The sequence below is a fragment of the Gasterosteus aculeatus genome, chromosome 5 (assembly GCF_964276395.1).
Source record: "Gasterosteus aculeatus chromosome 5, fGasAcu3.hap1.1, whole genome shotgun sequence".
Lineage (NCBI taxonomy): Eukaryota > Metazoa > Chordata > Actinopteri > Perciformes > Gasterosteidae > Gasterosteus > Gasterosteus aculeatus.
Genome location: NC_135692.1, coordinates 13,843,560 through 13,981,879, shown reverse-complemented (window position 1 = coordinate 13,981,879; position 138,320 = coordinate 13,843,560). Strand labels below are relative to the sequence as shown.

General features: G+C 44.5%; 11 protein-coding genes across 32 annotated transcripts in view; 6 read left to right on the top strand and 5 right to left on the bottom strand.

The window, feature by feature from the left end:
* The window catches only part of ngfrb (nerve growth factor receptor b), an 18,333-nt gene extending 2,460 nt beyond the window's left edge, over nt 1-15,873 (bottom strand). The window contains exons 1-6 of the mRNA XM_078103591.1: nt 15,527-15,873; nt 12,923-13,064; nt 9,124-9,480; nt 1,523-1,784; nt 800-960; nt 1-202 (exon numbers count right to left, since the gene is read on the bottom strand). The exon at nt 1-202 is cut by the window's left edge and continues 2,460 nt beyond it. Of these exons, the coding sequence (XP_077959717.1) occupies nt 1-202; nt 800-960; nt 1,523-1,784; nt 9,124-9,480; nt 12,923-13,064; nt 15,527-15,574 (1,172 nt within the window). The 5' untranslated portion in view covers nt 15,575-15,873. The remainder of the gene's footprint in view (nt 203-799; nt 961-1,522; nt 1,785-9,123; nt 9,481-12,922; nt 13,065-15,526) is intronic.
* Nucleotides 15,874-22,119: 6,246 nt separating this feature from the next.
* slc4a1b (solute carrier family 4 member 1b (Diego blood group)) lies at nt 22,120-30,562 on the top strand. The gene is made up of 18 exons (XM_040176156.2): nt 22,120-22,237; nt 23,261-23,301; nt 24,216-24,396; nt 24,804-24,939; nt 25,377-25,449; nt 25,745-25,787; nt 25,872-26,056; nt 26,372-26,582; nt 26,706-26,909; nt 26,992-27,140; nt 27,247-27,441; nt 27,562-27,810; nt 27,921-28,010; nt 28,600-28,766; nt 28,864-29,105; nt 29,183-29,352; nt 29,586-29,759; nt 29,848-30,562. The coding sequence occupies exons 3-18, from the start codon at nt 24,240-24,242 to the stop codon at nt 29,926-29,928; spliced, it is 2,526 nt and encodes an 841-aa protein (XP_040032090.2). The 5' UTR covers nt 22,120-22,237; nt 23,261-23,301; nt 24,216-24,239; the 3' UTR covers nt 29,929-30,562.
* A 229-nt stretch (nt 30,563-30,791) lies between these two features.
* Nucleotides 30,792-35,243, top strand: LOC120819110 (nucleolar transcription factor 1). Of its 5 annotated transcripts, none has more exons than XR_005712210.2 (16): nt 30,792-30,955; nt 31,069-31,244; nt 31,602-31,679; nt 31,903-32,058; nt 32,147-32,211; nt 32,309-32,339; nt 32,531-32,565; nt 32,753-32,891; nt 32,976-33,017; nt 33,098-33,157; nt 33,427-33,479; nt 33,571-33,760; nt 33,879-33,926; nt 34,020-34,067; nt 34,321-34,383; nt 34,457-35,243. XR_005712210.2 is itself a non-coding variant. In XM_040176242.2 (16 exons), the coding sequence occupies exons 1-16, from the start codon at nt 30,928-30,930 to the stop codon at nt 34,502-34,504; spliced, it is 1,248 nt and encodes a 415-aa protein (XP_040032176.2). In that variant the 5' UTR covers nt 30,796-30,927; the 3' UTR covers nt 34,505-35,243. The 5 variants fall into 5 exon arrangements, 3 of the variants coding, with proteins under 3 accessions (XP_040032177.2, XP_040032176.2, XP_077959719.1); XM_040176242.2 differs by having other exon boundaries at nt 30,796-30,955; nt 34,333-34,383; XR_013467766.1 differs by having other exon boundaries at nt 30,845-30,955; nt 31,106-31,244.
* Nucleotides 35,244-35,266: 23 nt separating this feature from the next.
* On the top strand, nt 35,267-38,435 carry atxn7l3b (ataxin 7 like 3b). 3 transcript variants are annotated; one of them, XM_040176284.2, is made up of 9 exons: nt 35,267-35,405; nt 35,889-35,943; nt 36,066-36,189; nt 36,294-36,426; nt 36,621-36,792; nt 36,982-37,082; nt 37,173-37,195; nt 37,307-37,352; nt 37,588-38,435. In XM_040176284.2, the coding sequence occupies exons 3-9, from the start codon at nt 36,139-36,141 to the stop codon at nt 37,665-37,667; spliced, it is 606 nt and encodes a 201-aa protein (XP_040032218.1). In that variant the 5' UTR covers nt 35,267-35,405; nt 35,889-35,943; nt 36,066-36,138; the 3' UTR covers nt 37,668-38,435. The 3 variants fall into 3 exon arrangements, with proteins under 3 accessions (XP_040032218.1, XP_040032220.1, XP_040032219.1); XM_040176286.2 differs by having other exon boundaries at nt 37,568-38,435; XM_040176285.2 differs by lacking the exon at nt 35,267-35,405 and having other exon boundaries at nt 35,441-35,943.
* Nucleotides 38,436-38,878: 443 nt separating this feature from the next.
* smarcd2 (SWI/SNF related BAF chromatin remodeling complex subunit D2) lies at nt 38,879-45,834 on the top strand. Of its 6 annotated transcripts, none has more exons than XM_040176215.2 (14): nt 38,879-39,127; nt 39,322-39,468; nt 40,339-40,556; nt 41,550-41,592; nt 41,673-41,795; nt 41,890-42,009; nt 42,637-42,732; nt 42,819-42,920; nt 43,046-43,207; nt 43,564-43,661; nt 43,814-43,949; nt 44,050-44,172; nt 44,448-44,549; nt 44,662-45,834. In XM_040176215.2, the coding sequence occupies exons 2-14, from the start codon at nt 39,322-39,324 to the stop codon at nt 44,713-44,715; spliced, it is 1,524 nt and encodes a 507-aa protein (XP_040032149.2). In that variant the 5' UTR covers nt 38,879-39,127; the 3' UTR covers nt 44,716-45,834. The 6 variants fall into 6 exon arrangements, with proteins under 6 accessions (XP_040032149.2, XP_040032148.2, XP_077959715.1 ...); XM_040176214.2 differs by having other exon boundaries at nt 39,283-39,468; XM_078103588.1 differs by having other exon boundaries at nt 38,891-39,127; nt 41,890-42,075.
* An 11-nt stretch (nt 45,835-45,845) lies between these two features.
* psmc5 (proteasome 26S subunit, ATPase 5) lies at nt 45,846-49,707 on the top strand. Its single transcript, XM_040176237.2, has 12 exons — nt 45,846-46,332; nt 47,054-47,125; nt 47,214-47,283; nt 47,376-47,473; nt 47,561-47,617; nt 47,831-48,061; nt 48,339-48,465; nt 48,558-48,748; nt 49,015-49,113; nt 49,190-49,300; nt 49,376-49,462; nt 49,558-49,707. Exons 1-12 carry the CDS (start codon nt 46,222-46,224, stop codon nt 49,609-49,611), a joined length of 1,308 nt encoding a protein of 435 aa, XP_040032171.2. The 5' UTR covers nt 45,846-46,221; the 3' UTR covers nt 49,612-49,707.
* LOC120819088 (MAGUK p55 subfamily member 3) lies at nt 48,981-58,108 on the bottom strand. Of its 6 annotated transcripts, none has more exons than XM_040176194.2 (19): nt 57,814-58,108; nt 55,087-55,206; nt 54,862-54,980; nt 54,561-54,638; nt 54,332-54,412; nt 54,063-54,200; nt 53,785-53,866; nt 53,342-53,427; nt 53,163-53,237; nt 52,875-53,071; nt 52,686-52,744; nt 52,155-52,172; nt 51,976-52,068; nt 51,100-51,246; nt 50,912-50,992; nt 50,587-50,680; nt 50,388-50,496; nt 50,116-50,235; nt 48,981-50,032 (listed from the first exon to the last, which is right to left on the bottom strand). In XM_040176194.2, the coding sequence occupies exons 2-19, from the start codon at nt 55,109-55,111 to the stop codon at nt 49,853-49,855; spliced, it is 1,782 nt and encodes a 593-aa protein (XP_040032128.2). In that variant the 5' UTR covers nt 55,112-55,206; nt 57,814-58,108; the 3' UTR covers nt 48,981-49,852. The 6 variants fall into 6 exon arrangements, with proteins under 6 accessions (XP_040032128.2, XP_040032132.2, XP_077959707.1 ...); XM_040176198.2 differs by having other exon boundaries at nt 51,976-52,017; XM_078103581.1 differs by lacking the exon at nt 57,814-58,108 and adding an exon at nt 56,204-56,332.
* A 733-nt stretch (nt 58,109-58,841) lies between these two features.
* lrp2b (low density lipoprotein receptor-related protein 2b) lies at nt 58,842-89,261 on the bottom strand. Its single transcript, XM_040176069.2, has 81 exons — nt 89,192-89,261; nt 88,282-88,392; nt 88,061-88,183; nt 87,830-87,946; nt 87,561-87,671; nt 86,802-86,918; nt 86,395-86,511; nt 86,109-86,252; nt 85,092-85,208; nt 84,836-84,964; nt 84,502-84,671; nt 84,178-84,401; nt 83,682-83,888; nt 83,348-83,550; nt 82,839-82,979; nt 82,298-82,507; nt 81,917-82,109; nt 81,592-81,717; nt 81,368-81,498; nt 81,041-81,178; nt 80,594-80,875; nt 80,254-80,493; nt 80,030-80,152; nt 79,781-79,897; nt 79,219-79,596; nt 78,826-79,074; nt 78,388-78,596; nt 78,092-78,276; nt 77,713-77,941; nt 77,450-77,627; nt 77,213-77,341; nt 76,923-77,089; nt 76,682-76,825; nt 76,316-76,425; nt 75,968-76,145; nt 75,557-75,770; nt 75,160-75,396; nt 74,878-75,069; nt 74,207-74,679; nt 73,532-73,979; nt 73,239-73,404; nt 72,966-73,124; nt 72,584-72,873; nt 72,222-72,425; nt 71,877-72,119; nt 71,406-71,531; nt 71,145-71,264; nt 70,817-70,948; nt 70,405-70,606; nt 70,019-70,314; nt 69,297-69,813; nt 68,950-69,105; nt 68,564-68,734; nt 68,237-68,460; nt 67,973-68,150; nt 67,583-67,779; nt 67,221-67,466; nt 67,021-67,149; nt 66,607-66,726; nt 66,300-66,416; nt 66,096-66,212; nt 65,747-65,884; nt 65,320-65,442; nt 64,293-64,421; nt 63,545-63,676; nt 63,235-63,360; nt 63,000-63,143; nt 62,743-62,908; nt 62,480-62,608; nt 62,066-62,286; nt 61,782-61,964; nt 61,529-61,648; nt 61,087-61,174; nt 60,878-60,942; nt 60,611-60,782; nt 60,420-60,480; nt 60,125-60,247; nt 59,939-60,013; nt 59,650-59,733; nt 59,503-59,559; nt 58,842-59,183 (listed from the first exon to the last, which is right to left on the bottom strand). The coding sequence occupies exons 1-81, from the start codon at nt 89,259-89,261 to the stop codon at nt 59,157-59,159; spliced, it is 13,854 nt and encodes a 4,617-aa protein (XP_040032003.2). The 3' UTR covers nt 58,842-59,156.
* Nucleotides 89,262-90,907: 1,646 nt separating this feature from the next.
* Nucleotides 90,908-101,417, bottom strand: LOC120819087 (uncharacterized). Its single transcript, XM_040176193.2, has 18 exons — nt 101,315-101,417; nt 99,798-99,887; nt 96,463-96,528; nt 96,229-96,309; nt 95,996-96,076; nt 95,763-95,843; nt 95,530-95,610; nt 95,297-95,377; nt 95,079-95,201; nt 94,573-94,682; nt 93,969-94,033; nt 93,672-93,847; nt 93,077-93,202; nt 92,906-92,951; nt 92,709-92,746; nt 92,267-92,354; nt 91,766-92,039; nt 90,908-91,658 (listed from the first exon to the last, which is right to left on the bottom strand). The coding sequence occupies exons 1-18, from the start codon at nt 101,367-101,369 to the stop codon at nt 91,503-91,505; spliced, it is 1,818 nt and encodes a 605-aa protein (XP_040032127.2). The 5' UTR covers nt 101,370-101,417; the 3' UTR covers nt 90,908-91,502.
* A 3,665-nt stretch (nt 101,418-105,082) lies between these two features.
* znf281b (zinc finger protein 281b) lies at nt 105,083-113,757 on the bottom strand. 6 transcript variants are annotated; one of them, XM_040176160.2, is made up of 7 exons: nt 113,503-113,757; nt 110,901-111,423; nt 110,649-110,762; nt 110,375-110,498; nt 109,693-109,776; nt 109,478-109,596; nt 105,083-109,154 (listed from the first exon to the last, which is right to left on the bottom strand). In XM_040176160.2, exons 2-7 carry the CDS (start codon nt 111,357-111,359, stop codon nt 107,544-107,546), a joined length of 2,511 nt encoding a protein of 836 aa, XP_040032094.1. In that variant the 5' UTR covers nt 111,360-111,423; nt 113,503-113,757; the 3' UTR covers nt 105,083-107,543. The 6 variants fall into 6 exon arrangements, with proteins under 6 accessions (XP_040032094.1, XP_077959700.1, XP_077959703.1 ...); XM_078103574.1 differs by having other exon boundaries at nt 109,693-109,786; nt 110,376-110,498; nt 113,503-113,753; XM_078103577.1 differs by having other exon boundaries at nt 112,681-113,504.
* A 2,334-nt stretch (nt 113,758-116,091) lies between these two features.
* Nucleotides 116,092-124,603, top strand: LOC120819094 (G protein-activated inward rectifier potassium channel 1). The gene is made up of 3 exons (XM_040176209.2): nt 116,092-117,196; nt 122,408-122,624; nt 122,715-124,603. Exons 1-3 carry the CDS (start codon nt 116,432-116,434, stop codon nt 123,383-123,385), a joined length of 1,653 nt encoding a protein of 550 aa, XP_040032143.2. The 5' UTR covers nt 116,092-116,431; the 3' UTR covers nt 123,386-124,603.
* Nucleotides 124,604-138,320: the final 13,717 nt, after the last annotated feature.

The following is a 138,320-nucleotide window of genomic DNA, read 5'->3' as shown; positions in this document are numbered from 1 at the left end:
AGCAGCGCCCGGACGGGATGCTCCTCCTGCTGGAAGGTGGCGATCCGCTCGTCCTTGTAGCCTAGGAGGCCCGCCAGGTTGCACCAGTCGCTGTCCTCCATGTGTGTGCGGTCTCCCTCGCTGCCGCTGAACAGCAGCTTCTCCACTTTCTCTCTGGTTTGGAGAGGGAGGAGCAGGCAGGGCTCTTCATCCATGGTAATAACTGCAGGAAAAAGCTCCATGTCATTTTATTATTTCATTTTGTACTACTCATTTAGCTTGATTTCATTATGCACAGTGGAAAAAAGTGCCCCCCCCCTCCCCCTCACACTTTGCAAACCCAGGTGACTTCTGGAAGCCATTTCCAACCTGCTTGCGCCACTTTGTTTTTCTTCCTTTACCATAATCTGTTCAAGCATGTGGTTGTGAAAGTCCTTAATATTCAAATTGTTGTTCTCAAACTGGTTTGTCAGAGCAGAGCCGCAAACTGCCAGGAGTTACAGCCGAAATAACACACACTGTTGCTCTGTCAGTGGCGTAATCTGACTTGACGCTGATTTTCTACAGTACGTTTTTTTTAAAGTCGCGTTGTCGGTGGATGAAAGCTTGAAATTCTTTACTTTCAATCGGTGCAGATGGACATTTCAGGGTGCAGCCCGTGTGCACGTTCACAGTGACGCACAACGCACGATTGTGGATTAGAGGGAACTCATTACCAGGGGGATTCAGCGGCAAAACAAACAGGCTTGCACTCAATATAAGTGCGATAGTTTAATGATTAAAGGAATTAGTTAAGGGAGGGGCTCCTGTCAGGTTGTACCTGTCTGGGCCTGAGTCTGGCCCTGCTGCTCCTGCAGACTTTGGCTGTCCACAGAAATGCCGCTGTCGCTGTGCAGCTTCTCTCCTTCGGGGGACGGCGTCTGGTTCTGGTTGGCCGCGCAGTTGTTGGCTGCTTGCTTGTTCTGCTTACAGCTGTTCCATCTGTATGAAGATGAATCGGCATTTGCACGTCCGTTATTTATCCTGAGGGGGATATCCGGCTCTTTAGCCAATGAGTGATCCGTGATGTTCAACGGGGAGTTGCTAGCTTTGTCTCTGTGCTGTTTGGTGCTGCTGAGATTGTTTAGCATGTTTTTTTGTTGTTGCTGAAAACCGCTCCAGACAAAAACAACTCTAATTAGAGTGTCGAGAGTGAATCAAAACAGGCAAGTTGCCCTCGTAAAAGCCAGAAACGAGCTGAAGGAGCGGAATGGGAGCCGAGGGGAAGGTAATAATGCTTTATCACTATGCGTGTCCTTTTAAACATACTAGTAATCATGTTATCTAGTGTGATTATAGCCATTATAACTAAAGCGTGAAGGAAGTCAGCCTTAGTGCCTTGAAGCAGAAGGTAAGCACAACTCCCTTTCCATAGCTGGGTGAACATACAGGTGACGCTGGGCTGCCGAGGCGTTAAGAGGGGAAGCAAGCAGGGGATTGCAAGATTATTGTGAAAATAATTAATTTAAGTTTTTACTTCTAAGAATCCATTAAATGCACTCACCTCTTGAAGATGACGAAGGCCACGATGCCGACTACAACGGCTGCCAGGATGGAGCAGTAGATGGGGATGAGTTTGTTGTTTAGATGGTAGATCGGTTCCTTAGAATCGCCATTAGTGGTGGTGGTGGTGGTGGTTGTGGTTGTGGTGGTGGTGGTGTCTCTCGGCCCCTCTGATGGGGGGTTGTCTGGTAGGAAGACCTCATTGGTGTCCGTGAAGTTACCCAAAAAGGCCGTGGGAGACACATCATCGTAAAGCAGAGTAACTGTGAGAGTAAATCAAAATCGTTCAATTAAGGCGTGCAAGGAAAAAAAAATCAATAAGCCGGAAGGGAGTTCGTTTCTAAATGGCAACTTCAGGCCAGAGGTCGCTCCACCATTATCAGCCACCGACGGAGAAGCAAACTGTGGACCCTGTAGCACATTGCATCCTACATCCCGGCCTCCCCGGGGGGCCATTAACGTTGCTATTAGCCAGTATCTCCATCCAGTCCTTCCCACTCTCGTGCCGGACCACTAACGCTAAGCAGACGCGTTCGCTCCTCGCCGCGGATGTGGAAACCCATCCTCGCCTCCCACTTACTTACAGCTGCGTCCGCAGCGGTGAATCCTCACGTCGGCTTTAATGGGCTCGACAAACCTCAAAAAAAACTCCTTCAGTGTGCCAAGTTTGAAAGTTATTTTTGTCGGCTGCATTCACAGGTTTGAAGCGTCGACAGCGATGTCGTCGCCGTAGAGCGCTCAGCCGGCGTCAATGAGCCGTGACCTCCAGGAGCTCCGCGCTCAGCCGAGGCCAGCGATGGGTAGAGGTCCACTTTGACAGGCAAGTCATGAAGACCATTGAGTTGCATTGTGGGTAATGTGCGCCCGGGGAAAACATCAATTGTTATATGTTATATGTTATGTAACTCCCATTCATGACTCTGACATGTTGTAAGGCTGCAACACTTGGTAACAAATGACAGGAGGACTTTTAGTTAAAATCCAAATGTACTGCAATAGAAACACCGGATACATGCAGACAGGATTGCGACCGTGGACTGCGGCATATCAAATGTCTTTCCATCCTCTTTTATATCCCCCCGTAGACACGGATAAACACACACCCACTCGAAACCAGACACCATTCGCCGAGAGAAAACGTCTTTGTCCAGCACAATGCCCCCTCCCCGTCTTTTTATCCTTCAATCATCTCTCTGTCCGTTTTGCCGCCGGCTAGACTCTTGGTGCTATCAGGCGTTTCCCTCTCTGTCAGTCAGTCTTATGGTCACTTGGATGTTTCCATTTCCTCTCATTGCATCTTGATGATGAACACGACATCCTCGCCGTCTAACCTGGCTGGTTACCATTTATCTCACCCATGCATCCTTTCTTTTATGTATCTTCTATACATCACTTTGCCCCCCGCCCCCTCTATGATTGACAGTTAACACTGAGTGCATTTACTGAACCCCTCGCTCGACCTTTTAACCTTTCACATCGAATGGTGCTTCCACAGAGGGGGCCGTCTCCCGCTGAGCTCAGCGTGTTTCCACAGTGGTCGCAATCATTATTTAAAATCAAAATAAATGTATCTATGTAATAAAACGTGTAGAATAAGGATGCAGAGATCGTACTGTTTAAAAAGAAATCAAAGCTGGAAGAAGAATTCAAAATTTGGGGACTTTTGGTGGCTAAATCCATGACAAACATGCCTCATTTATCAAGACGACATAAGATGTTGTATAATAATAAGCCCTGAAACGCTCAATGATCCAATATCCACAACATCCAATTAGGACCCACGCTTAAGCCTCACAGTGCTTTCAATCAAATTATAAGAGTGCACACTATCTGTGTAACCGGCAGCAGCTTGTCATTAAGATTATAAAAACTGGAAGAAATGATATGTTCAGCCCGCTGTAACTCCTGTTGTAATTATCCGTGAAATAAGTGGAATATCTGTCCAGGCTTTATTTGTTGATGATTAAAATAAGAGAGTAGAAGTCCGGGCACGTGTACCTGCCAGAGTTACATAAGTAATTATATAGAAACAGCTTGTTTCTCTCACATGTGCCTGCAATGGGCGTGTATGTGTGTGTGTGTTCTGTGAATATTTGTGCGTATGTGCGGGGTGTTCTGTAACAGACACGCCTGAGTTTAACTCCTCATTCCAACCTCTCTCAAACAGGTGTTGCTGCTTTTCACCACTTCAATAGCTGACTTTGGAGTGAAACAGAAGGGAGTGGTGGGGGGGGGGGGGCTTCCCGCACAAGCAAGTCATTTCATGATATGTCATTATCACCCTTTATCTCATTTTTATCCCCGCAAGTTCCAGAACGTGAGCGTTTGTGTGAGTTCGTACGGTTTGCATATGTGTGCGCGCCCGTGTCTTTGTGTGTCTGTGCGTGTGTGTTTGTTCTGCGGCAGACCGTGATCAGCACTCGCAGAGGTCAACTAGAGAAACCGGAGAGCGCAGAGGAGTGACTGCATCGCATTTATCGATCGGGCCTCATCCTCAGCATCTGCTCCGTCTCTTTCTGCGTCTTTCTGTTCTGCAGCTCTCTATTTGGCTTCCTGGTAATCGGTGGTCTAGAAGTCACCTACGGATTTGCTCCACATGACTTATCTGTTTGTTTAAAGACTCTTTATTAATGATTAATAAGTTCCAAGTCTCTCTCTTTGGCTGCTCTTTTTTCCCCCTTTACAGTTGACTGCACAATTTACGAAGATGATATATTCAGTTGCATTCGTTAATGATTGTTTTTTATTAGTGATATTTAATAATAAGGCATTTAATTTTGGTCCAGGCCAACCAGTCAATTACATTTTTTACAATCTGGCAAGATAACTTATAAATCTATGATGCGTTACTTACTTACTTATTTATCAAACAATAAATAAAGCCACCAGCTACAACTTTTTATAAAAACGTTATAATATGGTAGAAAACAACTTGAATACCACGGCGATAAAGCAGATGCCTGATACAGTAAATCCTCATGAGGACAAAGGCTCGACTGCCCGAAACAGAACCTTTGACCGAGAATAAACGGCACGAGCGAGAGCGCGAGTGTTGTCGTCCCCCTTGGACCAGAAGGACCCGATCATGTTGAATCACCTCGTATTTACCCCTGGAATGCCGAGGGGGAAATTCCTGGGATGACAGGCATCTTCAGCAGACTTCGTCATCGTCCACAAGGGGTCGATTCTTGTTCGGCAGCGGAGAGAGAGAGAGACGCGGCCCGCTTTAAACCTTCATTCATCGTTACAATGCTGCCATTGTGTCTGGCGGGCAACCGAAGGGTTACAGCGAGAAGGTCAGGCGTGGCCATAGAGCTGAAGTCCGTGGAGATACAAGTCAGTGGATGTGTGGAGACCAAGCTGCAGATACACAATGGAGGACTGTGCAACACAAAGAACGGCAGTTGTTTAGTCAGTCCGGTCGACACTTACTGATGTGTTAATGCTTTTGACGTAGGGAATCAGAAATGTCCATAGCATTTTTCCCTTTAGCATTTTCCCCATTTGTCTCCCTTAAAACGTCTGTCAGATGCTCGCAGAAATATGACCATTGACTAAGCCCCTCCCAAATGCAGCAATTGTCCAATCATAGCTAGGATTTGGAAGAGTAACACATGTGTTCAATAAAGTTCAGAAGGTGATGTCTTTTGTCTTAGTCTTTGCAGAGCTAAGGTTTGCCAAAAAATGTTTCAAAGCTGTTCAGCTTTAGTCTAAGTTCAGCCGAGGAAACTGTGCTGCTTTTGCATGCAGAGGCTTGCAGTTTATTTGTCATCTGCCTTCCCTCCATCGAGCACGCTCCCTCACCACGTCCCTGCCGTCGTAGTTCAACGCTGTCGATCGTGAGATCAGCTGATCTCTTCTAAAGCAGAACAACGCTGCTGGTACGCGGCCCTCCACCTCCCCACCTCCAACCGCTCTCTGCAGATTCATCTGCTTCTTGTTTGCCGAAAGACTCAAAAGCCTGCTTCTTTTTGTTCTATGGCAAACCGAGGACCCATTATTTCAGAAATCACAATGAATTTGGATCAGAAGATATCCCACTCTTATCCTTTCAAACTGCATATTTGCAGCAAGAAAACAGACGGTGCAACGTTGGCTCATTTTATTTCACCAGACTATTGAAATAAAGAAAGAAAGAAAGCCCCTGCACCTCATTCCTCTCTTTCTGTCTTGGTTCAGCTGAAGTGACCCTGACCCTGAGTGCTGTGCATGAGGCCAGTTCCCAGATCACACTTTCTTATTTCTGAAGGGCAGCCGGTCGATCGTCGGGGTCAAAACGAGCTCGGGAAGGAAACGGCTCCCTCCTACTCCCCCTATCAATTCAATAACCCAATGCACTTGGGCCAATAAACCGCCCACTCCCCCCTTGCTTCCTCTTCAACGCAGCCTTTCCCCCTTCAATATGTCGTCTCAGATCTGCAACAATCAATAAATAGCTGTATTGATAGCATAGGAGCGGTGGTATCAGTGCCTGTTTGCATCCGCGCGGCCGCGTTCCTGCGTGCTTTGTGACTCACTTTTAAGTGATCCGTTAAACTTCCTTTCAGTGCGTGTATGTGCATGAAGGATAATTGCACGCGTGCTGCAAACCACAACCTGTTGCCCTTCTGCCACTAGAAGCCCCGGCTTTGGGTGATAGGTCAACCCACATATGCGCAGTCATCCTGGGACCAATCAGTAAAACAGTGAAAACCTCTTGTTTCCCACAAACCTTTGGCCAATAAGAGCAGCCGGTGACTCCTCAGGCAAACTCATGCAGGCATTGCTGATTGAGCTCTCTCAAATGGAACAGCCTTGTCACAGTGTGTTGGCATTGTCTTTTTTATTGAATCTCTCTTCGGGATTGAGGGTCATTGCCGGGCAGGCATCCTGTTATTAGTTATACTACACAGAGGTTTCATATACAGACGCGTCCTCTGCAAAGCAAACCCCTCCATCTCTTCACACCAGCCTCCTTGATGTTGATATTTGTGAAGTATGAGTGACTTAAGTGTTTCAGTACGTTCATGAACCGCCAGAGGTATAAAGTTCATGAATGTGACGCAAGAAACTGGGGTTCTGGTCCAGAGTCCTGGACGTGGTTTATCAATTCTATGCTTGAGCTTGGTGAAAGATGAAACAGATGTTTTCTGTTAAATGTAATAAACACGTTGTACCTCGTAAACTACCAACTATTTTCTGCGTTAAAGAGCTACTAGTGCCTAAACATAACTTTTATAAGGGTTATTTATAATAACTCTATTACTATATGTAATATATTGCTGCAAATTCCTTTTATACAGGGGACATTTTGCTAATGCATTACACAATGTTAATTAACAGGATTACAGTGTTTATGTTAGAAGACAAGGTTATCTGGACTGCGTTTTCTTAATTTGCAGCTGCAGATTAGCGGCATATCGATACTTCATACGATAGTCTATTGGTTTGTCCACGCTGATCTACGTTAACGCGGTAGAAGTCGCTTTGAGGGCCGGATAACGAGTGAGCTAATCAGCCCCGCTTGTGTTCACTTGTTGTGTTGACCCTTGAAGGGATTGTCGGCATGACGCTGTTCATTGCGCATACCAGGGGGTAACTCATATTTCCTCATCTTCCCACAAACTCGCCTTTCCACATTCAAGCCTCACATGACCTTCAACCTCTGACCTCCCGAAAGCAATAGAAGGCATATCACGCTTCCCCGGATAAGCATCTCGCCTTGACCCTCGACTCTGTGGGTCTAGTTTAACAAAGTGTTGTCGGTTCGAAGCATGTTTCACCACCGAAGAGATGAAGACTGAACCATGTGGAAGTGGGGGGAGGAAATTGGATTGCAGAGCACTAAAACATTTACATGGAGGGTTCAAATTCGCTCCGAACGATGGACGCGGTAAATCCACGCTTTCCCTCTCAATCTGACCTCCAGTTTAGTCACGGTGACGTTCTGTTGCCTCCACCTTCAGTTAGACTACGTCTCCGTTGTTTCAAGTTACAAGGTGTCTTTTAACAGCCAGTGGCCTTGTCCTCCGTCTCCCTGCTGCATCCCGACCGCGTTGAGCCTTTCGGGCCTGTCGGGCCGCCTAATGGACACGGACGTCTGGCAGCCCTGCCGGTCTGTGAGTGCTGATAACGCTTGTGCTCCGGTGAAAAAGATTACATTAGAAATAAAGAGCACGTGATTGGGTTAGAGTGAAGAGTACAATATGACGGAGGCAATACACAATGAGCCGAGATCACGGCGCCTGGAATAACGGTTAATTCGCATCCATGATGAACTGAACTGGGTTGGTTCACTAGAAGATGTTCTGGTGTTGGAGCTCTGGTTCCTTTTATCTTGATCTACGTACGACGCGGTTCTCTTTCAAACCGCAAACTGAATCAAACTACATTAAAGAGGCATCCTCAAGGGAAGATGTCTTTTACAGCAGCGGAGCACAGAAACATTTATTTTGTATCTTTTGTTTCTTTGTTTTTCCCTAGTTCTTAAAAATCTGGGCAGACGCTATACGATTTATTAACGGTGTATGTGTTAATGTGCAAAGGCAAAATGTTTAGTAAAAACTACAACATTCTACTCCAATAGTAATTTAGTTCACTACAGTTTATACATTTCTTTAGACACATTTTCAGGAACAGCTGTATTGTTGATCATTGAAGCAATATATTGTCATGGTCCTACTGAAAATCAAGCTTTAATCACGTTTAATCTGTAAAGCGCCTGCCGAAGCCAAGCAGCCGGCTTTCATTAATATTCTCAAGATCATGACCGCGGAGCCTTAAAATAACACAAATCCTCCCATGTGACTTGAGTTTCTAAAGCAAAGCGGAGCATTGGAATACCCCAAAAAAGGAAGAAAAAGCCCCAAAATGATACGTGTCTCTGTTTTACTCATCAGTAGCTCCTTCAATCAGCCTCATGGGCCAAACCGTTAAGCCCTTACAGGCCAAACGGGACCATGGGAGAGGCACAAAGGACTCCCTTTAGCCTGCCACTCACGCCGCTGTGATAATAACATCCTTCAAACCGCTGCCCCAGCAGACTGCATGAGCGGTCAACACGCTCCTCTCTGTGTCATTTCACACAAGCGTTGATTTGAACTGTGAGGCGTCAGGTCATTCGAATGAGCAGTGACTGCGGGAATTTGGTGTGATACCCGCAGGGCGCGACGGTATAAAAGAAATCCAGTGCTCTGCTCGGAGATGTGAGTGCGGCCTTTGTACGAGTGGACGGGACGAGTCCTCAGAGACAATGGGACGAGCTGTCGCCTGGCATTTGGGTCGATGGGCCAACAAGGTCTATGATGTCGCACTGTGACCATCGGATTGTGTGGCTTTGGTCCAGTAAATAAAAGTGTCTTGTAAAAAGAATAAATGGATTTTTGAGGAATTTTACTTTTCTTCCTAAATCATGTAACGTCTGCATTGCAAAGGTTAAGTGTCGCCAAAGTTGAACATGTTGAACTTTTAAAAGGACCCATAGAGTAAAGGTGATGAGGATGTCTGAGGGCCCGGCTAGCTGTTCACTGCAGTATTTGTGCTAAAATTCAGCTAAGCTAAGCCATTGGCTGTCCAATCACATCTACACGTTTAAGATCTTCTCTTCTGAGCTGAATGTCTTACCTTGACAAACCGTATCGGTTACGGAGGTGCAGTACTCTAACACTTCCTGATCGTCACAGGTGGTGCAGGGGAGGCAGGGCTCCCGAGAGCTCTCCTGGTCCGAGTAGGTGTCCCCGGTGCACTCCTCGCACGTCGTGTCATGGTTAGACTCGCACGGGAGCAGCATGCCCTTGCCTTCGGGACACGTGGTGCAGTGATCGCACTGCTGAGAGAGCTCATTCATGTAGTAGTCATTCTTGCAAGCGCAGGTGGCGTCGTTGGAATCTGTGCAGGGCACCTTCATGCGTAAAAGGCCTGTGCACACCGTGCAGGGCTGACACGTGTCTGTGGCACTGGGGTTTTCTGAGAAGGTTTCACCTGAAATGAGAGGAAGAGAATGTAGAGAATTAACTTTTCATCCGCCAAAAACCCTGACGTCCGACACACTATATTCTAAATTCTAAATGAAAGAATATAATGTGTAACATATCCCAACATTACATCAAATATATACTTCTCTTTAAATACCGCAATATCATAATATATCATTTATTTTACTTCAATTGACACTTATGTGTGTTCTAAAATGCAAATTGCTGCGCATGACAAAAAAAAAAACGCTTGCGAAATGTGTCGAGAGGGAGAAGCGCATGTAACTGGGGGAGAATCCGCTCATTTTTCAAAATAAAATATTTTCAGAAAGAAAAAAAAAGCGTAAAATTAAGTTATTTTTCTATCTCTAAGTCCCAGAACCAAGTGGACTGTTTTAGTTACATACATCACATATGTTTTATAAGTGCTTTGTATACCTGACAGTTATATCTGCAGGGAATGCAATCGATATTGAATGTTTTATGGAATTGTATTTCGGCTGGATAGAGAACTGGGAAACACACTAAATTATGCAACAGGCCTATTTGTAAGAGCAGCTTGTGTGTGTGTGTGTGTGTGCGCGAGAGAGACAGAAAGAGACACATATTGACAGAGAGAGAGAGAGAGAGAGAGAGAGAGAGAGAATAATTATCTGCCTGTCTTTTTTTTTACATTTTATTCACATTTTTGAAACTGGTACCAGACAATTTCAAGCACATATTAAGATTTACCTCAACTCAGCTAAAAAAACAAAAACTAACTGTGTGTGTTAGGAGACGGGGGGGTTGGCGTATCAAGTTTGGCTCTGCGGCACCACGGCCAACGCTCTGATGATGCAGAGATTAAACCCGAGACGAGAACAGACTCACAGACAAAGAAAGCAGATCGTCATTTGAGACGGATGCGTCCAAAGTTGGTGGCCCAATGTGGGTACAATTTTGTTTAATTATGTTCTCATTGAGGTGGACAAACCGTCCTCCAGCCCAGTCACCAATCCAGTCGTGCCCTGTTACCCCCCCCCCATCCCACCCTTCACCCCATTATCCTCTGCATCCCCCCCCTCCATTCAAACAAACATACTCAGACTACCCCAGCCCCCCTCCCTCCCCATGAGTACTCTCAGAGCCATTATCATAATGCCATGCATCAATAATGCAAGTCAATACATTAATAACGTTAGCCTGCAGCGTGGAGGGGCAGTAGGGGGTTGTTACAGGAGGGGGAGGGCAGATGCTCTTTTCCTGGCTCAGCATATCATGTCACAGCAGTGCTTTCGTCCTCTATTTAATTTAATCCTTTGTTATAAAAAAACCAAAACATAAAAGGAGTCCTAACATTTTTTTGCGGGAGGTGTGTGTCGGTCGGACGGGCGCGTGGGAGGTGTGTGTGCGTTCTTCAGGACATGTTTGAGCGTGCGTGAGTGTGTGTGCATGGACCATTAGCTGCTGGCTGAGATCTTGTCTCCATTCCGTCCGTACAGCTGTACTTGCTCTATTTCATCTCCACCCATCTGTTCATTCATCCAAACTCCTCCGCGTGGTTCGGTTGTTTTTAGCACATCAGCCCGGCCGCCGCATACTACTAAATGGAGCCTGAGCTTCGTCTGTAAACCGCCTTCTTTCTCTTATAAATGGTTGTTTGTGCACATCAGACTCTGAAGTAACAGAGTGTATGTTTTTAAAATGACGAGGAAGAATTATCTGAAAGTACATTTCCATACGTAGCCTACACTCATATAAGTATTTGTTGAAGGCAAAATTTACATTTTAAAAAAGCACAGTTATCATGTTTATAGTATCTTCTAAATTTTTAACCAGTGTTTTCACTTTTTGAATGAAGACTAACCAATTTGTTAAGTAAACACAAGCATGAACTTCCGCAAATCCAGCTTGACGTTAGCCTAGCTTCAGAAATACTACGAAATAGTAGCACGGCCGTCTCCCACACAGTGAATAAACACCCAACACTGGATGTAAGAAGCTAATTAAACATAAACAGTAACTCTACAAATATTATAAAACAATTATAAAATATCCTTGGCAGTAATACTGGAATGATTTATAGGCTGTAAGTACCGACCTAGTTAGCCACAAATGCTAATGTAATCATAATGCAAGAACAAAAAGACCTTGAGCTTGACAGACCTGCCATGAGAAGCTACTGTTGCTAGGCTATGATTAGAGAAACACTGTTTTAAGGCCGGGTTTTTAGTGAATGGAAGATTGACAGGTAGGAGACTAAATAACCCACTGACGGCCGAGGCTTCAAAACAAGTTAATGCTAAAAGGCTTCTGCGCACGCACACTTTAGCCCTTTCAGCCTGCATCACTGATCTAATCAATGTGTTTGATGTGTTCTTAAAAAAATCATTGCGGTGTTATCTGATGGAGAATTATCTGCTTTGCGTAAGTCAGTCCAGAGCCTGTCTGACCTCATGAGGGTTTTGAGGGAAATGTCACCGTGTCTCTGGTAGCGTCTGAGCAGAAAAAGCGCCGCGAGAGTGAAAGTTAGCGCCTGAAAGCAGGAGCCAGATGAGCCGTACGCATTTCTGTGCAACTACAACAAGATGATAAGCAGTCCAACAATATATTACATATGTTTAACTGAGAGACACTTAAAAGGGCCTAAATCGTTTCAAAGAAGCCCATTAAAAGAGAATAAATCCTCCTCCCCGTGTCCACTTTCTCTGTGACTTCTCTCATGACCTTGAGTCGGGGTTATTTTCTGGCTGAGGGGCTCCTTGGCTCAGGGTTTGTCTTCCTTCACTGACCCGGGGAAGTTCACGTCCATTTCCTAACTGACTACTTTTTTTTTCGCATTGTGGATTTTTTCCCCCGCTACAGTTCAGCAGAAATGTACCGAACTGCCTTGAACACCGTTTGGATCTCCTCAAATCACCAATGTCTTTTTCACATTTGAGAAATCTAAATCCACCTAAACACACTTAAACATAACTCGTCTGCTGCTTTAAATATCTTCCACTGAAACAACATTTGGAGCTGGTCCCGCTCTCGTATCCTCTTAACATCATTGTCCTCATAAAGTCTTACGGTCCGGCACAGCTTCCCTCCCTACATGGTAAGGGCCATGAAGAGGGCAGTTATGCTGGAACACAGTGTGGTCTGGCGTCTAGCTGTTTTGCTCCGAACACGCAACTTGAAAAAGTCCAAGATTCAGTTGTACGATATTGGCTAATTAAAAAAAAAATGTGTTGTGTCTTTCTTTTGTAGTGCCTTGTGAATTTTAGTCCTTTGCAATGCTAACATCCGTTAGTGTCCAACTGGGACGCATTATTTAGACTGGAAGTCATTATTTAGACTGGAAGTCGGGAATATTGACTCACAATTACTTCTGAGTAGCAATGGATTGCAGCATCGTATTTAGATTTTCACTACCCTATATATATATATATATATATATATATACACCTGTGTTTTGTGATACTTACTGTCGAGACAGGGGGCGCACACAGTCTGTGATGCGCCGCATGGTTGGATGACGCCCTCCCCGGGCGGGCACTGTTTGCAGCATTCTCCGCCATTTGTATAACGACCCGACAAACAATCCTCCTTGTTGGCCACGGCGCTAACCTGAAAATCGGCAAAGACATTGTTCACTGGGGGGAGAAGCAAAGTTACATTCAGCGACAGCTATGAGACGAGTAGGACATTCAAACCAAATATGCATTGTGATGTGTAACGTGAGCAACCAAAGGGTGTCGTTTCCAGAGCCCTGGAGGAGGAAAAAACATCCTCTGTGTTCCACAGGAAAAGCAATGGAAAGAAAGACTTTGCCTTTAATCATTTGGTATTTCCTTAGATTTATTTTGGAACCATTAAACCGGCAATTCCCAGCATGACTGATTAGTCAAAGGAGGTGTAAGATAACTAACGGGACGGGGGAAACCAAAATGCAGATTTCAGCAACACAAATATGGTCGATTGTTCCTTTATTTTTTTTATATGTTCTTGGGAAATATCAGATTTATTTTTGTTATTGAGGCTATTGGAGTATAAATGACACAATCTGAAGAGGAAAAATAACTCATGGTAGATTAATGGGACCTGTGATTTAAGGCCGCAGAGACACATTGCTTAACTTTGGAAACCATGCTGTCACCCACAATCATTACTACGAAACTACACGTACGTATAACTCACTTCAAGCCCAACTTCTCTTCTGATGCAACATTTAATAGTTGCATTTTAAAAAGTCCCTCCCACACCCAAACGCTTGATTAAAGCAGCGATCGCCCTCTGACACCGAGCCAGAGCAGAGGCTTTGTCTTTCATTCCCTCCAGATGAACGATTAAGGGCTCGGTAAACCTTTCGCTCTTTTTGCTGTTTCTCATGAAAAGCGGTCGACGTGGGATTCCAAGCCATGTTACAGTTGTGTCATCGGAAGTCTGATTTGAACATTGTTCCACGACCCTGTTTGCCTCGTGAACGTTGGTGAGATTAAGCCACGCACTCGTCAAAACAGTTTCAGGGTGTGTTTGTGCGCGTGCGTGTACACTGAGGGGTGCATTTGCACGAAGCAGGTCCATTCGACATCAATCGCCGAGGATCCCCTTTCAGGTATCTGTGGAACGCTGCTGACAAGACTCGAGTCTCTAAAAACCATCGAGTGCCCTCAGGCTACGTCGGCTGTCACATCCACCTGCTGACCGTGATGATGTCACAGCCCGCTCACCTGCAGGTCTGTGGTAATCAGTTAACCACACTGTAACGTTGTATTTGTCCGTCTTCAGAACTTCTCTTCTGTCTTCATTTCACCCGAGCAGACTTCCCTCCCTCACACAAAGTCACAAGCGTTCGTAAATGAATCAAAACTGTCATCCTACACGCTTCTCACGCACAGCTTTTTTTTGACTGGCCCTTTTCCAAAGTCCTCAAGTTCCAGTGTTTGGCTCCTACTCAGTGTTTCTGTAGCCCTGTTCTAGCTCACATTAAAGTGCATCACTAACGACTGCTAAATGACAATACGGGTGAATTAGAGGGCAATGTGATTTGAGCAAATAGCTCTTGGAAGGAAAGAGAATTTGCAAGTTGCAGCTTGACTTCTTCGCGTTTTCTGAAGAAGCTTTTTAAATGTGAGCCAGAACTTCTGTCAGCTGATCGCCCGGAGGCCAAAGCAACAAGCGGGTTGATCGCACATCGGCAATCACACCCAAACGCACACGCAGAAGTACCTGGGCACAGGGCAACCAATCTTACTAATGCTGCTGTCAATTTGCAGTGGGAGGCACTTAACCTCCGGACTTCCGCTGTCAGCGCTGGTTAAGCCATTAGAGCTCCGCTGTGCCGGCCTTGTAATACGCGTAGCCTCGTTTAAACCGTTGGCGACAACATTACCGATGTAATGTTAGGGGGGGTGGGGGGTGGGTGGTGGTTCGGGTCATATCAATATTGCATGCACGGGGCCAGCAGGGGATGCATACCCATCAGTGAGAGCAGCTGTCATGTGTCAGTGGTGCAGGCTGTTCCTGAACTAGGACCTTAACAAGCTGTGAAGCCCCGACTGACCCGGTCCTGTCCTGTCGAGATTTAGAAAACATTTAAACAAGATTTAGAGATGTAGAACTCGTATGGTTCCCTCCTGCTTCTGCCTCGAGGGAAGTGGGGGTAAATTGGGAATATCATAAGACGGGGCTTTCCACAGCTGGAATCAAGATTTCTCTTGTAGATTTCTGCTGATGGGGGGGGGGGGGGGGGGGGGATTGGTGAGCTCCTTCATAGAGGCCACGGGGACACCGTCCTTGTCCCCCCCCCTCACCCGTCTGCAGGGCCATATGTAACTGAGACGGGTGGAACTACACATCTACAACTGGAGCTGCAGAGTATCAACCTGAAAGGCTGCTGCAGACAGGAGACCCGAAGACAGGACAGGTGAGACGACCTCAGAGACATTTATTCAAAGAGAAGCCACAGGTGGGGTGTGGTGGGGGGGTTTATTAAGTCAGTGAAATATAATTTGGAGCAGGAAAGTCTGAACGAGGGCAGTAACGTTTATGGAGCACATTTAACAGCGACTTTGTTAGAGGCTACTCACCACTCCAAGTAACACCAGTAGGAGAGCGTAATTCATGGTGTGCATCATCCTCACGGGGGGGGGTCAATCGGATTGGATGCGACGCGGCGAGTTTTGGGTCTCAGTCGCTTCGATGGGAAATAAACTGGGCTCCCATTGCTGCGCTTCTTTTAAAGTTCACTCCCGGGTCCAAAGGAAACTCTCCCGCGCGTGAGTCTCAAATCACTCGGTCCAGATGCTGAGGCTGCACGCGGGGTCCAGTCGGTGTAAAAAAAAAAAAAAGCAGAAGAAGTGGCTGAGATTCACCCATCGGATGTTGGGCCGCGGTGCGCTTTTCACCGACTGGGTTCGTGTGACGGACGCGTCTCAGCTCCACAGCTAAAGGGGAGGAGCCATCTCGCTCTCCACGCCCACACACACACACACGCAACCTGCTCTCCATTTAATAACTTTAATTAATCATGCACTGACATGGTCTTGGTGAGTGGGACAAATCATCCACCAATAACGCTGATCACCTGACAGATAAAGTGTTGTGTAAATGGTCCATTCAGCAGGTGATACACAGAAGGTGTCAAGCCAATTGAATTATTTCACTCCCTAGAACAACGCATCCCAAAGTGAAGAGGATCTGGTAGATTCTTGTCTGTCCGGGGGACTTCTTGAACTATAACCCCTTTTACCAGTGAAGACACCCGGGATGCACACAGGTTTGCATGCACTGATTTGTGACGCAGCAATCCTGCAACAGATACAAAACTAACTTTATTAGCGTGCCGTGTTTTGGAATGTTACACTCAGTGGAGTCACAGGATGGCACACAAACACTGCTGCCTTTATGTATAAAAAGAGGCAAGTTCCTGTTGGATTCTGACACCTGAGGCCAAATGTCAGCCCGATAGAAACCAGGGAACAAGCCGCATACTGCAGTGCAGATCATGACTATACACGCCGCCCCGCTGAACGTGTTAACCCTAAAGATTGACAATGATGTTGTACAGTTAATTGTGTCTTGGGTGTCATGCCTCACAAAATGAATTTCCCTGCAGGAAAGTGAATGAGTGATCGATCAAACTGATTTGAGCTGTTATTGTTTTGGTCCAGCCCCGGCACAATAAGCTTTAGTGCAAAGTAGATACAAAGACCTACATGTGTAGTGAGCCACACCTGGGCTCAGAAAATCTGCTTATCCCAAAGTGCAATAATGTGCATGTTACAAACAGGTTTGACATTTAAGTTGATGCCCCATGCAGAAAATGACTTTTTGCCTTGTATGAGGTTTATACAAAGCATGCAGGGACTGAGGGCGGTGAAGACAACGGGTGAGGAAAGAGAGGCAACTGGGCTGGTATGAGATAGATCATTCATGAGAGAGGGAAACGGGGACAAATATCAATAGATCAATCCCATTTTCAGTGTTCCCCCCGTCATTTATAATTTGTAATATGATTTCACTGCACAATCCATTGGAAATCACTCTTAAAATAGTTGGTGCTGAGATGACACGAAGACCACGAACAATAACGGTACTCTGAAAAAGAAAACCCAAAAACAAGCATTACAACACACATACACATGCGTCAACTTTTAATTGAATTTGTTTTGTGCATTCGCCCGTTTGTTGGAGGAATAAAAAGGAGAGAAGAGCCACTCGTCTTTTTGTAAATCCGCAAGTGAAACAAAACTGCATCCATTTTTTCCAATAGCCACATAGACATATGTCCGGACACACACACTGACCATCTGTCTCCAGGGAGACGGCAGAGGATGGGTGGTCCGGGGGACATTGAATGTCCCATCTCATGTTCCGAGAAAAGAATTCTGTTCCAGGTGAAAAAAGTGTGCGCGTCTGTCTGCTAGTTAGCGTATGTCTACATCCATCCCAGTCATGGAAAGATTTCCATACTTGTTTATTATTTAGATCTTAGGATTGTATCTGTCATGCACACACACACACATACGTATCCATCTTCAACATGGGAAAATAGTTTTTCTTTATCACCGACCCTGACCACCTGTCACTCACGCACCAGCAGCAACAAGAGAGCAGCACAAACAGCAATGTGATCCACAGCCTCAGCGCTGGCTTTTCTTCTAATGCACCGTGTTAGAAGCAGAGGCATCATGTGACCAGCCAAGGAAGCCCTGGAATCACTCTGAGAGCACTCTCACCAATAACTGCCACGGGAGTGATATCATGTTTTGTTCAGAAAGTACTGCTTTCCTGTTGTGTCGAGCATTATCATGTGCAGACTTTCTTGCAGGGGGGGAGGGGAGGGAGGGGGGGGCGCTTGGTAATGGCAGGGTAACCACAGAAGCTAACTACCCTCTCTCCTCTCTGTCACTCCTTGTTGTCTCATCTTTGTACGTTTCTGATCCGGAGATAAGCCGTTACGAGCCTTTACAAACCCTCGGGTCGTCTGGCACCGGTCTACTTGCTGCAAACCTAAACGTGGGGAAGCAGGGTTCAGTTGTTCTGCTCCACATATCTGGAACATAATCTCAGAAAGCTGCAGGTCTGCTGAGTCCCTCAGCTCCTTTGAATCCAGATTAAAAACCTCTGTTTGCTGCTGGCCTTAAAGGACCATTTCGGAAATTTTGCTTCTATTAAACTTCTCTACAATAACAGAAACAAATAGGCGTTTGTACTACGGATGGAGAGCCTCTGATGCCTCTTCTCTGAACAGTTATTTCTATATTTTACAACCATGAGCCATTGCCACTTGTAAACCCTGAATGAATGAACTAGTCTCCTCCGTTGAAGAGAGCGTGACCTTCTAACTGAGCTGACCTGAACCCAGAGGCACTGTGTCAGTGTCGTGTTTGAGGCGTGCGTGCCTACATTGATGTTCTGAACTGCCGTCCTGCATGATATCCGTGCATGTATTCAAAACATGTTGACTTGCCCTCACAGGATCAATGGAAACAAATACTGATTTCAAAGTTTTTATTAATCCTCTGCTGCTGAAATGACCCAACAAGGGTGTTTTTCCTGGGGGCCAAACACGCTTTTGCATTGATCAGATTTTGGCAGAAGCAGGTTGGTTTTAACGCACGCCAGATTCAAAATGAGTCGCAGGCTGTTGGCGATCAATGCAGCCCATTATTTATTCAGAGGAACGCAAATTTGGCAGATACGAAGCAAGCACATGTCCCCACAAACACAATAGTAACCCACAGGAATTACAGAGACGCAGGAAGGTTCATGTTGTACTGTATCACTGGGAAAGCTCACCCAATGGATCTGATAAGCATGAGAAAAGTGATATACGTTTACATATCCAAAGTACATGGCGCACTATGGGGAACTCTGACTAAAAATATCAGACTTAAAAATCCACGCCTTACTTTTTCAGCATGCCGCTGCTGCTGAGGAGGACGAGGACGATGCTGATGCTGAAGATGATGCCACGATCAAAGCAATGCTGCCACCTGCTGAGCAGAAGACGCTCATCCTGTCAGAGATAACGTGAAAGGACGACACATTGGATTATTACTAATAATCATATTCTGGTGTTTATATATATATATATATATATATATATATATATATATATATATATATGTATACACTACATCAACAATTGCATCACACAAAATTTCCATTTGCCCACAAAACAATAGGGCACGTGTTTTGTGTGTTTGTGCACAATTTTTATAATAACAATAAAATATATTTTTTTATAAATATGTAAAGATTCATATGTGTGGCGACTAGTTTCTACTAAGGCCTGCTGTACAGGGGTTGTTCTGCAGTTTGTGCTCAACGGTTAACAAACAATCTGTCCATCCATCAGTCGGTTCCTCTCCTCCCCGGTTCCCCTGACGTCTCTTGTCATCGGCCTCCTGGCTGCACAGCTGCTGCTCTTCTGCAGAGGACCGTTTTTCCCGGTGGGTGTTGAACCGTTCGCTGGCTCCCTCCTTCCTGTTTCTTCTGCCCGGTGGTCCTCGGGGCCGCTGTCCGATCCTGCCTGTGACCATCTGTAAGCGTGATCCTGCTCGATGATCAAAATACGATTTACGTTGTAGATTACACCATTGTGAGGTGTCTCTATTAGGGATAGATTAGTTGTACCTTTTTTAAAATTTACATGTAATGGGGTATAATCAAGAAAATAAAGACAGTGGAGATGGTTATGGATTTCCAGAGGAACAGGCTCAGCAGAGATTGTTCTTCCTGAGGCAGCTGAAGAAATTCAACCTGCCAAAGACGATGATGGTCCACTTCTACACGGCCATCATGGAGTCCATCCTCTGCTCCTCCATCACCGTCTGGTACGCTGCAGCCACAGCCAAGGACAAGGGCAGGCTGCAGCGCGTCATCCGCTCTGCAGAGAGGGTGATCGGCTGCAACCTGCCGTCCCTGCAGGACTTGTTCACTTCCAGGTCTCTGAAGCGAGCTAAAAAGATCGTGGCCGACCCCTCTCACCCCGGACAAAACCTGTTTGTGCCCCTTCCATTCCACCTCCCGCCACACCAACAGTTTCTTCCCGTCGGCAGTCGGGCCTGCCCGGGTCTTGTTGTCTATTGTTACACTGTCTACTGTCACGCACCAACCGCCAAGACAAATTCCTTGTATGTTTGACATATTTTGGCAATAAATGTTTCCTGATTCGTGATTCGTGATCCTGAAAATCAAAGCTTATCAAAGCAACTATTATGTATTATTAAAAGGATACCTGTGAGTCGTATACTATCTAACTTACTTACATACTTCGTGTTTGTAAAATGCTAAACTATTTTTACCTCATTTCCAAATAAAGTACCATAAAATGGAAATACATCAAGTAGAACTTTAGGACTGGCTTTAAGCTTAAACTTAAAAAGCCAGGCGGCACCTTTTCTTTTGTCCTGCTTGTTTGAGTTGAGTTGCTGCCATGAATTCAGTAGGTTTAGACTTCCCACTGTGGTGTTGTCAGTTTATCTCCAAAATAATCATGTGTGTCGTCAAATCAGCACCATGTACACACACATTACCTTGGTCATAGGGCCTCTGGCGCAAACCTCAGGATCAAATCTCTTACACTGGACTTTTATTGTTGAACCATTTTATATTTGATTCTATTACCAGCATCATTGCCATTTGCCTTTATTCTATTTTGCAGTCACTTGTCATTTAAACTGAAAGTCGCTTCCAAATTGTATCAACCACTTGGACTTTATTATCCATAATATTATAGTTTTACTGCACTTTTATCACCTTTAGTCGTTTTGAAAATTACAGTTTTGTCACCTTGGTAAAATGCTTGAATTTAAAATATCTGGGCACAGATCCTTCTCATTCTTTCAAGTAAATCACAAATTAATTTTCTATAATTTGCACAAAAACCAGCGCATTGATTGGTGCTCGGCATTGATGAGTTGATCACTTCTGAAGCTTCGTTTATAGCTCAAGCCGTTGAATGCAAAATGTTCATTCAAACCTCTAAATGTAAAAAATATTCATTATATAAGCTGAAAACTACAATTGTTTTACTAAACCAGCTCAGGTTTTCCGTTGTCGAAGGCTTAAGTCAGTCTGTTCGTTTTGTGGCAAATTGTCAATTAACTTGAAATTTAAAAATGAAAGAAACATTTTAGGATGTTATCTGGCTCCATGTGTACTTCTCATATTTTCACCTGTTTGACCTCTATCACATACATCATATCATCAAGTTCACGGATGATCGGACTGATCACTGGTGGGGCGGAGGCAGCGTACAGAAGAGAGGTGGAGGAACTGGTGGCCTGGTGTCAAAATAATCTCTCCCTGAACACGAGGAAGACCAAGGAGATGATCCTCGACCCAAAGAGGAAGAAGGTGCAGCGCACACCTCTTTACATTGGTGAGACTGAGGTGAAAGGCGGAAGGCAGAGGACAGGAAGGCAGAGGACAGGAAGGCAGAGGACAGGAAGGCACTCCAGCGTGTGATCAAAAACAGCAAAACAGCAGCAGCAGCCTTCCGCTCACTACAGAACATTTACTCCACCAGGGTCACCAGGAGAGCCCGAAATATCATCAAGGTCAGAACACTCCCCCCCCTCCCCAGCACCAACTCTTCTCGCCCATCAGGCAGACGCTGCAAGGGTCTGAAATCCAAAACCAAGAGACCATCGAGCCGTTTAAAAGACATAGACAGACATACACATACGTGTGAGTGACCGATGCTGTGACTTCATGTTCAAATTCTTGTGCAATATTGGCAACAAACGCACGGGTCACTTTATCGTTTATGCCTAACGCATGCACATAGTCATACATTGTGCTATATTCTATATATATATTTTAAGTTGAGTAATCTGTTGAACTGTACACATGACGATAAATATCTTAAATATTTTTCACTTCATATGTGCACGTGATTAACAGTTTCATTCGACAGATGAACAGACATCAGAGGTTATCCGTCGTGAAGGGAGAGGAAGAGGAAAAGATAAAAAGGCGTCTTCATTCCAAGCTTTTGCCTTCTTACCCGGGGCGCTGAAGGTGAGTGTTCATGCCCGGCACTGTAATCCAAATCTTTGTTGTCCTCACAAATAAGATAAGATGCTGGTTGGATAATGACACAGTGCGACTGGTTTGCTGCACACACCAAGTTGCTGTGTTTACCATCAATATTACCCCCCTCCGCCCCCCCGCACACACACACGCTCACAACAGCAGCAGCAGCTACAAAGGAGGAGGTGTTTATAAAGTCTTGCTTTTTGCCATTCTGGGGTCAGTCTCTTGTCACTGCTGAGGGCCTGCAGGAGGTAAGTATCACCTTTTTTTTTGCTACAGTTGTGCATTGTCAGTCTGTAATAAAGCAAGCAAAGATTTTTAACTTTTAAGCAGAATACACATGGAAACTTCGTATCAATGGGGTCCGTTTCTAAAAATGAGTGAAAGATTTGCAGGCATTTTTCAAGTTAGTAAGACGCGCGTATCATGGAATCTTTCTCATTTTGGAAATGAACATTAGTGGATTTTTGAGCGGTGAACATTATTTCAAACATTTCAGACATTAAACCTGAGAGGATTTTTGCATGTGCAGGTATATTTTCTTGAGGACGGACAATGAAGTATTATGTATGCAATGAACAATGCAAATGGAAACACATTGTTTATTGAAACATCTATACATGTGTATTTTTCTGTATATATATATATATATATATATATATATACCTGCAAATCGGAACCAGCAATGTTACCAACGTCCCCCCTTCTCGACTCACACAGATGAACATTTTCAGATTCATCTGCACGTAGACACGTATTCCTCATGTGACTTACAGTATATTCATTAACTGTACACGCATGAATGTGCCAATTTGTATCACTTGGATTTGAATCATAAGTCACAGACACTTAGGTCACAGGCCGAGTCCTCCGCCCCTTTGCTCAGCTGTGTTTTGGAAATAAATTATTTTGTTGTCTTAGACAACTTCAGCTATCCGTTCCAATATGAGAGACAGACGCAGGAGTTATTTTACGTTATATTACCGTGAAGTCACACCCCAACTGCAGCATCAATCTGTATTTCTTTGTGTTTTTACTGCAAATACAAAAACTTTTTTTTTTACAATTTCATGCAAAACCTTGACCGAGCAAATATAAGATGAACAACATTACTTTTACTTACTAATTTCCAGAATCCATCCAAATAAACTTTGAAACATGCGTCAATGTGAATTCAAAAAGAATACGGAAAACGCATTGTCCGTTAATATTATTTATTACTAATGGACCAAAAAATGTACTCTACTTAACTGGGTCTATTGTGTCTCTTACAGCTTTGTGGAGTACCGAAGCCAACACCTGTGCAGAGTGTCATGTAAAGGACAAACACACACACACACACACACACACTCCAGGTACACGGCGTGTATTGACATTCCAAACATGTCCGAGCCGAGCCGTCACTTATATCAGTACCGGAAGCAGAGAGTGGAGTCACTGGTTGTCGAGGACGAACGGTGTTTACCCTGTAGACACACGCAGGTCTCACCAACTTTCCACATTAGCCAGATCTGTATCCACGGCGGCGGTGCCAAGAAGTCCGTAGAAATAACAATATTTCTTGTGTCACCCAAAACATCATCGGTGCGTCTGTAATGTAGTGAGGCATAAATTTATCTGATGCCTCGGTGTAATAAATGATATCCCAGTTGCTCATGCACAACCACAAGTATAAACTTTGGCTGAAGGCAAAAACCTTTTTCAGTAAGGTTTGTTTAAAGTTATTATTTGAAATGTAGTAAATCATAAAGTAATGTGGAAATAGAAAGGGGAATTTTAATTATTGTGCTGTCGTGCTAATTATTCTTCACAGAAGATCCATCTAAATACCTGAAATGAAAATGCAAAAAGAGAAGAATGAAATCATTTGGTGTTGGGGGGGGAATATCTCGGGCAACCTAAAAAGCATTTCAATGGAGATGACGGCATGTGGAAGTTGCTTTCACTCAGACTAGAAATAACCCCAAAATATCTTTACTTGATATGAAAGCGATCTCCCACTTTCAGTAGAGACAGAATGTTCACTCACAGTGAAACGCTCCGACAGGTAGGACGTGGTCACTGTTGGCCACCACATGCTCAGACTGTAATTACGGAGGTTTCTCGTTTATTTCGGCCCCGTTCCCGTATTCACTCGCTGTCTCGCAGACACGAGGATGTTTTGTGCTTGTGTCCGATGTTCATGTTCTGTCAGCCGGTGTTTACTTCTATCTATCTCTGGGCCTTCAGAGGTACGTGGAGCTGAAGGGGCTAATGAAGGACCCGAAGCAGCAGAGCTACTGGCAGGAGACGGGCCGATGGGCGGGCTACGAGGAGAGCTACGACCCCCAGGCCGGGGTGTGGTCGTCCTTGAGCATTTCCTACCTCACCTTCAAGAGCCTTATCCACCTCCGACGCACCATGAACACAGGTCAGAGGAAAGCCAATGGAACATGTGGGATTCAAACTAAAGCGATCTGTTTACTGAACAATAAGGTTATTGTCAGTGGTAGTAACAGTGATGCAGATTTTAGGCACTTTACTTCCACTACTTGAAATGTTGCAGCCGGTAAAGGGGTGGCTAGGTTTGACAATGCTTTGTTGATTATATTCCGTAATTAGAATTAGAATCGGCAAAGTGTCCTTGATATCTTTCTAACCATAAGACAGCAGGCTTACTAACCTGTATTTACTCTAAAGACTCATAAATGGACCTTTAAAAATGGATCCGGCCATCCAAGCGCTTCTTCTCACTTCATCTGAGCCTCAACTACAACTACACAGCCCCCTGTGTGTGTTCAAATCTGCTCATTTTCCAATACGTTTCAAATCGGCCAGGTGTGACGATATTCGACAGCGAAAAGCGGACGCTGTCCGACATCGCAGAGGAGATGGTCACCAAGATGGTTAACAAGAAGGAGATCAGGCCTGGGGACCGGGAGGGAGTGCTACAATCTCTTCTTCAAAACCACAGGTATCCTCCCAAGGCATCGCACCAACAATGACTCAAACCTAAATGACCTGCAGTTATGTCGCTGTTTGGAGAAAGTGGAACCAAACACGTAACTGCTGGGGGGGATCAAACGTGTAATTATGACACATTTGCACTGACCACCGACCCACTGCTTCAGCCTTTATTGAAGGTGACCGATGTGTACTGTAATGACACCGTACAAAATTGTCTACACTCCCACTGTCAAGCAAATGAATAGAAATGAAAACGCCTGTGTACTTTACACCAAAGATCACGCAGCTCGTTCAAAATGCCTAATCCCCTATTTTGTTGAATGATTGCTTTGTAAAACATATGCTCCCTGCTTACTCCTCTACTTGGGATTATCAGATAATAACTTAATTCTATTCAGCCTGACACAAATTCTGTTAATAACACACACCATTTTTTTCCTGCAGCCAATCAGACGACCCCGAGAGACAAGCCCTGACTGATGGGGTGGACCTGCAGAAGTTTTCAGTCAAAGACAGAGTAAGTTCTTGTACTGATAATCCATGTGATGGGGATAACATGATTTGATATGATAACAACTTAAAGGTGAAGGTAATTTCTGGCGTCAGACCGCTTTGTAAGTCAGCTTGGGAGTAAAGCTCTTAGTGATTTCGTTTTTTTTAAATAAACATATTCAGATTTAAAAAAAAAATGTTGGATTCAATTTGTGACATACAGCTGTTTTAGATGCATTACAGGCATGATTCTGTGAAAAAGATGAGGATTGGAAAGCAAACATGAAGCCAATAGATCTGCTCACTCTGTGTTCGTTTAGAGGGATGAATCCGACCAGGTCGAGGCCTCCATGGTGCTCGTAGGTAGGTCAGTGCTTCTGTGGTTCTCATTTCCGACCTGCAGTGTGTGTTTCTTGCTGCAGTAAGATTTCTATTTGTTTGATCCAGGCTCCTTGGACTTTCTAGAAAGGCCTACCGTCGTGTTTGTGCGTTTGAAGGAAGCTGTGGCGCTCGACTCGACCTTGGAGGCCCCGGTGCCTGTGCGCTTCGTCTTTGCTCTGGTTGGCCCCAGCCAGACTGACATGGACTACCGCGAGACGGGCCGCGCCATGGCGTCACTGATGGCCGACAAAGTGAGTGAGCTGACCCGTTTTTTTTATTGCGGATCTAAAAGGTCTGAGCGGTGATGCAATAACAGAGAACATGATGACTCCGGGCACGAATTTAGGGCAGTCAACCCTGATTTTAGTAAGATAGTCCAAGTTCAGGATTCAAGTGTCACAACATTATAGATTGTTCAGAGGCCTCCTGAAGAACGTCTCTCCAAACAATGAAAACTGTGCAGACAAAATGAATGTTTAGAATGAAGAAAAGAGTATGTGGAAACCTCTTCCAATGCTCCCTGCAATGGGGAGTCCTTTATACCCCCTTTGCTGTCTCCATCCCAGGTTTTCAATCAGACAGCATTTCGGGCAAAGAGCGACCGTGAACTGACGGACGGCGTGGCCAGCTTCCTGGACTGCAGCATCGTCATCCCACCCACCGAGATCCAGGACGAAGCGATGCTCAGCTCCATTATCGGCTTTCAGAAGAAACTACTCCAGGACAGGTTCCAGTCCTCTGATCGCGCCGTCCGCCTGGACGCCAAACCTCGCAGGGGTGAGCGCTGTCGACACACGCACACCGAAAATTGCAGTGCACAGTGACAGTAGTACGAAAGATTGATGTGTCATACAACACATAAACAAAAAGGAAATTGTCCCCCCCTGTCCTCCTCCTTAGTTTCCATCGCTACTGGTCCCAAACCCGAAGACCCCCTGTCCCGTACCGGTCGCCCATTTGGTGGGATGATGCGAGACATAAAGAGGCGTTACCAATACTACAAGAGTGACATCACAGATGCTTTTAACGCCCAAGTCCTGGCCGCCGTCATCTTCATCTACTTTGCCGCCCTGTCTCCCGCCATCACCTTCGGAGGACTGCTGGGTGCGTGGGCACACTGGTCAAGACGTGGTGTTGTTTTTTTGCATGCTATAACAATATTTGGCCCTCATCTTTGCTGCTACAGCTGATAAGGTGGAAAACATGATGGGCGTTTCAGAGCTCCTCATCTCCACCAGCATTCAGGGGATCATCTTCTGCTTTGTTGCCGCTCAGCCCGTCCTGGTCATCGGTTTCTCAGGTCCTCTGTTAGTGTTTGAGGAGGCTTTCTATGCTGTAAGTTACTCATCTATTCAGGTGACATTGTTTTTATGCATTTTATATTTTGGAATCTCACGGGACATTCATTCTTCAATGTATTTGCTTGGCTTCCTTCACTCAGTTCTGCAAGTCCCAGGGCATTGAGTATATTGTGGGCAGAGTGTGGGTCGGATTGTGGCTGGTCATCATTGTGGTCATCATCGTGGCCTTTGAGGGCAGCTTCCTGGTGCGTTTCATCTCCCGCTTCACCCAGGAAATCTTCTCCATCCTAATTTCGCTCATCTTCATCTATGAGACCTTTGCCAAGCTAGGCAGGGTAAGCCCTCTTCATCTTTTCCACACATTTCATCTCTCCAAACAACATATGAGATGTTTTTTTGTGTGAAGAAAGGCCTGATTACAATCCTTCTGCATCTACTCTTTGACCTCTCTTCAGACCTTTAAGGATCATCCGCTGGTTCTGAATTACGATCACCTCAATGCCTCGCTAGACAACCCCTGGCAACCGAAGGTGGAAGAGGTCGTCGGGAACAACAACTTGACCGGCAACACGACTGTGATCGTCAAAACCTTTACGCCACATTACCCCAACACAGCCCTGCTCTCCATGTGCCTCATGTTGGGCTGCTTCTTCATCGCTTTCTTTCTGCGCCAGTTCAAGAACGGCACTTTTCTCCCTGGAAAGGTGAGTTGGGTCCTGAGGGCATCGGCAGTTTGTTTCAGTAAGGTCAGCAAGGAGTTATTCATGTCATCTGCTGTCTTTGTCTCATAGTTGATCTGATCTGTGTTTACCAGGTCAGGCGTTTGCTGGGTGACTTTGGTGTGCCTATTGCCATTTTCCTCATGATCGTCCTGGATTACAACATAAATGACACATACACTCAGGTTGGCTCATCTAAACAGGTTTTGTTGCTGTAACAGTTCCTCCTGTTTATGCTGGCCAGTTAAACATGCCTTCCAGTGTAACTCATGAGGGCAAATTTCTGTGTCCTCTTTCTGAGCAAAACCAATTCCAAAACTGATCCGAAGCTAATATGTATGACCGAATTTACCAAATCTTTATCATATAAAGTTAGTATTTTTATTAATTGTTACTTTATCAACATTGTAACGAATTGTGCAATGTTTTGAAACAAAAGGCAAAAGTTGTTAGGTTGAAAAACGTCATGCAAAAAAGTCACAAAATATCGTGTTAAAAAAAGTTTGTTCTTTTAAGTCTAAATAAGTTAGGTCGACAAATGTCATGAAAAATACTTACATTTTTTGTTTGTCTGTGCAAGACAATCCCATGACTGCTAATGCCTCATATTGTCTCCAGTCACGTCCTTTGACATTGCGTAAGGAAGGGATCTTTTAATGGCCAATGTGCACATAAGCACCGTGTTGTTTTAACACAGAACAAAACAGTGTATCTATCCTTTAACATGTGTTAGATTTATACATCCAATGAAAAAACAGATGGCTTTCTTTACAGAAACTAGTGGTTCCCAAAGGTCTGACGGTGTCCAATCCGTCCAAAAGAGGCTGGCTCATCAACCCCTTCGGAGAGCACAAGACTTTCCCCGTGTGGCTGATGTTCGCATGCTGCGTCCCGGCCATGCTCGTCTTTATTCTGATCTTCCTGGAGTCTCAGATCACAACGTGAGTCATTACATCTCAGCAACGTGTCGCTCACCGAAGCATCAACCTCGGAAAGTCTTTAACCAATATTCATTCTTACCGTCACGTCTGTTGACAGTCTGATTGTGAGTAAGCCTGAGAGGAAGATGGTCAAAGGCTCTGGCTTCCACTTTGACCTGCTGCTTTTAGTCGGCATGGGAGGGCTCAGTGCAATATTCGGCGTGCCGTGGCTCAGTGCCGCCACAGTGCGAACTGTTACCCACGCCAACGCTCTCACCGTCATGAGCAAAGGGCCCAAACATGTGATTGAGAAGGTGATGGAGCAGAGGGTCAGTGGCATTCTGGTGGCGTTGCTAGTTGGTAGGTGCTGTCTTATCATCCATTTTATTTTGTTTGTTTCACTTCTGTCATTAAAAACACTGTAATTTTCTGTCAAGGTCTGTCGATTCTGATGGAGCCGATCCTAAAGCTGATTCCCATATCGGCCTTGTTTGGGATCTTTCTCTACATGGGAGTCACGTCACTCAATGGCATCCAGCTGTGGGATCGTATGCTGCTTCTGATAGTGCCTAAAAAATACCACCCGGACAAACCCTACGCCACCAAAGTAAGAGCCCCGGGCTGCATGATGGTTAAAGTAGATGGGCTGTTGCACATCAGTTGGAATCCACTATACACGCCTGCATGTGCATGAGAATAACAGCATTCATATGAGCTCATGTCATATGATGCATCATGTGTTGACCACCATAAAAGTCTCTGAATCTCATCATGAGGCAGAAAGCATCTGCATGTAAAGTCATGTCCATCTGATGAATATTTTTGACATATTGGCTACAGGTGAGCACAGGACGGATGCACTTGTACACGGCCATCCAGATAGTGTGCCTCATCATGTTGTGGATTGTTAAATCCAGTCCAGTATCCCTTGCACTTCCCTTCATACTCATCCTCACCATTCCTCTACGCATGTTTATGACTGGCCGTTTCTTCAGTGAACTGGAAATGAAATGTGTAAGTGGATACCTCCTGTCATTTGAATCAATCAATGCGTATTTAAGCAGCAGTAAGTATTAATTTGTCCGTGGCGTTTGTGTTTTAGTTGGATTCCGATGACGGCGAAGTGAAATTCGAGGAGGAACCGGGGCAGGATGTATACTGTGAATCTCAGATGCCACTGTAGAGGTTTTCCATGGCAGCTGTCATACCTGAACTCCTTTTATTTGAACAAATAGATATTTATTTTATATATGGCTCAAATGAATGTTTCATCCACCTATAAACACTAAACAGCTTGTATTTGTCTTAATTCAAAATAACTTTATGGTGTCAATATGGTTGAACATTATTATCTTTATATTGGTCTTGGTCAAACATTGCTGAAGAGTTTTCAACAAGCACTCAGTTAAAAAAGCTGGAAATATTGGGATTTTTGAAAAACATTTACAGGTGCACTACACCATATTTAAAATGAATCATGTTTGCACTCAATAAATGGACGGATTGAATGCTCAATGGAAAATATTGTAGGGTTATTGCAATTGCACATTGAATGAATGTTGTTAAACGTGCCAAGTTATTGTTGTCCCTGATGCGAGTAAACTCTGAATTAGGTAATTCATAATTTATCCGGCAACATGCGAGCAAAGTGTAGATATTTTAGCAAGAATTTTAAATTTTTTAACCCTGAAGAGAATGAAGCCTTTACTCATTTAATGGAAAATGGGAAATCGGGTGTGTTGTTTATGTGTGTATTATGTTGCTGTCTTCTTGTCATCTCCCTAATTAAAAAAATGACCTCCCAACAGAGCCATCAACCGAGTTTCATACAATGCTCCGTGTTTTTTGATTGAATGATCTGCCAGTCAATGCAAGAATAAAGGTTAAAAAGTCAGGTGAAAAACACAATTGTATACAGTATGTATATAATATATATATATTTTTTAAATGTCTGGTGTATTGCCATGATTCAACGCCCTCCGCCTCAATAGGGGGCGCTGTGCTCGAAATCCGCCGATAAAACCACACAAACGTTCCTTCGCGGACGTTTTAGTGACACTTGTTTCTGATTGGTTGCTCTCCGAGAAGGACCCGCCTACCGGAAATAGAGGCTCTCACATGAGGAAGATAAGCGTTTAGCGTGGTTTTAGCCCACCGCTGGAAACCGGTTGTAAAGGACAAAATGGATGAAAGTGGGAGCGAAGGCGCTGGTGTGTACACCTCATATTTCTTTCATAATGTTATATATACAGAAACAAAAAAATAATGTATATATATATTTTTATTTTTTGTTTTTTTTCTGTTCCTTGTTGTGTACTTACAGAGTGGACTCAGGAACACTTCCTCCTGCTTTTCGCCAGGATTAAATCCAGCATCCAGGACCCTGACAGAACGCTGGCATACAGCCAGTCGCTGAAGAATATGGACTGGAAAGAGGTGGCGTTCTCTCCGTTCTCTGCCGAAGCGTGCCAACAGAAGTGGACCGACGTTATGCACAAGGTGCGTCGCGTTTCAACTCGTTTCGACGCATCTCACTCTCAGTTGACAAAAAAACATGTTCACTCATAATCGACAAACATGAGCAGGTGTCGAAGAAATGTGTTTCGCTCTCGTAGTATCCAATGTTGTTATCATTTAGCTTAAATTAAACTTTTTGGATTAATGTATTGTCACCATGGTGTTCACTATTCTACCTCCTGTTGTGCTATGAACCAAACTTTTATAGTTACAGAGAAGTTAAGCAGGTTTTTTCAAATGAATACAACACACACTAATACTCCCTTGAAGTCGGTCTCCTCAGTGTTGGTTTGGTGTGACTTTTTTGTTGTTGTTGTTGTTGTTGTTGTTCCGGCTCAGCTGTCTAAGACTCGGACCCTCACAGAGCTCGTCAATGTTGCTGAAGACATCGTTTCCAATCCGGCCAAGAACTATAAGGTATAAAGCGCAGACGGGCTTTGGAAACCTTTCTGAGTGTATAATCTTAACACTGTTGGGGTAATTGTTTCTATACGCCAGAGTCCCTGTAAAACTGTGAGGATTCTTCAGTATTTAAGCATCCTCTCTGGATAACGTGCACGTGGTTGTATCACTGAAAGGTTGCTGACGTGAGCGGTGCAGTGATGCCACGTGCTTCATTCCTTGATTAATCCTACTTCAGGCGCATCCAGAGCACCCGAAGAGACCGCCCCCTCCAAACGCCTTCTTCATCAAGGAACACAGTACAGCGTATCAGATGAAGCACCCAAACCTGAGCAGGCAAATGGTGTTGAAGAAGCTAGTCAGGAAGTACAATAAGCTCCCCGCGGAAGAAAAGGTAGTCTGTGAAAGTCTTGTCACATGCTGTTTGCTTTTAGGATTCTGCTTTTTAATGATCAGGAATATAACATGTTCTCATTTTCCAGAATAAATATCTGGATAAACATAAACAGGCATCCATGGAATACAAAGAAGCGATGCAGATGTTCAGGTAGTAGATTAACACACATTCCGCCTGGGGTTTGGCCCAGAATGCTAAGTTTTAAAATTCAGTGTCAAACTAATTATCATTATTATTATGTTTTTAGTAAACGCTATAAACCAAGCCAGAAGACCACCGTAAGTGATGGTTCCATCTTTCAGACTTCAGTGTACTGTTTGCATGATTAGCTGGGTTTATCCTCACACGTTATTTAATACAGTTTATATGGCAGTGCTTATTTAGAAGGACAACCATTTGACTACAATTATGTAACACTCCTGTCAGTCTTACGTTAAGTATCTTCTCAATGTGATCTTTCTTCTTGTAGGAGACTCCGGAAGGAGTTTCTCCCAAGCCGGTTTTGTAAGCCACACACTCTCCACACAGACACTTGTTAAAGTCCATTTTTTTTGGCTTTGTAATATCTTTTAAAAAATCAGCAACTGAACTGTTTTTCACAATATTAGCAATATTATATGCTAACAAGCGGTTAATTCATTAGCGGCTCATCACGCTCTCTCTGTCTGTCTATGTGTGTTTTCATTTTTAGAAGTGGATACCATCTATTCTGCCAAGAGCAGTGTTCTTCCACGAGCACTGTTAGAGGTGATTCTTTTGCTCAGTCTGCCAAAAGATGGCAAACTATGTCTGACAAAGAGAAGGAAGTGTACAACCAACGGCATGAAGAGGTAGGAACACATACTTTAGAGAGCGCTACAACAGATCAGGAGGTTTAGTCAAGAGTTCCATTTTAAACACTTTATCTCTTTTAGCTGCTGTCACAGTATTTGGACGAGATGAATCAATACTCACAGGTGAGTACTTTAGAAGAAAAAAATCAGCATTGAGCTAATTCTGTTAAACAATGTGTAACAATAGTGTTTATGTTTCCAAGAAATTTAGTAAGGTGAAGCAGCGGGAGTTCCTTAAAGAATATCGCATCGCAAAAACTATGGTGAGAAGACTTCATGCTTTCTGCACAAATCTTGTAGTTAGTGTTAGAATAGAATAGAAGCTGTTCAACCCTTTGTCAACAGATTTAGGTGACTTTGACAAAGCTAGTTTGCGTTGCCATTTGTCTGTTGTTGTTTCTCTTTCATTCTGACTCGTATAGAGAACCGCTTATACCAGGAGATAGCTAGTTGTGTTTTCTTCACTTTAATAAAATACTACATCTGGATTGATCTAGTCTTTTTAAAATGTAGTATTTTCTTTTAAACGCAGACCGATCAAAAACGTAAAAACAAATTCCCTGGGGAGCCCGAGATGCCAAATAGGTGAGCATAATCGTCCTACATTTGTTTCCTTAAGAATTAACTCCGATGTGCATCAAATCAAACGTGGGACTGAATACGTCTTCACTTACAGATTTGGAAGAACAATTTTCTACAAACAACAGATGTTACTTCTCTGTAAAAAAGTCCCAAACTCGAGGGAACGCTTATCCACGGTCAACAAACTGTGGAAGAGCCTCCAGCCGGAGGAGAAGCAACGCTACAAAATGCAAGCATCTGAAGAAGTTGTGAGATACTCCATGGAGCTTCAGAATTGGTTTGAGGTATAAAGAACCATCCTTGAAATATATATATCTATATCTCATTTTTAATTATTTTCAGTTTTTTTTTTTACGCTAGACAGAGATGTCCCATTTTAAATATGCCTTGTACATCCTTCAGACTTTGCCAGAAGAACAGCAGGTCATTTTTTGGACAAAGAACCCCATGGTGAGCACATACACAAATGAAAGTACCTCTTTTTAGTTTTAGTTTATTTTTTTATAAGCCTTTATTTTATTTATAATATGTTGATCTTCGCAGAAAGTCAAATACCTCAAGTGTGAAGAACAACTAACCTACAGACCATCAGTAAGTTGAATGTTGATGCAACACAACGTAACGTATTCTTCTCGACCACCCAGGTTTCTGCACCGTCGCGTGGAGAACATTGGAGTAAATATTCTATATCTGAAATATTCACGGGGTTCGCTTGTGACTCTTAAATTTGTTGAATATATAAATGTTGACTAGTAGTGCAACTTTTATCCGGTTTAAGTTCAAAAGGAATAATAATTGGGAAGATAACATCCCTACAATTACATAGTTTTTTTTCTTTAAAAAGATTTAATTACAGGATTCAGAAGATGAACTCACTCAGGACAGCACTGATGGGGAGCTTGAGGAGGTTAGAACCCTACAACACGTGTGTTTTGTGATGTTCATCTCCAGATGTTGTAAATATCTCCATTGATCTACAGGTGGAGGAAGAAGACAACAAAGATTTCATCAGTTTTGAGGCGTTTTAACGGGATAGATGTCCGATCATCACGCACCTCCCCGTTCAGAGCAGAAATCTTCTCGTATCTAACTTTAATGCCACATTTATCATGTGGTTGCCATGTTGGCTGGAAAGTAGCCACAAGTACTCCGATGTGTTGGCTGGATTACAGGAGGCCACACAATAGTTTGTTGTGATACTGTGTTTTAAAATTCTGAAATTATTTTGCAAATCAGCTTCAAATATCTACATCTCGGCTGTTTAGCAGAAAAAAAGCTATTTGTGTCTTGGTTCTTAAAGGTGTATCCTGCTTTATAGACTATTTTTGGATGGCATATAGTAAAAATAGCATTGCATGGCAAATGTGTTTTAAGCCATGTATATTTTGCCCACCTTTACTTAAATGTTATTTATAGTTTGTTATTCTGCCTTTTGGAATTTAAACTTAAATTACTGTGGAGCACAATTTTTACAGGTTTTGTTACAGGTTGTAATTGTGGATAAACAAGAATATAGCTTGTCATACTCTTCTTTTTTTGTGTGTATAAAAATCAAACATGTTGAATAAATTTATATGCACAACTACTCCGGTTTAAAAACAAACATTTGTATGACTTCTAAGAAAGACAAATGAACTGAGTGTCATGCTTCTTTACTTTTTTTTTTTTTTTTCTATTTTTATTTTCATTGTGTGTACAAATAGTAACATTTTTTTTTCTTCCTTTTATGCATGTTCGAAAAAATAAAAAATAAATTCGAAATTCAAATTCAACTGCTGGATTTCACGGGGTGACTACCGGTCTGATAAATAAAACCCATTCACACCGGCAGTTCTGCAAAGGAAACGCTCGGTGGCACCTGGAAACCCGAGTGGCGATCGATTGCTACTGTCTGAACTCTGATGCAAAGATGGACGCCTACCGAAATGGGTAAATAAACACAATTAGCGACATTGCGTGGCCGTGATTGCGTTAACCCTCGTGGGGCCGATTTAAACACGCTTCTCGCGCGCGTCCTCTCGTGAATCCCTCGCGGTTCGTCCGGGGAGTCGAGCGGCGAACAGCCGCAGTGCAGCAGCGGCAGCGAGCCTCGCTGCGGTCGAACGCAAATTCTTCACCCGCAAAAACCCAGCGCGCTACATTGTTTCTCTTTTCTTAACCCCGCCCTGGTTTGACACGCTTTTTTTTTTAGCCGCTGTTGACCCGGCCGGTGCCGCCTCTCGTGGCGTCAAAAAAAAAACAACCTCCCTGCCTGGCACGTTCAATTCCTCCTCCATTCTCCTCGTCGCCGCGCTCTTTGTTTTCCTCCGCCGGGTTCGGGCTAAGCTATGCCCCCCTCCGACCTCCACGCTCGGACAACTGCGCGACCGTCCCGTCGTCCGTGCTCATTGTGATTTGTTCTGTATTTCGCAGGCTATAAAGGTCGGCGGGTAACCGTGAGTCTCTGGCGGTGTTCGGCGTGCACGTTGTGAGTACCCGCAGCATCGTCTAGTGCGTGACCGCGCACGGATCCAAAGGATTCGGTGCTGATAGAACTGATAAAACGTGTGTTTTGTTCCCCCCCCCCCCTCCTCCCTGCTGCTGCTGCAGCCCTGTTCTGGCCTGTGCTCGATGCGCTACAGCATGACCACAGCAGCGACGGCTCATCTGGTAGTTCTGGCAAATGAAAATGGAGGAGGTTTCAATGTCCAGCCTGGACAACAGCAAGCTGGAGGTACAGTAGACGTTGGAGTCCAAGCATCCCTTGGAAATGCACGATGCATCTGCGGGCACAGCGCAGGAATCCCGACATGACTCGTGTCTCTGTTTCCTCGCCAGGGCCTAGCTCAGGACATCCTGTCTGACCTGATGGAAGACGCGTGCCTGGGTCTTTGCTTCGAGGTCCACCGGGCCGTCAAGCAGGGCTATTTCTTCCTGGATGACACGGACCAAGAAAGCATGAGGGACTTTGGTGAGCTCCAAGTTCTGGTTCCTTCCTTGTTCAGTCGCCAACGGTTACCTCGGGGTAGAAAAAAACCCATATTTAGCCACTAGATGTCATAAAGACATCTTTACACAAAAGAACAATACACCGACACGGAAGATTTGTCTATTTTGACTTGAGCAGAGACGTTTATTGCTTCTTCTTTTTTTGAAATTTCCCAGAAATCGTGGACCAGCCAGGATTGGATGTGTTCGGCCAGGTGTACAACCAGTGGAAGAACAAAGAGTGCGTGTGTCCCAACTGCAACCGAAGCATCGCTGCCTCTCGCTTCGCGCCGCATCTGGAGAAATGTCTGGGGATGGGACGCAACAGCAGCCGCATAGCCAACCGCAGGTATGTGAGTGAGACGGCCAAAAAACCCCAAACAAGTCGTACACCGTACTGATGTTCGCCTCTTTGCTTCAGACTGTGAGCACAAAAACTTCAAGTCAAACAGTAGCTTAGCTCCTATTTATTTGTAGGGAGTAATGCCGATGTGTGTGTGTGTGTGTGTGTGTCATGTCATGTCGCCATCTTCTACAGAATAGTCACCGGTAACAACACCAACAACAAGTCAGAGAGCGACCAAGAAGATAACGACGACGTCAATGATAACGACTGGTCTTACGGGGCAGAGAAGAAAGGTGAAGTACTGCTGCTACGTCGGACAATAATTTCTAATAAAATTACTGAGATCTTTCTTTTAATCTAAAATGCATCCCTTTCTTTTACAGCCAAGAAAAGGAAATCTGAGAAGGTAATCTTATTGGCTAGTTCAATATAACCCTAACATTACAGAATCTGGATTACATTTTCATCATTCTGATATGTCAACTCAAACTTGACGTTTTTCTTCTCTGTACCTCAGAATCCAAACTCACCCAGAAGATCTAAATCATTCAAACATAAGAGCAGTAAGTGGACATGAATCCCTAAATACTCATCTCGGTTTAGTTTGAACAAAATAAATGGCTTAATACATTTAACATGTAGGAGTAAACTAACTTGCTGTCGAATACGTTGACTCCTAAATGGTCCGTTCCTGTTTTTTTGAGTCCCTGTCTTTTGGCTGTGCATTGATGCGCTCATCTGAAGTCACGGGTAAGTATGTGGTGCCAATGACGTCCAGTCTGCGGTTTCACCCCACAGGCATGATGGGTCCCAGACGTCGCATGGACAACCAGGAGAGCCCGCGCATGCTGCTGAAAGATGAGGCATTCCCTCAATAACGCACTCTGCAGCAAGCACACGTACGCACGGGAAGGCCAGGAACACTCGACGGACGTCCATGTCGTAGGGGACGTTCATGACGTTGGCTGCTCCGCAGAAGCAGTCCAGACCTCCTACTGTATACTTGACTTTTTTTTTTCTTTTTTCCTCTGCACAAAATCATTGCACCAACACTCATTGTCTCGTTTTTTTTAATTTTGTTTTTTTTCGCTGGATTCCAAATTAACGATGTCACCGCACGGAAGTGGCTTCTGATGTCGCTCGCGCAGCGCCATGCAAGGGCAGCTGTGTGCACATACACTATGTTGTAGTTAGATTAGGATTTAGGTGTACTTCAACAGCCTCACCGTTTTTAAAATCGCATCCTTTGAAAAATAATGTCAAAGACAATCATTTTGAATGGTTTGTCTTTTATTTTAACATCCACTGCAGGCTCATATTTCTCCAGTTGAAGCACGATGGCGTTTGAGAGGAAGAACCCTCAGTTTGTCATTCACCCGGGAAACCTTTTCTTTTTCTTCTAAGTTCGGTAAATGAATCCTGTATTGTACAAACAGGTGTTTTCTGCAGACCGCAGGTTTGTTTTGTCATTACATTTGTGGTGGATTTGTTTTCTAGAATTAAACAAATGTCTTTGTATCATGTGTTTACATTGTAAAGGATTACATATATCTTTGGTGTGATAGTGTAAATATTCGGTTGAATTGCTGCTATCATTGCTCACTTTGTTTCTTCTGTCTAGCATAATAAATGAATTGTTACCTGTCGTTATGTCTGGTGGTACCTGGGGGGGTGTTAAAGAGCAAATGTTTTTCAAAATAAGAGGTTTAAAGATGCTCCAGTTTTTATTATCAATACACTGCTCTCGTGTAGTGAGTGATGAGCTTTAGTAGATTTTAGGTAAACATAGTAAACATCCAATTTACCATCAGGACATTTCAATCAATGTGCTTCAAGTTGCCGGCTCGAGCAGTCAGTTATGCTGCCTTTAAATGCGCCTCCTAAATTCTAAGCTCTTATTCGTTTGTTAACGCTTCAGCTTTGTCAGCCGCCTGCATGAAGAGCTTAGAATCATTTGAAATATGATATACATCTTGAAATTGGTCATTGACTGTAATGAGCGCCTTTCATTTTAGTACTTTAAATACAAACATCACAAAAAAGCATAAATGTTCGAGTAGTCAAAGGTAACTATACAAACATGTCCGATACCCCCGAAGGCGGCATTCGGTATAACGTATCTGTGTGCGCGTGAAGACACCCAGTTCCAAGAAACACTTCCCGGTATTGCTAAAGAGCCGCTCAGTTGGGCCCCGCCTCGCGGTGAGGTACCTGCGCGTCGGGGATGCGGTGAGAACCCGGTGAGGCGGGACGCACGCGGGACAACAGCGTGGAGAAAACGAGCGTCATTCTGCAGAAGAGAATCCCGGAACTCGGAGACGGCGGAGGACGAGCTAACGTGAGCTAGCTTTTTGTTGACTGCGCTCGCTGTCAAACCGCCACTTCACTTTTTAAACAACCGCACTCGGACGACTCGTCACTTTTCTATTCTTTTCCTCGGTTTAGTTTTTTTTTTTTTTTCAAATTTAACGACATTTTTTGTTGTTGTTGAAGTTTTCGTCTCTTTTTCAAACCACTTGTGGATCCCGGAAGATGGCATCGAGGGGAGGATTCACTCCGATGAATCTGAACGCGAGCCCCATGAACGTCGCGCACGGCGCGGGCATGAGGATGCCAGGTGTGCCCCAACATCCGGCGGGATACCCCCGCAGCATGAACACCGCTCCCCAGTACCCACAGGTGAGGGCTCGTTCTGCCCCCACACCTCACCCCGAATGAAGGGGGGGGCGACGTGGTCACTTGAGACCTCGTTCTGAGATAAAGGAGAGCGCGTGCCTTTTGAATTACCTTTACTGAGGCTTTTAGGAGCAAACGCAGTCGTGAATTTGGACGAAAACGTGCAAAAATATGCAGTTGATCATGCAATATGCAAGTCACGTGATACCAAAATAAAAATAAAAAAAGGTCATAGCTTCTTCTCTAAATAAATGGACTACGTTATACTTCCGCATTTGAAAATGGGAACGGTATGTACTTACTTTCTGCCAAATTCCTTTTATATGGTGTTTTTTAGTGATTTGTTTATTGTGTACCGTAAGTATTTGGATGTTTAATTTACACCGCGGATGAATGTTGTGTGCGCGTGTGAAAGAGATTCACGTGGTCGCCCTCAGCCTCCTGTCAGTCGTGCCACCTCTGTTTCTGGTCTTTGGCGAACATGCAACAGAACATTTGTCTCATGTTGGTGCAGCTTTGTTCTTTTATTTTATTGAAGAAAGGACTGATGAATGAGTACAGGACCGACCATTCACATACATATGTAGATAAATCCATTAAATGTGGCTGACGGCTTATTACTGAATTATAAAACTGCTGTTCTCCATGTGATTTAATCTGTACATTTATACTAAATATTCCTTTTCACTGATTGATTTTTATACTATTACTAGCACTAAAAATAATACACCACATATAGACTATAAGGAATCCTGATTGCTCTCCTTCCCCCAATGATCCCTTCATCTTCTTTTTGGCTTTAAATCTGATATCAGAATCATCACATTCGGAAAATAAACCCATCTTTTGAAATCTTTTTCTTTCCCCCTCTAGCGCCCAGGGATGCCGTCCAACAGAGTGGGGGGCCCCATGGGGTCAATGGGGGGTCAGCTTCCTGGCCCCTCTTATGGCGGCGGGAACATGCCTATGCGGCAAGGCATGGGGCCCCCGAACATGGACGCCTCGAGGAAACGGTTCCTTCATATGCATCAGCAGCAGCAGCAGCAGCAGCTGCAGCAGCAGCAAGAGGCTCTGGGAGGCCTCAGACGAGGGTAAACTGTGAAGAAACGAGTGTGTGTCTGTGAGCACAAATGGAATAATGTCCACAACACATCAAATGTTACCACTGTCGACAGTAACTGTGAATAAACAACAATTTAGGTATTCCCCTGCAATTGACTTGAAACACCACAGACTCTCATGCACATCATATTTGCTGCAGTTAGATTTCTTTATAGTTGGAACGTCCCAAAGATTCAGTGACTAATTTTCTCTTATGTGGCTGATTAACCAAAAAAAACCCCACTATTCATTCAGAATTTGTTTTTCTCTCAGCAGTCGGCTTTTTCAAGTCACTGTGCTGTTGAAAGCCAAGCTCAGATCACACAGACACGAGGAGCGGAGCGTCTCATGACTGGTCTGCTTTCAAAGCAGCAAACGCCAGTGGCTATTTTTGACTTCAAACTGCTCAGATATATCACGCTCTGTGATGTGAGGCCGCATTTACAGTTCATTCACAATGAACCGCTTGTCTTTTTAATGCTTTACATCGGGACAAAATCCTCAGTGCAGAAGGATCGGTGTGGCGCAGTGACACAATCCAAATCCTTAATGAGCTTGGGAATTAAGTCGCAATTAGGGGGGGAATTATGCAATTTAGTTAAATAAAGAAAACCGCTTTTGTGAAATCAATAGCGCTGATTGTGCTTCAGCGCCCACAGGGATCATTCGGGGGAAGTTAATGTACGGCCAAGATTTTGCAACTGCACGATGAAGTCAGAAATAATTTATATTATTATACTTATCAAATTAAGTAAATTGGGTCACTCTGTGGATCTTTGGTGTATTGGTAAATTAATGTTGTTCTTTAGAGAAAAGATTCATCCTTACTGACACGTTGTCAACATAGTACAGCATGTCCCCCTTTAACTGCAGTTATTTTAAGCTTATAATGAATGTGGTCAATTTGTGTTCTTTTAGTAACATTAGCATGTTGTTCTTTAGAAATATAATATTGTTTATTATATCTTCTATTGGATTTGTAGAGCAAAAAGGCGCAGAATGGCTGACAAGGTTCTCCCACAGAGGGTAAGAGAGCCCTCATTCCTACTTTAGACGGATTCAGTCGCTTCACACTTTACATTTATGCATCGCTGTTGGCTGTTTAGATCCGAGACCTGGTCCCAGAGTCACAGGCCTACATGGATCTCCTGGCGTTTGAGAGGAAACTGGACCAGACCATCGCCCGAAAGCGAATGGAGATCCAGGAAGCCATCAAGAAGCCCATCATGGTACGTCGTCACCAGAGTTCTGTTCTGTTTTCCAATTCTTAAAGGGTTCCCTTTCGTTGGTGATGTATGTTCTTGTTCGTCTCCTGTGACGCAGCAAAAACGAAAGCTCAGGATCTACATCTCTAACACGTACACGCCCAGCAAACCCGAGGGCGAGGAGGCGGAGAAGGTGTCCTCCTGGGAACTGAGAGTGGAGGGAAAGCTTCTGGAGGAAGTACGTGCGCGGCTTTCTTCATTCGGGTCGTCTTGCTCCGTTGTCCCAGCGCGGCCCGACTCGCAAGTATTTCAGTCTGTTGTTTAGTTTCTGAAAACTTCAGCTCTGCTTGGCCTGTGTCCTTGGCTCAGACCACGCAACCAGATGTGTGTTTACAGCTCCCCCTCACACACACACAGACACACACACTAGCTCATGTTCTCTTTTTGAAACAAGGAATTGAAACCACCGGTTGTTACATACCGTGATCTGACAAGCCCCCCCCCTCCCTCCATCGATTCCAGCTCGACTCATTGTGTCATCTGGGGCCACATGAAGGAGGGTTTTCTTTTTCATTAGACTTTTCTGCTCTGGTTCATTCGGTTTAGGCATGCGTGGGCGTTTTGCATGGAGTAGAAACAGAAAAGGAACAGTGATGGATTGAGTGACGGGGGTCACGTTGTGCTAGCAGACTAGGGCGGGGGGAGCGGAAGCCTTTTCCAGTTGTCTACAGTTCTGTGCTCTACCAGGCCCTGTGGGGCCTGAGCCGAACAATGCAGCAGGACTGAGCGCAATAAGAAGACACACATGGATGACAATCTCTCTCTCTCTCTCTCTCTCTCTCTCTTTTGCATGTTTTGTTCTTAGTCTGGCAAGCAGAAGAGGAAGTTCTCGTCTTTCTTCAAGAGCCTGGTGATCGAGCTCGATAAGGAGCTCTATGGACCCGACAACCACTTGGTAGAGGTATGACATCATTCTAAAGGCACGGGATGCATCGGGACACCAAACTGCTAGAATCATTCAAACCTTTGCAAACTTTTGTCTTTCAGTGGCACAGAATGCCCACTACTCAGGAGACGGATGGTTTCCAAGTGAAAAGGCCCGGCGACGTGAATGTTAAGTGCACCCTCCTGCTCATGATCGACCACCAGGTGCATTTGCTCAGTTACCTTCTCGCATGTACCGGTCGTGCGCCTCGACGGGGTGACTTGCTTCACCTTTTTCCACAACCGCTGTCTTTGTTCCAATTCTTTTTTTTTTTTCCCCTTCTCCCCAGCCCCCTCAGTACAAACTGGATCCGCGGTTGGCTCGTCTGCTGGGCGTGCACACTCAGACGCGAGCCAACATCATGCAAGCCCTTTGGCTCTACATCAAGAACAACAAGCTGCAGGATTGTCACGAGAAGGAGTACATCAACTGCAACCGCTATTTCAGACAGGTAATGGGGCGGTTTTAAGGCTGCACAGAGAAGGATGCAAGCTCACCGCTTAGGCGTTTCTCGCTGTAGCTTTGACTTTTTGGAAATACTCTAGAATTTGTTGATCTATTAAATCGAATGTGCAAATGTTTCATGCACCTGATAATTTGTACGTGTAATCTGTGGGATTTGTACCATGAAAAATACATGATTTAAAATTCTCCTAAATACATGGGGAATTCTGTGAATGCGTTGGACGTCAAAGGTGCAGCATGTATTATATAGTTTTGGGGGTTTTGATGCTGTTGGAGAGACGAGATAAAAACAAAACCTCCATCATGTCCAAACTCGTCCGTTTCATAACCAAATCTGTTCAGGTCTTCAGCTGTCCTCGCATGAGGTTCTCTGAGATTCCGATGAAGCTGGCCAGCCTCCTGCAGCACCCTGACCCCATCATTATCAACCACATGATCAGGTAGAGCAAATATCAACCACTATCCCTCCTTCTTTGTTTGAGCATGTCTAATGTGTTGCCATCAATAAGAGTTCCTCGTCTGCTCTTAAAAGTTTGCATCCAGAGCATTCTTCATTACAATTTGGTTTTGTGGTGTCTGCCTCTCTGAGCAGTGTGGACCCCACGGACCAGAAGAAGACGGCGTGCTACGACATTGATGTGGAGGTGGACGACCCGCTGAAGGGCCAGATGAACAGCTTCCTGTCCTCTACAACCAACCAGCAGGAGATCGCTGCGCTGGAGATGAAGGTAACGCCTGCCAATCGGTTCGCAAAGCAAAACGATGGGTCCATATTTAATTAATCTTTGAACTCAAACGATGACTTTGCACTGGTGGTTTTTGCTGCAGATTCACGAGACAATCGAGTACATCAACCAGCTGAAGACCGAGAGAGACTTTATGCTGAGCTTCAGCAATAAACCTCAGGACTTCATCCAGGACTGGCTCAAGTCTCAGTGCAGAGATCTGAAGGTGAACACTGGGAGTCTATACACGATCTCTTACATATTGCACTGCTCAATTGCATGTTTTTACCTACAACATCTGTGGCTGTTTTAGTTTTATTAGAACATATCTGTTGAGGTGGTTGTTCTGTAGATATCTCGATGTGTTAAGACTATTGTTAAGCTTACATGACTGTTGTATCTTCATAACAACCCCAACAATGGGTCGGGTGTTTTTTATTTCAGAATTTAGACATTTGTTTTCAAAGTATTTTGGTAACTTTTTTTTTTTTTTGCCGTCAGTTGATGACGGATGTGAAAGGAAACCCGGAGGAGGAGAGGAGGACCGAGTTCTACGAGGCTCCCTGGGTACCAGAGGCAGTGGGCAGATACGTTTACTCCAGAGTAAGGAATCACTCACCTCTTAATGATGTGCATGCGTAATAGCGGTTTCACTGTGAGGTGTAGATTGCTATTGGCTCCGATATGCACTAACGCTATAACGTCTCCTTTACAGTTGCAGCAGAGAAGACAAGAGTTGGAGCAGGTTTTGGGTATCCGACTCACCTGAAGAAGCATTCTGCTGCCATCTTAATTTGATTAGTCAAATGCTAATGTCAATCGGAATTGTAATTTGCTCGGTAGCTGTGAAAGCAATGATAATATAATAGACCAGCATTTAAGTGGGATACATAGAAGACAACAATTCAAAAACGTACAGTAAATGGGACTAAAGTGATTAATATATCCCTAATGTTTGCATTGCATTGTCCATCACTTGTAGCCTGTGTGGAAAATGGTTGCCTGGTTTTGCAATACGTGTTGTTTATGGTACAATGTGCTTGTATGTTTGTAAGCATCGGTGCTGTGTAGGTTGTTTTCACCATCACATTGTGTGCTCTTTTGAAAAGGATCTCTGTTTACCTTCACATTTGAAAGCCATAACCTTTAGAAAGAAGCAACTGCAACATGTATCCTTACTGAAAACATTGTACACGAGAAAAATATACATTTGATTTTTAAAGATCTATGTAGAAAATATGCATTTATATTCTTTGAAAACAAGACGTAGGAAGCATTACGACGTCTCACGAATTATAGGAATTAATGATAAGCTTTTTATGCCAAACATAATTTTAGGTGCTATATTTTTTATTTTGGTGATTATACAAATTGAACTGCAACATTTCTTTACTGAAAGCTCGATCAAGCTCTTTATTTGAGTTTGCGCTCTTGTTGTAATTCAGCAGCTTTTTTCCCCTTCTTTTTGGACGTTTACGTGCTCTTTCCATTTGTTATTGGGTTGAGAGGGTTATTATTATAATATCAATAATATAAAATGTGTCAGGCTGTTCCTGCAAGATCAATACTTCCCTGGAAGCTGAAGAGATTTGAACTCGACAGGATTGCAGTTTTATTGTATCAACTAAACAATGCACCAAATTGTTGTGAACAGTTTATATTTTTTTGGGTTGACTTAATGTAAAGGCTATTTTGTTATGATTTTGTATGAGAGGGTTTCCTAAATCTCTTTAAACATTCCGTTTTAAAATGTATTGCTGTGCCAACATTTATTTTGTGAAGAGGGCACTTAGAATTGGAGTGTACAAAATGTTTTTGTACAGCCTCTGTAAAATGTTTGCATGATTTTTTTTAAAGGTATTTTCTACAATAAATATACTGGCAAATATTTGTTATTTGATGATGTAGAACACGTTGCAAAGTCGACAAGTAGCCATGAGTGTGCATGTAAGAACGGGTCTAAGGGCTCCGGTTGGTCTGAGTGCAGTATTTTCATATTTTCAGTTAGGACTTGCCCTACCTGTTTAAAACTGCTCCAAAATACACCCACAACACAGACCCTTTGCTTCTACTTCTAAAGTGAAACTGGTTCCAAGCAAAGATGAGAACTGAGGTTTACTCAGTTATGAAACAGGTAAAACGGGTTTGTAAAAGGAAATTAAGCTTTGAAACGTAATTATACAGCGCCAAGTTAGTTGGAAAACGGTAACCTAGAAACAAAGCCAATTGTGGCTGCAAAATAATCTGTACTTATAGAAATAAACAACAGGGGGCGATGTGCGCAACTAAAAGAAAAGAAAAACCCGAGGAAGAAGTTTACCGGAAATTCGTCTCAAATCAAGCGGAAGTGGAAAAATCCAAGATGGAGGTGGACGGAGCTGGTCATGTAGGTGTATTTTTTTCTGTCGTTTTGTTGGTTTTATTGTTCATATACTACCAAAGAGACGTTGATGATTCGATGAATATCCATCTTAAAGTGGTTATGATGAGGAGTGGATGGACAAATCGGCTGTAAATAATAAAATGTTATTTCTACCAAAACTAAATGTCGTTAGAATGCTGCCGGTTTGCTGTCTCATTGTAGCTAACCTAGCTAGCTACCATTAAGTGGCTAGCCGAGGCTCACTGTCAATTCAACGAACCGCTATCTTGAGCTAGCTACTCTGAATGATTGTCAGCGTCTGTGGTCTATAAATAGGGTTAGAATACGACTGTAATACGAATTAACCAATGTTAAAATATTAGTTTGAGCACCAAGCGTTCGGTAAGCTACCGCTTCTCATTTGACATCTCGCTAGTGAGAGCTAACAGTTCGCTAACTAACGCTAACTAGCCTAATGTTAGTCAGCAAGACTAACTTAACTGAATGAAGATTTGGCACCAACGTTACGAACCCCGAGTATTGCTTTTCACAGATTTTCTCAACAGTGTGTGGACATTGTAACTTTTATATGGCATTCTTTTGTTTCACTTGTCTTTAATCCATCAAAAACGCTATCGTTAGCTTCTCGAATGTGATCACTTTCATCCTGCTTTTTTGGGATATATTTAGATTTCACCATTTTCACTTTTTAGAGTTAAATAAAGTACATTATTTTCATTAACAGATGGAGATGGGGGATAGTAAAGGTGGCTCGGGTCTCCGGCAGTACTACTTGTCTAAGATAGAAGAGTTACAGGTAAGAAAACAACGTACCTGCATTAATTTGACTGTATTGTGCAATTTCCGCTAGCCTGTCAATGCTGACCCAATGGTTTTTCTAACAGTTGACAGTAAATGACAAGAGCCAGAATCTCCGGCGTCTGCAGGCACAGAGAAATGAGCTCAATGCCAAAGGTACACGGTTTGTCATCGCTCCAGCGGCCGAATATTTTATAATTCTATCGCACAAAATTGTTGAAAATAACAGGGTTTTTTTTGTCTTTCAGTGCGTCTCCTTCGTGAGGAGCTGCAGTTACTGCAGGAGCAGGGGTCCTACGTAGGGGAAGTGGTTAGGGTCATGGACAAGAAGAAAGTGCTGGTGAAGGTATGCTCTGGACTTGTGCTTTGTACCGCGCTGTATGTTGAGCACTAGCTGACAGTTTAAATGTCACGTCTTCTCATCATTTCTTAGGTTCATCCAGAAGGAAAATTTGTCGTGGATGTGGACAAGAACATTGACATCAATGATGTTAGTATTATATTTGTTGTTAAACTAATCATGGTTAATAGGCTGGCATCGGGTAAACTATCACGATTAACAACAACAACAACAACAGACCTGTTGTAAAACGCATTCGCATTTCATTTTTAACTAAAGGATTTAAAGGATTCCTTAATAATGGATTTAATGTCAGGCGTATTCCTCCCTATTATCTCATCCCATTTGTAATTTGTGCGTCAGGTAACTGCAAATTGCCGCGTAGCTCTGCGTAACGACAGTTACACCCTGCACAAGATCCTGCCCAACAAAGTGGACCCTCTGGTATCCCTTATGATGGTGGAGAAGGTGCCAGACTCTACCTATGAAATGATTGGTGGCCTGGATAAACAGATCAAGGAGATCAAAGAAGTGATTGAGTTGCCTGTCAAGCACCCAGAGCTCTTTGAGGCTTTAGGCATTGCACAACCTAAGGTGAGTGATTGAGGAGAGCTCATAGTGTACAAGAGCTGTACAACAGTTTTGTGGTGTTATACCCCTTCCCAAATGGGACATTTTTTTAATTTCAAACACATACACCTTGCAGAATGGCTATCACATGCCTAAATCGTTTTTTTACCCCAAATACATTATTTACAATTCTACAGCGCAGATGAAAAGCAACAAATACCACACTTTGTGATTTTCAATAGTGTATCAGTCAGTTTGTGTGCTGTTTGTTCTGATTTCTGTTTTGTCCATATGTGTGCAGGGCGTGCTACTGTACGGCCCCCCGGGTACAGGGAAGACCCTGCTGGCCAGAGCTGTAGCCCACCACACTGACTGTACATTCATCCGGGTGTCTGGCTCTGAGCTGGTCCAGAAGTTCATTGGAGAGGGTGACTGACACTCCATGGAATTCTTTTCCATTCTTGGTTCATCTTTCAATCTGATCAGAATTCATAACCCTGGTTCCTTCGTTATCTGGCAGGCGCTCGTATGGTACGTGAGCTGTTCGTCATGGCCAGAGAACACGCTCCCTCCATCATCTTCATGGATGAGATCGACTCCATCGGGTCGTCTCGTCTGGAGGGAGGCTCAGGTGGTGACAGTGAGGTGCAGAGGACGATGCTGGAGCTCCTCAATCAGCTGGATGGTTTCGAGGCCACAAAGAACATCAAGGTAGTAGCTCACCCACACAAACCTTTCAGAATATGGTTGGTTTTATATTGTGAACAGGGCAGCCCCTTCCTCACATCTACAATTAGCATTAAAATATCTTTGTTGCACAAAGCCTGGAAGAGAATCTGTAGATATTAGTTTGGAGCAGCCCACGTGAGATTCTTATGTTGATGTTGTGTAATCCAATGATTGAGGGGCCGAGTGCCTGATGTGATAAAGAAAGATATGCATATTTGTTTTTAAAATTTTATTCCACTTTCTCTCAGGTCATTATGGCCACCAACCGTATCGACATCCTGGATTCAGCTCTGCTCAGGCCAGGCAGGATCGATAGAAAGATTGAGTTCCCTCCTCCAAATGAAGAGGTGAGTCACTTGCACAGAATACAAACTCATACACACTGTCATTCTTGTATTGATGATCTTAATTCTGCGTGATTAGGCCCGTCTGGACATCTTGAAGATCCATTCCAGGAAGATGAACCTGACACGTGGCATTAATCTGAGGAAGATTGCAGAGCTGATGCCCGGAGCCTCTGGTGCTGAGGTTAAGGTGAGAATCGGCTCACTAAGTGGCTGCTGTTGGCTCTTAAAAGGCCATTTATTTAATATCCTCTTCTTTTGTCAGGGTGTTTGCACAGAGGCAGGGATGTATGCTCTGAGGGAAAGGAGAGTTCACGTCACCCAGGAGGACTTTGAGATGGCTGTGGCAAAGGTTTGTGTAACTAGGGTCCACCTTCTGATGTCTCTCGCCACACTGTCTTGGTTTAGAATGAAGCTAATTACCAATTTCCACGTTCTCCTCACCAGGTGATGCAGAAAGACAGCGAGAAGAACATGTCGATCAAGAAGCTGTGGAAGTGAAAGGCCTTGTGTGTTCTTGCACACAATGCAAACATGTATATTTTCCTTTTTTGTTTGGTTTATAATTGTCATTCTAGAGTAAATGGTTTCTCCAAATGGATGGCACATGGGGTTTTATTTCTTAATTCACCATCGTGTCAAAGCAAAGTTGGTCTGCAGACCTACTCCATTAGAACTATAATATGGCTGGTCTTACAGATCAAAGCGACCCAGCATGTGTGGAATGGTGACAATATGGAAGTTAGCTCCTGACCCAGGACACAGGCACCCACTGCCGCTCCGTCTGCACCTGCTCCAGTACCACCTGCAGCTCAGCTAAGGCACTGACCGGGTCCTCCTTCATCAACACATAGTCCACCCAGGAGCTGTAGCACGCGTCGATCTGCTCCGCCGACTGTTTCATTTCGTGCAGATCATCCTCCTGGTCAGTTAGAAACGTCAAATTCTGCCATGTGTCAATCGCTTCAACAGAAGAGGCTGCGTTTAGAGTTTAATGTGACTCACCGTGATAACTGAGCTGAGCGAGGAAGAGGAGCCAAGTGATTTACTTTGAACGTCGTCGATGCGAGGTCTCACAAAGATCACATACGGTTTGAAATCAGCCGTACGGAGAGTCACCACTGCCTGAATGTGGGGGTAAAAAAACAAAGAATGACAACACTGCCGTAGGTGTAAAATATTACTCATGGAGTCTAATGCAAAAGTGCAATTTACAACATGTGGAATGAAATCCCCTGCATTGTTTTAAATGGAGACCTTTTCATTCAGATACTCACCTCTGGCTGCACGTCCACGAGACAGACCTTGTTCTGATCCAACGTCCTGTGGATGGATTCCAAGCTGGTGCCATACAGATTATCTTTATACTCACCGAATTCAATAAATCTGCAGAGGTACAAAACCAGCCGTGATTCTCCTACAAACCACTCGCTGTAATCAGTTTTCACGGGCGAATAGACGGCGTCCAACACTCACTTGCCCCCTTGTATGCCGGCGTCGAAAGCTGCTTTGTTGATGAAGTGGTATTCTACGCCTTCCCTCTCGTAGCACCTCCTGGCTCGGGTAGTATCTTCAGGTCACATGTTTAAAACACAGCCAGCAGGAAGGAGAGATAACGACTGTGTGTGCTTTGGAGGTACACACTTCATTATAAGGCATGATGTCACACTCCAAAAAATAACATTTACATGTTTACTCTTAGCATCAAATTAATTTAGTTTTTGCATTTGGTGTTTATTCAACTTTTATGACAGGAAAAAAGGCCGTTGCACACTTTGTGCGAGTTAAAGACGAGACTTACGAGGCACAGCCAAACCATAAAGTTGAGGGTTTTGAGCGATCACCTTCTGTTTGAGCTCAGTGATCCGAGCTCCCAGAGAACCTGAGATCCAGAACGGCAGCATAAAAAGCAGAAAGGACAAGAACACAATCACCTACTGAGGGACAGTATGCAAGCCGATGGGTTTCCCCACACGTAGCAGAACCCACCTATCAGTACTATGAGCCGAGGCCTTTCACCGGGTCGGGGCATATTTTGAGTCACTTCCTCATAAATCTGGAACTCTGCTCGAGTGGCCTCTGGAGCTCGAGGTTCTCCCGGGGAACTGAGGCGATCTTTCCTGAGGCGGGAACCAGCTGTGGTCAAAGAAATGAAAACACAGACGTGGCGTTTGAAAGGGATCCATCTAAGAGTAATACCAGTTTCCCAATATCACATTTAATGTGGAGATTTCTAACTGAAAAGGCAATTTGTCGACCTCGTCACCAAACAGCTTCAGCGTGCTGCGCGAGGAGACGCTGTGAGGCACAAACTGATATATTGAACCATATTTTATGTGCAATTTTTAATCAGAAAAATGAGATAATTTTCTAAATACTATACTCACCATTTATGTATTTTTTTAACACTATATTTAGTTTATCAATTTTAAATGTACCTTACAATACGGTTTGAGAGTTTGCTCGACTAATGATTATTTTTTTCAAAATATTATAAGCAGGACCCTTTTTACACACACACACACACACACACACACACACACACACACACACACACACACACAAATAGTAAACTAGAAGAACCACATTGTTGTTAGAGTGGAATACTATTGTGTGTCATAAAAGAATGTTATGCCAATGTCCCTAAAATATTCCACAGGCCCTCAGAGTCATTTTGTGCGCACAGCAGCGACACACGCTTTATATTTGACTCGAGTGTTTCTGGAATCATATTCCGTTGCTGTTCCCACTACAGAGATTCACTGTATACGTTTATATGTTCACTTGTCCCGTGCAGCTCTCAGCCACACAGTGAGCACAAATGTCACAGGGATGAACATAAACTCAATACTTGCGCCTCCTCACCCATGTCCTTTCCATTCAGAGCTCCCTCGCGGTCGCAGTCTTCTGCAGGACGCCATGCGGGACGAGAGGGAGGACAGGTTGATGTGGGTGGTGCTTTAATATCAGAACAGGCTTCAGTTCAGTAGCAAAAAGGTAGGAAGGAGGGAAACGTGCAGGGTGGCCTTTTTTCCCCCACTTACCTCTTTCCCCCCGATCGCCTTACGTGAGCAAAGCAAGAAATAACAAAAAGCATCACTATTCAGAGACAATATTAGAACTACTACACCGCGATAATATACACTGGGACCTTTACGTACTTTCTCTTTGGTCTTGTGAATGTCAGTTCTAAACAGCATCGATGCATAAAATTCTCACACCAACTAATTTCGTTTTTCTTTATGTTCTTCACGTCAGCGGAAGGTTTAACTCTTAAGCACATAGACTACACACACGACAACAAGTGTCTGGCGAATATACTATTTACTACTAATATACTACGTTTTAAAAACCAAGCCGTGTCCTTTTACTTTTAAAATTGGATTGGGAAATAAAACAAGAGATTACATTGCATTTTTTTGTAAAGGTTTATCCCCTGTTCCATCATCATCATCATCCCTATTTCGAGGTCTCCGGGGCCAAATCAGTCCTGCACAACAAGCGTTGTCCAAGCGATCTGAGCTTTGTGTACATTTATATTAACGCTGTAGGTCAAAGGGGTGAATCGGGCTTACATGTAGAAGCTTTGGAGCCAAAGGGGGAAGAACCCATTTTCATCCTGTACCGCAGACGCCTGGAAAGGTCAAATTAAACATTTTTTTTTTTTTTTTTTTTTAAACGATAGAAAGGGAATCGTGTTCTTGGATCCAAGTCACATCGGCTCCACGCGGCATCTCCTAGTCATCACAGTCGACGCTCACTACCTCTCCTGGAACTGCGTGGAGGGGATGAGGGCGGCCCGCAGGTTACAGTCACCAATTCTCTTGGCCTGCCACCAGGTGGCGTCCTCCTGGCTGACGACCTGAAGGATGTCCCCGCGGTGGAAAGGCAGTCCCGCCTCTTGGCACGGCGTGGCCTTGTCCTCGTACGGCGTGTAGTCGAACAAAGCCCGGAGGTAGACCTTTAGGAGGAATGATCCATCAGCACATATAGCTGGATCGGTCATATCCGTGCGTTAAATGAACAGCCGGTTCCCAAAGTTAAATTCTTACCCTGCTTTCCTTCAGCTGGTCTTCTTCTACCACAGCTGGAATGATTTTCAGTGTGATGGAGCCTTGGGACTGGCACTGATCAAACACATCATCAGTGAGCGATCATACAGTATCTCAACTGGTAAGGCGCAATATGGCGAAAAGCCCCCCCCCCCCCCCCCCCACACTCCCCCGTTTACCAGAATCTGACTAATTTCATCGGGCCTTCTGTGGGCGATCCGATTTCCATTGACCTCTCGAAGCTCATCACCAACGTGCACCAGGCCTGGAAACCCCGAGCAAGAAGAAAAGAAAAGCCCCAGAATGTGAAGCTCTTCAGACTCCGACATGAAGAAGAAACAACAACAATTTTTCATTATGCTTGAGTTTAAAACACTTCCATGACAACAGCCAGGAGCGACCCTCGTTTGTAATCTCAAAATACGCAATCTTGCTGTACTAATCTCAAGGATTTGATCTGGTGATCATGGGGTTACGCAACATAATCTCACTTCTCTTAGCATTTCATTTCATTAGAGAAATGGAAGTCTTGCCGGACGCAAAGTTTTGTTTGTTGGTAAAAATAAAGCACAACTGAATCCTGCGTCGCAGCGCATGCCGTGCGAACACCGCCGTCTCTCACCACTGCGGTGGGCCGCCCCTCCCCTCATGATTCTGGCCACGATGACGGCTCCAGTCACCTCGTCTCTCCGGATGGTCGCTCCCTGGTTGAAAAGACACAAGGAAATCTGACATCCAGTATACACCTTGCATCTCATGTTCATTCTCACCACAAGATGTTACGACCCCCACTTCACACCTTTGGTCCCTCCAACGCCTCAATGCAGCTCCATTAAGATGTAATTAAGGCCCCTTTGAGGGCAGAAGAAGCATAGCTGCTGGGGAAGGAAGAGCTCTCACCAGCGGCTCTTTGTTCTTCACCAGGCGGACGATCTTCACCGACTCTTCCTCCAGGTCGTCGTCCACGTCCTCCGGCAGCGGCGGCAGCACCGGGTCAAATTTCTTCTGGGCCACCGTGTCGTGCGCTGACAGCACCGCCTGTTTCGAGAGGATTTAAGGGCCTCGATAATATAACGTGTATAACGTTCCATGGCCTGAATAACAACAAATCAAGTCAAACGTCTCCTCCAGTAGCACCTTACGATGCATTGAAATGTGTGAGTGTGTACCTTGAGGTGGGGGGTGCTCAGGAGGAGAAGCAGTTCCCGCTCATCGTCCTCCAGGGGCCCGTTCTGAAGTTCCTCTGCCAGCTGGTGAATCAGCAAATCACAACTTGAAATAGTGAAACATCAAATTAAATACGCTTACTTAAGAAAGTCAAATGAACGTCTACTTGTATTTAACTACAATATTCAAGTTTAGTTCTGCTTAGAAACACTGAGGAGAGACGGCACCTACATCCTCTGCCAGGCAGGTGGCGCTGTGTAGAACTGGAGAGGGGCTGTGTTTCTCATATTGCTTCAGTTTCTCATGAATCTGGCATGTGAGACACATGAATACAAACAAACAAACGATGAGAATTCCTTCTGCGTGACATTTGAAGGTCCGTTTCTAAGAATCTAAATCTGCAGTTTCTACCATCGCATATCGACCCGTAAAATATTGGTAAGAATTGTTTTTGATATAAAAGATAAATCCCTTCGTCCGATGCGGTTTCACACATATGGAGAAGTCACTTCCTGAATCGTATCTGCGGTACCTTCATGAGGTATCCGAGGCTCTTCTCACTGAAGACATCCGTGAGGAAGCCCAGCTCCTCCTTGTGTTTGGCCCCGGAGTGCAGCCGAGAGGTGAGATGGGTTAGAGTCTCATGCAGCCCTGTAGGTCATAGCAAACAGGACAGTTTCTCAACAATCGCTCTGACCCCCCCCCCCCAACCCCCCTCCCCCGGCATAGAACGGACAGGTAGCTTCAGCGGACATACCTGTGCTTGTAGACACGATGGGCATGGCTCCAGGAAGAGGAGGGAACACGAGGAAGAGCGACTCTCCCCGCCGGCTCCTTTGGTTCCTCGTGTAGGACCGAGGAGAAGAATCGCAGACAGCTGGGTCCAATGCAACACATTTTAGCAAGAGAGTTATCCAACAATAATTGTGTGGAGGATTGATTTTCCTCACACGTAGTTTAGATTTTTGGACATATTAAAAAGGTTAGTCGTTATATTTGTGTTGTGGAGTCTCATAATTACACGTTCCATGCAGCTCAAAGCTTCTGGTTAACATATTAACAGAAGGAAATGCTACTTATGTGTACAACGCCACTCCATTGAGAGGACGTCCCTCCCGACGCACTCGGACTCCGTCCCTGACCTTCTTTCACTGCGTCCCTCCATCCCGCCCTCTAATTACGAGAGGCTGAGAGGAGCTTTAAAGCTCTCATCTTTCTGGGCTTTTTTCCCCCCTCTCACACACGGAGTCAATCGCGCTAAATACTTGCTGGGTTACCACGGCGCATATGGTGGTTTTATCCAGTCTCCTTAATTTAAGACAGCCGTGCTCTGAATGCATCAGAGGATTTCAATGAATACAATGAAGAAGATTAGAAAACGGCCAGAGACTGGAATAGAAACTGAAAAGCCGCGTGGAGCAGAAGTCACACTGGAAAGCATTCATTATTTCAAATATCAAACGATGGGAAATGGAAAACTCAAGCACGGAGAACAATACAGCGATCAAAGGACACGAGCTACCCACGTTTTTGTACACATTAGAATTCGTTGTTGGACTGAAACCGCTGAAGCTGATAAAATAAAAAGAAAGAACGTTGATGTACCAATTCAGTGACGCTCAATTCGGTTTTCTGCAGTTATAGAAAAGCAAAAAAAAAACCACAGAGACAAACGTCCTCGGAGCCGTCACGTCCTTGCTGTCATCTTCACTTTAACAAAACAATATCGACTTTGTGTTAACGTTGACGTCTTCTCGCGTTCCAAAAAGGCTTCCATGCAGAAGTTGTCTGCTGGAGGCTCGCTGGTGCCGAGAGACGGCACGATGACAAGTTCTGTACTCGCGCGGCTCTCTTCTCGCGGCCCCTACGCTCACCTCAGCCTCGTTGTCTTTTATCCTCACAAAGACTTGACGGTTGTGACAACATCATCCGTCCCATCACGAAGTCTGCGTAGCATTGAACTGACATCATGTTTCGAAGAGCGTTGCGTTACTGTGCTTTCTACTCTCACGCGCGCAGAAAATCCATAAAACCAAAGCCAACACGCCCACCACCTGTTCCCGACCCGAAAGGGGGACAAAGAGACAGTGCTGATGCCATCTGCCCCCCGCTCTGTGTGTGTGTGTGTGTGTGTGTCTATAATGCCACCCACATGGCCAATCGGACATATCTGTTTATGACAGATTTTATTCCACTTTCCATCTGGAAAAAGCAGTTGCCCTCTGTGCATTTTGCTGGGGCATTACGATAATCCACAGCAGCTAAAGATTATGCTCAATATTGAGGGGCAAAATGTTGACGTCAACGTGACATCTTCAAGTGTCTCGTTTCTGTTTAACCCAAAGCCGAAGTTCAAATGTTTGGAGTTTAAACTCAAATCCGGCAGTGAAAAGCAGACAATCCTCTCATTTGCCTGGAAAACAACGCAGAGGGGGATAAAGTAGCGGCCTGGCGATCAACAAATGGTTCTGGGCTCTGATCCTGCGCTGGGTCAACGGCAGAAACCGTGAGCTAAATTTGAAAAAAAATTAAAAAGACTTTCAGTAAATATATTTACTCTGCTAGCTCAATCGAATGTGTATGCATCGTAGCTTTTAAGAAGAACACCACTCCGACGCCAACGGATGAAGAGTGACTTCATGTCTGAGGGACAGAAACACAGACTCATTACAGGATTTCAACAGCCAAGTAGGTTGTTACGGACCGGGGGGGGGGGGGGGGGGGGGGGGGGGGGTGATGGCTGACAAAGTGCCAATCTGTCTGGAGGCGAGCCAAACTGTCCAGGCTTTCTGACGGCTGGCTGATGTTAAACTCCCACTGAGCTTGTTATGTGTAAACGTGGGGATAAACAGCGCGGCAGGGGGCCTGTGGACAAAGACCGCTTTGCACTTGTTAATGAAGGACATTTATTTGCATTGAAAAACATCATATTTTCATTCATAAGTAAAGCTAAAATATGTCTGTAGACGTCCTCTTGACCTCTGAATGGTGCAGTTTTCCTTGATTGAACTGTGCAGAACCCGGACCGTCACTGAATGGGCCGTCCTGCTCACAAAAGAAGCCGGAAAACGTGAAGAAAAGTCTTTCCTGCAGCAAAGAGGGAAGGAGTCACAGACCTCAGCACTCGTCCACCGAGGACTCGTCCACCGAGGACTCATTCACCATTTAAATTCAGCACCAGGAGATTCACGTAATGAGCTTAGAGTCTCATGGCGGCTTAGTTTAATTAATCACAGGTGATGCACACGCCTCATTATCACGCAGCACGGGTTTTAATCACTTGTGTTGGGAAACCTCAATTTATTAAAACAATACTAAATAAAAACAAGAAAAAAACGCAATGCGCTTTTGCGTCTTTTGAAGTACATTAGTGCAAAGTGAGGCCACCTGACAGCTTCCCCGCAGCAGCATCTTTCTCTTTGTCGGACACGTGGACAGCGAGGAGCCGTGCGGAGGTTCCGTGCACGTCAGGAAGCGTCCTTACCTCGTCGCGGCTCTTCTCGGCGTGCGCGTTTTCAACCCGAAAATTCAACGTCCCGCGTTCATAAAGACGCGATTCTTTTATTCCTTCTTATTTCCCTCTGTCTGTTCAATCCGTCTTCAGCTGACTGCTTGTATTATTTAGCCGCTCAACGAGCCGCCTCCATCAGTCAGATTGCTCTCTGCCGGTCTGTCTGTGGTGCCTTCAGGGGACCCTCGTAATCGACAAAGACACCAAAGATTCGCACATGAAAATAGAGGGATGCTGATTTTTTTTTTTTTTTAATTGGATGAAAATAAGGAAGGGTAAATGAACATTAGGAGAAAAAGAGACACCACTATAGTAGAGTAAAAAAGGCGTTTTCTGCCTTTTTATCGTTATTGTGTGTCAAGTACAAAAAATGCAAAACCTATATGAATTGAAGTGACAAATATATCCATAATTTAGTTTTTTTTTAATATAAAACAGAATCCCGATTTATGTCATAATATCCCTTAGCGTCTCATCATTGTTTTGAGTATGTTTGCTGTAAAGTTTCATTTGATTTTTTTGGTTCCTGACACAACGAGGCTTCCAAAAATATATATAATGTGATGTACACTTACTCTTTTTGGGCCGTTGAGATGGCTTAACATGTACATATTTATTTATAGTTGATAAACGTGGACTATGAGTAATCATGCACCACAACACGGTGGTCTATATTCCTCCTTATCGTGCACTGATCCCTCCCCACACTCCTTTGTCCCTTTGCAGAGCCTGATGCGTCGGGACGTTTGTGTCGTCAGAGAGGAGCAGAGTCTCCGACGCTGCCCTGAGAGTGAGGTCTCCGATGGCTCTCTGTGTTATTAAATGGATGATGGGAAAGCATTTCATCTCAGCTCAGTGGGTCGGATAGCTGGGGGATCAGAGTCCTATCTGTGGATGACATCAGCCCCGTCCTCCCGTGTCGCATGGAACGATGGGGCGATACAAAAATAAACGCTCGGCAGCTCCGTCTTAGTGCTCAGAAACCACACACAGATAGAAAGTTATGATAACGGGCGCTTTAATATTCCAGTTCCTCAAAATCACCATGAAAATAAAGATATAAAACAAATCAATCATAAACAGTCATTCACAAGTTTCTGTTAATTTTTTGTTTTTTGTGTTATTATTAATTGCAGTAAACCATGTCTGATTTTTGTTTTGCACAAATAACATGGAAATCTATCCAGATTTATATTGACTCATTAGTTTTGGATCTGTCAGTGTTAGAAAATGCTCGGCTGGTTGCTCGCTACATACACCAACGAGAATGAATGAAAGTTTCAGATCTGAAGCACGGACACGGTCTAATCTCTGGATCAAATTTCAGAATCCGGTGCGTCCTCCTGTAGAAAGATCACAATTACCAAAAATGACATTCGTGATATTGTGTTTCCTAAAAAGACACGTTGTATTTATCTTGCTTGTTCAACATTTACATGAAGAGGGAGGATCAATAAAATCATTTTTCATGATTTACAGCAAAGTCGTCAAATTAAAGTACAAACATAGAACATTTTGAGATTTGATGCCCATGACGTTCAAACGCTTCGCAGCATTTCAAAATAAAAGCCATCCAGAAATCCTGAGTGATGGATATTGTGCTGAGACACCTGACCGCTGCCTGTCAACGTTTAATTGAGTTTACCGTCATCGTGAACTCACCATGTATGTGGGGTTCTGGAAAGACGCAAAAGTGTCGCCCCGAATGGGTTCAGACACCTTGAAAAGAGGAGAAACGAAATGCTGCAATTACTGAGAATAAGAACAGGGAACACTGTGTAACGTTTTGTCACGCGTCTCCATGGCTACCCGTGTGCCGGAAGCAGCCGCTTGTGTAGAAGTGATGACGACGTCTTCCAGGTCCGAGCCGTATGCCGGGTTCTGGAAAGACTCCTGAAACAGCCACAAGGTTCGACACACCCACACGCAACAACGGGAATGTGTTTTGAGATCAATGCAACTGTTGATTCAACGATGATAGACAATAAATATTTCCCTGCCTGCATTCTCCAGAGTGTGCTGTGATATTTAAGAACATGTTCTGAAATGGACGAATTCATTTGTGAGCCATTAAATGGGTGATGAATGTGAAACTGACCTCGTTGACAGTGACGGGTTTGTTAGCACTTCTTGTGGGCTCGTCCTCCGTGTACAAAGGATTACTTATGTTCACCTGACCGAGGAAACATCACAAGAACAGAAAATCAAACAATGGCCAGATCTAAAACCTAAAATGCACAATGCGATTTGACTTTTCTCTGTACAAAAATCTCTGTTTGCAGACCTTGTTTGGTTCATCGGGAGCGAAGTGGGTTGCTACGGTCTCCATGGCAACAGGTTGTGCATATCCTGGGTTCTCAAAACTCCTCCCGTCTGTTTCCGCCATGGACACGGACATAGAGGGAACCTGGAAGCAGGGTAAACGCGACAAGTTGATGACCGTCATTGCTCTTTGTTTAGCCGATTGGCAGCCGTTAGCCATGTTGGGAGAGGATCAATACAACCAATTGGAGTATCAATGAAGAAGCAGGGAAATAATAGTAGTTTCAATGAAACGGCTCTTTTTCTTTGCTCCTTACCGCTTCACCATTCTGCCTCGTCTCACGTCCCTCTGATGACGCATTTGGAGATGAGCGGTTTCTAAAAAGTGACACAGAAATAACCCACATGTAACGTGATGTGCACACATACTCATACACCCTCTCAGTAGAACGAAAAAAGCTCTGCATCGAGTCTAATACTACACTATATTCTAACTACACAATCTCACCTGAAGCTTGGGAGGTTGGGCATAGATGGCATACTGGGCATACTGGGCATACTGGGCATACTGGGCAAGCTGCTCCATACTCTCTCCATCAGGTTGGACTTCTTTCTGGCAGCGTAGACCAGAGCGACCAGCAGAACCACAATCAACACCGTCACCCCGATCGCTATGCCAACTGAGACAGAAGGCCAAAAGGAAGCTCGTTGTGTGAGGAGATAAAGCTCAAAGCGTGAATGCTTCAATGTTATTACGCTATAAAATACAACATACTTGAGGATGCAACCACGTTGTGCACGTTTATCTGGCAGTACTCTCCGGTCCAGTCTGCAGAGCATCTGCCAAACGAAGTACAACCAGAGTTGAGGGTGGTTGACTGATTTATTTTTGTTTGTGCATCAATCAACACATTGTTTTGTTTTATTCGTGTTATCTTGTGTAAGAATATATCTTTGCATGCATATTTTCATGCAAATACTTACATGCAAAGAGCCTCGTTGTCGTCAAAGTAGCAGGTGCCTCCGTTTTGACACTGACACGGTGGGGGCATGGTGGGGGGAGGATCGAACCCTGAGCGAATGTATTGAAAGGACCAGACATGACACCTTCACGTCAGCGGTACGCAATACACTACTACACACAGGTACGTGACTGAGGATCACGTGTAGCACAGATCCACGACTACTATAGTTCCTCTTTGAATAAGAGACTACCTACTATCACTACTCCTACTTTCACTCCTTGTCTCTGCCCTCAGGCGTTTAACCAACTTTAACGTGACTATAGTTCATTCATTTAATATCACGTAAAGAGAAAGCAGAAATCCCTGCAAGTTGCATTAACGTTGCTGCAATTTGAGATCAACTGCTGCAACCTAAATGCATGACGTCACATGGTGTGGAAAAACAAATAGCTTGTTCTCACCAGCATCACACTCCGTGTTGCTGCCGGGTGTGAAGTCGGTGCCCTGGGGGCAGGCGCAGGTGTACCCCCCAGGCCGGAGCAGACACAGGTGGCTGCAGGTTCCCTTACACGGATTCTTCACTGCGGAGACATTGATTACTTCCTTTCAAACAAGTACTGATCTACTGATCTACTTTCTTAAACGATGACCTTGAGGACCTTGAGCAGGAAGTTTTCGGGGCGTTAGAACATGAGAGGAAGGCGCGCGGCTTACTGGCTATGGAGTTGTATCTCTGCTGCTGGTACACCGACACCTGCGTGAGCCACGGCCCGCCCGTCAACAGCTTGGCCTTTGCCCCGCGGCCAAACTTGTCCTGCCGGAACACCTCGCCCTTCTCCTGGGTGCTCCAGTAGACGTGGTCCTCAAACACACTCACGCTGAAGGGGTTTCTCACATCTACGAGACGAAAGGTAAAGAATTGAACGGAGCCCCGTTGCTGGAGATCCCTCCAATACCGAGTGGAATGAGCCTTTCCCTTCTCTTCGCCCAACCCTCACCTATGTACACGGCCGTTCTGCGGTCGCCTCCTGACGGCAGCACCGACTCGATGCGGCTCTCCTTGGAGTCGGACCAGTAGATCCTGTCGCCGTTGGTGAAGTCGATCGACAGGCCAGTGGGCCAACCCAGGCCGTCGGCCACCAACACCGTCCGCTCCTGACCGTCCAGCCAAGAACGCTCGATCTTGGCCGCGTCCCCCCGGTCCGCCCAGTACAACATCCTGTAGAAAGGCAACAGACTGTGGTTCTGGGCTACGAAGGTCGATTTAACTTTCCACAAACCTTTCAGGTAAACTTCTACTAGCCAATAGCGTCCAACAAAAGAAACCAGGTGTGAAATGAATGAATTTGTACACGCTTATCTTCCAATTTGCTGCGACCTGTGCAAAGGTTCTTAAAGCCCGGCGGTCGTACCCCAGTCGCGGGTTGACGGCCACGGCAGACGGCTGGCCCAGCTCAGTCTTAACCAGCTGCTTCCTGTAGCGTCCGTCCAGCATGGCCACCTCCAGCCGCTTCAATCCGGAATCTGCCCAGTAAAGGTTCCTGCGGTTGCAAAACGAATCACATAATATTGAAACACGTTTACAGGCAGAGGCTCGTTTTCTAGTGTGCACAAACATCCATAGAAATGAAAAATCAGGAGTTTGAAGGGATTCAGAGTTCAAGTTGGCACACACCTGCCCACCCAGTCCACAGCGACGCCGTCTGGTCTGGTGATGTATTTGATGCCGAGGTCGACAGCAGCACCGATGTTGTTACTGCCGTCATCCGCTGAAGGGATGTACGCTCTCTTAATGGCGCCCGCTTCGGAGTCCTTACCGGCCACGGTGAAATACACCATACCTGACAGAGCACGACCACGTCACCCAATACGTCCGTTTTCATTTAAGCGAGCGTCTTTAACGTGTTTAGCGTCGGCCTGCGTGCGACCTACTGAACCCGGTGTGGTTGTGGTCCCAGTCGTAGTCCAGAGCCACGATGCGCTCCTCCTCGAGTAGGAAGTCGTGGTAGGTCTCCGTCTGCAGGTTGAACCTCCGGATGCGAATGTTCTCTGGTAGAAGCATCAAGGGCGTCGCTCCTGAGGGACACGCAGGCGTTTATACCATTTAAAAGAGGGGGGGGGACGTCGCTCTGGTTTTGAATTAAGGTCCCTAAGTGTCGTGTCTCACCCTCGGCCTCGCACTTGTTGCCGTCGCCCACTTTTCGGTAACCGGGGGCACACTCGCAGTCGTAGCCGCCCTTTGTGTTCTTGCAGACCTGAGGGCAGGTGCCCCACGCCGCACACTCATCGATGTCTGTGGAAGGAAGACGAGACTGTGAGAAACAGTTTGGGTTTTTGGCAGATCTTTAACCTGTGCGATGTCGCTTCATCATGCTGTTATTGTGCGCTTTCAGTAGAATTTTAAAAACGTGCTCATGTGCGGTGGGGAGTTATAGAAACTATTCAGTGTGTGTGTGTGTGTGTGTGTGTGTGTGTACCCAGGCAGGTGTAGGTGCTGTCTGGGTTCACTCTGTATCCCGGCCTGCAGGAGCAGATGAAGCCGGTGCCGTTCAGGTTGGTGCACTCGTGCTGGCACAGCTTCTCTTCACAGTTGCGTTCGTTGCCAAAATCTTGAGCCAGACGACACAGAGCACATTTTACCACACGTCTAATAAATAATTCAAGAGCTGCCTGATGAGGTGCAACGGTGGTTGTGTTTACAAGTCACAATAACCTCCATGCATCTTTACGATCCAACCTTCATGTACCCATAAATATCTCAGCCAACGGGATAGTAGTTGTAGCAGAAAAGTCGTTATCAGAGTTTGAATGCTAAAAAGGTGCTGGATCTCCCAGAGGAGAGAAGATGATGACATTCATATCCATCCATTGTCATTATGAAAAGATCTTTCACCTCATAATTACGAGACGTCTTAATAATTGGGTCGTGAGTACAAAATGAATGCATGGATGGATAAATCAGAACTACACAATGGTGTTAACATCTCTATTTTCTTTTTTAATTTGAGAACGGAGCGGGCGTTCTTAGAAGACCACATCTCCATCATCATAATTATGCTAAATGTACGTCATGATTATGAGCTCTTTTTCTTCACTTCTTCGCCGTGGTCTTTTTGTAGACATTTAATCCGCAATCATCCGTGCACACATCATCATCATCATCGTCGTCGTCGTCGCGTTGTCTTTTTCGTCTCCACTAAGCGGTCGCTTTGTCGCGATACTCACTGCAGCCCAATTCGTCCGTGCGATCCCCACAGTTGTCGTTGTGGTCACACACGTACGGCAGGGCGACGCATTGTCCGTTGGTGCATTTAAACTGTTCCAGCGTGCAGGGCGGCAGCGTGGGCTCGCGGCCTGAGAGGGACACAGTTAGAGTGAGTCGTCTGCACACGTGCACAGTCCAACGTTGCATTCAGAGCTTTCTCCACGAGGTCAAGCGGTCTATAAATACCGCTGACAACGAAAAAAAAAAAGACAAAGCACGGACAAGATACTGTGATGTAGGCATGTACCATAACATCATGCACGATATTCACTCCAGCGCTTATCCAATTCAAATGTCATTAGATGAGCTACAAGTAAATCCACCTCCTGACTAAACCATACTATTTAATCTCCTCTTAAAAATAATTTGCTATGATTGATGCTTAAGCTCATTGTGTAACATTCCATAAAACAGACCATTTCCTCATCCCGCGTACATTACAGGCTTTCTGTGCTTTGCAGACACCCTGATGTCATTTGGGGATTTCCTATTTCAGTTGCCTTAAAGAGGAAATTTCCGGAAGCGCCTGTAATGTTCCAACTAATCCTGGGGGATGCCAGGAAGTGATCAGTGGCGCATTTGCTCATTACAAATCTGGTCATAGCAACGCCACGTGCGCGCAAAATACCTACATTTACAATTGTGATTATTGCAGCTTTGCTTGTTCCTGTTATTAACATTGTTATTCCTCTATTTATTACTATATTGTGACAATGTCATAGCAATAATCCAACGTCTGAGTAGCTCGTGCAGCCAGCAGCTGTGCCTCAGCATCTGCAGTCCTTGTTCATTCAGAGATAATTGGTCACAAATGATCCTCAACAGCGGCAGTAACCATTTAGAAGCCTCAGTTGACACAGTCTTTGGAACAGTTCTTCAAAAATGCTTTCATTCTGCCAAATAGCACTGGCACGGATATTTGCTTCCACCACACAGTATAACCTGCGTTGAGCAGGCAGATTGTGGCGTACGTGTGTGAGATCTTACAGAGTTCTTCCTTCTCGTCGCTGCCATCGCCGCACTCGTCCTTCTGGTTGCACAGCAGGCCGGAGTAGATGCAGTAACCGTTTGCACAGCGGAACCTGGACGGCATCTCGCAGGTCACATTCACTGTTAAAACACACACACAAGTTCAGAAAAAACCTCAACAAGAAAAGATTAATGAAAAATTGCTGCTTTAACGCGTTCAGTTTTTTCTTATTTGTCATAATTATGAGTTTACGGTTGCAGAGCTCCAAATCCTTTCACTTTATAGCTTTTAATGAAGAGGGGAAACAATAAAGGGAATAATATGTCCATGCTGGCTCAAGCTAGATCAAGTTCAACTTGGGAAAGAATTGTGATGTGTTTTAAGGAATGAATAAATCTGTTAATTCACACCGGCACGAGTACAGATAAAATACTTATTCCTTACAGCATAAAGTGAGCTGCTCATCAGAGCGATCCCCACAGTCATCGACTCCGTCACACACCCAGCCCTGGCTCACACACAGATGGTTCGCACACTGGAACTGGCTTTGAGGGCACCAACGGCCTCCTGGGTAACGGGTGGCTGTTGGGAGTATTAAGTTAATATGCTGATTGAACAATAAGTCCACATTATGACATAATTATTACATGTTTTGATATCATTTAACCTACTATAATGTCATTTGGACATTTACATACTTTACATGCAGACACCTCCTAACAAGCGGCTACTAACAAAAAACAGATACGGCTCCATTAAAACCACGTTATCAGCTTTGACGTTGTTTGCTTACGACAGCTGGTCTCGTCCGTCAGGTCCTGACAATCCGGCCGGCCGTCACACTGCAGAGCGGCGGGGATGCAGTGACCCGAGTCGCACTGGAAGCGCCCCGGACGACACGTGTGCAACTCTGGAAGAAAGCCGGGCGGTAAAGAGGGGGGCCCGCTCACGGCGCAGGGTATTTCGGAGGAAACGAGTGGGCGTGTGCGCAGCTCACCGCAGTCGCGTTCGTCGGACTGATCCCCACAGTCGTTGTCGTGGTCACACACCCAGTTGCCAGGGATGCACTGCGCGTTGTCACATCGAAACTCACTCTCGGAGCAGGGCCGCGGCTCTATCGGCAGCAATCGACACACGAAAGGGACGCACAAAAAGCCGAATGAATAAATGTGCATGTATAGTGTGGGATATATTTCAGAAGTTATCCGTAACCCAAATGAAAGACCGAGCGCGAGTAAAAAATACATATTCCTGCTGGTTTTGTCGTGGATCGAGCTGTAAAATATATTGAGTATGACACTGACGGCAGTTTCTTTCATCCGAGCTGTCGCCACAGTCGTCGGTGCCATCACACTGCCATCGGATGGGAACGCAGCGGTGGTTTTCACATCGGAAATCTCCCAGAGGATCGCAGGTCACCTCCTCTGTTGGAGGACAAAGTCAAACATGGACATTCAAAGATCAACATGTAGTCAATCATAAAAGAAAAGACTCCTTTTTCAAAACCCAGATAATCATAAAAAAAAAACACACATACACCTTTCTGTGCATTGTGCAAAGTTGTCTGTTGACGAAAATTGCCTTAATGAAAATTGCCAATCACACGGTTAATGGTATTCAGAAAATCAACATCTGCTTTTACCCTAAAGAACCCGAAACCTTTTTAAAACACAGGACACATACAGTGCTACACAGCATTTAATAGTCGTCGCACTGACCGCAGCCTTGCTCGTCGCTGTTGTCGATGCAGTCGTTGGTGCCGTCGCAGCGAGCCCATTGAGGGACGCAGCGGTAGTTCGTCTTGCAGGAAAACTCAGTTTCCTCGTCGCACTTATAGTCTGGACCCACTGCCCGAGACAAAGGGAAGCATTGATTGGCAGCAGAGCGCCGTATCACTTCAGTGCAGTGGGCCACTTACTGCAGGTTTCATACGGCTCGTCGGATCCGTCCCCACAGTCGTCCTGGGCGTCGCACACGTAGCCCGACGGAAGACAGCGCCCGTTGGCGCACCGGAACTCTCCCGGTTTGCACGTCCTCTGGGAGCAAGTCTCTGCGTCCTCGTCGCTTGCGTCCGAACAGTCGCTCACGCCGTCGCAGTGCCAGGACACGGGGATGCACTTCTTGTTTTTACACTGGAACTGGTTTTCTTGGCATCGGTGGTCGCCTAAGAGGGGGAGGGGGGGTGAGAGAACGCGGCTTGAAACCGAACCGTCAGGCCTGGCGGAGGCCTCTTCTGGCCCGCTACAGTCAATCACAGTTCCTGTTTGTCAGTTGTCCTACTGCAAAGAGCGGCGTCCTCGTCGGTGCTGTCGGGGCAGTCCGGATGGCCGTCGCAGATGAAGCCGGGGTAGGTGCAGTTGCCGTCGCGACACTGGAACTGGCCGACGGGGCAATAGCGGGGCGGGCAGGTCTGAGGCTCGTCCGAGCCATCGCCGCAGTCCGACTGGCCGTCGCACTTCCACCATATGGGGACGCACCTGTGGACGAGACACGGCACGAACAGGTTGGCTCACAGAATATAGATGTTCTCTTTTATTTGAATCTACCTTCTACTTTGTCCTTTCCTAATTTGTTTAGATTCACAGGATCTTTACATTCAACACAACACAAAGTCACAATGGATGCGACGGCTGTGAAACGGGAGCGCGGGTGATTTCACATCCGACTCACTTCTCATTGTCTCCACAGCGGAACTGGGTGCTGGAGCAGTCGGCGACGCACTGGATCTTGAAGCCCACCGAGAGGCCGATGAAGTTATCGGGGCACTGGCAGGTAGCCTGTTCCCCACCGGGGGCAATCAGACACAAGTGACTGCAGGTCAGGTGATGGGAGGAGCAGGGGTTCTCACCTGGGAAGGGAACGCGTAGGTAAATGCTGACCTTTTCTCAATTGAATACGATGAGAAGACAAGCTGCCACATTTAAATGCACATACTGCGGGGCTGCCTGTAGGGGTGGAACACGCGAATGTCGTATGGCCGATGTGTGTTGTTGCCCATGACTGTGCGCTGCTCGCCAGTGTACTTGTGAGCCTTCTCTACTGTATGTGTGTTCCAGTCCGTCCAGTAGACCCAGTCCTCGAACAGGGAAACGGCAAAGACGTGGGGAAGCGCACCGGCGATGGCTCGGTGTCGGTTCTGGCCGTTCATGTCTGCAAAGCTGAAGGTCGATACATCGGAGGGGGTTAGTACACGTTGGAGGGATTGCACGGTTATTATTATACAGGAAGTCTATGGACGCGTGACTGAATCTCTGAACTCACTCCAGAAAGCTGAGGTGGGAATCAGCAAAGAAGATGTTGTTGGTGGTGTAGTCGATGGTCAGAGCACTGGGCCACTCCAGCTTGCTCGTTATGAGGGCGCTGACATTGTGTCCGTCCATGCCAACTCTGCCGATATATGCTGTGTCACCCCAGTCGGTCCAGTAAAGCCATCTGGAGGGGAGGAAAAAAAAAAGAGTAAAGACAAGATGATAAAAGAGTAAGATGTAGTGGATATTTAGCATTATCAGTAGTAGAAATATTCAATATTGAATTTCCCTTATATTTTCTCTGGAATACGGACAAACAGCTCAAGATTTGCAAGATCAATCAACTGTAAACATTAGGTTTTGGTGTTAAATTGCATCTGTGTGTGTGTGTTTAAGCACCCGTATTTGGGGTTAACGGCCACAGCACGGGGCCGGCTGATAGGATAAGTGGCGTTTCCATCAGTGAATTCTCCTGACAGCAGTCTCTTCTGGTAGCGTCCATCCAGCTCCATCACGTGGACTGAGCCGTAATAACCGTCCAGCCAGTACAGCTTCCTGCAGGAGACACAAAAGCTTTCAATGAGATCCCTGCAGCCATGTTTTGTTCTGTCGGGCTGACGCCATGCTCATAATTACATGAATAAAATAGATTTAAATGGGAGATTTTCAAATCGTCTTTGTTCACAAACGTGTTCATGACTAATTATTAGAATCAGAATCAGCCTTAATAAGATTAAACTACACACCTGCCCACCCAGTCCAGTGCCAGGCCTTCAGCTCCGAATACATCGTCATCCGCCAGAGTCTCCCTGTCGGTGCCGTCAAAACGCATCCGCTCGATCCTTCCCGCCCCCGCGTCCAGCCAATAAAGCCTCTTCTCGTAGTCGTCAAAATCTAGCGCCACCACATTGGTAAGCCCCTGCAGGACGATGCTCAGAAGTGACCCGTCGGTGGTCAAATTGCGGATGTAGTAGCGATTGCTGTACAACAGGTACGGGGCGACGCCACTGTTCTGGCGACAGGTGCGTCCGTCCGGCTCGCGGACGTACCCGGGGGCGCATTTGCAGTGGAACGAGCCGACTGTGTTCTCGCAGATCTGGCTGCAGACGGCGGGTGTGCTGGAACACTCGTCGAGGTCCTCGCAGGCTTTGCCGTCCGGCATGAGCCGGTAGCCCGGCTGGCAGGAGCAGTAGTAACCGGTGAGCGTGTCGGTGCACAGCTGGGCGCACTTGTGGACTGATGGGTTGAGGCACTCGTTGACTCCTAATCGGAACAAGTAGAAAAAAAAGACAGGAAAAGACAACGATCATTCGTTCATTAACAATGAATATCTTTGTGTTTTGGACTCTTGTGAACATAAACATTGGAAGATGTTTGACATCGGAATGTAAGCTCGTTCGTGTGAGGGACACTCCCATCGATTAACACCCGTATTTTCGACCTGACGTCTTATTTCCGATCCTCTCACCGCAGCCTTTCTCGTCGCTGTTGTCCCCGCAGTCTTTTTGTCCGTTGCACACCTTGCCGACGTCGATGCAATCGCCCGACTTGCACATGAACTGCTGCGGAGCGCAGGTGGGCCGGGGCGGGGCGCACAGGCTCTCCGCCTCATCCGAGCCGTCCGTGCAGTCGCTCTGCCCGTCGCAGGTGAAGGAGGCGGGGATACAGGCTCCGTTGCCGCAGGTGAACTGGTGGCTGCTGCAGGTGTCGTAGGCGCAGTGCAGCTCGTCGCTGCCGTCGCCGCAGTCGTTCACGCGATCGCAGCTGGGGGAGGGAGGACGAATCCGTCAAGACTCTCTCAAGTAACCGGACCTGCAAAGTGACGTCTACTTTTGTCCACGCTTTTCTACTCACTGGTAGGGGAGGAGGATGCAAATCCCGTTGGAACAGGCGAATTCGTTCATGTGGCAGGTGCGGTTGGGGCAGTTATGGAGCTCGTCCGCCGCATTGGCGCAGTCTTTCTCTCCGTCACACACAAAGCTGAGCGGCACACAGCGCGGGTAGCTGGGAAACCATGTGGGACAGGTGAACTGGTCGGAACTGCAGGTTTGTTGGCCTGAAGGAGACGGAGGAAAGATGAGCAAGCTCGACTATATAATATGATAACAAGTTGGTGGATGATTACATAATTCAGATGAGATGTGGGATGAAGTTAAGAAAAAGAGAAATCTGCTGAAATATAATGTATGTTTCTATCCCGTCACACATCACTTATCGTAAATAGATCATCAGTAGTCCTGTAATAAATAAATCTCTACAGTCTCACCACATTGTAGTTCAGGTGCCTCGTCACTTGTGTCCCAGCAGTCATTATTCCCATCACAGACCAACGACTGGGGGATGCAGTTTCCATTCGTACAGCTGAACTGGCTGGGACCGCATGTTCTGATTTGATCCTCTGCACAGGAACAAACACACAGACGTCTGACTTCCTGTGTAGAAAACAGCTCCATGGATAACCATCACATAAAAAAATATCCGTTCTGACAAACAAACTAAAATGCAAGAAAAAAAAAAAAAGGGGATTATCTACAAAGTGAAAAGTCACATTGACAAAATCAACTTTGAATCGCGTGTAAATGCAGAGAACTCACTACAGGAAAGAGGTTCGTCTGTCGCATCACTGCAGTCTTGGATGGAGTCACACACCCAGGAGTCGGGGATGCATTTCCCTTCGTCACAGCGGAACTGATCCGTAGAACATGTGCGCCCCGCTGTGAACACAGCAACACAAAGCCTTCCTTACGGCCAGTTTCAGCTGATCTACTCAGCAGGTAAAACGTAAAACTCTGCAAGTAAGTCTCTTTCTTACGCCCCCTCTCATATATAGCAGCAGGACCAAGTGCTCAACCTACCGCAGAAGAGAGGATTCTCATCGCTGTTGTCTCCACAGTTGTTGTAGCCATCACACAGGCTTTCAGGGTAGATGCAGATGTTGTTGCGTTCACACTTGACTTGGTCTGCAGGACACGACCTGTCAGCTGGAGAGGATGAGCGGAGGGCGAAACAACAGAACTTCAGCCGGAGAATCAAAAACACATTTCACTTATTCAACAGCAAATAATTACACCTGGAAGGTGGGGTTTATAAAGTTCAGCTGGTTAATACGTTACTAGGAGGTTGCCGTTAATGCTTTCTAGGCTTTCTAGTCACACGATTCCAGATCAGGCCGCGTGTTCTGATGTGTTCAGACAAGGTTTCTGCTTCTTGTGGTGATCCATGGGGGCTCAACTACTCGCAACACTCACAAGGTTCCAACGGCAATTTCCAAACTGTATTTTCCGGCTCATAAAATGAATCCCCCGATCGGTTCAAGCATCACTCACGGCAGTTGATTTCGTCCGAGGTGGTGTTCTCTCTGCAGTCGTTGTGGCCGTCGCAGACGAGGGCTGCGCTGATGCAGCGTCCGTTGGCGCAGGTGAACTCGGTGGCGGGGTTGCACGTGGGGAAAGGGCAGCCTCGCTCGTCGCTGTTGTCTCCACAGTCGTCGACGTAGTCGCAGACGTAGCTGAGCAGCACGCAGCGGCCGTTGTCGCAGGTGAAGTCCGTGGCTGAGCAGGTGTGGAAGGCTGAGAATGGAAGGCGGTGGTGTTTCGCGTCTTAAGACTTTCTGTTTACGCTCTCATTGTGATACGCGTTACACTGTCTAAAGTTCTGACGCCGGGTCTCACCGCACACTCTCTGCAGCTCATCCGAGTTGTCCTGGCAGTCGTCGTGGCCGTCACACTTCCAGCGGGCCGAGATGCAGTTCCCGTTGAGACAGCTGAACTGCTCCGGCTGACAGCGTTTCCCTGTGTCTTCAATGCAGTCTTTGCCGTTGTTGGCCAGGTACCACTTCCCCTCATGAGGACACTGGCACTCTGGGCCCAATGGACCTGCGGGAGAGAATTTGGCATGTGAGGGAAATTAAGAATGGAGAAAAAGGACTCACTTGAAATGCAAAACACTTCTATTGCCCTATATCATGCATAAAGATATTATGCAAGACTTTCTTCTTTTTTAGCCAACAAAAAAATTACGAGTCAATTCCTACCGGGGACACAGACATTACTGCAGCCTCCGTTGAACTGCTGACAGGAGCTGGAGCAGCTCTCCTGCTTCGACGCGGCATAAACGTGGATGTCGTTTGGTCGGTACTGCAGGTCCTGGGCCAGCACTGTTACGCCAGACCCATCGACTTTCCCCGCCCTGAAGACGGCTCTCTCCGTCCAGTCAGTCCAGAAGATGTCTTGCTGGAAGACAGTCATAGCGTACGGGTACTGGACCCCCAGCAGGATCACTTGTCGGTTGGCGCCGGTGAGAGTGGCCCTTTCGATCTTATTTCTAAGGGAAGGGGAGAGGAAGAGTCGTTGGGGAACATGTCAGCAGTGTGGGGGGTCTGCTGCAACACAGTTTGCATCAGAAGCTGCACGTACAATGAGGCGTCCGCCCAGTAAAGCATCCTCTCCTCATAATCCAGGGTCAAGCCGTTGGGCGTCGTGAGGCTGCTGTTGATGATCGGAGTCCGGAATTTTCCACCCAGCGTGGCTCTCTCAATTTGAGCCGGAAAGCCCCAGTCAGTCCAGTACAGGTAACTGGAAAAAGAGAGAACGGGATAAGCAGGGAGGAGAGGAGCTGCAGCGCGAGTGCAGGAATCATCCGTCCTCTGTAGTGACTGGTTGGTGAAAATAAAGGGCCGTTGCTTTTACCCGTAGCACGGGTCCACGACGATGCCTCTGGGACGATTTGCGTGGGCAACGATTGAGCGGTTCGCCCCGTCCGCCCCGATGGACTGGACATTGCGGCTGTAGTAGTCGGTGAAGTAGAGACGCTTGTTGACCCAATCATACGCCAATCCCTCTGGGTCATCCAAATCTGAGCAGCGGGACCGAGACAAGAGGGTATTGCATTGTGAGAAAGGAGCATGGAATTAAACAGGAGGAAAAACATATGGCAAGAGTTCCAACAAAGGCATAAGAGCAGCGATTAACGCTCGACTCACCTGTAGCTAGGAGGACGGGCGCAGTGGTGATGGATGTCGTGGTGACGTAGCCAATTCTGCTCCCTCCAATTCCCAAATACTGGGTGAAGAAGATTTTCTTCTCCTTGAAGTCATAATCCAAAGCCATCAAGTTGTAGCCCAGGTTCACCACCGGATAGGGGGCGCTGTGGTCCAAAGGATCCAACCTCAGGCTGTTCAGCGTGTAATCCGTGGTGAAAACTAAAAACTCCTCTTGTCCGTAACCACACGTCACTCCGTTGCTAAGGAGCGACCCGTGTGCACAGCCGCACTTTGGCTGCTCCTGGCCCGGCATGGCGAAGCAGAGCTGCTGGCAGCGTCCGTTGTCCTCTTGGCACGGGTTAAAGCCCACCTGGTTGGCGGACGTAGGCTGGACATGAGCGTCAAAGACCGAGACATCCATCAGCCCCTCGAGATTGTCTCGAATTACCTGGTAGATTTTGGAAAAAAAGAAGTTCTGGTGTTTAGTGCCATCGACATTCACACTAATTACTCAAATTTACCATCATTACGTTTGATTTTGTATTATCGACCGAATATATTTTTTATTCGATCAACTAATACGTAAATTTGCATTGGTTTAAACTGACAAAATAATGTTTACATGAATAATATTTCTTTTAATACTATATTAAATCAAGCGGATTTTGCTCTCACCTCTGGCTGGTCGGCATTAGCTGGGTCCTTACTGGCCTGTAAGAGCTTCCTAAGCTTTGTGTCCACCCACAGCATGTAGTTTCCAAAAATAGCCATCCCCACCGGCGATGGATACCGGCTCCCAAACCGGACAATCTGCCTCTGTGTGCCGTCTGTAGCCATTCTGGAGATCATATCAAGCACGTCATCCGTCCAGTAGAGGAAATCGTTGGTATAATCAATAGTAAGGCCCCGAGGTGACGCTAGGCTTTCTGATGCCAACACAGTGCGGTTGGTGCCATCGAGCAGGGCCCGCTCAATTTTGGGCGTTTGGCCCCCGTCGGTCCAGAAGAGGTAGCGCAGCTTGGGGCTTACGGCCAGGTCCCGGGGCCGGTCTTGGGAAGACTTGAGGAGAATCATTCGGTAGGTGGTGTTGATTGAAAGCACCTCGAGGAAGGTCTCGCTCTCAAAGGCGTTGGTGAAATATACATTTCCTAAGAAAGGTAGATTTAAGGATGAGGATAAGAGACACGCAGCTATAGCTGCAGCTTGACACAGCACTAGAATTTTGCATGAAAATTAATATACTTTAGTAAACTATTATCTATGAATTTCTTGATGCAAGTTCTAGTTAAAATCTTTGCCCTTTGTGCCTGTAAACTGAATGAAGGAAACGTCGGGCGGCTTCATACCCGCAACCCAGTCCACAGCAAGGCCCGGGATGCCTCCCCTTCCAACGCCTGAGTTGAGGACAGTGCTGTAATGGCCCCCATCGGTTTTGGCTCTGAAGATGCCCCTGAATGAGGGGGAGGTGCTGTTGTCAGCCCAGTATACAAAGCCAGATTCAACATGGAGATCCAAATTGCCTTTAATGGAGTAGGAAGCTGCGAGAAAAAAAAAAAAACACCACTTGTATCATCTCATTATTTGGTATTCAGAACGCCATAACGCAGAATAACATGAAGCCGACATACTTCCACCGACAGGCACCATTGCCTCAGAGTGGTCGGAGCTGTTTATGTGGAAGCCACGAATGTAGTTGGTAGCGGAGACAATTGCGAGAGACTCATACTGTTCACAGCGAGATCCGTCTTGGGACGGGTTGAAGCCTGTGGTACAGGCACAGGTTTTTTGATTGCCGGGTTTGGGTAGACACAGGTGGGGACAGCCCCCGTTGTTGGAGCTGCAGGCGTTGGTGGTCCCTGCGGAGTCTGAGGTGAGAGGAAAAGTTACTGGTGGAAGTAAGGATTAGTGGGTCATATGAGTATTGTAATGCAATCAACATCGGAATAAACATCGGAAGAAGCCAAGGAGAGTGTGGATTTTCTGCAGGAGAAAACACCAATAAAAGCTCAAAACAACTCCACGTACTGTCTCTGGCGTGCACTTTGAGGGCGCGCAGGCCGGACATCCCGCTCCTCATCACCGACATGTTAGCACCGTTGTGCTTGTCCACCCTCTCAATGACCTCGTAGTCCAGGTCGGTATAGTAGAGGTGGTTCTGGTGGATCGTCAGGCCCCAAGGATGGGAGAGGCCCCTCACCACAATCACCCGCGTTACTCCGTCCATGGTGCCACTCTCAATCTGGGAAGAAATAATGACGGAACAAGCAGAAGATGAAGATTAATTAAAAATAGAAATGACTGCATCTGGACGTTGAGTATTAAAAAGATAAATTTTTATCTCCCCCCATCCTCCCGGCAATGCAGCTGCAGAAATGTACAGTAACTGCACACATTTTTGTTCTCAGTCTATATGTTGAGCGGGTACAGAATACGCACCACCCCTGAGCCCGACACGCCCCAGTACAGTTTCATGGTAGAGACGTCAGCGGCGATGAATCCAATGTTGGCCAGGTTGCCCGTGTAGAGGTTGGTTAGGTTTCCTCCGTCCATGTCGGCACTGCCAACCTTTGGAGGAACTCCATTGTCTGCGCCTTTGTCTGTCCAGAACAATTTCCTGTGAAGGGAATGTGTGAACTACTTAGTCATCATGCTGTTCATATCGAAGGTTTTTAAATTGAACTATGTGTAAATCCCATGTAATACCGAGATGGAGAAAGTGTTTATTTTTACATGCTGTACAACATTTTGTTACTGTTTTTATCTCTAGCTGAACAGAGCTTTTACCCTCGAGCTGGATCCAGGGCTATTCCCAAGGGCTCTCCTGTTCCCTCCGGTTTACCGGTGGAGGTGATGAGGGTCTTTCTATAGTGCTGGTCTCCATCCACACGGATAACCTTGGTGAAGTGTAAACTTTAGGTTATTTACCTGTGCAATGACGTTGCAAAAACTGAATTAAAGACACACAAAATCCCAGATACATCCGTATGTATAAACCCAGCTGAAATTAACTGTGCTATGAAAGAACAGGGAGGGATACATGTTTATAATCTATTAATTTAGTCAATCTGTGTCATATTGAGGCTATTTTGGCATTATATTGTCAGTCAACAATCCACACTCATTGCGTTTTTTGTCTCAAAGGGTGCTTACCTCGATGGCTTTCCCAGTCGGATTGGTGTAAAACATTAAACGGCTTATCCAATCAAAAGCCAAACCAGACGGCGAGCCAATGAAAGCAGCCGGAGCAAACTCGGACCTGTTGGCACCGCTGGTTTTCACTTGCCATATAGAACCCTAACCAAAAATAAGGAAACAACGTGCATCACAACTGGCCTCTTGGAAATTGTAGCTGCTCGACTAATGGCAAAGATTCAAGTCAACCTCGACTCACAGTGCTCTGCACCCAATAGAGTAACTGCTCCTGGTCATCAAAGTCGATGTCCTTCCCCTGGCTGATGCCTGACACGGGGGCCATGGCATTGTTGGAAGGGTCAGTGGGGTCCAGAGGAATGCCAAATATCACGGAATCTCTCACCACCATCAAGAAGGGAGTTTCATCTAGAATAGGACAATGCACATGGCGAGAGGAGCACAGATTTCAACATGGTTGTGTAAAAGATACAAAATAAACGGCGATGAAGAGGAGAAAAAAAAGGTAAAAGCTACTGTAAGAAAACATACCTTTGACACATGTGCGTTTGTCGTCGCCAAGCTTCCAGCCAGACTGGCAGTGGCAGGTGTAGTACCTGGGTCTCAGGCCTGACAGCAGGCACAGCTGAGAGCACAGGTGTTCTCTGCATGGGTCGATGGCTAAAAACAAAACCAGTGTCACCTTCAACCACACTTAAGTTTACATTACATGTCATAGTCCTTTAGACTATTTTACAGCTTGCTTTCGAGAGTTTAACTGGAGGTTACCTGTTGGCTGCTTGATGGGATGGTCCATAACGATGCCCATGGGCTGGAAGACGTCGTTCATCAAAGTGGTGATGTTGCCGCCGTGGAACTTGTTCGTCCTCATCACTTTGCTGGTGTAGCGCTCCGACCAGTAGATGTCGTCCTCAAAGATGGTCATTCCGTGTGGGTGCTGGAGAACCTGGTGTGAGGTGAACAGGGATGAGCTTCATTTATTTATTAACGAAGATTTGCAGCTATGGGGTGGAAACAATTCTCAAACCTACCAGGTCACTTGCCATGACCTGATGGCGGTTGTTGCCATCGTAGTCACAGTAGTCAATATATTTGAGGTAGGCATCAGCAAAATAGAGCCTGCGTGTGGTGTAGTCCAGGGCCAGGCCGTTGGGCCAGTAGAGCTTAGTACTGACAATGACTCGTCTCATGGCTCCGTCCATACTGGCACGCTCGATCCTGGGGTTCTGACCCCAGTCCGACCAGAACATCAGGTTGGTGCTGAGAGGGATGACAACGCAATACGTATGTATATGTGATATCAATGTCTCTTTTTAGGGGCACACAAAACTGAAAGTCCAAGGGATAAAAATGTAACTCCAAATAAAAAAACATCCAAATGTCAGTTTCACTCAAAGAGTCTCTACTCACTAGTTACGGGGGTCTAAAACTAGTCCGCGGGGGCTTGTGACATTTTTGGTGAGGAGAACTTTCCGAAATCGACCGTCCAGAGTGGAGACCTCAATGTTTTCCAAGACAGAGTCGGTCCAATAAAGGTTGCGACCCGTCCAGTCCACAGCTATACTCTCAGGTACCATCAGACCGCTGGAGAACACCTAGGACAAGGACATATTGAACAAAGAATGTTGCCCGGTTTGTTGTGTAGCCATGTGGTCGAGGAGCAACCTTTGAACTCCACTTTTTAGAGGACCTTTGGTTTGGCTTACTTCCCGTCTGTCTGTGCCGTTCTGGTAGGCACTCCATATCTTTTTCTGTGAGGCATCTGCCCAGTAGATTCTGGAAGTCACGCGATCGAAGTCCACGGAAACGATGCCTGAACCGCTGATCACTGGTACGATCAGGGGGGGTCTCCTGTTGATCCTGTCCGCGACGATCTGACTTCGCTTGGCGACCAGAAGTACAGCTGCTAGTGGGTCTAAGGGAAGAAAAAACATGGTTGTTAAGTTGCTTTAAGATCCGGTAAATGCTTTTTCTAAGTACTCCGCTTTCATTTGTTTTGAGGTGCTGAGCAGATATGGATCTAGTGACGGAAAATACCCATCAATGTACCCAACATCACGTGAATCAATTACTGTGAATGACCAAAAAAAAAGGGCCCCCAACGATACGTTTCAGGATTTTTGTGATGCGGGTTCGTGGCTCACCTGCAGCTTTGCAGGTGCGTCCATCGGCCCCGAGGAGGTAGCCGTGTGAGCAGTAGCACCTAAAACTTCCTCTCTCGTTGAAGCACTGCTGGCTGCAGAAACCTGGGATCAGACACTCGTCGATGTCCTCGCAGGTCTTCGAGTCGTTGAGGAGCTGAAACCCTGATGGACAGGTGCACTGAGCCCCGAATGGTCCCTGGACACAGCCGTTGCTGCAGCCTCCGTTGTTTAGAACACAGTCGTCTTGGTCTTTGTGAAATTACATGAGTGAGTTAGTACTGTGTATGCATTAAGCATCGTGCTGTATTTGCTATTGCTTAATTCTGCTCTTGTAGGAATACGCTTGTTAGAGGCTCAAATATTGTATATAATGGAAAACTAATGGAAACTCACTGCAGATAGGCGACTCGTCTGCTCCATTGGGGCAGTCCCTCTGGCCATTGCACACCTTGTCCAGGTCGATGCACAGCAGGTCGGTGGGGCACTGCCACTGTCCGGAGGGGCAACTAAAAGGAGGGGTGGGGCAGTTCTGTTCATCACTCATGTCCCGGCAGTCATTCTCGCCGTCACACAGCCAGTCCGACGGGACACACAGCTTGTTGGTACACTGGAAGTAGTCGGCCCTGCACGTGACAGGCGGGCAGGAGTTGTGTTCGTCCGATCCATCCTCACAGTCCGGGTGGCCGTCGCACTCCCACTCGTCTGGTACGCAGAAACCGTCCGTCTGGCACTGGAACTCGTTTTTGTGGCACAGGCCAGGAACACGAGTGGCTGGTGGAAGGGGCAGCAGCAAATAATCCAAAATATTCAGAAAACTGAGACATTAAGACAGCGCCAAAATGAATCTGAATAACAATAAAACTGACAGAATTTCAAGTAGTGCCGTTAGTTTTAATTAAATCAACAGTAAACACAGCTATATTTGTTATATTGTGAGTCGGGGCTGGTAGCTTACGACAGTCTCTTTCATCGGAATGGTCCCTGCAGTCAAACACTCCGTCACAGCGATACCTCGAAGTGACACACTGGTCACCACTGGCGCAGGCAAACTCATAGGAGGCACAGGCAAACTCTAAAGATGGAAAAGGGAAATTAAGAGGCAAAATTGAAGTCAACTAAAGTAGGAAAACACAAAAGAATGGTATTTTCAAATTACCCCCACGTTAGTAAAACCCGACCCAACAAATATTGAAGTTAAAGTCACCGCAGTTTTTCTCATCAGAGCCATCCAGACAGTCCTGGTCTCCATCACACAAATATGAGTTGTGGATGCAGCGGTGGTCGGGACACAGGAAGTAGGCAGGAGGGCAAGTAGTGATGGTTGAATCTGTCACAGATACCGCTCATTTATCCAGGTGGCATTACATTACATTGACAAACTTTGTTTAAACGACTCTGAACTCCCATAATTAGACCCCACACACTTACTGCAGTTCCGTTCATCGGAGCCGTCGCCGCAGTCGTTGTTACCGTCACACACCCATATTTCAGAGACACACCTGTTGTTATCACAGGTAAAGTAGCCGGCAGCGCAGGTGCTAGGGAGACTAGTGGGGCAGTTCAATTCATCGGAACCGTCGCCGCAGTCGTCCACGCCGTCACAGCGCCAATTGGACAGGATGCAGTGCTTGTTGTTGCAGGTGAACGCTCGGGGAGAGCAGGTCGCTCCTGGTGAAGACACGCGAGGCAAGAGGATGGATTGAAGAAGTGATTTACTCAATCGTTCTCCTACCGCACACACACACACGTTTCCGTATTCAACGTATACCCGTATCTGTGCAGTTGGCCTCGTCAGTCTGGTCTATGCAATCAGCGACGCCATCGCAGCGGTAAGAGTTGGGTCGACAGTGTCCTTCATCACACTCAAAAGAGAAGTCGCCACAGTTGTTGTCAGGCGGGGGGGGGACAGAATCGTCCTTGATACAGTCCCTCTGATTGGCCTGAAGTTTCATGCCATACGGACAGCCGCACACTCGACTGAAGGACGGGGTCGGGAAACAGAAGTGGCTGCAGAGCCCGTTGGACACCACATTGCAGCGGCTGGTGAACGCTGCCAGAAGGATGATGGAGAGGCAGTCGGAGAGTTTCCGGATTACACACAACTACGGCCGTGGTGATACAGTCAACTATTCTGCTACTAGAATGTGATATTTATTTAGTATTTTCATGTCCTCCGTCCTCCCCTATCTGCCTGCAGTGCAGTGTGTGAACTTACCGCTGTGGAGGTCAGCTGTGTAGGCCTTGACGTTCAAGATGCCGGTGATTCCTTGTCTGATCATAACATTACCTCCCCCATCCCTCTTCCTCATCTCGAACACTGCTCTGGTCCTTGTGTCAGACACATACAGGTAGTCTACAAAAAGAGTAGATGGTTTAGCATTTGAAAAAAGACTAGCGAGAGTATAACAATGAATGCAATATTCTCACAAAAAAGGGTGTGTGGTAATGTTTTAGAGGTTTATGAAGTTTGAGTAATTGTGTGAAAGCTGAACATAGATACTTTAATATACAACTGTAAAGGTAGTGTGCAGTTACAACCCACCTGAATAAATTGTTAGGGAGTAGGGTTGAGTGATTTGGCCAATATTGGAGAATGTCTGTCTGTCATGTCCTTGGATGCTAATGTGACCAATCTGGTCCAGTTGGGAATCCACCCAATACAGCCGGTCCGTCCTGTTGAAGACCAAGGGATCAACCCGTGAATATAAAACACACATATGATTATATTCTCTTGAAAAGCCTGAGAGTTGTCTTTTCTGTGCTTACACAAAGTCGACAGAAAGTCCATACGGCCATCCCAGAGTTGTGTTGACCAGAGGAACAGCGTTGCTGCCATCAGTGAAGCCTCTCATTATGACCGCTGGACGGTACCAGTCGGACCAAAACAAGAAGCTGGGGATGAACATTGTCACACGGTCACAAATAGTTCCCTCATAAAAGCACTTCTGGGGATTACACAAGGAATGACAGCGGCTCCAAGCGTGGGCATAAGCAATTTAATGTGTCGATTCCTCTGCAGTCCCTGGAACATAAAACCTCCCCAAAGCAACTACAGCCACTGTAGTTAGACCTTTTAAATAAGAGCACTCACCCAGCGCTGGGATGCACTGCGATTCCTTTTGGGTTCCTTAATCCCGTCACAATGTCTCGTCTCGACTTGTCTGGGACTCTGAAGGCCACCACCGTTTTGTAGGTGCTCGTGGTCCAAAACAAGACTTTGGAGGTCCAGTCGTAAGCCATGGCGTCAATCGTTCCCACTCTGTAGCCTGTCAAGATCTGTTGGACTGAGAAAGCACACAGTAAATCAATAAAGTGATATGCGACACAGAAGATTAATAATAGAAGCTTGAAAGATCTAATATTAGGCTTATCTCCCATGGGTAATAGATTAATTGACCATGTTATTTACCATGCGATCTCCCTTATAGTCCATCTTAATGTGCTTTATAAAACAAATCTAATAAAGACCCACCAGTGCCGTTGAGGTTGGACTTATAGACGAGGCCTCTGGACCTGTCGTTGTAGAAAAGTGCTTCCTCGTTGCCGTCAAACTCCACAGCGGAGCCAGAGAAAGACGTCCCGAGCCCTGAGAGGGGCAGCGTGATGTCCTCCTGAAGGGACATATTCAGTGGAATCCCCCGCACCCCGAGAGAGGTGGCCAACAGCAAGTAGTCCTTCACCTCTGTTCCAAGAGAATTAAGTCACAGGGACAAAGACTGTCAAAAACATTAAGGATATTCCGAATGTTCGCTGTAGTAGTAGTGTCATTTTCAGTGTCTTCAATGTGATGCATGTATATGTAACAGAATAACTTTGGTAATCGCATGTGTGGATACGTTTATCATTAGGTTAAGTCCTTTTCGCATCGACTTGATTAGCAAACGTCCTGATGAAATTAAATCAAAATTGCTGCCATTGTGAATAATTTTGAACAATTCTGTAACAATGTATTTTACAGAATATCGATCCTACAGCAGAAAATGTAGCCTTTGACTGATTAAAGGGAAACTTACTGAAACACGTTCGGCGGTCAGTTTGCAGGTCATAACCGTGACGACACTTGCATCGGAAGCCCAGGCCGTCATTGTCGGTGCGGTGACTCAAAACACAAATCTGCTGACATCCACCGTTGTGTTTGCCGCACGGGTTCATCACTGAAAGACACAACACACATGCTCATTTCATTTCGCCACTGCTAATCAAAACCTCTGTACAGCAATGCCAGGAAAACTATATTGCATTTAATAAATCACTGCTAACAGAAGCAAAACCTCTGAATAAACACAAGGCCTCGCGTTCTCTCACACGCACAAACGCAACACAGTTTATTACAGTATATTTTAGCCAATCATACCATTTCATCTTCTCTACAGCATTGTAATATTCTAATATTATATAGCACGAGGCTTCAAGTAAGCGCATTGGGCAGCTGACCTCTTTCTGCACTGTGACTATATATTTTTGTTTATGATTATTTACTTGCGCAAATAAATAAAACAAAACAATAAGTGCACCTCCTTACCAACGGGTTGCAGGGCAGCATGGGAGACTACGACGTGACCCGGCCGCTTTGCGGTACGATAGAGGAGTGCCGGGTTGCTGCCGTTGAACCGGTTGGCTCTCACCACACCCATCTTGGTCCAGTCGGTGAAGAAGACATGGTTTTCAAACACGGCAATTCCGAAAGGATACGGAGCCTGGGTTCCACCGTTGAGCACTATTTTCCTGGGAAACGACAACACCTCAGATTGGACCTCATTGTTGAGCCGTTTCCGGCTCAGAGGGTATTCCGTAAGTAGGAAGACTTTTTGACCTTGACCGACAATGGCCGACAACATCTTCAGTGCAACCTTTACCTGTCCAATCCGCTGTAGGTGACGGTCTCCACCGTGTCGAAGTGACTGTCGGACCAGTAAACCCTCTTGGTGACGATATCTAAGGTAATTCCTGTTGGGGTGCCGAGTCGGCTCTTCACGAGCTCCACGCGATTACTTCCATCCATGAAGGCGCGCTCGAGCTTCATGTGCTCACCAGCATCCCCCATGTCTGTGAAGAACATGTAGCTGCAAACAAAACCAAAATAAACTATTGAATTGACTGGAATTGACATTGATTTACTTACCTAACCAATAAACTTAAATAATTCTGATATTGAGAACAAATTAACGCAATGTCTTTGGCAAATGAGCAAACTTTAGACCAGTATTTACCAGAAGCTTCATCTATGTTTTTATTTAAAAAAGGAAACGCTGATAATAATAATAATAATAATAATGCTGACACTATTTCCATTGTTTGTTACAGAGCATTTGACTACTAAAAACATATGTTATTTAAAGCATTTAAACGCACCCCACAGTAGGGTCCAGGGCGAGGCCATGAGGAGTCTGCAGGTTTTCAGCCACCAGCGTGACCCGATTCTCTCCACCGAAGTCGCACACGTCAATTCGCTCCATCGTCGCCTCCAACACATAGAGCTTGAAGTTGATCCAATCGACAGCGAGGTTCTGGACACTCTGGACGGCAGCAGTCAGAACCTCCTTAATGTCACCCCCATTGTAGTTGGCAGAGTACACCTGGCAAAAGGATGAAACGTGTTTTTTAACTTATGTAGAAGAAGCGATGAAAAAGGTGGGGGGGAACGAATGCCGTTATCGCAAGATGACCTGGACTGACCTTTTTGGTGTACGTATCACTCCAGAAAACGGTGTTGCTGTGCCAGTGGTATGCTACGCCTACCGAAAATCCTTTGCCCTGCGATGGCACCAGAGTTCTGACAAAGCGTCCATGTATATCAGCCATCATCACATCACCGCCGTTGGTGAAAATAAGCTGTGGCAGTCCAGCTGGAAATCACAAAGGGTTTTGCTCATCTTAGATATTTGATCAATTCTCCAAAATATACATCTTTTAGAAAACCAAGTCGCTGTATAGAAAACTAAATCTTTTTGAAAGAGTAATTTTTTCCCTACATACATATTGGACAAAGCTATGTTGTGAGTCCCGGTACCTGACACATTGGCTTTGCACACGTGGCCCTGCTCCAAGAAGTAGCCGTCAGCACAGCTGCAGCGGTGTGTCCCGGGGCGATCTTCACACAGCTGGTCACAGACCCCCCAGATTTCACAGTCGTTGTAGTCTGGGCAATAAAAACAAAGCCAATATTTAGACAATAGGCATTTCGGTAAGGAGCGAGTAAAAGCGAGTACTTTTGGCACTTTAAAGCTGGCTCACGTTAAAGGTCTTCACAAACACGCGGCACTCACCGACACAGGAGCGGCTGTCATTGGCCACAGTGAAACCATCGGGGCAATAGCAAGCGCCTCCCTCGGGAGACGGGTGGCAGAGGAACTCGCAGCTCAAGGCGGCGCACTGCTCCAAGCCTGTGAAGGAGAATCGTGTAAATTAGGCCTGTCAATAGATAGGCCTCTAATCTAATCGCACATTTTGAAATTCATTAATCGCGATTAAAAGTGTGTTCTCCTTCTAAAGACTAAGTCTCCCAAGTAGTAATCACTTTAGAAACCGTGTATTATAGACACGGTTTTATAGTCGTATTACACAAAACTACACACATCACCTCGGAGGCAGAATCCCACCAGGTGGAACATGTTGAACATGTTAAGGATAACATCTTATCCTCGTGCACTTTGCTCTCAACTCTCCGTCATTTGACGGCTGTGTTTGAAGTGCCAACAATCTCCCAAAATTTAGCCAGGACGTTTTCCAAACCACTGTCTTTTAAGGACACAGTGGCAGCTAGCTAGCGGCTAGTTTAGCCTAGCTGCTGGCTTAGCATAGCAGTGTTTTTTCGCGCCTCCGTTTGTTTTACTTCCAACGCAAAAATCTCTCTCCATCTTCAACCACCGGCTCGGTATCCTGTCTAACTGACAGCAGCTAGCGGCGGTTTCGTTTCAGGGGCCTTTGTTTACTTCTGGCACACCGGACTACTACGTTAAACTATTTTCACACATTCATCTCGGCCACATCAACCGCATAGATTAACGCGTTAATTTTCACAGCCCTGGTATAAATCAACACCGTGAAATGTAAGAACATCTGTATGAGCATCGTGACCAGCATTGAAGCTATCATCAACCTCATAAAAGTTAATCTTAAACCAGCAGCGTGTGTTGGCAGTGATCAGGAGGGCGTAAGTGTCACTCAGCAGTCTCAACAGCTGACTCCTGAGGAACATTTACGAGTGCAATACACACAAATGTCTAAACTGCACGTGAGGATTTATCAAACCCCCGTGACGCATTAACATCCGTGTGACCTACTGCAGGTTTTTTGTGCTGTGGAGTTGGTCTCATCTGCTCCTCCGGGACAGTCGGGTTGGTCGTCACACACTTTGCCCACTGGTATACATACTGTGGAGCCTGGGCATCCCCACTCGCCAGGGTAGCAGTCTCGGGAGTTACTGTCTAAAAGTCACAAAAACACAAGTTTTAATTTTTTTTTTTCAATCTTTACTTTAAGCCTTCATTTGTCACCGTAGCTACACCAACACGACCAACACGTGCAATGTGCTGTTTACTGAGTTTAAAGTTAAAAAAAGGTCCTCACCACATCCTCTCTCATCACTGTAGTCACCGCAGTCATTGAACTTGTCGCACACCCAGCGCTGAGGAATACAACGGCCACTGGAACATGTGAACTCGCCGCCACTACAGCTCCGGTACGCTTATAAGAACAAATAGACACATTCAATTAGATTTTCCACAAAATTCCACATTTAAAATAAACACCTTTTCCTAAATATTATCTTTGTATTGCAATTTAATGTTTGCGATTATTATTATTTAACCTCTTGATGCATGATGATCAAATTTGCTAAATTAAACAAAAATAAGAAAACACAGAATTTGGTTCAGTGACATTGCAGTTCTTCTGTTCCAGAGAAAAGGTTGATATTTTATGAACAGAATCAACTCGGTACTCTTTATTCACACGTTCATTCACTTCAACCTCACCACAGCCTTCCTCATCGCTGTTGTCTCCACAGTCATTCCAGTGGTCACACACAAATGAATGTGGGATACAGTAGCCATTTGCACATTGATACTGGTGGATGGGACAGTGCTGCGTAGCTGCGAATAAAACAAAGACAGAAGTTAGAAAATGTCCCCGCTGCATCCTTGAAACAACCTGCAACACAACTATTGACAAAATCATTTGTAAAAGATAAAAGCAAATTGACAACCTTCATGGCTGCTTTAAATATATATTCCCAAGATCCTTGCACCGCTCTTATGCAGCTGCAATGGAAGGAATTCTGGGTTTTTATACCTTTCCTGCAGTGGCGATGTGTGACATAGTTAACTTTAACCGAACAAAGATGGCGGCAAGAAGTGACATTCTTCTTCTATCGGTAGATTGTCACAAACAGTTCAACGAGAACGATACACTTTATAGAGAATATAATAAGGGATTTGAATAATACACACAATAATACATCCTTCCTTTTGAGCCAAATGTTTAGGCCATGGTCCAAGTACGGTATGTGTTAGCTAACGTAATCATTTATTTAAATGTAGTTTGTATATATTTTATCTGACAAATCCATCGTGTGCAGAAAGGTTGTTTTTTCTTCAATTATGTTTTAACATAATGATTAATAATTATTCTTTTTCCCTTCAGCGTTGCAGAAGAGAACACACAGGCTATTCTTAAGCATCTGCAAAACCATAACAGCTATTCAAACCACGTTGCTCTCATTTAGCATTACTCACTGCAGTTGAATTCATCGGAGCCGTCTCGGCAGTCCTGCAGTCCGTTGCAGTGCTGCGAGTGGTTGTAACAGGCCCCATTCGCACAGGTCTTCTCAGTGCAACGGGGATAGTCTGCAAATAATTTGTATTATATTTATTCAAATTATAACATATTTCCCCCCCCAATGATGCAAATAAAATAAAACCCGAATCAAAACCAATTCTTAGAGAGAACATCCATACTGTGAATCTTTGATTTCTAAGGTTCATTGAAGATTTAAACGCCTTACTGCAGTTGTTTTCATCGGAGTTGTCTACGCAGTCCTTCACGTGGTCACATCTGTATTTGCTGGGGACACACTGGCCCTCCTGGCAGGTGTACTGGTCTGGGCTGCACGTCCGTCCACCTGAACCGAGAGCGCGAAAGTGAGTATCGTAGTACTAAAGTATTTTCATGACTTATACGTTCATGGGAGTCTTTCATTGTTACGAATAGCCGACAACAGATCCACTCTGCATACCACAGGTTCTTTTTTCATCCGAACCATCGACGCAGTCGTCCTCTCCATCACAGACGAATCCCAGAGAGATGCATTCACCGCTCGTCACACACTTAAACTCCTGCGAGGTGCATGTTGAAGTCGCTGCCAAAAAGAACGACACAATTGAATAGTAAACACGTAAATGTGTGGAGGCATTGGCTTTACCTTCCCTCGGTTGCTTTTTTTTGTTTAATACTCACGACAGTTCAGCTCATCTGAGTCATCTGTGCAGTCTTTAGTCCCATCACATCTCCAAGCTTTGTTGATGCATTGTCCACTACTGCACTGGAACTCCCCACTTTCACAACTTCCTGCGTACGCACAACCACAACCACACACACACACACACACACACACACACACACACAATGGAATGAATTTAAAACATCTGCAATCATTAAATGTTTTATTTTTACGTAAGTCCTTAAGACATTTAATATCATACGATGAAATGTCAGATGACCAGGTTGCTTAAATAAAAAAGTGCTTTTTACTATTTCCTGACAAATGAGTTACCATGTTTATGAGAGCTGTATACACACAATGTGCAACATTTGAACTTTCAAACATGTGATGCAGCCATTATAAAGGATTGTTAATTCTACAACATAATTGAACAGAAAATTCCTAAGACCTAAGTATACAATCATCATTTTAAGTCTGAAACAGCCGAGAGAAACATACTTTCTATCACTTATGCATTCTCAATATTTCTATAAAGAGTCATTTTGAATGAAGCACAAAATAAAATTTGTATTTTTTATTGGAACTACTGAAAATCATCATCAAAAATAAGATTCTTTATGTATTCTTTACAGAATATTTATATTTGCTGTACACATTTTTATAAAAACAGCTAATAGTATGACTTATTTATTTAGTCATTTCTACTTAAGTCAAGTATAAGTCAAAGTACAAAGCACAAATATACATTCATTACCATAATTGTAAAAGATAAAATCACTTGAAGCTTAATATCTTGGTGCAATTAAGACTAGTGACACAAATATCCCACAACTGACGATTGTTGAGCATTTACGTTTTTCTCTCATTACTTAATATTTGTGACTAAAGAACCCCATTCATGTAAACTCAAGAGAACACACATACCTTGAGAAAGTTGAACCCCTTGGGACAGCAGTAGAAGAGACAGAAGTTGAAGACTTTTAAGGCCCATCATTTTGACGTTGGTGTCATTTGGACACAGTGCTGAATCTGACTGCGTTAACGAGGTACTGCCTTTGGGACGGAGACGTACAACGTGCAGCAACCAGCAGACCAATAACGTCACATGGAGGACAACAGCTTTTTATGGCGGGCTCCTTTACATAAAGTTCATCTAAGATTAACTTTTACCTGGTGGTATGTTGTCTACATCAGCAAGAAAATGTAACAACATTTTTTGTGTAACACTGTGGCGGAAGTTAACACATTTTTTTGGCTGAAATGAATGTTGATAGAGACTATTGAAAGCAGTACAGATGAGTGTTTTTTCTGTCAGTGTCAGTGTCAGTGTCAGTCTTCCATCGGTTCTCTACAACCTAGAAAAGGTCCCCCCAAAAAGTCAATCAGCATGTTGTACTCAATGCAAGTAAATATAGTTTGGTATGTGGAAAAAAAAAGAAAACACATTCAATATTTAATTGGTTGTACTATTGAAATTTGATAATGGCATAAGGGAAGGTTTTTTTATACGTAAAACAGGGTTTCAGTAATGACTTGTAGTCTTGAATAATGCAGAGGCACAGGACAGTGGTCTTACTGGATTCCACCTTGTTTAAATCAATACCACGTTTTTAGACGTTATCATAGCTGCGGTTATCCGACAAACTAAATATCAGCAGCCTCTACTGGCTTCTTTATTGCATATTACGATGTGTGGCCTCGTGACGAGCTACAGTTAAGGTTCAATAACATGTTCCCGTCCACTCATTTCAGTAATTCAACATATTCAGAAGTGTGTTTTTCTGACTAGACCGTGTAATCATTGTTTATCTCTTGTTGCATATCACTGAGAAATAATTTTTCACAATGTATTTAAAACTCGCCCACTTGGGGACTTTTGAATTTGAATTTCTTTAAAGCATTTTGCCGTATTTTGGACAATATATCACCAGATTGATAAAAACACCGGTCAACCCCCTGTGAAAACCCAGATCATGTGGGTCGTCGTGGCGCAGGGGGTGCACTGAGAACCGCAAGGTTGGTGGTTCGAGTCCCGGCTGCCCCATGTCTCAAGTCAAAGTTTCCCTGAGCAAGACACCTAATCCCTAATTGCTCCACGGGCAAAAATGTAAAAAGCTATGGGTTTAAAGTGTAATGTGCTTTGGATAAAAGCGTCAGCTAAATGACCTGTAATGTAATGTTGCATCCCACTGGGATTATCCTCTTCGAGACTGTTAAACTCTGGCGCCCTCCAGTGGCTGTACAAAAAGAGTGTTGCGCAGTGCAGTAGTACTATGATGTAATGTACTACACTGATGCTACAAATAACTTGTAATTGTTAAGAACATTCCAAGGACCATCTCGAAAAACGATAAATGAAAGAAAGACAATATGAAAAATTGGCTGTAAATAAGTGTTATGTCTTTGATAATAAATAATTTCACATTCATTTGAATATCTGTGGCCAACTAGCTCGCGCTTGCTTTTAGACCAACGCAAAAAGAAGAAGAAAAAATCAATAATTCATTTTAAATGCATTTTAATTTTAATTTAATTTTGAATGTTAAATTTAATATGTGCTTTTCAACATTTGTCATTAATTTCATATAGATGTGAGTGGCAAAGACAAATCAATACATTACAATAAGTGGTATAAATAACTATTTCGAAATATTGCTTTTTATTTTATGAATTGAATTGTTTGAGTGATAAAAATACGCAATACTCTCAGTTGTACAACACAGAATGACAAAAACAATTTGATGTTTGACAGGGATATAACATGTCCCAATTTGGAGGAATAACTAAGAAAAGAGAATACAACCAAAAATTGTGATTCATCGTAAACATAATACATGTTACAACAAAGGTATTATCTGTAAATTCATAAAGGAGCAAGACATAATCTTCTTTTCAAAGTAATTTAACAATTAAAAAGTCTTAAGAGACTGATATTTAAATTGATCAACATTGCAAATTATAAATATAAGCCTTTAAAAATACCTTGAATCTCGAATCCTTAACTTTAACCAAGGACAGGATTAATCTATGACAGCTTATGATTGGTTGATTTCCGCAATTGCACAAGACCCAATGCGACTCTGCTCATTTCACTTCCGGTTTCAAAACTCTCACCATCATAGTGTATTTGTGGTATTTAGCTACCTAAGAAAAAAAGAGCTGATTCCCAGGTGTTTCCTATAAAACTCATTTTAGATTATTGTAGGATAAACCTTCGCTGGGGAAGCCCTGTTAATTAAAACCGCTTTCCGTTGTCGTGCATGTAGTAGGGGTTGCTGTGGCCTTGGCTCTGGCCGTACAGGTTGGCGCGAGGTTGATTCTGTGTGTAGGGGTTGCTCTGGGGGCGAGACTGAGCAACTGGGTTCATGTCACCGTGGTCGTCGTAGAGCCGCTGCAACAAAAAAGAGAATTTCTTCATTGGAGAATTGCAACACCAAACACTCATACCGCAGATCTCATTCATTTTCTGCTCAGTTCCTTCTCTTGGTGCATACTGACCGAGTTCCCCCCCGCTGGAAACAGGTTTTGTCCTCTGCTGCTCGGAGTCATCTCCATGTTGGCTCTTTTTTCCCAACTGTTTGTGGCGGTGGCCCTTGGGATCCGAGGCGCCCCGGCACTGGGGAAGCCTGACATCCTGTTGGCCGGCCCACTATACGGGGCATGCTGGCTTTGAGCTGAACCGCCGTTAGCCATTGATTGCTTGGTAGGAGGCAGTCTGGCGTATGGCTCCATGTCTCCACTTTTCTCGTTCTTGGAGACCTTCTTTGAGTATCTAACAAGATGATAGAACGTTGACATTACTCTACTGTTACTGTATTATTTGCTAAATGTGGACGCCTGAAATAAAACAGCCAGTTTAACACCAGCCAATCTTGTTGCTATTAAATACGGTTCATTATTCATTTGACTGGCTACATAAAAGTTAATGAGTATAGACGGAAACATGATGAAGAAATGGCACGGGCAATAGTGAATGGCTGAGTAAATAGATGAACTCACTTGTGCACCAATACAGGCAGAAGAATGAGCGCGATGAGCAGCAGGCCCCCGAGCACGGTGCCGGCGATGACCAAACTCAGCTTCCAGGCTAACAAAACACAATGAGAAGAACATCAATAAGAAGGCTACGCTGTTAATCGGTCCTCTCCAACTAACTTCATAAAGTGTTTCACTTATCAAGTGAAAGTTATGAAAGTTGATTTCAACATAGCAAGGGTTTTGAATTATCGCAGAAGGCTTTAAAAATATATGCCTTGGGTTCTGTTAACATTTAAACGATGTAACAGAAAATGCATGTTGCCATAGAGACCATATGCAAACACCACTGGACATGCAGCAGTTACTGCATGTCCTACATCACTCACTCTACAATATTGATTTTATGTCAATCCCTAAGAGGTTGTTACTTTAACTCTCAAAAACAAGCATATTGTATACTCACTTTCCCCACAGTTAAAACCAGAATAACCAAAGGGACAACTAAAAGACAGGAAGAACAATTCATTTAATGGTTTTATCTATTAACAAGCTTTCTATAACCAGAGGTCATATCTACAGTGCCTCTCATTTTTTATCTTAACACTACGATGTGCATGAAGTATTAACTAGATACACACAATGTGAAATTTAAACACTCACTCGACACATTCTTTGGAGTCTTTAGCTTTTTTACCACTAGGACACGCTGCAAAAACAGAAAAGGTTGAGATTATTTTAGATCTTTTAGATAGAAAATAAATGTTATTATAACACACACAAACACATAAATGCAAACAGACTAACTCTTTTAGACAAACTAAATTTCCTTACCTATGCACAACCTTTTACCGAAGTCTGTCTTAATGAATTGTTCCAAACAGGTGCAAGTAAAGTCTCCATCTTGCGGTTCGCATATTGTAGTATTATCACAGGGATTCAAAGCACACAAAGGTTCGTCTACATATCAGGGATAAAAAGAAGACTCATTCAGTTCACCTATATAAATAAGTACAGAGGTACAAAACAAACAATGAATGGATATGAATTTTCAGTGTGCTGGTAGCACTTGAAAGATGACCTCATTGGCTGAAGGATACACACAGACCACTTTATGAACGATGATAAAAAGCCATGGCATGTATATGTAATCAGATTTAAACATAAATTAGTATTTCAAAATCATCACTAACGTTTTAGAATTTTGACCCTTGGGTAATTTTAACCAATGGCTCACAATGTTAAATAATAATTGGCCACAATGTCTGCCGTTAAAAATACCTAAATAAATAAAAAATAAAAAAAACGTACAGAAAACCATATGAAGATGTGCAAACAGCATTTAAAAGTAAAGCTCTGGCTGAAAACTAATCTTATTTTTATTTAGAGCCAATTCAAACTTCAAACAAGATATAGTTCACAAACTTACTCTTAAATTGTGCACCCTTCAGTAAGCAATCCGCACAGTCTACGGCAGCTTCCATCTGCTTTAGAACGTCCGTTTCTTTAATCTCAGCACCTTTTTTGAAGATGATCTCTACAGTTGCATTTACTGTCCCTGAAGCCCTCGCTGACATTGACCAAACTTTGCTTTGTACAGGCGACCTATAGAGAAGAAAATCCCACACAATCATGACTACATTCTGCAATTTTAAGTGCAATATGCACGTAGGTGTGCTGTAGGCTCTGTAAGTGACAGAGGGAAGGTGAAACCTTTGGGACTTACGCCTTACTGATTTCCACCACTGTCGATCCGGAGAAAGAAGTATCATCCTTGAAAACCATCGTAATCTGTATTTTAGGAGAAAATGATAACATTTTGGTTCGGGATTTGATCAATTTAACTACGGCATTTGATGGACATTGTGAAGCAGTTTAGTAGTATTATTTATTTCAATAGTTAATCATTGTTTATAACCGTCACACATCATTTCAAGTAAACATGGTCGTATATCTGCTGGTTCTTCATTGCTGTCACAGCCCTTTGTGTTCTCCCTCACTCTATTCTCTCAGAACAACAATCATAAACCTCACATTATGACAACCGCCTCTCTGTGTTTTATTGTTGTTTTATTCTCATTGTTGATGTGTTCAGAGTGTTATTCCTTTAACTGTTTCAGTTACTTATTTTTTTTTTACCGTATAAAGTGCCTTTGAATAATCTTTAAGGCGATGTACAACTTCAATATATTATTATTAAATATATCTATCGCTTCTGGGAAAGAATATGAAGAAAATAGATAACATAAAAGCAATGGGTGTGCATTACCTGGGACCTTGAAAAAAAAGGATCATAAAAAAAGTCAAAAATAATATAACTTCTCGCTTACCTCTTTGTTAATGTCTAAGGAAGCCTTTTTAAACTCTTGTGATGTCTTGTCAGCCATTTTTATATTGTATTCGAGGCCAGGCAAGGTTAGTTGTCCAGGAAAAACTTTGGCTTTAAAAGAAAAATATAATCTCAGATTCTGTTCATTTCAAAGAATTGTTCAACATTTAGACAAATTCCCTTTCTTGTTCATTACTAGACAAAAGTACCCAAAACCCAGTCTCATTTCTGTCAAAATAATAACAGCTACACTTAAGACAGCTGGAACAATAATCATTTTGCCTGGCAACACAGCGTAACGACAGGATGTCACAGTTCCAGTTCAAAATATATTCCATACCAGATGGTTTTTACAGGGTTTAGTTTTTGCGGATTATTTAAACAAACGTCTACATTAACACAACACTTTTTTTTCAAATAGCACAGATGAATAAAGGCCGACAATTTGGTAATCCCATAACATCACTTTCTAACCAAGAAATCCACAAACTAAAGACAAACACTCACCACTCTGACATGACTTGCTTTCAGTATCATAGGAATCACCAGCCAAACACAAGCATTCAAAGGTTTGATTGTGACGAGGCTCACAGGTGCTCCCATCGGAGCATGGGTTTCCATCACAGGGTTCTTCATGGTCAAATAATAAAAAACATCAATCACACACAGCAATATAAGCTTTGCGGTAGAATCTAAAAAAATTAAGTTTTAAAAGATGAAATTACCTAAAGGCTTTGTGGTTGGAGGATCTGTAGGAGGCTTTGGTGTTGTGGGTGAACCATCCGGATTTGCTGTTGTTGTTGAATCTTAAACAGTGGAAATAAACCTGTTGTTGTTATAGGTTCTACAGCTGTAATAGTCAGACATCAATCACACAAAAATGTAAGCATTCTGGCAGTATCTAAAAACTATGAATTTTTGAAACAGAAGAAAATAAAGTTTTAAAAGATGAAATTACCCGAAGGCTTTGTGGTTGGAGGATCTGTAGGAGGTTTCGGTGTTGTGAATGAACCATCCGGATTTGCTGTTGTTGTTGAATCTTAAACAGTGGAAATAAAGCTGTTGTTGTTATAGATTCTAAATGTGCAGTAGTCAGATATCAATCACATAAAAATGTAAGCATTCTGGTAGCATCTAAAAACTATGAATTATGGAAACAGAAGAAAATAAAGTTTTAAAAGATGAAATTACCCGAAGGCTTTGTGGTTGGAGGATCTGTAGGAGGTTTCGGTGTTGTGGATGAACCATCCGGATTTGCTGTTGTTGTTGAATCTTAAACAGTGGAAATAAAGCTGTTGTTGTTATAGATTCTACATGTGCAGTAGTCAGATATCAATCACATAAAAATGTAAGCATTCTGGTAGCATCTAAAAACTATGAATTATGGAAACAGAAGAAAATAAAGTTTTAAAAGATGAAATTACCCGAAGGCTTTGTGGTTGGAGGATCTGTAGGAGGTTTCGGTGTTGTGGATGAACCATCCGGATTTGCTGTTGTTGTTGAATCTTAAACAGTGGAAATAAAGCTGTTGTTGTTATAGATTCTACATGTGCAGTAGTCAGATATCAATCACATAAAAATGTAAGCATTCTGGTAGCATCTAAAAACTATGAATTATGGAAACAGAAGAAAATAAAGTTTTAAAAGATGAAATTACCCGAAGGCTTTGTGGTTGGAGGATCTGTAGGAGGTTTCGGTGTTGTGGATGAACCATCCGGATTTGCTGTTGTTGTTGAATCTTAAACAGTGGAAATAAAGCTGTTGTTGTTATAGGTTCTACAGCTGTAATAGTCAGACATCAATCACATAAAAATGTAAGCATTCTGGTAGCTTCTAAAAACAATTAAATTACGGAAACAGAAGAAAATAAGGTTTTAAAAGATCAAATTACCCGAAGGCTTTGTGGTTGGAGGATCTGTAGGAGGTTTCAGTGTTGTCGATGAACCATCCAGATTTGCTGTTGTTGTTGAAACAGTGGAAATAAACCTGTTGTTGTTATAGTTTCTACAGTTGTAGTCACCAAACCTGTTTTTGTAGGTTCTACAATGGTAATCACCTCACCTGTTGTTAAAGTTGCTAGAATTGTAGTCGCTGCACCTGTTGGTACAGGTTCTAAAGTTGTAGTCGCCGCAATTGTTGTTCCAGGTTCTACAGTTGCAGTCGCCGCACCTGTTGTTACAGATTCTACAGTTGTAACCGTCGCACCTGGTGTTACAGGTTCTACAGTTGCAGTCGCCGCACTTGTTGTTACAGATTCTACAGTTGTAACCGTCGCACCTGGTGTTACAGGTTCTAAAGTTGTAATCACGGCACCTGTGGTTCCAGGTTCTGCAGTTGTAATTGCCGCACCTGTTGTTACAGATTCTACAGTTGTAGTCGCCGCACTTGTTGTTCCAGGTTCTACAGTTGCAGTCGCCGCACCTGTTGTTACAGATTCTACAGTTGTAACCGTCGCACCTGGTGTTACAGGATCTACAGTTGTAATCACCGAACCTGTTGTTATAGGTTCTACAGTTGTAATCACCGAACCTGTTGTTATAGGTTCTACAGTTGTAATCACCGAACCTGTTGTTATAGGTTCTACCGTTGTAATTGCCGCACCTGTTGTTCCAGGTTCTACAGTTGTAGTCGCCGCACTTGTTGTTCCAGGTTCTAAAGTTGTAATGACGGCACCTGTGGTTCCAGGTTCTACAGTTGTAATTGCCGCACCTGTTGTTCCAGGTTCTACAGTTGCAGTCGCCGCACTTGTTGTTACAGATTCTACAGTTGTAACCGTCGCACCTGGTGTTACAGGATCTACAGTTGTAATCACCGAACCTGTTGTTATAGGTTCTACAGTTGTAATCACCGAACCTGTTGTTATAGGTTCTACCGTTGTAATTGCCGCACCTGTTGTTCCAGGTTCTACAGTTGTAGTCGCCGCACTTGTTGTTCCAGGTTCTAAAGTTGTAATCACGGCACCTGTGGTTCCAGGTTCTACAGTTGTAATTGCCGCACCTGTTGTTCCAGGTTCTACAGTTGCAGTCGCCGCACTTGTTGTTACAGATTCTACAGTTGTAACCGTCGCACCTGGTGTTACAGGTTCTAAAGTTGTAATCACGGCACCTGTGGTTCCAGGTTCTACAGTTGTAATTGCCGCACCTGTTGTTCCAGGTTCTACAGTTGCAGTCGCCGCACCTGTTGTTACAGATTCTACAGTTGTAACCGTCGCACCTGGTGTTACAGGATCTACAGTTGTAATCACCGAACCTGTTGTTATAGGTTCTACAGTTGTAATCACCGAACCTGTTGTTATAGGTTCTACCGTTGTAATTGCCGCACCTGTTGTTCCAGGTTCTACAGTTGTAGTCGCCCCACTTGTTGTTCCAGGTTCTAAAGTTGTAATCACGGCACCTGTGGTTCCAGGTTCTACAGTTGTAATTGCCGCACCTGTTGTTCCAGGTTCTACAGTTGTAGTCGCCGCACTTGTTGTTCCAGGTTCTAAAGTTGTAATCACGGCACCTGTGGTTCCAGGTTCTACAGTTGTAATTGCCGCACCTGTTGTTCCAGGTTCTACAGTTGTAGTCGCCGCACTTGTTGTTCCAGGTTCTAAAGTTGTAATCACGGCACCTGTGGTTCCAGGTTCTACAGTTGTAATTGCCGCACCTGTTGTTCCAGGTTCTACAGTTGCAGTCGCCGCACTTGTTGTTACAGATTCTACAGTTGTAACCGTCGCACCTGGTGTTACAGGTTCTAAAGTTGTAATCACGGCACCTGTGGTTCCAGGTTCTACAGTTGTAATTGCCGCACCTGTTGTTACAGATTCTACAGTTGTAGTCGCCGCACTTGTTGTTCCAGGTTCTACAGTTGCAGTCGCCGCACCTGTTGTTACAGATTCTACAGTTGTAACCGTCGCACCTGGTGTTACAGGATCTACAGTTGTAATCACCGAACCTGTTGTTATAGGTTCTACAGTTGTAATCACCGAACCTGTTGTTATAGGTTCTACCGTTGTAATTGCCGCACCTGTTGTTCCAGGTTCTACAGTTGTAGTCGCCGCACTTGTTGTTCCAGGTTCTAAAGTTGTAATCACGGCACCTGTGGTTCCAGGTTCTACAGTTGTAATTGCCGCACCTGTTGTTACAGATTCTACAGTTGTAGTCGCCGCACTTGTTGTTCCAGGTTCTACAGTTGCAGTCGCCGCACCTGTTGTTACAGATTCTACAGTTGTAACCGTCGCACCTGGTGTTACAGGATCTACAGTTGTAATCACCGAACCTGTTGTTATAGGTTCTACAGTTGTAATCACCGAACCTGTTGTTATAGGTTCTACCGTTGTAATTGCCGCACCTGTTGTTCCAGGTTCTACAGTTGTAGTCGCCGCACTTGTTGTTCCAGGTTCTAAAGTTGTAATCACGGCACCTGTGGTTCCAGGTACTACAGTTGTAATTGCCGCACCTGTTGTTCCAGGTTCTACAGTTGTAGTCGCCGCACTTGTTGTTCCAGGTTCTAAAGTTGTAATCACGGCACCTGTGGTTCCAGGTTCTACAGTTGTAATTGCCGCACCTGTTGTTCCAGGTTCTACAGTTGCAGTCGCCGCACCTGTTGTTACAGATTCTAAAGTTGTAACCGTCGCACCTGGTGTTACAGGATCTACAGTTGTAATCTCCGCGCCTGTTGTTGTAAGTTCTACAGTTGAAACCCCTGCACCTGTTGTTCCAGGTTCTAAAGTTGTAATCACGGCACCTGTGGTTCCAGGTTCTACAGTTGTAATCGCCGAACCTGTAGTTGTAGGTTCTAAAGTTGTAATCGCGCCACCTGTGGTTCCAGGTTCTAAAGTTGTTACAGCTTCCACAGTTGTAGTCGCTGCACCTGTTGTTGTAGGTTCTACAGTTGTAATCGGCGAACCTGTTGTTGTAGGTTCTAAAGTTGTAATTGCGCCATCTGTCGTTCCAGGTTCTAAAGTTGTTACAGCTTTCAGAGTTGTAGTCGCTGCACCTGTTGTTGTAGGTTCTACAGTTGTAATTGCGCCACCTGTGGTTCCAGGTTCTAAAGTTGAAGTCGCCAGATCTGTTGTTCCAGGTTCTACAGTCGTAATCGTCGCTCCTGTTGTTACAGTTTCTACCGTTCTAATTGTCGCGCTCGTTGTAGAATCTACAGTTGTTCTCACTAAACCTGTTGTTACAGATTCTACAGTTATAGTTTCTGCACCTGCTGTTTTAGGTTCTATAGTTGTAAACGCCGCACCTGTTGTTGTAGCTTTTACAGGTGTGAGGTCCGCACTTGCTGTATGTTCTCCGGTACTAGACGTCGCATCGGTTGTGCCACTCTGAGTTGCTGTGGAGATGGGTACAAATGCAGTAATTAATATCCTATAATAAACTTTGTGCCGATAGGGAAAAATTAGGATTCGTAATTTTAGAGAGAGAGAATGACGTATATATTGACCCTGCTTCCTTAAAATTTGTAAACCTAATGCCAGCTTTTGTATCTTCATGAAATAATATGTTGAGATGGAAAGATGTACATCTTTACAATACAGATGACTATAGGTCCATGTGGTGCTCCCTTGTACTGATTTTTAGAAGTTTACAAGTACCCTTATGTCTTGTTGTCTGCTGTCTTTTTTCCTAGGATGTTAAAACCATGAGCTGCCCTACTCTGGCTTTTACTAATTGCTCTTATTGACCGAGTTAGTTAGGTTTAGAAATGAGGATTGGTTACAGTTAAAATAGGAATATCAGGGTAAGCCAATCAAGCCAATCAAACAAGCAGGGGGGACCATGTCGAACAAAATTCTATTAGATTTTAAGACATACTTTTAATTATATCCAAGAAGACACATGCACCGATCATGTCATGCAACTTGAATCCAGTGCTAGGCTAACTGCCATTATTTTTTCTTGAAAAGGACTAATCATAGCAAAGAGAATTACATCTTAAAGGAGTAGCCGTTCAGTATGTTGAAGGCTGTGCATTGAGGTTTTATTGTTATAAAAGTAGTTATAATTGAATTGTTATTAGTAGGCACTGAGGTGTCACAGGAAAATAGACACATTGATACTGAAACGGTGAATTTGTGTCATTGACATATTGTTGAAAACAAAATCTGTGAAACATTTTAGCATGTTAGGAAAAGACCCCAAAACCATGAATAGCTGTTCCTACATCCACATCCTAATGCTCATTTGGACTTTAAACATATAAAGCTTGCATTCAACATCAGGTGTTAAGGGAACAAAGATACTTCCTTATTGGAATAGACTCCTAAAGGATGGTACGATAATAACAGGGTCGTAAGGTGAGGTCAGATTGCCTGCATCAACGCAATAGTTAAATATTAACATTTGACGTGCAAACAAAGCAAATCCCGAGCTAAAAAAATTAATGGTTGTACAGCCAAGGTTGAAGCAATTAAGTGCCTTTATTTTAACGGCCTATTTCTCACTAGCTGGATTTTAAAATTGACAAAAGTGAGACAAAAGACATTAAATATGAAAACACCAAGCAGTTGATAGGTACACTAGTTACAAGGACAAATGCTCAGCCCTCGGTCTGCAATATCATAGTGTCACTGGTTTAGATTTAGACAACATATAATACAATAAATCTGTTTCACTTCTGTTTCATCTTCTCTTCTATCTTATCTACTTCTATCTAATAAAAGCATTTTTAAACTGTGTCCGCGGCCTGCATGTATCTCTGCTTTGGGTAGTGAACGTTTAGGATTTAGAGTGAATATTAAAGAAAACATGCCAACTTACCAAAAAAGGCCACAACCACCCAAAGGACAAAAAACGGTTTCATTTCTTGAGCCATCCAAAAATAAGTCACTGACAAGCAAGAACGACAGAGAGGGCTATGACTGGACGGGGCTTTAGGGCTCAGGTGTTTTAATCATTAGCCACTCCTCCGAGGGCGGCACTGGGTGCTAAAGTACATTTCCCGCCCATAGAAGATGACTCGGTGGGCCTTCTTTCTGAGAAGACATTTATCTGTACATCAATCTTCCATGACATAGATCCCTTGCTCTTATTTTGTTTCTGTTAATGTTCAAGACGTGAGTAAGTAGAAGAGCTATATAACGAGCCAGGCTGAGCCAGGGGTTACTATAGCAACCATGAACAAAACCTACTGTCAGTTGTGATTGAGAAAATCCAAAGAGGCGCTGGCAATAATGTTCGTTAACAAAGGATCTGGAAGGTTTAGCATTCATTTATCTCAGAAACCTCTTGCTTAGTTGTCCTTATAAAAAAAAATTGAGAAGATATTTTAAAAACAGATTTTGGAATACGATTTGTGTTAAAGCTTGGGTTTCACAAACAATTTGTATTCTGCCAGTGCCCTCTTTGACTAAAGGTCTTTCCTGCATCGTAACCAAAGAACAGTGGTTTCTCTCACCATGGAAACGTATGGACACACATATGCGTTTTAACGTGCTTATCTGTCTATATTATTATTCTTGCTTTTATATAAATTTTTAATCTTACTTTTTTTTATTATATTGCACCAAAGCACCAAGTCAAATTCCACTGTAACACATGTTGCAATAAATGGCTTCTGATTCTGATTCTGAAACAAATACATTGAATAACTTATTGCAGCGTCTTAGTGGTTTGTTTCTGTGTTCCTAATTTAGAGTTGCTATTTTCTACTCTGAGTAGCAAGCATTTGTTGAAAGGTTCATGAAAGCAGAATGCATGAATTATACAGCTAAGGAGTTAATGACAGAATTAAGGGCAGAGGTGACTTTTGTTCTACGTTTGCATTGTGCCTGGATCAACAATGTCAACACGATGGGCTAATAATTATTACCATTTTGGGGGGTTTACAAGCTTTTAACCAAAAAGAGTTGTCCAATACTCAACAGTTTCATGTTCATTTAACAAAATGTCTTCTGGTAAATTGTAACGGATTACAACGGCATTGCTTGTTTAACTCAATCAACTGTCTTAGATGTTACAGTGTTTGGCCAACGTTGTTTCGTGGCTTATCTCATCGCCTTAGCTGAAAACGTGGGAAACAGAATGGGAACAAAAATAACTGAAAACCCAAATACAACCTCACTGTTTTGACAAACAGCGCATGTCTGTTCGGACAATTACAAAGAAAAAGTTCAGCTTCTTCCAGAGCATGGAGAACATTTCATGCGTTATTTATGGAGGGCGTGATGAATGGGAGGGACAAAGATTACATTCCTTGTCGGCCTTTTTATGTGTTTATGACATCAAGGATTTAAACGGAAAACTGGGTGGATGGAAGAATAATGTGACCTTTGATACAAAGACATCAGAAGATGTGAGACAATAAAATATTGGTGTATAATACCTACAACAGCTATAAAATCTGGTTGATAGGACATTAACTTCCTTTGTGGAACATTAGAAATCTGTTTTACATTTTCCACTTAATACTGCAAAATAAATCCAAATTTCAATCAGAACAGATCATTCCATCACAGCCAGGAAAATATCTCCGATTTGACTTTGATCCAAGCTGCGTGTCTGAACCAATATAATATAAGTCTTGTGTCATCACGGAATATTATACTGCTTTTATCGAAAGATCAGTAGAAATTGGATCAAGATAAGAACAGGTATGTTTTAAACAAAGGAGAAATGGTTGAAGGGCTGGTGTCTATGGGTGTTCATTCATTTGAGCCAAAAGAACATATGGATGAAATGTGAAGGCTTCCACATGAAATAAATACCAATACTCAATCGAAAAATATATTTTAGAATCTTTGGAAAATGGAATTGATCCTCCTCTTCTTCTGGGCTTTATTAAATCAGTTAAATCAGTTGGATTAGGTCTGATTTAACTCAGAAACCGACAATACAATCTGTATGTCAGACTTTTGAGTTCAGTCATGCATGTAAACATTTAAATACATATTTGAATCATTCCAACAATATTCCCTACTTTCCACCCAACAACAATCACACAATTGTCCCCACTTTACTAATCAATAGTCAATTTATTTAAAAATGTCGTAACTTGGGATCGGCCTAACATCCCGTTAGTAAAACAGTTTGTTTCAGAGGAGAGAAATGCGTTATTGCTGGATGTTCCTGTGGACATCCCATAGCTACATTTGTCAGCGGCAGGTTTTATGAATATGTTGCAACGGGTCGCCATGGGCGCAATGACAGCGCACCAACAGCCTCTGTGTCACCTTTAAGTCCAAAGTCACTTAGTTATGGCCGTCCTCAGCCAGACCCTCCCTGCTGTTCCCGGCGATGACGGCTTTGATTCCGATTTGAACACGATGTTCGTGACGGCAGGGAGGAGCCGTTTTATTTAACAAGACACTGAGCGAAATAAACAAAAGGGAGGTTGAGAGGAGGGGGACGTGTTTCGAAACCGATTGCACTGCAGCGTCATGGGTCATTTATTCAGGCGTTTCCATCGATCTGTCGCCTGTGTTTCAGCACATATTTTGTCATTGACTGAAAGTCTCCTCAGAAATGCTTTCACAAGCGATTACAAGAGGTGTTGACATCAAGAAAGGCAGCCAGCGAGATGTGAGCACAATCTGTGCTTTATAATCCAACTAGAGCATTAATATTGGGCTATTTCCAATTCTCTGTTTCTACAATATCTGCACATGACAATTAGTGTAAGATTCAATCAAGGGTAATATCGTGCTTATGGTAAATGGCCTTGAAACTAAAACATTTGGGATGGGGCTTGTTTGTCCCTTAGCTGGAGATACGGGAGATCAGCCCCATCAATAAAAGCCTTTTAGCACCGCAGGGGTCACGTGGCACACTGTAAAACCCAAAGTAGGAGCAAGGTGCACGCATGAGAATGCTAGTCAGTGTTATCCGCCGGCTTCTGTATCTGTCGAAACCAAAGCTTTAACTGCATAAAGAGTCTCCTTCATGTATTCTAGCGGCAGGGGCAGTTAACTCTTTAAAAGTGTAACTTATACAAATATTTGCCAACTTTTTTAAAACTATCATTTCAAAATATGTTATAAAAGACTGCCGAAATGTAACTACATAAAGGCCCTTTTATATGGGTTACCCCATATAAAAGGACTGTTGGCTCAGTGTACCCAAGTGTACACTGAGATTACTCCAGTGTACACTTTTGATAATTACATTCATCAGCATGAACAATTTTATGTTTTTATCATAAGCAGAATAGTGTTCAGATCTTCTAACCAAAAGTTCAGAAACAAGACGTATTTCTGGCAATTTAAACTTTTATTTTAGCCTCTACCGAAGGTGACTGGGTTGAAAAATATGAATTACAAAACCTTATTTACCTTTACAAATGTACAGCATTTTTTATATATCTTCATGCTCTAATGTAATTTATCAGTTTTAAAATCTTTTCCTGGAAACTCAAGCTTATGAACAACTAGCATTGCCAAAGAACACAAACCTTTTTTTAAATGCCTAATACTTATTTTATTTTAGTATCGGGGAATCTGATTTATTTTAAGTTATTTGTTATTTCAGTTTCAGCTACTTATACAATTATATTCACAACAACAGTTTCAACAACAATCACACACGGTGTACTCTTTTGTAACAAAAAGTTTTTATTGACTTCTCTAATCCGTTCATCATCTCAATAACAGGTACAGCCTGGGAAATCATATCACAAGGGGGTCTAGAACAAATAAGACAAGGGGATGGGGAGGCCTCTGCTACAAAATTTGGTATTGAGGTGACAGTCAGAAAAAATGCCTTTATCATGCATACCGGAGAAAAAATGCAAAAGAAATTGAGAACACACATTTTAGTGTTTTTGTACATTTTTGTAAACAATATCCTTCTAGAGATCATATCAAAACACGTAATGGCAAGTAACAAAAATAAGGGATATAATTGAGAGAAATGAATGTTCTATGAGGCATCTAGAATGCAACACTGCTTGGCGTGAATGTTTTAACCGAAAAAAAAATACATTTCCATTTCGACGAGTCCGTTGCTCTATAATTGTAAACACAGGCAGTGTTAAATGATTATACAATATGTCAAAACCTATACTACAAAATATTTCCACTACATACATGAAACGCATGTCCCTGCTTGCTTACGCTTTAGTGATATGAGGTATATTTAGGTCAATCTTTTTGTCTTTTGTTTTTCTCCAACTCTCACCCACTCTTTCTCTCCTTTAAAAGCATAGTGTGTGTGTGTGTGGGGTGAAGTGGTCGGTCTTTGTTCCCTGCGATCTGAACAGCTTCAAAGTCTCTTGGCTGTGGAGCTCACAGGCGTAGGAAAAGGGGAGGAGGGGGGGGGGGAGTAAGGGGGGCGGCTCACAGGAAATCAACTAAATTAAATATCAACCCTGGCTGCCGGGATAAAATGGCTTCAGCCACGGAAGACAAAGAAGGCCATTGTTTATTCTCGTGAGTGCAGGGCTGCATTTTGGGCCGATGGGCGGGAATAACTTACATTTTCTGTTTCTTAACTGTTATTGAAGCGGTTTCTTGCAATTACTGCAACAGTGAGGATAAAGAAAACCGTTGCGTAGATGGAATATGGAGTAAGGGTGCAGGTCAGGCGATTGCTTGCCAGTAAAGTTCTCTTGTGGCTGGTGGAGAATAAATAAAAGGGTTCGGGTTGCATCCAGCATACCCACGGGCTCAAAGGTACAAGGGTTCCAGCATGTCAGCCCCGCTCTCAAAAACACTTAAATACAAAGAGGTACTCAAAATATTGTATAACAAAATTATGGCAGATCATCTTTTTACATCACCCGATAAACCGTAAGAAAAAAAAAATCCCCTCCCACCCCCCTTCTTCTTCTTCTACCCTTGAGAAAAAGCCACAAAATACATTTAGACACCCATGGTCATGCCTAGTCAACCCCTATCAAAACCCATTAAACAATAATCCCCCCTCCCCCCCAGTTCACAGTTTTCTCCTTAAAATAATAAGCATCAGCATAATAATCACGTATCACATTTGCAAATTGAATGGGTGGTTGTTGCTTCCGATGATTTGTTTAAAAAAAGTGCTTGTTTGATTCCATTGACACAAGAAGGAACGGGAAGGATTGGAGTAGAAAAGTGGTGATTTAAAAAAAAAATTAATGATGAAAATTAAACCAATTCAGCAACATGATAAAAAGATCAGGGGTGGATGTTCATTGCGTTCTGAGACGGCCACAACAGCAATGAGTTGAGTATTTGTTTTCTTTTTTACTGGCCAGAACGCGAGCAGCAGCGCGCGACCAGACGGGCGCCGCCGGCTGACATTCGGTTCCGCTCGAACATCCTCGTCACTCGAGAACGAACACGCTGAACTCCACCACGGCGTCCACTGGCTCGTGGCCACGCGGCTCGCAGAAGAAAAGGTGGATGTCTTCACATTGACAACAGTACCATGATCTCAACAATGCAGTAGAAACAAAACGTGATCATTTGTTGTAATATGTTGTTGTTGACGAGTTTAAAAAAAAAACACAAAAGCAAAGCTTTGTAGTCTCAAAGTACACCTGTAGAAACTGTGCTAATTGCATCTCATAATACAAAGTCTTATTACACAATTTTGCCTTTTTTCCTGAGTTAATGTTTCTTGTAACAGACAATATATACTTTTTTGCAATTTGAATTCTGGGCCTTTCCCTGCAACAAATGTTATTATTGAAGTTCTCAACATTATTCATTATTACTTTACAATGGTTTGATGATTGATAAAACAAAAACACAAGGGTTCTGAAAAAAAAAAGAAGAAAGAAAATCAAGCAAGTTCATAGCTACCCTCTAAATGTTTTAAATTACATTTAAATCTACGGTATGTTCATATCAAAATCACTACTCTTAAACAAAAAAATAAGCGACTAAATACATAATAAAAATGAGAATATTTAAAAATTGCATTTGAGGCCATGAAAGACCCTCCCTGGTCATTTTTGTATTAACATTTAATGGCAGTGTTTAAAAACAAACTTTGCTACAAGAACAAAATTAGGAAGGGACTGTGGACAGAAACGGGACAGCCCCCTAGCGGATCCACCTTGTTTGACACCTTATCTGAAACTTTGGCTTGTCTGGGTTTTTGATCCTGTACTCACTGGCTCGCCGACGTCCGCTAACAAACTGGTATACCCTGAGAATTCCGACACTGGAGTCCGTATTCGGTGGTCGACCTCTGCCCCGGGGTCACTGCTGTAGCTCAGAGGGGTCACCCGCCCAGACTTGAACTGTGACCCAAAGGCCTGGGCGAAGTTCTCGATCTGGTACGTGGTTTCCTTGGGGGGGTTCAGCGGGGACAGGTCTGGGTAACTGGAACCGTTGGTGGGTACGGCGTTCCCCCCGGCTTTGGGCTGCTGCCCCTTGGAGCCCTCTGCTGACGCGGTCAGGTCCTGGGGAGGTAGGTTGAAGGTGCCGGGGGAGTGCTGCTTCTCCAGCTGCTCCGTCAGCTCCTGGGATGGAGTCAGCTGCTGGTGGCTGCTGGGTTCCAAGCCGAGGTGGTAGCCCGCGTGGGAGGGGGAGCCGACCAGCATGGCATAGTGGGACTTGGAGGAGGAGGACGAGGAGGAGTTTGATAGAGGGGCGACGATGGGCAGTGGCGAGGAGACAGCGGGTGGGTAGACGCAATCCAGCGGGGACGTCGTGTACACGTGTTTGTCTGAGAACAGGGGCCCCGTGGGGCTGGAGCTGCTGGACAGGAGTGGGAAAGGCCCCGTGGGGCCAAGGCTGGGGAATGGCCCACTGTGGCTGGTGCGCTCCAGGGCCTGCAGGAGGAACTTTGAGTACTCGCTCATCACAGCCGTCTTGTCACCACCGTTGGGAGAGTCGTCCTCCAGCTCGGGGGTCACGGGGGCTGCGGGCTGGAGGTCCACGTGATGCGGGTGGTCCGACAGGTCGAAAGTCACGTCGTGGTGGTGTGTCCCCTCCGGCTTATGGCTATAATGCTCCAGCAGGCTCTGCAGTACCTCATCTGGAATGCCTGACTTGTCGTGCTTGAGGTCCAAAGGCGAGGAGTCCAGCATGGCCAGCGTGGGCTCGGGCCCCAAGGAGCCCTGGATGACACCGCCGCCCTGGGACGCCATGTGCAGTGAGCCGGCTCCATAGTCATTGTTAACGGCGTGGAGGTAGCGCCGCTTTTTCACAAACTGCATTGCGTCGTCGTAGTTGCTGCTGGTGGTGGGCCCCTGCTTGTTGCCCCCGCCTCCCTGGAGGAGACCCATGTTATCGAGGCCGGTAACCTCCGAGTGATCCATGGAGTCGGGCTTCTGGCACAGCCGTTTTTGTCCATCAGCTCCATCGTCCATAGACAGCATTCCCTTGTCTTGGGCCTTGCGGCCGGCTTTCTTAAAGACCAACTTCGGGGCGCGTCCCTGCGAGTTGGGGCCGGAGCCTGAGGGATGCTCCATGCTGAAGTCCTGCAGACCCAGGTCACGGGGCATCCCCCCTGACGCCGATGCCGCCGATGCGTTCTTCTTCTTCTTGCCCTCGCCGTTTTTGGACTTGGCCCTCTTGCGTCCGGAGGTGGTAGGGTTTCCCTGAGTGTGTGAATAGCTGCCCTGTCCGAGCTCCGCTTCGCTGAGCTCCAGCATGTTTGGGTCCAGGCCCTTCTTTATGGCTTCTCCACATGTCCGTTTGTGCTTCAGTAACCGGTCTGTTCTTGAGAAAAACTAAAAGTGGACAGAGGGACGAAAGGTGAGAAATATTTCATTAGTTTTCCGTTCTTATGTCTAAAATCTCTTTTGATGCATTAATTTTCTTGCCAACAGAAAAAATTTAGCATATAAAACTAATCCCATTGAGATAGGGCTTTATAAAAAAGGGATTACATGTGAGAAATACAGAATTTAGGATCTCCCAAATGCTGATAGTGATGCTCCCACACTATTCAATAAAATATATTTAAACTCTATACACAAAGCCAACTTGCATAAGTCATGCACTTTAAGGACAAAACAGTGGTACTACTTAGCAAAGATTACACATGACCTACTTGTTGGCAGGTATCGCAGCGATATGGCTTCTCGCCGCTGTGAGTCCTTTTGTGTCGCTCCATATGGTACTTCTGGATAAAGCGCATGTTACACTGGTCACAGCTAAAAGGCTTCTCTCCTGCGAAGAGACAGGCGAGACCTTGTGTCACAACAAAGGGTTCATACGAACGGATACTCGTCCATCCCAAAACACTTGTCACGTGCTGAAACTCACCACTGTGGATCTTCTCGTGCCGCTGGAGCAGATACTTCTGGATGAAGCTCATGTTACACTGACTGCACCGGAAAGGCCTCTCCCCTGTGCGATCAAGAGTACAACAATCCGCTCACCACATTAATTAACTACCAGCCCGTCTCATAGCTGTGTTTACCATATGGCCACCATGAGACATGAACCTCTGGCATTTAATCAACAAATGGTGTATGAATACACATGAAAAAGAGATCATCTGTTCAACTCTAACAATGTGTAATGTGTATTTACAACAGCACTGAAGCCCTTCAAAAGATAAATGAATGGGAACACAACATGTTTGCGATATATCGATACTCTAGACCTCCTTATGCCAGATAAAGCTGAAAGAAAGAATGACTAAACAAGGGAACAAGGGAATGGGTTTAACGTAAACAGAGGTTGTAAAAAGAGACTTTAATTCATTCATGAGTAAAAGTTCAAAAAGCCCAGTGAGGATTTCCCAGCAAAAAGAATGACTAAGAAGCCCAGAAATACATGAGTAACCGTTGAATCATCTCTGGCTTTAGCGATTGTCTGGTTTCAAGTGAGGCCAAGGCCCCAATAAGTACGAGTGGAGGGTAGTAACGAGAATTCAATGCTTGCATCTTCTGAAAGTGACGTGTTTGTTAATTAGCCTTGACAAGCAGCGAAATTCTCTCACCTGTGTGTATGAGCACATGCCTGCGCAGGTGGTAGGAGCTGCGGAAGGCCGCATTGCAGTGCTCACAGATATGTGGTTTTGAGTTGGGGGACATGCAGGCTCCATCTGCATCCAACATCATGGCCTAGGAGGGGAAAAATGGATGAGTATATGTAAGATACCGTCGACTTTTACTAGACATGTTGGCGCGGATGTGATTAAGTCCAACTGAGTAAATTATGTGCACAAATCGCTTTTCTGCTGTAATGAAGGAAATGAGTAAAACAGATATAACCTTTGCAGCGTCGCTGCGTTTCCTCCGTGCCTTGCCTCCCTGCCCATCCCCGTTGTTTCTTCGCCCTCTTCTCCCTGAAGGCTCTTTCGGTTCTTTACCCGGTCTTCCGGGCATCTGAGGACGGATAAAAAGTTAACTTCTAGAAATGACAAATACGGACTGTTGCCAGTGGAAACAACTATGTGTTAATGATCGTTAAATATTAGCGATATCTACCCTGAAACAACATTTAGAACCACAATTCCTTCTCACCTGTTCTCCAAGGGAACGGACGTTGCTGAGGCTGAGGTCGTGTAGAAGCATGTTCTGGTGGTTTTGGTGATGGTGGTGGTTGCCGAAAGACATGTCCGGCATGTCGTTGCCACTCTTCCCCGCGGCCCCTTCGGCACAGTTCACCCCAACTCCTCCGCCCCCGCCGTAGAGCGGCATGCGGTAATCCAACTCATTTAGCCGCTCCTGCTTTATGCCCATGCTGTGGAGGAAGCCCCCCGTATTCAAGGCGGTGGCGCCCTGGTGCTCTGGCGGCGAGTCGCGTTCTTTCTTCAGGATCATCTCCTGAGGAAGCTCGCCCATGACGGACTGGGAGGCCAGCCGTGTAAAGCTGGTGACAGGCGGCAGGTGGCTGAACATAAGCATACCTGGGGCAAAATTGGGATCCATGCCACCGTTGCGCAAAAACTCATTGCCTAATTTGTCTTGGATAATACTCATAGTGATGGTTTTGCTTTGTGCAGAATGCCTAAATGTCTAAAGAAGAATGCAGAAGAAGAATATCCTGAAAGAGAGGGGAGATATATACAATTAAGTCTTGGTAAGTATTAATGATTTCAGACATGAAGTATACAAACAAATACAAAGTAACGGTCACATTTTGTAGAATGGTTTTAAGTCTCTCTAGTCAGGCTTCCCAGTGAAGTAAATTTAGTCACTGCTACATAGCTTTGTGTGTACTGTGTGGAGTAGAATGTTCTGTCACCCATTAATTACTTAATTGGATTTATTAGGCTTAAAAAGCGGAAGCACTGCTTACAGGGATGGAAACCCACATGAAACTTTTTCAGTCACCTTAGAATTAAGAAAAACTCTTTACTTTGAGAAACTTTGTTTTAAATTTAGCAGAGCCTATTGAAACATATGGGCCTATCCCTTCATACACATTGAAATGTTTGGAACAAAAGTGTAGATTAAAAGATTATACAAACCACTTAATACACTGAACACGTAACTAAATAAATATAAATATTATGGTTATTAGAGGCAATTGGCACAGGCCTAAGGAGAATGAATCATTACAATGGAAATATTTTCATACTAAATGAGGTTAACCATTATGAAAGAACATAGTATTGTCAATAACAATAAACGTTATTATGGTAATGTAAGATAATATTAATGAATCTTTTCTCGTTTTAAATGGAAGACAAGGATATAACGTTGAATCTATATATTCTTAATTTTACATTATCTGCAATGGACGATAAAGGCAGGACCATAACTATAGAATACAAAATGTGATTAAAGTTCCAGAGAGACAAACCACACTATGAATGAAATAGATCCAATATTCTGTGTTGTGTGAAGGCACAAGTTTCAGAACCTGAACGTTTCTGTAAATTCAGTTCAACCAAATGGGAGAAGAAAGAAGAACCTGCTTCTTAAAAATATTCAATCCCATCTCGTATTGTTCAGCTAGTGGCATTTAGCAGCACATGTGTCTCGGACTGCAGCCGAACCAAACTGATGTGATCGCGGTCGGAAATACATCCCTATTGTTTTCGCACTTTGATGCATGCTGCACGCTCATCGTCTCCGGCCAAGGAGCCAACTTGAGAGAAAACGCTGGAGGCAATGGTTCCGACTCAGAAGGCAGGAATGAGAATTTACTGTTTAGTCCAGACCGGCCGACAATTAGGCTACGTGACAAATCCTACAGCAAGCGGAGGAGCTTTTGTGATGCATAATAGTTAGCAGGCTAGTTAGCATAGCAAGCTAAGTTGGTTTGGTTAGCCACAATGAGACACAATCAACGCACCTTTACGTCTTCCATCAAAGCAATACGCCGAGACACAATTTAATCCCAGATATGTATTATAAATAAAGTAAATTATTCACTCGAAGTTACGTGGTCACAAATGAGCCGCACATGTCGTTAATAGGTCAGATTTGAACCGGTATGATCAATGCAACGTATCGTTTAGCGTGTTACATAGCGATGCTAAAACGCTAGCCATGCTAAAGGGGTTCATAATTTCAAGCTTTTAACGCATATATGTTCTATTTAAACGACTATTTTCTTGAGGTAAACATCACAAAACCCAAGCAACGGGACCCAAGCAGCCAAAAAAACATACAAGTATGGGTAAAGTAAAATTAAAACAACACGTTAGCATATTGGTCAGGTCAACAGCATAAATTGTTCATTCTCCAATATCCAAGCTTTGATGACGCTCGTGAAATCAAACCAGTCTTGGCTGCGAGCGACGCTTGACTGTTAGCTTAACCTTAGCTTTAATTACAACCGGACAGCGCTCACCGGTACATCGAAACAGCGGCGGCAGCGGCGGCACGCGCGGACTTCACGCCCAGCGACCCGGCTAAAAAAAAAAAAAAAGTACGCTTCGAAGCAGCTGTGTTTATAACAATCGAGCTGCCACGAGCTAGCTAGTTAGCTGCTAGCTCGCTCCGTCTCCCACAAACCCGCATTACGGCCCCCGTGCGACAGAAACAATGATGCTGGCTCTCTCGCGCATCTAACCAGCGAGCGCTCGAGCCGGACAGTCACGTCGCGTGGACCTCGACGAAAGCGCGAGCGTTTTGCACACGAATTAGAAGCCCCTTTTGGTCTCCCACTCACCTACACATGACCGCAGATGGTTTTATACGTGCCTGTATTCCCTCCGTATTCGTCGCTTTCTGGGGGTTGAGGGGAGGGAGAAAGGGGGGGGGGGTTTATTGCCAAAACATTGTTCTCCGGCGGTCGCTGCTTTCGTCCATCTTGTCCTGGCGCGGGGAATTGTGGGTGACGCACGCGGACGGGTCGCGAGAGGAGACAGGCGAGAGGTGGTTTGGGGGGGAGAGAGAGAGAGAGAGAGGTCTTTTTTTGTTGCGCTATGGCAACGGCACATTTAACATGAGCTGACGACGTAATTAAGAGAGAGAGAGAGAGAGAGAGAGAGAGAGAGAGAGAGAGAGAGAGAGAGAGAGAGAGAGAGAGAGAGAGAGAGAAAGAGACGTGGCGTCGCGTCGCGCAACGCTTTGTCTTTGCAAAAGATAAGATGCTTTAATGTTGCGTTAATGTTTCTCCTTAAACGCGGGTAGTAGGCTTACATAATTCCCTGTAGTACTGTAGTAATAACTGTTGAGTCAGATTTATGTAAGAATAAATTTTATTTATTTGTATCTAACCAGGTAAAAGTCCCATTGAGATCGAGATCTCATTTTCAAGGGCGACCTGGCCAAGAAGGCAGCAGCACACGTCGTTTAAAAAGAGCCATAAAATACCTATACATGACATGAGTGAAACCACAATACACATTAAGTTAAAAACAAAATACAAAGAAAAAATGGTCAAAAGCAGAGGCACCGTTCAATGGATTTTTGTTGTTTGTCCTTTAGTCACATACTTGGTGCTTGGAAGTATGAATTATCTATTTGATTTATTAATTGGAGCTATCGTCTCTGTTGTTTTTTTTTTACACTAGTAGGTGTTACGGTATGTTAAAGATTTGGGTTTTCTGTCCATTGGGTCGACCCTGTTTTATCAACTTGAGATCCCGATGAATAAAATAAAGTCAAATTGGAGACTGTATCCCACAGAGAGAGATTGAATATACCCTGGTGTAAATTGTATGTTTTAATTATGGCTCCACACTATTCTTAATGTTCTTTATTCAACAATGGCTTCTACTCTGGCCTGCACAGGTTTTATTTTTGCACATAGACCAAATGAAATACCTCAATTCAATCCGTTGATATAGATTCATAATCTACATCAACTCAGGTCAGATCAGCTCAGGTAACAGTCAGAGATTAGGCAGGGCCACAATCAAAATAAACATAAATACCATTTTATGTTTTTTAGACAATGGCCTGCCACGAGTGAAACGAAAAAAAACACACCAAGCTGCATAATATTTCTGATGAGGAGACTGTTTGTAATGTGCATTGGGCACATTTTGCAGTTAAAAGCCAGTACTGCTTTCAAAACCAATCTGGTGTGTCAGACTGGCGTATCCACACATAAAAATACAGCCCTTACAGACAACCGCCACACAGAGTTCCAGAACGCCCACACTGCTTCACTGTGAATAGATTTAAGGTCATTTGATTTATGTCATAATTTCCCGAGGGAATTTGCACCATTGCGGTAAAAATCAATCAAAGTGAGTCCCGCCTTAGGACCTTATGTTGTGGCCCCACATTGTAGAGTGCCGTGTCAAAATCTGATTTCAAGACGTTTATATTGTTTCCACAGTGTGCATGACTGAGAAAATATTCCATCTTAAATCCCTAAGCAACACATGTGGTTTTTCGTTATCATACTATGACCAGTTATGAGATTAGTGCACGTTCATGTGTTCATGGCATTTACTTCGGAGGAGCTGAATAATAAAACAACAGATGAATGCGACTACATTGATTTGACTCATAGCAGATGTATGAATCATAGCATATTTCTGTAAAAAATGTGAAAAAAAACTTCAATCTGATTCTGCTGCTGGTCAACTACGACATCCCATGTCTTCATACAGAAATCCATGTTGTCATTGTGTCAAAATCCCAACACTTTTGTAAAATGCCTCTTCCCATTTTGTTTTCACACATGTATTTACTGCCCACACGGATCACCTCATTTCCTGTGGGCCATCAGGACAAATTACAACTGACTTGTGTCTTGATGAAAAATTGAAGAGGAAAATTGTCTGCACATTTAAACTTGATATTCATCTTGCGACAGGGTGCCACTGCCTGCTTTCACAGAGGTGCGAGGCCATCTTTATATGGAGGAGAACAAACAGAATCATAATGTCATATTTATAATATCTGATCATATTATCAGATATTATGAATATTATGACTTAATTGTGAGGCCGGCTGTTTAATTGGACCACCCTCCTCCAGTGCACAACGGTCACATTTAAATGCATCTGCTTGGGTTTACTTTCCCTGCAGTAGCACTAGGGGGAACCAAATAGCTTCCACGGATGCAGAGAAGAACACATTTCATAGTATTGTGTTTCCCCACGATTGGGATAATTAGACAACGAGAAACACATATTTAAACTACTATTAATAATAAAAGACGAATGAAAAGATGCCCACGGTTTATTCCGCGGTCAACACGCCAAAAAAAAGAAGAAAAATCCCTCCCTGGACCCACAACCCCCCCTCCTCACTCTCCCCCCAAACCTTGCAATAGGAACTCGCCCCCTGGCTGTAATTCGTCTACAGCCTTCAGTGGTGCCAGAGCGCTTCTCTACAGCAGAAATGCGCTATTCACTTTCACAGGTCCATTGAAGCAGCACCTGGACCAACCAAGGACACCGCCGTTGAACCGAGCTGTTTGGGTGCAGCTTTTGTTTTCAACTCAATGCCGACGGTGCGTATTTTCTTTTCTTTCTTTTTTTTCATCCCTCCTTGGGATGAGACCTGAACGAAAAGTTGCCAATACTCGTTTGCGCGAAGGACAAGGAGTCTGAATCATGCGTGGCGCAGAATCTCCGCTCTGCTGCGAGTCATTTAGAGGAGAGGAGCGCGTCTCCACCTCCACGATTGCGCCCTGAATGTTCCCGCATGGGTTTGGGCAGCGGTTACCAAAGTTGCGCAAAGATCCTGCTCCTTCGCAAGCAGCCACTGCCTGCCGCGGGGCGATTGACGCCATGGCAGCCTTACGGAGGAAATTTGGCGAGGACTACCAGGTGGTAAACACCAACCAGGACATGACCTTTTCCGCTCAGGTGAAGAAAAAGAGGCAGCGGTTCGTGGAGAAGAACGGCCGCTGCAACGTCCAGCACGGCAACCTTGGCGGGGAGACCAGCCGATACATCTCCGATCTCTTCACCACGCTGGTGGACCTCAAGTGGCGCTGGAACCTGCTCATCTTCATCCTCACCTACACGGTCGCGTGGCTGGTCATGGCTTCGATGTGGTGGGTGATCGCGTACATCCGCGGCGACCTGAGCCACGGCGGCCACGACGCGTCCTACACGCCGTGCGTCGCCAACGTGTTCAACTTTCCCTCCGCGTTCCTGTTTTTCATCGAGACGGAGGCGACTATTGGCTACGGCCACCGCTACATCACGGAGAAGTGCCCGGAGGGCATCATCCTCTTCCTCTTCCAGTCGCTGCTGGGGTCCATCGTGGACGCCTTTCTCATCGGCTGCATGTTCATCAAGATGTCGCAGCCCAAGAAGCGCGCCGAGACGCTGATGTTCAGCCAGGACGCGGTCATTTCGCAGCGGGACGGCAAGTTGTGCCTCATGTTCCGAGTGGGGAACCTGCGGAACAGCCACATGGTGTCTGCGCAGATCCGGTGCAAACTCATCAAGGTACGTTACGCAGCCGAGGGCGCGCGCCGTGTCCAAAGTCAACCGGGGAAGCGCTTTTTGGCACACGTTGACGGGATCGAGGCTGAGCTTAATCTGCAGCCACTTCGTTTGCTTTTTAAAACTGCTCAATGTGTTCTAGGGGGGCGCCTCAAGTCATGCGTTGCATTTCCATTCACCTCCAGAATTGGTTGCATTCCCCCGAGGATCACTGTGATTTGCAGGGGCTTTGTTTCTACACGAGGCTCCAACATAAGACGTGGGCCATTTTAATGAGTAACCATTTACATCCCCCCCTGCAGAAACTATACTTCAGCAGCTGGATGTGTCCTGGACGCCGTGTGCGTACTGTACATATTTGCACATACAGTGCACATGTAAAGGGCAGCGGTGCTTTGACAGGGAGGAGTATAAGAGCTGCTTTGCGAGATAATCTCAACTGACAGTTTACTTTCTGGTCCTAAAGGGAGAATCACCAGAAAGCACCTAGTATTTTATTAATGTTGCTGTATTTAATGCTTTGGGTAGTTTTAAATTAATTTAAATTATAATTGACCTTTTAATTAAAATCCCAGCAAGGCACACAAAATAGTGTGTTTCAATTGCCTTTAATACAACACAGCATAATAACTTTTCTCCCTCTCCAGAGGCCAATAGTTAAAATGAAGTGATACCTTCTTCTTCTAATGGTGACCAAAAGCAGAAGGTCATTTATGGGGCATGCTGTCATGCTCAACCCTGATCCAAATAGTCTATTCACCAATATTACAGATACCGCCTCAGTAAAATCACGAGCACATGGAGCCCCAACAGATTGTTTTTCTCACAGGAGAGTTGAGATGATGGTCTTTATTTGAAGTAGAAAAGGGGAAAACTTGCCCAGAGCCCGTCTGATTCGCACATGAACAGGCGGTGCTGCTGCAGCACCGTTGCAGAGATAACCAGTATACTTGAGCTACACTGCACCTCGCTCCATCTTGCCCGTACCTCCAGGGGATGTTTTAAGACGTAAATTAATCTATGCCTGAGAATAAAAAAAATAACCGGGGAAGGGGAACGTTTGCTCTTCTCACCCATCTGTTTTTCCAGGCCTTGTCTCTCTTTCAAAGATCACTTATGTCATGGTGCTGATCTGGGATTTCTGCCAGTAAAGGATGATATTTCATTAAATCACCTCTAAGCAGTTATTCGCGCGTTGGAAGAAGGTCAGACAGCCGGGACTTTGCTAATTATCTGCTAAAAAGCGTCACGTGCACGTGCCAACGACCCCGAGGACAAACAGCGTCAAGTTGTGCTTTCTGAGCTGCACTTTCTCAGGTTCATGTGTTTCATGGGCCGTAGGACAATATTCTACACACATGCCACCTTATTTAAAGATGAGACGTTGATTTATTTTGAATTTTGATGAAATCTGCTGCCAAGGAGGGCTACAGTGTGCAGGATAAACGCCGTATGTGTCTTATTGGGCTCATAACTACAGCACCGTGGCATCGGACTAAAGTGGGCTATTGTAGTGTTAACGCAAAATACTGTACATCAACCCGGAGGACTATGCGCCTCGGGGAAACATCGCCGCGGCTCGTGTGCAGGCGATGCGCGGCTGAAGGTCACCGTCAGATGGGACTCCCGCAAAGCCGACTGTGGAAAGGAGACATGGCGCAGTAGATCCTAACGACGGAGCTGTAAACGCACTCTGACAAGGAGGATCTATTTTCCGGGCTGTAAATCTTTGTGGGACCTGGATACGTGGGTGAAGTCGGTCATATTATTGCGCAGCACTCATGCTGTTTAAATAGCGACGAAATGATAATACGTAGAATCACTTTCTAACATTTGTTATTACAGCAAGCCTTTCAGCAAACCGGCTTAAAAGAAGGATGAGTAAAAGAATTATAGTGAAGCGTATTTTGGTGCAGTATTCCGGCTCTATTCAACTCTATTTTGTTTCCATTAGTTTTATAATGATCCTGGAAACGGTGATAGAATCGGACCCACAAACAGTATGTCTTTCAGTTTTCTATCAACAACAGTGTTCACCCTGATATTGCCGAGTTTTTATTAAATATTATGAGCCAAAACATTTTGCACGCTGCCCACTTAAATGATCGGTGACCAAATGTTGCTGTTACAATAAAATAAGTAGTACAAGTGATTGTGAAACTTTTAGTTCATTAAAGGCAGAGTGTATGATCACACACACCTGCCTACAAGACGTTTTGGAGAGACAGTTTTGTAGTAAAAAACTGATGTACACGAAAGGAGGACGCAGCCGTTTCATCAGATGCTATTTTTTTTTATTGCAGTTTGAGTTCCATAACGAACTTTGTCATCAGTGGAAACAATATTCCTTGAGCCAACCGTCCATTTTCTCCCCATCCATAATGCACACCAACTTAAAGAGATAACTGTCATTGAATATAAATGATTAATCTTGCAGCTTTCATGAATAAATCAACAGAATGCAGTGGGTGCGCTGACCCCTGCAGCACTGGCGGAGTATGATGGTCATCTGAAGGAACGCGTTTGAACGCGCGATGCCACCAGCGCATGGAGGAAAACAAATATTCTAGAGCAAAATGTTGAGATTGGGAAAGATGCTCGGCTCAATAGTTTGTCCCTCAGCCGGAGATAAGCGATCGGCAGCAGTAAGGCGGCCGTGGCGTGAGCACGACTCGCCTCCTTTGCTACCGGTTAACTCCCGAGGGCGCTGCAGAAGAAGAGAGGAGGAGAAAGACATACGGATTATGTGTCGAGAGATCGGGAACCGTGGCTCACTTGTGACTTTATGTCCTGACACAAACACAGCTGGACACAAACACAGAAAACCCCAACAACAACAACAACACACTTCTTCCTGACTGTTTGTGTGTTTCTTTGCATCTCTCTCTCACACACACACACACACACACACACACACACACACACACACACACACACACACACACACACACACACACACACACACACACACACACACACACACTGTCACTGAGGAGGAAGTGACTCACGAGGGAAAGGGCCTGCTTTCACTCAACCTGAGTCTCAGGTGGCTCGGTAAATTAAGCGCTCCCTCTTAAGCAGGACCTTTTCCAAAGCCCATTCATTTCCCCCTCGTGGCAGTGACTGTTTAGCAGTAAGAGAACACCGAGCTTTCCCCTTGTTTAAACCATTCAAGCCTCAAGCAGAGGGGCCACTTGTGTCTGTCTGTGAAAAATAGGAGTTTCATAATTAGGATTTGCTTTAAAAATGTCTTCCCGGGATATTGTTTTCCAATCTCATTAACTTGTGTTAGACTGGCAGACAAATGGGACACTTGCCTGCAGTATCTCCATGACAATTGGCCTGTTGAAAGGGTTTGGTGAAATGAATCAACCGACATATAATCACAACGGGCTTTTTTCAAGAAGGATTTCACGTGTTCCTCCTACTGACTGGAGACAAAAGGAAGTGGTTTTTTTTTTTACCAAAAGAGAAGATCAACGGCAATATGGAAAGATTTATCGTAAAATGATTCAAACGTCATGTTTGCCCATCGAGATGCTGCAGTTTTGTTGTATCCACGTGGCGTCAGTGGTCTTCAGACCCCGGGGATAACTGCTGTGCAGCCAGCGTCTGCTAATGCGTGGAAGTGTTTGAGAGGGCGATTAGACACAGTTCCACATGAAACCGGATCGTAAGTTAAGACTGAGTTAAATTAAGAGCACAATAGGCATAACAAGCCTCTGGACCAGAGGCGATAGGGTCTTGTTTTTTCTTGATGGATGCTGCAAAATAATGCTACCTAAATGCACACCTGTGACCAGCTGCGTTTGTGCTGGTTTGCCTTGGTCTCCAACATCTCTGTCAGAGCAAACATTTGAACTTTGAGACACTAACGTCGTAGCCAGCGGAGCCCTTTAAAACCCTCCCTGGTATGAAGTGCTCCTTTCGCTGTGGAATTAAGACAAGGAATTAGGGAGAAGCCTTGAACTTCTCAATGAGCTTATAAAACCTCTTTCCCTGTCAACTGAAGCTGATACTTTAGGGGTGAATGATTTACAAAATGAAAACATGGTTGTTTCTGGCACACGGCCAAGAATAAAAAAAAAAAAACCCTGCTCCGACCCCCTTTGAATTCCACCATCAACACCAGTAAAAAAAATTGCATATTCATCACCTAAAGTAGGTGTTACTGTCTGCGTTCAAATAGTTCGCCGCCTCCCGATGACTTTAATGCGGAGTAACCTCGGCGGCCATTGAGCGAAGAGCCACTCGGCCCGCAGATGGCAAACAAACTGGCAATTTGTATTCACAGCGATGTCGAGGAAAGGAGGGTGTGACATTTCACGGGAAGACGTCTGTGCGCACAGGTCCCTGACTTGTTGAGGGACGGAGTCCCCCGCCGAGCGGCAGCAGGGATCGGTGCTCCCTGAATATGTCTCCTAAAGTTAAGTAAAAAGAAAACAGCAAAAGCCAGAAAGGTGGAAGTAATTTCAGAATGTAGCGGGAAAACAGGCTGGAAAAAAGCTGCCTGTTATTTTAACCCTCCGAACCCCAAAGCAGTTTATGGGAGTTTTTATTTGTCTCACGTTTTTTTCTCTCTGGCCGTGATTTTATCTGCAGTGTATAAATCCTGCCCCTCTATGGAATCTGCAAAATGTATTTTGTGTCATAAAGTGACAGTTACAGTGCCATAAAACAAAAAGGCTACATTTCTTTGATAATTTATTGTACAAAAAAATGTAAACAAGAGGGTTTATACATCTAACATGTGGGTTAGTCTGCACCACAGGTCTGCACCACAGGTGTTACTAAATGGTCTCCAGATGATATATATATATATATATATATATATATATATATATATATATATATATATATATATATATATATATATTTAGCTGGTTTGTCATTTTTGGATTTTTGTATTTTTACAGCATAGAATACATTTTGGTTCCTTTTTCTGACATAACCTACCTCACACATGACGTGTTCACTGACAATCTCACAATAACATTTATGGTTTTAACATCTTCCGGCTATGATGAAGAGGATTTTTTTTAAGAGAAAACACGCTTTTCCATCCCGCTGGTGTGTTTTGGGGACCAGAGGGTTGAAGTACAGATATTAAAAAAAATATCTGACATTCATCTTTAAACGCCGAATGATCCTGAATGATCCTCATTAAAGGAGATTGCAAACTGGTAAATGTCCTGATCATTTGTGTGTTTCCAGTCTCGGCAGACGCCGGAGGGCGAGTTCCTGCCTCTGGACCAGTGCGAGCTGGACGTGGGTTTCGGGACGGGGGCGGACCAGCTCTTCTTGGTGTCGCCTCTAACCATCTGCCATGAGATCAACGCCAAGAGCCCGTTCTTTGATCTGTCGCAGCGCTCACTAATGAACGAGGAATTTGAGATTGTTGTCATTCTTGAGGGCATCGTGGAAACCACCGGTTAGAGCAAATTATTACTCTCAGTCTTTTCTCCTTTTTCCTTTTTAAACAAATACTAATAATACAACTGTTTCTTCTCCTTTTATGTAGGTATGACGTGCCAGGCGAGGACATCTTACACCGAAGACGAAGTTTTGTGGGGCCATCGTTTCCTCCCCGTCATGTCCCTGGAGGAGGGCTTCTTCAGAGTGGACTACTCCCAGTTCCACAACACCTTTGCGGTCAACACGCCTCCCTGCAGCGTCAAAGAGCAGGAGGAGAAGTCCTCGTTGACGTCGCCCAACTCCCTCCCCGTCGCCCCCTCCTCCCCTCAGCCGGGCAACGGCGGCCGCGGAGGCCGCAGGGAAAGGCTGCTGTCGGCGGACTACGCAGACCACGGCGAGGACCAGGCCTCCAGGCTGCCCAGCAAACTCCAGCGCATGAGCTCCACGAAGGAGGAGCTCCACAGGAGGGGGTTGAACACGGGGCCGGCATTGCCCGGGGGGAAGGCCTCCAGCACGGGAGACCTTCCGCTTAGCATCCAGAGGCTGAGGTCGAGCTCCATCCCGGTCGGGAGGCAAGGACAGCAGCCGGACGAGCAGCTCCAGCTGCTGTCCTTAGGTGGAGAGGCCCGGGAGGCCGAGCTGGAGAAAAGCAGACTCCCGGCGGCCGTCAGCACCGCCGACGCTCCGACCACAGCCCCAGTTCAGATCTTCTTCGTAGGGAGTCGGCAGGAGGACAACCTGCCGGCCAAACTGCGCAGAATGAATGCGGACCGCTGACTCCTGGAGGCTACCTTTGAGACTTCGGACAATTTAATCAGGCTTTATGGGCATTTCATACAAATAAAAACTACTGTGATATCAGTTTTAGTTTTTTTCTGTGGATTTCGGCCAGTATTTTACATTTGCTCACGGGCTCTTTACTACTAAGTTGTCTTTTGCCACAAGTGGAAGGACAACGCCAATAAGCCATCCATCCGCTCACACTGTGAGTCATTTTTGATAGATCACCATCTGTGCCCCCTCCCTCCCCCACTGACTTCTGACACGTCTGCCCTGGTTCTTCTTCTTCTTTCATATCTGTCCTTAGAGTTTCATCAAAGACTTTAATATATCCACTTTTTAAATTCAATCTGCAGCACAAAAGTGGCGGTGATGAATGAGGCCGACCTGAATAAACCCCTTGTCCCGTCACAGCTTAGCAACTGTAAGGTGCTGCGGGTCGGTCGAGCGTAAGCTTTTTTCTGGGAGACTTGATTCACGATGAAAGCAAGGAGGCGCAAAGTTTGCCCTCAACCATTCGGGACCCGAGCGAATCGATTCACAAGACACGACCGAGCAGCAACGATGAGGATGAGGGTGAACTTTTTCAAGTTTATGACAATGGTTGCAAAATCCAGTGGCTCTGTTGAGTGGATCTCTTCCGTAAGAGATCCACTCATCGATAAAGATGACCGGAGTATAGGTGTGAGGATGAAAAGGCGAGTTTATATGCTTCAGAGTAAGCTGCTACAAGTTGTCTGGCTTACAAGCTGAAGGCCACGTTGCATTACATGCCTTAGTAGCCTTACAATTAGCTATGAAACCGCTTGAAAAATCTTACGGTTGCAGACAGTTAAGAACGTTTATATGACTGTTGCGAAAGTACAAACTTGACAGGCGTATCAACAGTAACTGAGGCAGTCAATCAACCCGAGATGGCTTAAAAAACATACTTTGCCTACCAATTTAATAACTGTTTGTTTATCTGAATGCTCATTTTATTTCTATAATTTCTACTGTACAATTTTAACTATTTTTAGCTCAGTTTGCATTGGCCCATAATAACCATGGGTGACAGATCGATTTTGGACTCTTTCTTTGAGAACTGATTCATTAAAATGTAAAAATGTATATTTTGGAATGACAGGTTGACATCCGGGGATTCATGTATTATTACTTACATAAAGTGAATATAAAACTTCATACTGCAAGTGCTGGATAATAAATTATTTACAATCAGAAGTGTGTCTGCGGGTACATATTTTTCTTTGCGTTTTCAAATTTAAACAGCTGGTGTTATTTCAGCCTTTTAAAATACACCAGCAGCTTGTGTGTCGCCTACTGCGATGGTTAAACCAACATTCATTAAATATTAAAGCATTAAATGGGACTGGGATTCATTTTGAAGACAATTTTAAGAGGGCAGGAGGTCAGAAAGGAAACTCAAGCCCAAATTCTCTGGTGGTATTCAAACTGCGTCTGGTAAGGTCACTTGAAATAAAAGCCAGAGTGCGGCTCCACTTAATCAGTTTAGTTCCTCTGCAAAGTCGCTGGTTTGGGGTCAGTGGTTGATTCTGCTCTTGTTTGTGACTGTTGAGACAAAAGTGCTCCAAAAGAGGAAGGCGGTTTTCCAGACATCCGATGATATTCAGTTAGTTACTTGAATTGTAAAACATAATAACGTCCTAGTACTGTGTGAACATACTATAAACTCAGATAAATGAGGGGTGGAAAGAATAAATCACACACCATTCTTCACACAGACATAATACTGTGGTGATGGATTTAAATATGTTTATCTATTTCCTCTGTCAGTAAATTGCGCTTGAGAAATGGTTTAATTTAATTAAATTGTACATCATTTGTAGAAAAGTCATATAAGCATACAAACAAGCATGTGTGTTTTCGACTATTTTCTCAACTCAGTCAGGCCATGAAATTAGCTTTGAAATGGATGATTTCCATTCATTTATATGGCTATTTTAATTGGGAAATGCTGAAATATTCATCATTTTCCGGGGAGATGGGAATCATTCATTCGTTTGCCGATACATTAAATGATAAAGAAATGTCTCTCTGTAGTCAACGCCGAGTAATCAGTCATTCAAGGTCCTGGTTTTTCAGTTCAGGCACCACGTGACAACACAAAAAAAGTAAAAAATAATGGGATATAATGCAATGAAGCTCTTATGCATTCTGTTTTGTTGTATTATTCCGTAGATCAATTGATGGCTTCCTCGAGACTCTCTGCACAACACTTCTGTTTACCTTTGTTTGGGGAAGTAAACTCTTCTAATGAGAATGTGGCCTCTGCGCCTTAATGTTACATTAATTAATGTACATATCGCAGCATATAGAACTAGATGTTTCCCTTTTAGAGACTCTCAGCAAATCCACACGTCTAATCACCTGGGTCTCTTATCAGAGCAGTCAACTCCATCGGATTCAGCTGCATCAAACAGCCCCTAAATAAACAACTTTAAACTGTGATCTACAGTTAGGCTCCCGATCGTGCACCGCGGATGCAGATGTGTCATCTGTGTGCGGGAGGAAACACGGCGAGGGAGCACGGTGATCACATCACACATCCATATGGACCAGATGCTCATCCGTAGTCGATGAGCAACCGAACCGTAGCTTTCCGTGCGGCGCGGCGCCGTTGGCTTGGTCGATCCGGCGGATCGAGAGATCAATTATGGTCTGCGAGGCTTCAGCTGTGCCGTGGTTTGACCTCTTGACATCGGTAGAGTCATTTAAATGTAAAACGCGCGAAACACTGCAAAGCGGGAGAAAACTGTCATCTCTTAAATAGAAAATAGCCACATTCTATTTTTACCTAACTGATAGTGTCCCAATGGTGATTGGAGAGAACTTTCTTATTTCTAAAGTTTCCCTTTGATCAATACGAGAGGTCAGAGCCGGCGTTATTTACACGGGGATATGAGCTGTGTCGTGGCCACCGGCTCGCTCTGGGCGGCCTCGGTAAATAGCACTGAGCTCTCCCGACTGCTTTCCTCTCTTTGCTTTCTCACAACGTCACAATGCATCAGTTCAAGTGCTCTTTATTTCTTTGATGTCCTTCCAGGCCGAGAAATGTAAGATGAGTTGTCTGAGAAATAAATGTCTTCACTGGAAAAGCGGTTATTTCCAGATCCAGCCAAGCCTTTTCAACTATATCTCAGAGGTCTTTTTTCAACGATCGACTCCATTTTCATCAGTATGAAAATGGATAAAGAAAATTTAACAAAAATACAATATTTTCAAACGTGCTATAAACCCGAGCAATAGGGTATTTACAGGGTTGACTGTTGCACGACAGTCACACACAGTTATCCATAGCTGCTAAAGAACAAGACACCGCCCTGGGGAGCTGGGAGGGGACACCAAACCGCTTGTGTTACTTTGCATGAGAAAATAGTGAACAATACCGTTATAATAAGCCCGTATTTATGTTTCATTTAAGATTTCAGCGCTGAAAACTGACGGTCTGTAAAAACAGAAATGTTCATGGTTCTTTCTTCCTTTCTTCATTTATTTTGGACTAATTGATGAGGCAGCGTTACATCAACCAACATATTACATAGATCATTTATGGTAATATTATTGTACATTAATTGTGGAAAGTAGAAATTAGTTGGCGCTTTTCTCCAATGATCTAACCAGCAGGGGAGGGTGTTGCATCCGCTTTTTAAAGCAGGCTGCGTTTCCCGGGGCAACGATTGAAATCTGCTCAGAGACAAAGCGCAACACGTCTTATTACGAGCCCTGTCACTCCATTACACAGTGACAGAATCTCATTACGTGCCCCCTCTCGCCATCCTAATTGGCTTCTCCCACCAAGACTTCCGCAAACCTTCTGAATTACAATCCCACTGCCGTGAGTACAAAATCACTCAGCGCACGTGAGCAGATATGCACCTCAGCAGCTTTGAGTGTCTTCGCGAGACACTTCTCTAGGTGAAGAGTCAGCGAGGCGGACAGAACCATTTACGGCCCGTCGGAATCAAACTGCTACACGACCTTATGAATATTGGATTGATCCTTTAATAAGTAAGAAGCAGTGCCTGGGGAAGGCCTTTCTGTAATGTGCGACTTCATTTGGCTGCAGCTACAGTGTGTGAAGACGATGACATGAATAGTTTAGGTTAAGAGCGAAGATTAAGGAAAGAGGGATCCTATTTAATTGGTTTCTTTCTGCAACAAACTTAAGAATATTTGGTCACTTCTGTTGTAAATGTGTGTTATTCATCATACATTCGTGCGAGATTGCACTGGTTTTAATGTCGCTGCAGCTCTGCTTCAAGGACTCATTCAGTTGAGACCTTGGGGGAGGGACAAAGACAACATTTTCCTGTCCTTGTTAAATAGAAACAGAAAATGTCGATGAAACTGAAGCATTTGATCTCACAAAAAGGCCTTTTGTTGCTCACAAGGTCCGCAGTCTTCATCAAATGAATCCATCTTCTTCTCTCTGGATTACCTGAGTAACACATCCAGTAAATACTCTGCAGGATCATTCAGTAATCTTCAAAGACTCGAAGCCCGAGAATGAAGACGTGTAGTTCGTGGCCCAGATCATTTACATATTTTCAGAGAATTAACATACGTTCAGGCACACGAAGAAGTCTCAGCTCCTCGTCTGGATTTCCATCGTTCTCAAAACTTTAAACATAGAACGTTTTTGTGTGTGACTCAAGAGATGTCAGCTTGTCATTGTCGCAATCGGAGCACTGAAAGGGGAAATGATCTCCAGTGAGCACACGGTGCATCTGCAAACCAATCGTTTGCAGATTCATATTCATATTCATACATATTCACTGGATATTGGTAATGCAACGCCGCTGCATGTCCGTACACTGCCATTAAAATGGCCTCCTGATCAGTATTTCCAAGCTTTGTCCAGGTGTAGCCCGTCTAATTTAATTACCTCCAAAACAAAGAAATCAGATTAGCTGAGCACACGTATTCAGCGCAGAGCTGTGACGGCTGATTGAGAGGTGGATGTTTCATGCACATTAAATTTGATAAATAATTCAGACATTAATTATACCGAGACGCGAGGAAGCGATTCCCAGAAGAGCTGATATGAGATTGTGAAATATTACGCATTTGATTGGACGGGACCAAGGGGGCGGGCCTAAATTGCCCTTTGTGTCTGAAAGTTGGAGAGTGATGGATGGACGTCATTATTTCATTGGTTGAAATTGGTTTGGTACTATTACAACTGTTAATCTATTACTTTTAGCTAACCATTTCAATTGTTTATACTATAAGCTATTTATTTTAAAATTCTTCATTTATTATTTCACCATGTGTGCATTAACTGCTCGTTGCTATTACTTACTACTTAGTTTTCAAATAATCTTATTGTAAATACAACATGTTCAGGTGTCATTGCTGATTGCATTGAATCTTTTTTAATGAAATTGTACATTTTATTTCACCAAATGAGTTGGTCTATCTATTCTTTCTTTCTATGTAAACCCTGGAAAAACTGCCGAATCGGTTCCCCCCCTCTGGCACAAGATCTCCTTTTTGAGCATCGCTGTAAGAGGGTGCAGTTCACAGCGGAGGACACAACACTCGACTACAAACTGGAAGCTCTGAACAGATTTGCTATCAGTGCAGCAGGATGATGAGCAATAAAACGCCGTCTTGCACATTCGCCAGTTTCAAGGAAAAAAACAGCAGCTGAGCAAACACGCTCTCTCCAATCTGGCAAACAACAGTAATGCTGAGTGCACACACGTCTCAGACGGCCATCGTGGCCGGTCTGTCTTCTGGGGAAAGGATGCAGCGCCAGCCGGCACATAAGTTATGCATCCGTGTCCTGAACCGTCTTACTTATCCCACTCCTGTCAGGCTGATTCAAATTCTCTGGGTGAGGCTAATCGCTGCATGATTTGGGGACAAATTGGTAAGGCAGTGAGTCATTTGAACCACAGGGACTGACCTTTCTATCCTCGTCCTACTTGACAGCGCAAATTATCCCCTTATCAGGGTAATGGTTGCTGGAGCAGCAGTGACACTGCGGAGCCAGCTGCTTTTATTTGTTTGGCCAGCAGAGCGGGGCAGCTATGAACTTAGGGGGGACATCAGGCAGGTGGGAAAAAGGAAATTAAAACTTGACATATCTACGATTAGAATAAAGAATATCTACACATGTGTGTGTGTGTGTGGACACTCCTTTTGAGCCTTAACCTGATGTCTCTGAGCAATGGATCTCTAATTCATTACTCCTTTATCCCAGGCAGTTGGGAATAGCTCCAATCAATTAGCTATGCATTATTTACCCAGCAAGTCACTGCATCTGTCGTCCACTTCCTGGCGCTGCAACAGAACCACAGATTGCTCGTAGCATAACACGATTTTACGCTCTGCGCAGTTGCAGGAGTTTCGCCCCCGAGAAAGGGAGTGAAAAGCCTCCGTTTTAGTTTAAGAATAAGCTTAAGTAATTGAGGATAAGCTCTCACGTAAACGCAGCACACAGCATTCAAAAGCGACATTTATCCTCAGGACACAAAAAAAGGCTTTCTTCAATAAAGAGTAAAATAAAACAAATTCGTAGACGGTTCTCTGCCACGTGTAGTTCACATAATCCTGCTGTGCACTTGCGCTGACCATCTGTGAAAAACACTGAAAGCCATGGGCAGGGTGGGGGGAGGGAGGGGGGCATATTACAGCAACTAATGCAGTGACAAAACTTCTACTCAAGGGATTTCCATTAGTCCCCAGTTGGTGAGATAAATGGCCATCTGTGATTAGAAAGCACATCTTAATGCGTCCTGTCCTCCTGCCACGAGACGGTATTACTCGCTGACACAAAACCCAGCCTCATTTTACCTTCAACAGTTTAGTTTGATCAAATTGTGTTGTGCGGAGCGACCTCTCAGAAGTGTCCTTTTAATGGACGACACCAACAGTGTGATAATAAATAAGGCATATAATAGGGGGGGGGGGGTTGCAGCTACAACATGTGCCCTTCTCTTCACCCCATATACGCTGCTGGGGTGAAGTCTATTATTGCAGGTAAATACATCCTAAGAGCATTAAAATGTCCCTTGGAGGCTTCGGTGACTAATATCTAGTGGCAGTCAGGAGGGTCAGGTGATGTGAATCACAGCACGATTTGATGCCATCGTTTTCCAATCCTGAGTCTTGTATCAATGTAACTTCAGCGCTGTTGACAGTTTGTGACGAGAAGACGCTTCGACGGAGATGTTGTTGGGGGAGAAATGTATTTCTCAAGCTGAATACTTTTGCAGTAACTGTTTCTTTGCCATCTGGCTCAATTAAACTGTAAGATAATTGTTCCAAAGGAGCTGGTTTGGGCAATTAGGATGATTGCAATACTCGATTTGTGTAACCATGAATCCTATCAGCTGTCTTTCACAACCGCTTCCAATATCCAATACTTCGGTGGCGTGAAAGTAAAACCTGAGTTTATTGTTGTGCTGCTTGATAAAAAACGTTTTTTACTAAAGGTTACTGCCCTGATTTACAACGTGAGAGAGTGAAACTTCCCTTTCTGGTGGTACACGCAGATGGCTGAAGGGCTAGAATGAGCTTTTGCTGATTTGCATATGTTTGCAGCTCATAGATTTGCACTTTTACAGCCAAGTGGGAGAGCATACTGCGTATGCATGGGATGCAAATGCGCATCTCTGTTTTTTCCAATAAACATATTTAAGTATTGATTCTTATTGGGTGGATTTACCCTGTAACTGTCGATTCAGGGGCAGAGACGTTGAACCTCGCTCTCTCTCTCTCTCTCTCTCGCTCGCTCGCTCATTGATATTCACAATGAATCTCGTGTCCTGAATTGCCCTTGATAAGACTTGCCACGCTCTGATTTACCACAGGGGGGGAAAAGGCGGATACAATTTCCCCCTCAGAGCAGCGTTCCCATGACGAATCAATATTCCACTCAAATAAGTTGTTTAATTTTATTTTTTTTTCTATCCAAGGCTGACCTTTTGAACTGTAAGAATGAAGCTGTGGTTTTGAAACGTATTTAGTTAAAGCCTTTGCACAGTTATAAGAAGAGAGATGTGGGGGGGACCTATGCAAAACAAGAAATATTCCCTTTTCACGGAAGCCATGGACATGTGATTGCAGCCTTAACACAGGTGTATTCAGCATCATGAATTACTCATCATTTTTTCTGGAGCCTCGATTCCACACCACAAAAATGGAAATGAGGCGACATTGACACTTGAGGCCGCGTGCAGACTGCGGGGATTTGTGTTTACGTGGAAGTGAAACATGATCGGGCAAACGATGGCGACATGCGTCCTTCCCATCACGCTGTCGAACCAGTGTGTGGAGGCAGGCTGCATTCATTTTCATTACCGGCGGACGTTTGGGCGGGACTTAATCGGATTGTGTGTTCCGTGGTGGTCTGTGCTTTCTCATGCGACCCCGGCCTCCGTCAATTGGGAGGGTTTTTTAGATTTGATTACTTGATTTGTTTTATTATTCTCAGATTCAATTAACAAAGTAACCCCAAAGAAAGAAAGTAGTAGTAGCATAATAGAAGACTCATTAACGTTTGTTCAACAATCTGCGCACGTAACCTTTTTAGAATTCATATTGGTCATTGTGTGCACATTTACAAGCAGTGAACTTTAGTTTTAGAATTGATTCAACTAGGAATCAAATCCTCAAATAGATCCCAGAGGACGTTACATAAAACGTTCTGAGAAAAAAAGCCAGAGAACACTGAGGAGCAGCAGTAAATCTCCCAGCATTATTTTATGAGCAGTATTACTGAATTGATTTTTTCATCCTTGACTTCTTGTGAGGCAGCTCAGCCTAATCTGAATGATTTTAATAACTAGCAAGCATTGTTGGTATCCAGTGTAGTTATGTGTATTAATTGTTTTATGTCGGGTTAAGACATGTTCTCTGTAGCTTTGTTTCCCCAGGTGTCCTCGCTGTCTCATTCCCGAGACAATCCTTTCTAACTAAAACCACAGTTTGCTGATCGTCTGTGGATATTTTCAGAAAGTTGCCCGTAGCCCATTTGTGTGACCTTCCAGAGCTGCTCACGTAGCACATTTGTTATCACTTCAAGGTAGGAAAATTCTCCCGGTTCAGCTAAACGAGTGAAAGGTCATCGTTCTTACCTCAAGGCCCGATGTTCGGTTGCTTGGGGAATTCCTTTCCACCATTCATGTCCCGGGGCCTTATTCCAATACGCTCTATGCTAATACCTTAATGGCTCCTCCGGTGAGTGCACTGACCTTGTGACATCCTCGAGAAGAGCTGCTTGCAAAGAAAAGGCGAGGACTACTTCTCAAAGAGGCTTAAGGACAAATACAGAGCTGTTGAAAACATAATAAAAAGCGATTTCTATAACAAAATCAATTCATGCACCCATTCACATACATCAGGGGGGCACAATATGGCAATGGATGGAAACGTAGCAAATCAATGCAGCCCAGGTGCTTAAACTGAGAGTCTACAGCCACGAGGGCAACTGATGATGAAGCTATACTGGGTCACCTAAGTTCTAAAAAATGTTTTATGCATGTCTGGGATTCATTGTCCTGGCAACATGAATGTAGTCATGGAGACTATTCAGTATGCAGGACGGAGATGACTAGACTTAAATCATCACCAGGCGTGAGGAGTAATCTCAGTGTGCACAGGCTTTGGTTAGCATCAACATATTGGACCAGTCGACTGTGCTGATGGATTATTGGAGTGATTGAGTTAGTAACCTTTGGTGATTGACTGAACGTCCAAACCAAGGAACACTAAGAAGAAGAAGAAGACATCACAGGGCCAAAACAAGCACGTTTACAAGTAGTATGTGAATACATAACATAAAACACACACTAGCCAACTTGGTAAATATGCAAAAAAAGCATACTCTGGCAAAAGATAAGTTGTTTAAAAATGCATAATCCATTAAAGACAAACATGTTCTTTTGTACCTTCTGTCTTGAGGATTTAAAAATGCTGCTGCTGCTGCTCCGGCCCCGTGGGAGATAACGGACGATTGCTCAAGCGAATCGTCGTCCGCGGCAGAATTTGATCTGACACCTTTGTCTCATTCCATCAAGAAAATCTATTTGTCAGCCGACGACTTTGAGTTTCTGTCGAGGTCGAACGAAATGAACTTTATCTATTTGGACAGCGTGGATGCTTTCTTCCTTTCCGTGTGTTAGGAATTGAAGTTTTAAACACATCACAAGATATGGTGAATTAAGGTTAATGATAGCAACGTGGTTTCCTGGTATGAAACATTCGTCTTGTTGGAGAGTAAATTCAACCAGAGCACAAAAACAGACTCACTTTGCTTGCGTCTTGTCTCTTGCGTTATATGCAGATCACTTTTATTTGCAGATCAGTTTTATTTGCTCAGGTTTTGAGACATTTATCTCTTGACATTCCTGCATCCTCCCCGATATAAACCATTTGTATGAAAATATCCCAACTGAAAATGACACGTCATAAAAGTCAGCAGCAACATTTTTTTTTTTTCCCCTGAAACAATGTACTTTGCATAATCCACAAATCACCCTGTCATCAGCTAACGGAGGAGCTGCTCCACGACTCCAGTGGCCGTCACTCACAGTGATTCAGAGAAACTGGGACACTATGAAGAAGACACGCTGCTGCAGAGGACTCGGGCTTTTCACACCCTGTGGAATAGCAGTCTGAGGCGTATGACATCTAACCGCATCATCCTTTTTGCCGGAGCCCTTCAAGTCTCTCTCTCATCTCGCTAATATATGGAGTATAGATTTAAGATGGTTTTCAACGAAACAATCCACCTGCTCAAAGACGAAGACACGCAGCGCCTGGTGCTGACGAGGTGTGACGACGTCTCCCAGAAGCAGGAAAACTGATTCCGGTCTTGACCCCGGACAGATGGTGGCAACGAGTGGTCACAAGCGGGAAATCTTTTCTCCGCGGCTTTTGGGAACCGAAACCCAGGGACCGGAAGGAGGGATGCAGGATGCAGGATGCTGCATCCTGGCTACGCTGAATAATGTCAATAAAGAGCCCATTAAATAAAACAATGTGAGGCCAGCTGCTCCTTTGGGGTACATTACAGACCAACCGCGTCCACGGCAACCGCCTCGTTTACGTGGAGGCAGCTTTATTTTATGACTAATTAAAAAATATACATATAATAACTTTCATACTGGCATATTTCAAACAATATATCTATGCTAAGATTAATTTGGATAAACTGATCCATTAAGCTCTATAACTTGCTTTATCGGAGAAAATTAATAGGAATAAGGAGTCATTTGAACACAAGAAATATACATTTTTTAGGGTTAATTACAAAGAGCTGTCTTTACTGATGCAGATAATCTTCTTAAATGATATTAACTAGTTGGAACATTAAGGAGCTAAATTATAAACGAGTCCAGTTGAATGTTCTAAATCCCCAAAGTGGAATAGGATTTGTTTTGAAGCTGCTGTCTTCACTAAAGGGAAACCTTTTTTCACCATGTAATACCAGCACTCTAGTCTAAAAAAAAGATGCTGAAGTTTTGCTCGGAGGATTTCGTGACAAAGTGACAGTTACAGATCTGTCTTATCAATCCTTCAGTGGTTAATTAAAGCAAAGGAATAAAGACTTTGCCCCTCAATTGGCACAATCCTTAAGACAACGAGCTTGCGTACGTGTGTTTCCTACACGCAGCCAAACACCACCCACATACTCATGTGCACTCATGCAAAACACACACCCGATGCACCCGAGCGTGCCCCCCCAACCCCACCCCCCCACCCCCCCCTCCCCAGGGGGTTTCGCTGCTGTCGGCCGCTGCTCGTCCATGCGCCGGTAAAACACAGTTTCCTCCGGGGGCACGAGGCCGATGCAGAAACACATACGGAGATCAACACCTGATGTCACAGCAAGGAATGAAACACGAAGGCCTCAGCTGAGGCCTGCCGTGGCAAAAAAGGGCGTCGTCTTTTATTATTAAAAAGGGCTTTCGGTCGCTAAAGCACTGAAACGACAGAGGAATCATTGAGACTGACACTCAGAGCGCAAAAACCTCAGCTCCAGTCTGCAGAACTGGAGAAAGTTTTTCTGTCTTTCATCCTTTTTTTGCGATTCCATCTGATTCCCTCCTTAAGACGCAGGAAAACGGCATGAGGGGACTTCTTTGGCATTTCAAACCACTGACGCAGAACGACGCACCCATGAACCAATCGGCACGGTGCAAACTGGCCAAACCACAAATGCTTCATTGTCGACTCATTAATCAGGATGTATTATTAGAGGACCACAGATGAGAGCGAGGCCTGTTTTCAGAAAGGTACATCCGTCATTACAAACTATGCAATAGAGGCTTTTGTTTTTGCCATACTACTTGGAGTAGTCTGTCTATTGATATTTAAATTTCTGAATTTCGCATTTCGCATTTGTAAATCTCATGCTTGTGTGCACAGCCACGCTTTGCTTGTTGTTAATAATGCAGCAGGTGCACACGTGACACAGAGGACTCATGACATCAGTGTGAATATGGTCCTGATGAACCCCCTGTACATTGTTTTTTTCTGACATACAACATGGTGACTGTAGATTTAAAGGCAATATTTCAAATATTTCTGATATATGTTACGTCCAAGCCATTACCTTTATAAACGTTTATAACAGATTATATTATTAGTTGTATACAGTTTTTCTTAGACAATAATTCAAATAAAACCAAATGTCATTTCTCTGCTTTTCAACTCAACTTCAACAAGAACGATTCATTTTTACACAAAGGAATGTTTTTTGCTGTTGTGTTTCTGCACTTTTTAGGCCATCCACTCCCAACGGACCCACTACTCAGCATAGCGTTACATCCGCATTTATTATTAAACAAGACTTCTTTTGAAGTCTTTCTGAATATTGTCTTGCTTTTGGAAAGTGGCATAATATACGTGTAAGTATATGTAAATAATATGCATTAAATAATACGTATTAAGGATCCTCTTTCCCTCGCTCCCATAGTCTGACATATTATATTATATTTTATATAATATATACATATATATTTTTAACTTTAATGCTTGAATCATAACAAAACACGTGCATTTTATTTATTTTAGTTATTTAAATCAAAACGCTGACAAAAAATAATGTTTTGCCAATACGATGCATCCAAAAACTAACTGTGCACATTGTTTTGCTTGCATTTCAGTTTCATGTGGTTTGAGGCACTTGTTTGGGAAAAGCCTTTGAAGCAAACCCCATGAAAGCAAAGCAATGTCCTTCCACCGCCGGGACCTCCTCCCTCCTCTTGGAGGTAGTTGTGTTGAAATCCCACATCAATTATTGGGGCCTCCGTTCCTCAGTTACACTAATGAGTAGAGAGAGCGCGAGCTCGTCCCCAGGAAAGTGCATCTCGAGCTCAACACATGTGGCAAATGCGTCGTAAATACGTGAATAAATTGCCTAATTAAATCCTTAAAGCAAGTGACAGCATATGCATGAGCGAACCACAAAACACACAGGCAATATTATGCATTTCCTACGGTGGGATTACAATATGCATGGGACTCACGCACACTCACACGCACTCGGCTAATTTTCTCGTACCGCTCCCCCCCCTCCACCTACTCCACCCCCTCCCTCACCTACTCCTCCTGCAATTAGATAAGCGAGTGTTCAACAAGGCACTCGGCACCCACGCGCTTCCATTTCGGCGGCGCTCTCATAACCGCGAAGCTCCACGCCAACCAGCCGACTTTGACCCGGCTCTCCGGCGGGGGCCCAGCGCCCCCCCCCCCCTCCCCCCCCCTCCCCTCCCACACACACACCCCTCTTCTCCCCCCAGTGCAGGGGAGTCATGTCCCAGCCGCCTACTCAAAAGCGCCAACTCTCATTTCCCCAGCCGTCACACAGCGTGCAACCCTAATGGAGGCCGCCGACCCCTCCCCTCCACCCCCCCTCCCTCTCGCCCAAAACACACGCTGCCAAGGAACAGCTCAAATTTGCTTTTGGGAATCCAATCCGCTCCCTTTCTGCGATGGCTGTACAGTTCGCCCAGAGAGTTAAGCGTTTCTTTGATTGGATTCTCGTTCCCAAATGTCAGCGGTGAAAACAAGTTCTTTAATTGTGTTTCTAAAATGAAAGCGATTCCTTTTGCCTGCCGGTTCGGAGGAAGAAAAGCATCAATAGCTTTGTAGGTAAAACAAGGAAAGGCGAGTGTTTCAGTGAAGGTTCAAAACGCACACCAGTGTGTCCGTCATCTCTGCAACGGCCGCTTTTTCCTACTTTTGATTTGGACAAGTCGGCACAAACTAAAATAAGGTCTTTCTGCATCCAACCCTGCTGAAGGTGGAGGTGCTGCACTGCGGGACACGATGAAATGCAGTAAGTGAGCTCCTCAGAGGCGCCAGCGGGGCGTACTTGTTCATTAAGTTCATCGCACTTATGGTCGGTATCCTCGCAGCCTCCGATGACTGCGTGGAAGGGCACCTTGAGGGTCCGTGGAGGGCCGAAGCCCTTCGGAAGACTGACAGAGTCATTTGTCAAAGCCGGAAAGGCCATGAATTTACTGCAGCCGCTGTCTTCTCCGCACGTTTAACCCCCTGCTCTCCAAACACACACACACACACACACCACCTGCCCCTGCAGTGTACTCAGAGGCATCCAGATCTGATGGAATTAGAGCGAGATAGAGCGGCAGAGCGAGTTTATTTCATTAGGAGGGGGGGGGGGGGGCAGTTAGAGGACTGAGGGACGTCTTTTCAATGTCGCCTCTCAACCCCCCTCCCGTTATATTTCACTGTCAAGAGCTCCATCTGGTAGACACATGACACATGACACACACACACACTGCCATTCAGAGGCCACACGGACCAACACGTACGCTGCTCCCGTCGGCGGGTTCACAAAAAAAAAAAAACGCTCCTCCATTTCAGGCACCCGAGCCATTAATCAGCTGTTTCATTGCCACCATATGGCACCGACATTCTGCCCATGTTA

Bases quoted from the DNA above. Each gene is read 5' to 3' on its own strand.
- slc4a1b (XM_040176156.2), top strand. From the start codon at position 24,240: ATGAAGGACCCGAAGCAGCAGAGCTACTGGCAGGAGACGGGCCGATGG. The intron at 26,583-26,705 runs GTGAGCGCTGTC...CCTCCTCCTTAG, and splicing joins GGACGCCAAACCTCGCAGGG to TTTCCATCGCTACTGGTCCC. The intron at 27,811-27,920 runs GTGAGTTGGGTC...TGTGTTTACCAG, and splicing joins GCACTTTTCTCCCTGGAAAG to GTCAGGCGTTTGCTGGGTGA.
- LOC120819110 (XM_040176242.2), top strand. From the start codon at position 30,928: ATGGATGAAAGTGGGAGCGAAGGCGCTG. The intron at 31,680-31,902 runs GTATAAAGCGCA...ATCCTACTTCAG, and splicing joins ATCCGGCCAAGAACTATAAG to GCGCATCCAGAGCACCCGAA. The intron at 32,059-32,146 runs GTAGTCTGTGAA...CTCATTTTCCAG, and splicing joins AGCTCCCCGCGGAAGAAAAG to AATAAATATCTGGATAAACA.
- atxn7l3b (XM_040176284.2), top strand. From the start codon at position 36,139: ATGAAAATGGAGGAGGTTTCAATGTCCAGCCTGGACAACAGCAAGCTG. The intron at 37,196-37,306 runs GTAATCTTATTG...TCTGTACCTCAG, and splicing joins AGAAAAGGAAATCTGAGAAG to AATCCAAACTCACCCAGAAG. The intron at 37,353-37,587 runs GTAAGTGGACAT...TTCACCCCACAG, and splicing joins ATCATTCAAACATAAGAGCA to GCATGATGGGTCCCAGACGT.
- smarcd2 (XM_078103586.1), top strand. From the start codon at position 39,322: ATGGCATCGAGGGGAGGATTCACTCCGATGAATCTGAACGCGAGCCCC. The intron at 42,921-43,045 runs GTGCATTTGCTC...CCTTCTCCCCAG, and splicing joins TGCTCATGATCGACCACCAG to CCCCCTCAGTACAAACTGGA. The intron at 43,950-44,049 runs GTAACGCCTGCC...TTTTTGCTGCAG, and splicing joins TCGCTGCGCTGGAGATGAAG to ATTCACGAGACAATCGAGTA.
- psmc5 (XM_040176237.2), top strand. From the start codon at position 46,222: ATGTGCGCAACTAAAAGAAAAGAAAAACCCGAGGAAGAAGTTTACCGG. The intron at 46,333-47,053 runs GTAGGTGTATTT...TTTCATTAACAG, and splicing joins AGGTGGACGGAGCTGGTCAT to ATGGAGATGGGGGATAGTAA. The intron at 47,474-47,560 runs GTATGCTCTGGA...ATCATTTCTTAG, and splicing joins AGAAGAAAGTGCTGGTGAAG to GTTCATCCAGAAGGAAAATT.
- LOC120819088 (XM_040176194.2), bottom strand. From the start codon at position 55,111: ATGCCCATCGTGTCTACAAGCACAG. The intron at 54,201-54,331 runs GTACACACTCAC...CTCTCGAAACAG, and splicing joins TGAGCACCCCCCACCTCAAG to GCGGTGCTGTCAGCGCACGA. The intron at 53,867-54,062 runs GTGAGAGCTCTT...CTTTTCAACCAG, and splicing joins TGAAGAACAAAGAGCCGCTG to GGAGCGACCATCCGGAGAGA.
- lrp2b (XM_040176069.2), bottom strand. From the start codon at position 89,261: ATGATGGGCCTTAAAAGTCTTCAACTTCTGTCTCTTCTACTGCTGTCC. The intron at 79,898-80,029 runs GTGACTTTAACT...TTCCATCTTTAG, and splicing joins CTCTGATGAGAAAAACTGCG to AGTTTGCCTGTGCCTCCTAT. The intron at 70,315-70,404 runs GTGAGTAGAAAA...TCCCTCCCCCAG, and splicing joins TGCATCCTCCTCCCCTACCA to CTGCGATCGCGTGAACGACT.
- LOC120819087 (XM_040176193.2), bottom strand. From the start codon at position 101,369: ATGGCTCAAGAAATGAAACCGTTTTTTGTCCTTTGGGTGGTTGTGGCC. The intron at 96,077-96,228 runs GTAATTTCATCT...CCACTGTTTAAG, and splicing joins TCCAACCACAAAGCCTTCGG to ATTCAACAACAACAGCAAAT. The intron at 93,848-93,968 runs GTAAGTCCCAAA...TCTTCTCTATAG, and splicing joins GTGGTGGAAATCAGTAAGGC to GTCGCCTGTACAAAGCAAAG.
- znf281b (XM_078103574.1), bottom strand. From the start codon at position 111,359: ATGAGTATTATCCAAGACAAATTAGGCAATGAGTTTTTGCGCAACGGT. The intron at 110,763-110,900 runs GTGAGAAGGAAT...ATCCGTCCTCAG, and splicing joins TCCGTTCCCTTGGAGAACAG to ATGCCCGGAAGACCGGGTAA. The intron at 109,155-109,477 runs GTAGGTCATGTG...GTCCACTTTTAG, and splicing joins GCTGCGATACCTGCCAACAA to TTTTTCTCAAGAACAGACCG.
- LOC120819094 (XM_040176209.2), top strand. From the start codon at position 116,432: ATGTTCCCGCATGGGTTTGGGCAGCGGTTACCAAAGTTGCGCAAAGAT. The intron at 117,197-122,407 runs GTACGTTACGCA...GTGTGTTTCCAG, and splicing joins TCCGGTGCAAACTCATCAAG to TCTCGGCAGACGCCGGAGGG. The intron at 122,625-122,714 runs GTTAGAGCAAAT...CCTTTTATGTAG, and splicing joins GGGCATCGTGGAAACCACCG to GTATGACGTGCCAGGCGAGG.